Source organism: Saimiri boliviensis, chromosome 2 (assembly GCF_048565385.1).
Source record: "Saimiri boliviensis isolate mSaiBol1 chromosome 2, mSaiBol1.pri, whole genome shotgun sequence".
Lineage (NCBI taxonomy): Eukaryota > Metazoa > Chordata > Mammalia > Primates > Cebidae > Saimiri > Saimiri boliviensis.
Window position 1 is genome coordinate 67516423 of NC_133450.1, and position 122752 is coordinate 67639174.

Here is a 122752-nt window from a genome sequence, read left to right on the forward strand (position 1 = left end):
CGCCTCCTGGGTTCAGGCAATTCTCCTGCCTCAGCCTCCTGAGTAGCTGGGATTACAGGCACGTGCCACCATGCCCAGCTAATTTTTTTGTATTTTTAGTAGAGACGGGGTTTCACCATGTTGACCAGGATGGTCTCGATCTCTTGACCTCGTGATCCACCCGCCTCGGCCTCCCAAAGTGCTGGGATTACAGGCTTGAGCCACCGCGCCTGGCCTCAACAATTTTTAAGAAGATAAAGGGGTCCTGAGGTCAAAATATTTGAGAACCGCTGGTCCAGACATTTACCTTAGCTATAAGGATACACCTTCTGGAAGGCTAGAGGTAATTCAGGGAACCAGTGGACTCCACCATTAGTAGAATAAGAAAAGAAAACAACAACAACAACAACAACAACAACAACAACAACAACAACAACAACGGGGACAGTTAGTTGAGCAAGCCAGCAGGCTTTACTAAGACACATCTTGTGTGCCTTGTAACTTCACATACAGTGCCATTCTCGGTCCCATTGTGGCAGAAGACTTAGTTGGTTCTAGAATTGGACTTCATTTTCTATGTGGATAAAAGATGAAATGAATCATCATTAACTTATTGATCACACAGTAGCCAGAGGGCTGCTGCTTCTGCTGCTTACAGAATGTCTCATTCCTGGGGTCCACTAGATAGGAACAAAGCTCTAATGAGGTCAAAGTCACAGTGTCTGTCCCTAATGAAGGAGGATTCTGCCCTCTGGCGCAGGCCAAGCCGTCTTGCCCAAGCCAGTCCTGGAGCAAGCCTCTGAATGTGGCTTCAGCCATGGTCTGAACAGTGTGGACTGTTCTATACCTTCCTCCTCATTCCTGGAAAAGAAGGGGAAAAAATTCTGCAAGGACCAGTGAAATTTCTTTCTTTCTAATAATGTATATTTATTAAAATGATGTTTAGTCCCACCGTCTGTATGCAACTATTTTCATTCTCTTTCTATATGAATGAAAATGTGCCGGTATGGTAAAGAGATTAATTTCAAAAGAGAAACTAGCATTAGGAATTTTAAAGTCCGTAAGTTTTCTTAGGGGAATTTTTAAAAAATAATAATGTTGCCTTATTTTCACTTCCCCAGTTTTTCACTGCTACCAAGTATATATAATACTGGGACTTTCTAGCTGGTAAGTTTGTGTACCACTGTTGAACCATTCAAGCATTTTGACATACTTCAAGAAGAATCAGATTTTTTCTTTTACACATTATTCATTTTCATATTTTGTGCAGCAATGTTATTTAGAAATCAGATTCTGGAAGTAGTCACTGAGTACTATTGAATCAAGGCATTCTGCTCAAAGGATTGGATGTTAAGTATATTTGTAGCACTGTGGTTACCTCAGGTAGCAGGTTGCTGGTTGCCACTGTTCCTTCTTTCTCCAAGTGCTGTCAGTGGGCCCCATTTTAAACTCCATGTTACCGTGTTCTGAGTAAACCACATCAGTACTTTCTGTCAGTTTCCCAAGCCCACCCTGTAAGTACTGCATCACTGCAGAGCGCTAGGCAGACCAGCACATTCAATTTGATGTAGCAAATGTTTACTGAAACCTTCTATAGGGTTAACATTGTACATGACAGCTTGACTACAGAAATCTAGATGTCCAAGGAGTCTACCTTCTGTGAATTTTGTCAGACCAACACTCTTTCTGCTTTTGGAAAGCTGCTCCACTTTCTCATGGTGGCTGTGAATTATGCCAGTTCACTCCACATGCCACAGAGGTGGGCATATGACCCAGGCTGGATTGGAGTTTTTCCCTGTGAAGTTTCTAAGGAGGCGGATTATGATGCTAAAAGGAGGTCTGTCTGGCATGAGGTCTATGTGAGCTTTAGGCTGGTTTTGATCAAGGCTGTAGTTCATTTTCCTGTGTTCTCTTATTCCTGTTCTCTTCTGTGTTTACTTTGCCCTCAGGCTAGCTTTCCTCCTGGTAGCAAGCAAGACTGCCATGTTGCGCAATTCCAAAGGCATTATTCACTCTCCACAGTAATGTATTCATCTTAGGGGTCTACTCCCAAGATTCTACAAACACAATCTTGAGGGTTTGTGTGTTCTCTAAGCAAATTTTCAAAATAATTTAAGAATTTTAAAACTAGTTTAAGTTGATCTGTGACACTGAGAGCAAGAAATGTCACCTTTCTTAATTGCTTTAACGAAATTAAATTTGGCTGAGACCCCCACTTGTCAAAGCCTGGCAAAACCAATATCAGATTTTTGTTTTTATTTATTTATTTTTTTTGAGATGGAATTTCACTCTTATTGCCCAGGCTGGAGTGCAATGGCACAATCTCAACTCACTGCAACCTCTGCCTCCTGTGTTCAAGCGATTCTCCTGCCTCAGCCTCCCTAGTAGTTGAGATTACAGGCACCCGCCACAATGCCTGGCTAATTTTTATATTTTTAGTAGAGACAGGATTTTACCATGTTGGCCAGGCTGGTATCAAACTCTTGACCTCAGGTGATCTGCCCATCTTAGCCTCCCAAAGTGCTGAGATCACAGGCGTGAGCCACTGCGCCCAGCCTAATATCAGTTCTTATTGGGACTTTTCCTCCCCTTGATTGTATCTTACAAGAATCCAGGAGCTTACATCGTCCTGAAAAGTTAAAAGCAAAGCAGCCTCTGGGAATCAGTGTGTACCCATCTCGGTTGACACTTCTGCCCAGCCACTCTTAGGTTCTGGCCCTCTGCCATCTGTTGAGCACAGCTGTCCCGGTGGGCTACAAAGATGTCCTTTATGGTGATTATCTTCACTGACTAATGACTCAACTATTGAATAAGTTCTCTCTCTGTTATTGAATGGTTTGTGTGCTTCTTTGTCTGCTCCCTTAAAAGTTGAGCTCTTTGAGGAAAGAGACTTTGCTAATATATTGCTGCATCCCCAGCATGTTTAGCATGATGTTTTACACATAGTAGGTATTCAAGGTGTTGAATGAATGAATGAATGAAGATCTGACTGGCATAACAGCTGACTAGCTAATTTTATAACATCTGGACACCTTTAGTTTATTATTTGCTGTAACATGTGTTTGGGACCTCACTAATACCTTTCTATTTGTATTCTACCTTGTATTTATATGTTATTCATTTGGTAAGTATATTATTCATTGTTTTGTTTAAGAAATCAGTATAATTATGTATTATTTTTCTGGTTTGTCAAGATCACATTGAATGATAAGCCCTTAAAAATACCAATTTATCACGTCACCTATGTGTCATAAAAACACATGATATTTAGTGATACTCCAGTGTAGAATTCTACAATTATCCTAATCAGAGGGACAAAGTGTACCCTTTCCACTCACTGATACTTCCTGAGCAATCACTGGGTGGAGAATGTCCACTCAAACATTCATTAAGTTCACACTATGAAACCAGCTAAGCAAGGCCAACCGGAGGACACAAAAAGGTGTCTCATGTGGTCCTTGCCCTCAGTTTGCTCCCAGCTAATGGAGAGGAGAGCCCACAAGTGAAAAGTTCAATGGTAAATGTGAGGCTGGTACACACTGCATTTATTTTGATAGTTCAAGTGTCCATTGTGATTGGTTGGCTTTTCATTTAGGTTAGTGAGGCATCCATCCTGATTGGTTGGGTGTCGACTTTGATTATTTGAGCATCCATTCTGATTAGCCAGTCTTCCAATCTAATTGGTCAAGTGTTCATGCCAGACTGATTCTTACGTATTATGCATATCACCACTGGATTCAAAAGTTAAATAAAAGTGAGAGATGATAAGACCCCCAAAATTTGCTACATGAAAATATAGTATCTGCTTAACTAACAAGTCTCCGTAAACCTAGCTTCTCATAACAAACTCAGCATGGTATAGACGGATGGGAGGACACTGTACATCCCTCAGTCCTGACTTAATAAACATGACTGAATAAGAGGCTATCTTTGGCATAGGCCTCTAGAATATGGGCAAGGGCCAAGGCCAAGGCCAATGCCTAGATGAAGGCAAAATTCTTTTCTTGGGGGCCAGGGGTAGATACCTAATCACCTAGAATAGAGAAGAAGGCACCCAAGTTGCAGCTATTCTGGATCCACCATTTCTGGATAAGTCCAGCACACAGAAAGAGGAGGTGCAGTTTAGCATACCTAGAGAGAGGGGCTCAATATTTTAATCCACTAAAGCATTGATCCCCCACCTTTTTGGCACCAGGGACTGGTTTTATGGAAAATAATTTTTCCACAGACCAGGAGGTACAGGGGTATGGGTTAGGGATGAGTCAAGTACATTACATTTATTGTGTACTTTATTTCTATATTACATTGTAATATATAATGAAAAAATTATATAACCCACCATCAGGTAGAATCAGTGGGAGCCCTGGGCTTATTTTCCTGCAACTAGATGGTCCCATCTGGGAGTGATGGGAGACTATGACAGACCATCAGGCATTAGATTCTTTTTTTTTTTCCTTTTGGGATGGCGTCTCACTCTGTCTCCCAGTCTGGAGTGCAGTGGCACAATCTTGGCTCATTGCAATCTCCATCCCCTGGGTTCAAGCGATTCTCCTGCCTCAGCCTCCCAAGTAGCTGGGATTACAGGTGCACACCACTATGCCCAGCTAATTTTTGTGTTTTTAGTAGAGATGGGGTTTTACCGTGTTGGCCAAGATGGTCTCAAACTCCTGACCTCCAGTACTCTACCTGCCTCAGCCTCCCAAAATGCTGGGATTATAGGTGTATGCCACTGTGCCCAGCCTAGGCATTGGATTCTTATAAGGAGTACGCAACCTAGATCCCTCACACACACAGTTCACAATAGGGTTCGTGCTCCTCTGAGAATCTAACGCCATCTCTGTTCTGACAGGAGGCAGAGCACAGGTGATAATGCTTGTGCTCACCTGCTGCTCACCTCCTGATATGTAGCCAGTTTCCTAACAGGCCACTGACCGAACCGGTTCACTGCCTCGGGGGTTGAGGACTCCTGCACTAAAGACTGGCTTAGCATATAGGTGCCACATTTTCTTTTACCAGTCTATCACTGATGGGCATTGGGGTCTTTGCTGTTGTAAAGAGTGCTGAATACTATGCAGCCATAAAAAAAAAAAAAAAAAAAAGATGAGTTCATGTCCTTTGTAGGGACATGGATGAATCTGGAAACCATCATTCTCAGCAAACTGATGCAAGAACAGAAAACCAAACACCCATGTTCTCACTCATAGGCGGTTGTTGAACAATGAAAATGTTGAACATGGGCACAGGGAGGGGAGCATCACACACTGGGGTCTGTTTAGAGGGTGAGGGGCTAGGGGAGGGACATCGGGGGGTATGGACATTGGGAGGGATAACACTGGGAGAAATGCCTGATGTAGGTGATGGGGAAATGCAGGTGGCAAACCACCATGGCATGTGTGTACCTATGCAACAATCCTGTAAGATCTGCACATGTATCCCAGAACTTCAAGTACAATTAAAAAAAAAAAAGTGGCTTGGAAGGAATCCATTCTAATACCTCTTATATTATTTTTCTCTGTTAATAAAGTTGCTAAGAATCAAATATTAGTAAAATTCATTCCTTTCATTAAGCTAGGCATTGCTATTTTGTAGGATTTTGTGTAAAGCAAGACATGTGCAGTAAGGACTTTGCATTTTGGGTACAGCTTCTTGTAAACTTGAAGGTTTTTTTTTTAAAGTCTTTTGGGGCCAACTTTAAAATGGACTCTTACCCAATAGCAAAGTCAAAATGTGCTGAAACTCACAATTAGCATCAGAACAGGTATTGGGATGCTATGGTAGTAAATAACAGAATACTAAATGACCTAAATAAAAATACTTATTTCAACAACAAAAATATTTAATCCTATACTAAAATAATCAGATATAGGCCTAGTGACCGGTGAGGCTTAATCCAGCAGCTCAGATGACATGCCCAATTCCTGGTTTCTCTCTGTCAGCTTTTTAGCAACGCGTATTCAAAATAGTACTTATTTCAACAGGCTGGCCCCATGTGGTTGCAAAACGTCTTCCTGAAACTCCTGGGGCACCATGCTTCCAGATTCAAACAGAGCAGAATATAGAGAATGCTTTTCCCCAAGAGTTCAAATAAATGCTAAGCATCAAAAGATTGAGGCTTAACCGGGAGGAAGGAATTGAGTTGCATGGGCCTTGACTGCTTTCCTGAACCAATCCAGGGCCCAAGAGAGTGGCCTCAGTCAACTGATATAAACCACTGGCAGAGTCAGCCTCACCCTAAACACAGGGTTCTATTAGTGAAGACTGGAAAAGATAAGGCTGGGAAACCAACAAATGAGCACCATCTGTGTTTAAGTGTCAAATGCACAGGGATATTTGTTCACTTGTTTTTGAGACTGAGTCTCACTGTATTGCCCAGGCTGAAGTGCAGTGGCCAGTCTTGGCTCAGAGCAACCTGTGCCTCCCAGATTCAAGCAATCCTCGTGCCTCAGCCTCCTGAGTTGCTGGGATTTCAGGCATGTGCCACCACACCTGGCTAGTTTGTATTTTTAGTAGAGACAGAGTTTCACCATATTCATCAGCCTGGTCTCAAACTCCTGACCTCTGGTGATCTGCCCACCTTGGCCTCCCAAAGTACTGGGATTATAGGCGTGAGCCACCATGCCTGGCCATCGCGTGGATATTTGTGTCAAGTACTATCAAGTGATTGATTATGTTGCAGAAATCACAGAACTGAATCCAGGAAAAGTCTGATTTGTCATTCTCTAAACAGATGGATTGATGCTTACCTGGGAAGAAGGAAATATGGCCTCCTTGAGGAGGGAATGGGTCACCCAGAGCTTAGGCACTTGGACACCTGGTCCCTTTTCTGCCCTACTTCAGGAATCAGCTAAGGGTCTAAATCCCATTTTGGCAGCAAAGAGTTTAAAGTGGGCTTCATACCCTTAACTGGTTCCTGAAGCAACTTTCTAATTTTTCTATCAGGCTCTGACAAATCTGTCCTGGGACTTTGTAATGATAAAAGGGACTGAACTCAGCATCAGATGACCTGAGTTCTGTTTCCCTCTCTGCTACTAACTAGTGACCTTAAACAAGCACAACCTTTCTGTGCCTCAGTTTCCTTAACTATAAAATGAGAGAAGCTGAATGAGATTATTCATTCCCATTTGTAAAATCCTTTAAGCTCTCAAATCCAGGCTCCCATAACAGATGTTCTGAGATCTGGAAGTTCTGGTCTTTTACGCAATGGTCTCCCAGGCTACCCAAACACCCTGGTGAATCAGGGGATTTATCAGCAGCCACAGAGGCCTTGTGAGTCCCATTGAGGCCATGCAGGGTGTGGAGCTGGGAAAGGAGCTCAAGACCTAGTTCCTTGTTCTAAACAACATTCAAGTCAGCCTTATGACTCAGTTATCAGTGCTTCTCTCTTTCCAAGGAGTGCAAAGTTTCAGTCCTGAGATGACAACAATGATTTATTGGATTGCCAAACTACTGTGTTAAGAGAAAAATGAAATTCTGCTTTGTATTTTGAGCCAACTACAATCAGATTTATGCCTACAATTACTAGTTAATATGAATAATCATTTACCGAATAACCTTAAACATGGACTCTCTCTCTTTCTCTCTCTCTCTCCCTCTCAGAGAGAGAGAGTCCATGTTTAAGGTTATTCGGCAAATGATTATATATATATTTTTATATATATAATTATATTATGTATATACTCTCTCTATATATATAATATATATATAATAATCTCTCTCTCTCTCTGTATATATATGTTCCATAGTCTGGAGTAGAGTGGCTATTCACAGGCACAATCTTAGCTCAATGTAACCTCAAATTTCTGAGCTCAAGTGATCCTCCTGCCTCAGCCTCTCGAATAGCTAGGACTAAACAGGAGCACACTACTGCGCCTGGCTCTGACTTTTTTTTTTTTTCCTAGTTTAACAGCAGCAAGGGCTTATAGACAGAGTTAATCAGGGAACGTGTTGAATTGCTCCAAAACCTATGATAAAACACCCTCTCCCTTTGTGAAATTCCTTACTCTCACTGCTTCAGACAGAACTGAAGAGTCAATATGAAATCAAGCAGGACTCTTTGATTTTTCACTTTTAAAATTACAAAGATGAATCATGATGATAACCTAACGGAATGCTGAATAAATAAGGCTGAATAGGTGACCCCTTTGGGCCAGGTTGAATATTCAGATTAAGAGAAACTGAGAATGAAACCCCAATCACATAGTCATTTCCCACCAATTGCTTTCAGAAACTCAAGTAGCTATATGGCCTAATTAGGCCTGTTTGGGGGATTATCACATTTTATTTCTGCAATGAATGGCATCATTTGGGGTTTAATATTTATTGAGGCTTTTATGAAACAGAGAGGTTTCCATATGTCTCTAGAGCAAAACATTTGTGTTTGCCATCTGCTACTCAAGAGTAGTTTTGTAGAAAAAGAATGCAAATTGCTTGCTTCTTTAATTACTTTGGGGCTAGGCTATACTATAGGTGGGACTGTGGAATAGCTAGTGGAATTCACTGCTGGGAGAATACCATTGTTTACTTAGACACCAACTTAAAGAATTCTTTCCAAGCAAACTACAAGAAAAGAAATTAAAGCCAAACATTATTTTTGTTCTTTTAACTCAAGGCAAAGACCAAGCAAAGAGAGGTGTGAGATTTTTTTCAAGCTGGCAAAAAGGAGACCCTATCAAGGAGACGAGAGACTTTAAGGTCAGTATAGTATCAGTTCTCTTTTTAAAGATCTGACACCAACTGAATCTGTGACTCATACTTAATACTTAAAAAAAATCAGAGGATCTCCTTGAGGTCAGTATCCGAAAAAGTAATATACTTTTCATCACCAGGAACTAATTACCTGGGCTTTGGACTCCGTACTGTTTCTCCTTTTGCTCTTCTCATTGGCTTCTTGAATTGTGTGTAATTCTCTATTCAGTAATGCCTCCGCTAGCCTATAGATAGTCATCGTTAGAAAATATGGTATTTCTAATCACTTTGCTTAATCAGAAGTCCCTTCAACCAATAGTGTTCACCTAAAAGTAGAAACTCCAACGCTCAGGCATTGTCTGTGGATTTAAATTGCTGATGCTTTTTCTAGCTTTTCTTACAGTAAAATTTTATTCCTCAAGGTTATGAGAATACAGAATATAAGAAATTGACAAATGAGAGGAACCTAGTCTGCCCAGTAAGGAGATCCCTGACAGACTACCTAACCTCAATGAACCTCTGATTTCTAAGACTACTTTTTGCTTTAAGAGGCCATAAAAACCAATGTCTAGGCCGGTTGCGGTGGCTCATACCTGAAATCCCAGCACTTTAGGAGGCCGAGGTGGGCAGATCATGAGGTCAGGAGTTCGAGACCATCTGGCCAACAGGGTGAAACCCCATCTCTACTAAAAATACAAAAATTAGTCAGGCGTGGTGGCACTGGCCTCTAATCCCAGCTACTCGGGAGTCTGAGGCAGGAGAATTGCTTGAATCTGTGAGGCGGAGGTTGCAGTGAACTGAGATTGCGCCACTGCACTCCAAGCTGGGCAACAGAGTAAGACTCCATCTCGATAAACAACAAAAAATCAATAACTATAGAGATGTTCTAGGGTTTCTCAAAATGTGTATCTCAGAACACTAAGTGAGTCAGCAGATGCTAGTAGGTGATACGAGAAGAAAGGGTTTCAGGGCTAACTAAGCCTTTTGAGAAATGCTGCTTTCAATTGTTTGGACCGTGCACCTTCTCTGGCGTCAGTGTGCGGAGGCGCCGCTGTGAGTCTCCACTGCAAGGTGTAGCACATGGCTTTTCACACACTCCATTCTGATGGCGCATCTTATGGGGCTTGTGACCTCCTGCACACTGTATGTTGGGAAACCGATTTCATCTAAACCTTCTTTTTTTGCCGGGTCAGGGGGATGCAGTCTCACTCTGTTGCCCAGGCTGGAGTGCAGAGGCATGATCTAGGTTCACTGCAACCTCCTCCTTCCGGGTTCCAGCATTCTTTGCCTCAGCCTTCCGAGTAGCTGGGACTACAGGCCTGTGCCACCACGCCCAGCGTACTTTTAGTAGAGAGGGGGTTTCATCGTATTGGCCAGTCTGGTCTCGAACTTGTGACCTCAGGTGATCCGCCTGCCTCGGACTCCCAAAATGCTGGGATTACAGGCGTGAGCCACTGTGCCTGGCCCTTATTTTTAATTTCCATTTATTTATTTTTGAGACAGGGTCTCTCTGTCACCCAGGCTGGAGTGCAGTGGGGCGATCTTGGCTTACTGCAACCTCTGCCTCCCACGCTCAAGGTTACCTTCGACCTCAGCCTCGCAAGTAGCTGGGACCACAGGCCCACACCACTCATGCCCAGCTAATTTTTATATTTTTTTGGTAGAGATGGGGTTTCACCATGTTGCCCAGGCTGAGCTCACACCTCTTGTCTGAAGTGATCCGCCCACCTTGGGTTTGCAAAGTGCTGGGATTAGAGGCTGAGCCACCCTGCCTTAGTTTTAGATATGAAAACACTAAATGGCAAAGTTCTCCTATCGAGCTGAAAATCGACATGTTTACAGGGAGCTGTGAGGAATGACGGCAGCATCCATTACAACAATACCTGACAGACTGGACTGAGAATACCTGTCCCTGCCTCCCAGGCTTCTCCTGAGTTCCAAGGCAGGGCTCCCTACCACCACCTCTGTCACTATCAGATCCACAGGAAGATCAGAGAAGAGGGTGGGGCGCTGTGATGGCTCTCTCCTCCCCACCTGGGGAGGCTGCTTCACCCTGAAGTTCTGGGGGGCTAGCAGACCTTGCACTAAACTGAAATTAAAATCACCTTCCGTGCAGAAGCACATTTACCCGGAATTCTGAATGAACATCCTGTATACTGTGTTTTTGAGAAAAACACTAATGTCAAGTAATTAAGCTAACATTGGTATTTTTTCCTTTGTATTGTTCTGTATTTTGAACGAGTTATAGGATAGGTTAGAGGGTCACATCACACCCAGGCTAATTTCCCACATTGACATTTAAAGTGCTGTAAAAATGATCTGCACAATGAAATGTTTTTACAGATGAATTATTTAAATTTCTTGAGGGCATGAATTATATTCACATTGTATCCCTAATGACTAACACAGGCTTGGCATATATTAGCCACATAGTGCAAATATGTTTGCATTAGTAAATTGTAATCTAATGAGCAGGTTTTAATAAAATAAAATTAAATAATGGTTATAATACACTCACAGCACTAATGATATCCTACCTTTTCAGATTACTTGACTTATCATACTCAAGGATCATGAAATCTGGTTTTCTTATTAACAGAGGCCATTTAATAGTTGTCACTTGTAATCTCCTGGTTCACAAACACCACATCACAATTGCACTGTGATGTGGTGTTTCTTTCAGGTAATAATAAATGAGATCATTTCTATATTTGACTTCTCACCACATACATAAAGAATTGGAATGAGCTGGTAGTTATCAAGTCCTATCTTTCAGTCACTGCAGAATTTCCCTTTCAACTACTTGGTCTGTGCTTAAACACCCCCAGGGATAACACACATAATAACAACCTTGAAATGTGTGATTCTGGAGGGCCTTCTGAGTCATCAAAGAAGGATTAAGTCATGTCGGTAAATGATAGTTTGTGCTCTATAGTTTCATTCATTCAATAAAAACTCTTTTAGCACCTACAATATATAAAGCAACTTGCAAGATACCATAAGAGAAATAAAGATAAAACTGACACAGACCATTCCTTAAGAAGCCTATGGCCTTTATGGGAGGTGGGATGCACACTAAAAGTTAAAATACTAGGTAGAAATATGATATGCTGGTAATGTACTGCTGTGCTAGTTTAAAGTTCTTTCTTTCTTCCTCTTTCTTTCTTTCTTTTTTTTTTTTTTGAGACAGAGTATTACTCTGTCACCCAGGCTGAAGTGCAGTGGTTCGATCTCCCCTCACTGAAACTTCTGCCTCTCAGGTTCAAGCGATTCTCCTGCCTCAGCTTCCCGAGTAGCTTGGATTACAGGCATGCACCACCACTCCCGGCTAATTTCTGTATTTTTTTTGTGGCGATGGGGTCTCACCATGTTGACCAGGCTGCTCTCGATCTCCTGACTTCAAGTGATCCACCTGCCTCAGGCTCGCAAAGTGCTGGGATTCCAGGCGTGAGCCACTATGCCCAGCCTTATAGTTCTTTCAAAACTAGTTTATATTTCTTTAGACACTGGTAGTCCCTAATTAAGTAGATTACCCAATGTATTAAACACCTCATTCCCTAACTATTGTTAATAAATAGAAGGTTACCCCACTCAGTATCAATGACATTGGGTTTTACTAGCAGTCATCAGCGATGCTCTTGGGTAGACCATCCCAGCAAGGTCTTACTGACCAGCGTTGAGCCACCTACTTTGGACCCACAATCCACCTTAACTGATGAGCAAGGAGGATAAATCATGATGACACAGGAACCCGAACTGCATTGAGAGCGGTTTCAGAGATGCTTTTGGGAAGCTGGATGCTTATACAGGCTGCAACATAGACAAAGTTGCCAAGTGACAACCAAAAATGGGATCAGTCATGGAATACAAATTGTCCCTAGCTTTTCAGAGTGGCTCTGTCTGAACAGATAGTGGCTCTGTTGGGGAGAAGGTGAAGGGGGTAGGAAGAGAACCGCCCTGTTCACACCCCAGAAGGGACCACCACCTGCTGGTGCGAATCAACTTGTAAATTCTGATTTGGGCTCTGTTTCTACCTCCATAGGAAAAGAAAAAAAAAAATTTAAAGGAGGCTGGGAATGGTGGCTCATACCTGTAATCCCAGCACTTTGGGAGCCTGAGGCGGGTGGATCACCTGAGGTCAGGAGTTCTAGACCAGCCTGGTCAACCTGGTGAAACCTCGTCTCTAATAAAAATACAAAAATAGCTGGGCATGGTCATGGGTACCTGTAATCCCAGCTACTCGGGAGGCTGAGGCAGGAGAATCACTTGAACCCCCTGGGAGGTGGAGGTTGCGGTGAGCTGAGATCAGGCCATTGTACTCCAGCCTGGGCAACAGAGCGAGACTCCATCTCAAAAACAAACAAAAAATGTAAAGGAAATTAAATTATATAACATATCTCCAAAGATCATTAAGGAATGTGTCCTTCATATATTAGGAACAATATTGTGGGAGAAAGTCGGACTAACGCTTGCCTGAGCCAAGAATCCAGAATTGAGTGCTGTTAGCATTTAAACATACAACAACAAATTTGCATCAAAATAAACACTGCACACATTTCCTTACATCTTTTGCCTCAAGAATTTGGTGATGAAAATACTTTTTACATGTGGACATATTTCCTTTAAATGTTGTAAATGTTTATGCAAAACTGAGATACAGTTAACAATAAGGAAGCTCATAATTTTGGCTTCTTTGCATCTCAGAGCCAGGACTACGATCATGACCCTGATTCTGAAGAAAATGATGTGGACAGAAGCTGTTTTGTCTCACAGTTCCTCACAACCTTGACTGACCCAAGCAATTCCCACAACAATGCCCAGCAGTCCAGGAAATCAAGCGTCTCTTCTTCCTTCCCCTTGGTCCATTCTGGGGAGGCAGCAGTAGTGGCACTGACCTAGAATCACCTTCTAGAGTTTTGATGTCTGGTTTTGTATGGGAGTGCAACCTTACCAGTAAAATATTTACATACAGAGCTCATTCATTTGGTCTCTGGCCCTTATACCTACTGGAGATCATGCCTACTGCCAAGAATAAAAAAGTTTTTTATTGGAGGTAGCAGATAAAATACTTGAAGCAGCTCATGCCTCTGTGTTTTATAGTTTAGGTAGAAATAATGGTACCCAGATTTGTGTAGACTCTATTAGCTCACACCTTTGGCTTATTTATTATTTGGCCAGATATGATTTGCTCTTAGGTCTTGGCAAGAGGGGCCTCTCCCCTGGGACCCACTATGTAGAGAGCCCTATGCTACCCTTGTTCTTTTCTGATCAGTCCTCCCCACTGGACAAGGAGTCTACAGACTAAGTGGATTTACTCACCCAGAGCCATGCCATCATTTTAGGCTACATTCCAGGTCCTCAGAACTCATAATTTCCTGCCAATGGCCCTGCTCCAAGACTGGTGTGGGCCTCTTCTCCTGTTCCTTTTTTTTTTTTTTTTTTTTTTTGAGGCGGAGTATTGCTCTGTTGCCCAGGCTAGAGTGCCATAGCACAATCTTGGCTCACTGCAACCTCCACCTCCCAGGTTCAAGCGATTCTCCTGCCTCAGCCTCCCGAGTAATTAGGATTACAGGCACTCACTACCATGCCCGGCTAATTTTTGTATTTTTAGTAGAAACAAGCTTTCACCATGTTGGCCAGGATGGTCTCAAACTCCTGACCTCAAGTGAACCTCCCAAAGGGCTGGGATTACAGGTGTGAGCCATTGCGCCCAGCCCTGATCTATCCTTCTGAGGGTGGACTGTACAGTTGGGCCATATGCCCAAGTGGCAACCAAAAAGGGGTGGCGATATGGCCAACGCCTGGACATATGGGCTAGAATCCACATCATGAGTTTGCGAGGCCCTTTCTGATGTGGGCCCAATTTGAGGGGTGGAGGAAGGGCATTGGTCTGAGCCAGGGCTGCTCTCCTGAGCCCACCACATTTTGATATGGAGCTCTAAGGAGCTGAAATATTCTAAATCAAACCAATTATCTGCATCATTGTAAAGGTGTATCTGTCAAGGTAGGAAACCCAAGTTTGTTAGCTTTGGCTAGAATTTTAAAATATTTAGACCTACGATACATGGGTTTTTATTTTCATTCTTGCTCTAGGTTCCACAAAATGGGAAACTGGGCTTGTCCTTGGAATGTGTTTGATTTTGAGTTGGTTTAAAATTCGAATATAAGCTCTCTGGCAAGCCATTGGCAAGGAGGGTAATGGATGGGCCGCTTTGCCACCAGGTCAAACAGAGCATTGCTGCCAACCGGCGTTCCAACTACCTTCCGACATCCTTCTGCTACCTGGCCCAACAAGAGAAAACTCTGTGGGTGTGTGCATGTGTGCCTGTGTGTGCATGCATATGTGCGTGCGTGTGAGCATTATGTGTGCGTGCATGCGTGGGGGGGGGTGTGTGTGCATGTGTGTGTGTGTCTGCGCACATGTGTGTAATATCCACTGAGAATCAGGAAAACATGACACGGAAGTGTTCACATCATCCAAATCTCACACTGATGTTCTGTTCTGGATCGCCACAGCTGCTCTGCCAAGTTCCCCTCCCCAGTTGGCTTCCTTTAGCTGCTCAGAGCTAGGAGCTAGGCGTTTTGAAGGCCTCATCCAGGAGACGAAGAATGAACTAGAAAGGGAATCATGCCAGGCTTCCTTGATTGAACCCCACTTCACTTCAGCAAATCCTTAAGCCTTTCTGTCTGTTTTGTCAGCTGTAAAATGAGCAGACTAATTCAGCTCTACCTCAGAGGGCAATGAGTGGCAGGTTTAATTAATGATGATTGTGATGGGCTTTGTAATGTAAAGCTGTATATAAATGAAAAAGAGCTTTAGAGCTATTTTATCCAAAGTCAGCTAAGTTTGGAGTGCATCCTGCTTTCCACTGCTACGGTTAAGCCTCTAAGTCCTGATCGCAGACTGCTGCAGACAACAGAGGAGCAGGAAGGCACAGCCAGCTCACATTGCCTGAACAGAAAGCAGGGCTTAGTAATGGCAGTGGGGGGCAGAGCATGTAATCAACACACGTCTCAGATGTCTGCATAGCAGGCAGCACCAAGATTCACTGAGTGCAGCTGGTGGCAGATGATGGGCTGGTTTTTGCAATCAAAGTACAAAGAACAAGGTGTATCCATTTATTCCAGGGACTGTTCTGGAGAGATCCTAAAGATCTGAAGTGTCACATTGAGGGAAGAGTTCTTTACAAAGATCTCCCCTGCAGGTCTTCCTATCATCCCTGCCTGGGTTTGCTGGCTGACAGCTCGCAGTCTTTTTTTCAGGTACACTGCTTACTGAGAACACGCTACAAGGCTCAGGCCTATCTAGGATTCATTTCTTCCTTTAGAGTCTTGTGTCTTTCCTATTTCACTAAAGACACAGTGATATGGTTTGGATTTGTGTCCCTGACGAAATCTCCTGTCTAAATTGTAGTCCCCAGTGTTGGAGGAGAGGACTGGTGGGAGATGATTGGATCATGGGGGCAGACTTCCCCCTTGCCTCTCTTGTAATAGTGAATTCTCATGACATCTGGTTGTTTAAAAGTATGTAATACCTCCCCCTTCACTCTCTTCCTCCTTCTCCGGCCCTGCTAAGACCTGCCTGCTTCCCCTTCGCCTTCTACCGTGATTGTAAGTTTCCCGAGGCCTCCCCAGCCATGCCTCCTGTACAACCTGTGGAACTGTGAGTCAAATGTCTTTTCTTTATAAATTACCCAGTCTCAAGTAGTTCTTTATAGCAATGTGAGAACACGTGGCTACCTAACTGACCAGAAGTCATAGTGGTCCCACTGAGAATCACACCTGAGAACTGTTGGTTACTTTGGCTAACATGGGATTTCTGTCTCTTTCACGCGATTCATCTAGCAACATTCACATGCAGCAAATCATACCTTGTATATACTTAGTGGACGTGGTCGCTCCTTCCCTTAATCTCCTAGAGCCCTGTGTTTGTAGGATGACATATCATATTCAATATTATAATTATAATGTTATGTTATATTATATATAATTATGCTTATATAGCCTCTTCCTAATATTAGATGACCTTGAACTTCTCAAAAACCCCAAGAGGGTCTTAATCATTTTTATGCCCTCAACCTCAGTACTTCCTTATAGGAAACACAAAAGATGTTGTTTCAAATGCAGTAGAAATAAAAAGACCTAATGAGTGATGAAAATGATAGGAAGGCTTAATGTCCATTAGGGAGCTTTGTTTTCAAAATTTTTTATAAAAATCTTGTTGGAAGATCTAGATATGTTATATTCATAAGGATCAAAGGTCTTCAGCTTTAGCCAGACTTAGGTTTATAGGTTGGTTCTGCAAGTTACCATTTCTGAGAACTTAGGAATGGAAGTTAACTACCTCTGTGCCTCAGTTTACTCATGTGTAAAATGGGGATAATATCACTATCCACTTTACAATATCCAATAGGGATATTGTAAACAGTAAACTAGATAATCCATATGAAGAGTGCTTAGCACAATGATATCATCATCACCACCACCACCACCACTATGAGAGATTGTGGAGGAAAGAGTCTTAGGTGCTCGCTGAGGTTAACAGTATGGCCTCTGGATTTAACAACGGGCCCCATAGTTCCCTTAATGGAACCTTATAAATCAGAAGCAGTAACTGCTTAGGTCAGAACCTCTAGATTTTTTGCTTCTCACCCCAATTTCAGATTTTCTTCTTTGGCCACTTGAAAGAAGTGTGAATAAGATAGTTCTCATTTAGACATAATGAGGGCTGTTTAAAAATTACTATGCATACTTATTATGCATAGTAATTTTGTTGGTTGTAAAATATACTGTTAGACACATGTAGATCCTTGTAAACTGAATCAGTTCCAATGTACTTGGCATGCCTTTAGTTTAAATGGTTTCTCCCTTCAACATGTGGTCCCCAGATTTGATTATTCCACATGAAAAAATGTTTCTGTGGTAGGCATTCACCAGCAGTTTGCTGAAGTTTATGGAGAAAATGTTTTCAGTTAACAAATGATGTCCCATTAATGCTGGGAGTTAGAGGAAGAAGGCAGGGAGCTTGGAGGGGAGGACGCAGAGCCACCAGCTGCAGTGCCAAAGGCAGCAGAGACGCCTGGAGGGAGTGGGCACATTTGGGGTCTTCTGTTCAGTCTGTGCCTCCTTTCCTAAAAGTTGCCCCCAGCCCCCTTCCACAGGGGTGGCCCCAGCAGTCACTATCTCCTCAAGCAGCCCTGCGGCTCTGCCAAAGAAGACCAGGGTAGACACTCCTGAACCAAGCTGAGCAACCAGATTCTTTCTCCAGGGCAGCTGGAATTAGGACACAGGCCTCTGGTCAGTTACAGCTGGCCCTGGAACTAGGACAGCTTATAACAGGGGGCTGGCCTGGCCATTTTCACTATGTACCCTGGAAGGAAAACTGGGCTGTGGAGATAGGACACTGACACAGTGTCAGAGAGAAAGAGAGATGAGAAACCAGGTCACCTCAAGAGAAAAAGGGAGGTGGTAAGAGCATGGCTGTCTCCATTCGCAGTGGCCTCTCAGGGCTTTGTTCCCACCCCATGAGGCCCGGGTACCCTACCTCCTCTGGCCCATACCCAGCACACTCTCCACTTTAGCTCAGGCAAGTGTGAGAGATCTCTGTTCCTGGAAACCCAAGGAGCCTTGGCTAAGTCTGTGGGCTGGCAGAGAGAGAAGCTTAGCCAGAGATTCGGGTTGCAGAGAAAGGGTCTGCCTGTTCACACCCACCCTGCTAGTCCCATCATACTCAACCGGCCCACCTAAATCAGACATGCACACAGATAATTTTTACTGATGATAATACTAAATGCAGCAGATTCACACTTTTAATAATGGGTCCCAAAATAATGGGTTCTCCTAGTCACTTACTGATACACCTTCTTCTGTCGTAGGGAAGTGGATGGATGGCATTATGGGTGGCATATCCAGAACAAAACAGGATTGGCACCAGTCTTGCCAATTCCCCTGACAGTCAGTTCCATTGCTGGGGCATTTGACATTTATCTGCAGCTTTGGCCCTGCCCTAGGTTCACATGCAAATCCTCTGTCTAGATGGAAGGCTTTAAGAAGCCCTGTCATGGTCGGGCATGGTGGTTCACACCTGTAATCCCAATACTTTGGGAGGTTGAGGCAGGTGGATCACGAGGTCAGGAGTTCGAGACCAGCCTGGCCAACATGGTGAAATCCTGTCTCTACCAAAAAAAATTAGCTGGAGCTAGGCATGGTGGCTCATACCTGTAATCACAGCAGTTTGGGAGGCTGAGGTGGATGGATCATCTGAGGTCGGGAGTTCAAGACCAGCCTGACCATCATGGATAAACCCTGTCTCTACTAAAAATACAAAATTGGTCAGACATGGTAGCGCATGCCTGTAATCCCAGCTACTTGGGAGGCTGAGGCAGGAGAATCGTTTGAACCCAGGAGTCAGAGGTTGCAGTCAGCCAAGATCAAGCTATTGCACTCCAGCCTGGGCAACAGAGCAAGACTCTGCCTTGAGAAAAAAAAAAAAAAAAGAGGAGAAAGAGAAGGAGAAGGAAAAGGAGAAGAAGGAGGAGAAGAGGAGAAGAGGAGAAGGAGAAGAAGGAGAAGCCCTGTCTCAGCAATTAAGGAGAAATAGTTTACTCTCTGACTTGTCCTGCTTTCATCAGACCCCCCGGTTCTGGCTTCTGGGATTTTGCCTTTATCCTGGAATTGAGTCTCAGTTCTCATTCCCTGTTATAGGATTCAATGCTTTGATTCCACAAGCTTCAGCCCCTGCCTCCATAACCCATCCAGCTCCTTGGTCCCTTCAAAATCAGAACTCTAATTTTCTTACAACTGTTCTTTCTGACAAGCTGAGACCTTCCTCCCTGCCCCTTGTCCTGCCTGACAAACACTGGCAGTCTGAGTCGCTCACACTGTTCCTCCCAACATCTCCCCACCACTTTACCACCTCCACTTTCCCCACGCCAATAATCACGTTTACTTACTTATGGATACCTACTTGTGTCACCTGCTAGATCTTTCTAACCTTGATGCTCTCTAAAGTACCATATCACCTGCTACTACTCTGAGAGTCCATATGGTCCCAAAGCTCTGCCTGCCCAGCAGACCGCCTCCAACTGACGTTACCTGGGCACCCCAGTCAGGTGCAGCAGAGTGACAAAGAGGCAGTGTGGCATGATAGAACAAGGATGACAGGAGTATGAACATCTGGGCAGACCTGGATTCAAATCCTTGCTCCTCCACTTGGACAAGTTTCGTTTTTTTGAGATGGAGTCGTACTCTGTCACCCAGGCTAGAGTGCAGTGGCATGATCTCCGCTCACTGCAACCTCTGCCTCGCCTCCTGGGTTCAAGTGAGTCTCCTGCCTCAGCCTCCTGAGTAGCTGGGATTACAGGAATGTGCCACCACTCCCGGCTAAGTTTTGTATTTTTAGTAGAGATGGGGTTTCACCATGTTGGTCAGGCTGGTCTCCAGCTCCTGACCTCATTATCTGCCCACTTCTGCCTCCCAAAGTGTTGGGATTACAGGCGTGAGCCACTGTGCCCAGCCAGATGAGTTTCTTAATTTCTCTAGAATCCAGAGGGATTGTTGAAAAGATCATATGAGATAATGTACCTGGCAAAATTTAGCAGGTATTTAATAAAATACAACTGTCTTTCTTTCCTGCATGTAGATTTTTTTAATTGCATTTTAGGTTTTGGGGTACATGTGAAGAACATGCAAGATTGTCGCAAAGGTACACATATAGCAGTGTGATTTGCTGCCTTCCTCCCCATCACCTACATCTGGCATTTCTCCCTATGCTCTCTCTCCCCAACTTGCCCTGCATGTAGATTTTTAAACAAGCTTTATTGAGATAGAATTCATATACCATACAGTTCACCAACTAAGTGGTTTTTAGTATATTCATTGTATTTAGATTTCTTTTTTTTGTTTTGTTTTGTTTGCAGAAAGTGATTTTATTTAAAGAGAGAGAGAAACAGGAGAAGGAGAGAAAAAGAAACAGCTGACTCTCACACTGAGTAAGAGGATCGGGAAAGATGGAATCCAGGAGAGAAAAGCAGCTTCCACACTGAGTGCAAGGGAATAGAGAGAGAGATGGTGTTTAGGACGGGAAGACAGGCTTCCACGAGAGTGTGGAATGGGACCCCAAAGGGGAAATCCAGGAGGGAGAAAGATGGCTTCCATGAAGGGAGTGTTCGTGGAAGGGGACCCAAACGTGGAGTCCCATATTTAGATTTCTTAAAATGCAATTATAGCATAAGAGATATGAGGTCTAATAGTTTTAAAGGACAGGATTTTAGTCAGCTGTAAGTTTATGTCAATCAACAGTGTGATACCACTGCACTGACAAAAAAACCTTTGTGATATTGGGCTGTACTGATACACTTATGATAATCTCAACAGGACAAGTACTGTTATTCTCAGCTGGCAGTGTATTCAGTCATTGGGCCTATTTTAAGAGAGAAATGGGCAAATTGGAGGATGACTAGAGAAATGTGATAAGGGTGATGGGAAACTGTTTATAGGAGCCAATGATACTCATGCTGGAGAAATAAAGCCTTAGAGGAGATGAAATATCATCCTTAATTAGCTCTAGAGTTTATTTTTATTTTTTTAGAGACGGAATCTTGCTCTGTCACCCAGGCTGGAGTGCAGTGGTGAGATCATAGCTCACTCATAATCTCAAACTCCTGGATTCAAGTGATTCTCCCTCCTCAGTCTCCTGAATAGCTCAGACTATAGGCTTGTGCCACTATAGGCTTGTGCCCAGCTCGGACTATAGGCTTGTGCCACTATAGGCTTGTGCCACTATAGGCTTGTGCCCAGCTTGGACTATAGGTTTGTGCCACTATAGGCTTGTGCCCAGCTAATTTTTTTTATTTTTTGGTAGAGACAGGATCTCCCTGTGTTGCTCAGGCTGGTCTTGAACTCCTGGCCTCAAGTGATCCTCCTGCTTTGACCTCCCAAAGCACTGGGTTGATAGGTGTGAGCCAATGTGCCCAGCCTAGACTTGTTTGTAAAATGAATGAAATGTGTTTCTATGTTCCCTCCCCAGAGAGAACTTCAGAAGGGGAATTTAAGTTAAAAAATAATCAGATTTTAATACAATACAAGGAACAATAGAGCTCTCTAAAATTGGAGTGGATTGTCCCTAATGTGAAATGAATTTTTTTTTTCTTTTTTTTTCAGGAGAGATGGTTTCTTACTATGTTGCCCAGCCTGGTCTCAAACTTCTGAGCTCAAATGATCCTCTTTCCTTGGTCTGCCAAAGTGCTAGGATTACAGGTGTGAGCCATCACATCTGGCCTCTAATCTGATTCTATTTTTAATATATGACCATATTATTTACAAGTCAGAAAGCAATGTCCCATAGAGCCCTTATTCTGCCTAATGTATAACACATGCCCAGGCAGGTAAAATTAGTAAGATCAATTTTTCTTTATGCAAGGCCAATTTTCCAGTCTGTGGATTAGTCTAACAGATCATTCTTTCTTTCATTTTAAATTTCTGCTCCCTGCCTTTTTATCAGAGGATAGAGAAAAATAATCCCAAAACGATCATTTTGGGATATTTTATTAGCAGCTCTGATAACAATGGAAATATTCCAAAAAGAAGTCTTGGGCATGACTGATCAGGAGATTGTGCTCATCTCTTCCCAACTGTCTGTAAAGCGACTTCATCTTAGTAGCTCGAAAGTGGTCATAGTAGGAATATTTTCACCATGGAAATTAGCAAACACCGCTGATCAGCACACCTACCTCTTCCTCCCCACCTCCAAGCTCACTGACCAATGCTCTATGGCTTGAGAGTTTATGCTATCCAGTGACTACAGGCCTGGCACTACTACTAATGACAATAGCCCTTCTAGTAGATTGTTGGATTATGTGTCTCTATAAAAATATATTTAAAGCCAACACTGTTTCCCCCCCTTTTTTTTTTTGAGGTGGAGTTTTGCCCTGTCACCCAGGCTGGAGGACAGTGGCTCTATCTCAGCTTACTGCAACCTCCTCCTCCCAGGTTCAAGTGATTCTCCTGCTGCAGCCTCCTGAGTAGCTAGCATTACAGGTGCCTGTTACCACGCCTGGCTAATTTCTGTATTTCTAGTAAAGATCGGGTTAGGGGGCAGGGGGAGCTCTCACCATGCTGGTCAGGCTGGTCTCCTCACCTCAAGTGATCTGCCTGCCTCAGCCTCCCAGAGTGCTGGGATTACAGGCGTGAGCCACCACGCCCGACCACTATTTCACTTTCATGTGCGGACAATTGGAATTTAAGTGATTTCATTTAGTTAATGAGTTTCAGATGAGTGAAATATTGGGGGAGATACTTAGGGAAGACTAGATTCACTTGCACCTGCCCTATAGACCATATATTCTGTCTTTAGGAAAACCCAAAATAACTATAATCAGTGTATCGAAGGGGCCTATTATACATAGCTACTTATGGAATGACTGTGTAACATGACTAGGACATCTCCAAGATGAAGGCCCCCTGGAAACAGGAAGTTCAAGTTCTCTGCTGGCCAGCACTTGTCCTGTGTAAGTGGCTCCTTGTGCCACCTATTGGATCTTGAAAGAACAATCTCTTAGCTTTTGATTCAGAGACTCCAGTAAGTATTTTTTGCAGATAGAACATATTCATAATCTTTCTTAAGGCAGAACCATTGTAATGACATTGCATTTTACAAGTTATTATGAGGGAAATACCATCAGTCCAAGATTCCCAAAGCCAACTGATTTCTTTTGCAAATTCTAAGCCCCTCCGGAGAACTTACACAGCAGTGGTTTTCAACCCTAGCTGCTCGTGGAATTACCTGGGGAGTTAAAAAAAAATACTGCCACCTGGATTCCTCTCCAAGTAATCTAATTTAATTGTCCTCAGCTGCTCCTTTGGTGATTCTAATGTGCAACCAAGTTGGGGTTTTATTGACTTAGAGGGTTCCTAGACGTGGTAGAGAGAATGAGATTTGCTAAAATGAACAAAATATTTTTGTTCATTCCAAATAAACAGGGGAAGAGGGAAAGGGGGTGCTTTCCTGTTTCAATGTGGAGAAAAATCCTTGTTACCCTGGAGTAGTAGGAATCTGGGCTCTGGCTTCCTGACAAACACTAGGAATTACGGTTGGCATTTATTGAACACTTGTAGTATACTATGTGTCATCTCATTTTTTCTTCATATAACCTCATGAAATAGGTATAAATATTTTCATTTTACAGATAGAGACACAACTTAGAGAGGTTAAGCAGCTATTAGAGTTTCTGTGTTCCCAGGAAACAGGGTTTATGAATTGCCTACTGCTTTGTATACGGCAGACATTCCATAAATAGTTGAATAAGTTTTTCCAAAGTGAATAAATGGAACACCATTCTTCTTAATACTTTGAGCCCTTTAACCCATTAGCCTTTTAGTCAGCGTTTATCTAATGGAAAAACAGAATGCTTTTCACATATTTTGCTTGTACCCACTTTCCAAGGGAAGAAGCAGCAGAGGTCACTACAGTGTCACATTAACTCTGCAGTGACTTTGAATCGCTTTCCTAATTTTATCTTATGTATTTGTTTTTGGAGACAGGGTCTCACTGTTGCCCAGACTGGAGTGCGGTGGTACTCCAGTGGAGCCTCAACTTCAAGGGCTCAAGTGATTTTTCCACCTCAGCCTCCTGAGTAGCTGGGACCACAGGCACATGCTACCATGCTCAGCTAATGTTCTTTTTTCTTTTTTTGTGGAAACAAGATCTGGTTATGTTACCCAGGCTGGTCTTGAACTCCTGGCCTCAAGCATTCCTTCTACCTTGGTCTCCCAAAGTGCTGGGATTACAGTTCTAAGCCACTGCACCTGACCTTTCCTAATTTTAGAAACAAGTTAACTGAGGCTTAGTGAGAATTCAGTGGTCTTTTGATCTTTTCATCACACCAAGTTGAGCCAGAGGAACGATCAAAGCCATGCATCAAGAAGGATCAACTAAAATTATCACAAAAAGAGAGGGATTCTGGATAACTGGAATCCTTGTAAAAGAATGACCAAGTCAGCTCTATTGAGTATGGTACTCAGCATATTCCTGGAGTGCCCATTATGCTCTGTGCTAGGCTTTTGGGGAGATGAGACCAAATCCTGATCTTCAAGAACACTATGGGCCAGATGCAGTGGCTCATGCTTGTAATCCCAGTACTTTGGGAGGCCGAGGCAGGCAGATCACCTGAGATCAGTAGTTGAGACAGCTTGGCCAATATGGTGAAACCCTGTCTTTTTTTTTTTTTTTTTTTTTGAGACGGAGTTTCGCTCTTGTTACCCAGGCTGGAGTGCAATGGCGCGATCTCGGCTCACCGCAACCTCCGCCTCCTGGGTTCAGGCAATTCTCCTGCCTCAGCCTCCTGAGTAGCTGGGATTACAGGCACGCGCCACCATGCCCAGCTAATTTTTTGTATTTTAGTAGAGACGGGGTTTCACCATGTTGACCTGGATGGTCTCGATCTCTTGACCTCGTGATCCACCCGCCTCGGCCTCCCAGAAACCCTGTCTTTACTAAAAATATAAAAATTAGCTGGGCGTGATGGCGGGCGCCTGTAATCTCAGCTACTTGGGAGGCTGAAGCAGGAGAATTGCTTGAACCTGGGAGGCAGAGGTTACAGTGAGACGAGATCACGCCACTGCACTCCAGCCTGGGTGACAAGAGCAAGACTCCATCTCAGAAAAAAAAAAAAAAAAAGCCTGTGGACTTTTGGGGAAGAGAAGGCATGACACAAGGAAAATGAAATAGCAGTATAAGAGCGTTTTTTTAAAGTTCATACAAGGCAGCAGTAGCTCTTGACAAGTGATTAAGGTAGGCAATAAGAGTTCAGAAAAGGGAGAGATTATATTTGCATAAATTTATGCTGGCCTCAGCACCTTCGTCAAACACCTTGACACTATGAACAGTGTGGTTACAATGAAGCTTGAGAGAGCACCATGCCTCTCAGTAGCTGACTTTCTCCCCTGATGCCTCGGGCAGATAGTGAGAAGGTTTGCAGGAAGCAAGAGCAGGGGAAATGAAGAGACCTGGTCACCATGGTAAGCAGGACAGGTGCTGGGAGATCTCGCCTGACTGCGAAGCTTGGCTATTAGAAATATTAATGATTTTTTGTCTCCCTGTATTTTTCCCTCATTCTCCTTTTAAGCATTAGAAGCATATAGTACTTTCTTGGCTTTGCTTTTACAAATTTTAAGCCCTCCAGACAACTTAAAGCAGGAAGTTCAATCCTGGCTGTCCATGGAATCACCTGGGGAGTTAAAAAATACTGCTGCCTGGGTTCCACTTCCAAATACTCTAATTAAATTGACTTCAGTTGCTCCTTTGGTGATTCCAAAAAGCAACCAACTTTGGGTATCATCGACTTAAAAGTTTCCTAGATATGGTGAGAAAATGAGATTTGCTGGAATGAATAGAGTATCTTGGAGAATCAATGAAAGAGGAGTGCTTTCCTGTTCCAACACAGAGAAAAATCCTGGATTTGATACCCTGGAGTAGCAGAAATCTGGGTTCTGGCTTCCTGACAGCCCCAGTGGGGAGGGAGGAAGACTCCAGAGAGAATGGCAGTGTGATATATCTAGGCCAGTGCTCCTAACACAAGGATGTGCACAAGGATTACCATTGGCAAAATGCAGATTCTGACTCAGTAGGTCAGAGGCGGAGCCTGAGAGTCTCTATTTCCAAAAAGTTTGTAGGTGATACCAATGCCTCTGGTCCACAGAGTGGCAAGGATCTACATGGCTAGGAATATAGGCTGTCTCCTTTAGGATTCCCACGTCCATTTCAAGCATAGAACAGGAGGAGCCGAGCCGGGCCCGGTGTAGTGACTCACGCCTGTAATCCCAACACTCTGGGATGCTGAGGCAGACAGATCATCTGAGGTCAGGAGTTTGAGACCAGCCTGGCCAATATGGTGAAACCCCATCTCTACTAAAAATACAAAAATTAGCCAGCCATGGTAGTTGGCACCTGTAATCGCAGCTACTTGGGAGGCTGAGGCAGGATAATTGCTTGAACCCAGGAGGCGGAAGTTGCAGTGAGTCGAGATCATGTCATTGTACTCCAGTCTGGGCAACAAAAGCAAAACTCTATCAGAAAGAAAGCAAGCAAGAGAGAGAGAGAAAGAAAGAACAGGAGGAGCCACAGCCTGTTAAAATTGAATGGTCCCACAGGCAGGGACAAAAGATGTTTCTGCAATGATCTGTTTGATTGATGACTGTGGAGCAGATGGACCCCAACTGCAAAGCTTTCTAGGCTAAAAGAGGACCACATCCTGACAGGGGATCCTTGTGTCAGGGTCCTGGCAGATCACAGATGGCCACTCAAAAACGATGACTGAAAAGAGTTTCATGAAATATCCTCACGAATAACAGATAGATTGCAACTCTACAGTTGGCACTTTGGGGGCCATGGCTGTGATCCTATTGGAGAACCGGTATGCAGAAAAGACGGACTTGCAGAAGTTGTTGCTGATTTCAGGAATGTGTTGAGAATGAGCCACAGCACTTTAATAACTGCCAACAGGTGGACAATAGAAGGAAGAGAAAAAATAATGCAGTCTTATTATAGTTTGCTGATGACACAGATTTCTTGGAGCATCTCAGAAAAATACTTAGAAAGGCAAGGGTATGAAAAGTTATCTTTAGGCTAGGTGTGGTGTGGTAGTTCATGCCTATAATACCAGCACTTTGGGAGGCTAAGGTGGGCAGATCACCTGAGGTCAGGAGTTCGAGACCAGCCTGATCAACATGGTGAAACCAGTCTCTACTAAAAATATAAAAATTAGCCTGGGCATGGTGGCACATGCCAGTCCCAGCTACTTGGGAGGGTGAGGCAGGAGAATTGCTTGAACCTGGGAGGTGGAGGTTGCAGTGAGCCAAGATCATGCCACTGCACTCCAGTCTGGGCGACAGAGTGAAATTCCATCTCAAAAAAAGAAAGAAAGAGAAAAGTTATCTTCAGCCTGGGCAACATGGTGAAACCCTGTCTCTACAAAACTAAAAAAAATTGGTCAAGTATGGTGGTACACAACTATACAACTATGGTCTCAGGTACTCTGGAGGCTGAGGTGGGATCTCTTGAGCCCAGCAAGTTAAGGCTGAAGTGACCTATTTTCACATAACTGCACTCCAGTGTGAGTGACATAGTGACACCTTGACTCAAAAAAAAAAAAAAAAAAAAAAGTTATCTTTAGGATCTCCAGCTCAAAGTGAATTTTTTTTTTTTTTTTTTTTTTTTTTTTGAGACGGAATTCAAGCAATTCTTCTACCTTGCCTCCTGAGTAGCTGGGATTACAGGCACACATCATGACACCTGGCTAATTTTTGCATTTTTAGTAAAGATGAGGTCTCATGTTGGCCAAGCTGGTCTTGAACTCCTGACCTCAAATCATCCACCCGCCTTGGCCTCCCAAAGTGCTGGGATTATAGGTGTGAGCCACTGCGCCCAGCCTGAATTTCTTAAAAGCAAAACTAAACTAAACCCTTGATCATCTTTCTGGAAAAAGGGCATAGGCATAAAAAACTTGAGTCCAGGGGAAAGCTGGGAATCTGATTTATTTAGAGCAGCTCTTGGGGTCTGAAATTTAGCACTGGTTGGGTTCCTGGCTTAGCCTATTCAAACACCTGTGTGCCTTCCCAGGATCAGAAGCTGGTAAAGGGAGGCTGGGCACAGTGGCTCACACCTGTAATCCCAGGACTTTGGGAGGCTGAGGTAGGTGAATCACTTGAGGTCAGGAGTCCAAGACCAGCCTGGCCAACATGGTGAAACCCCCGTCTCTACTAAAAAGACGAAAATTATCCAGGCGTGGTGGCACCTACCTGTAATCCCAGCTACTTGGGAGGCTGAGGCACAAGAATCACTTGAACCCAGGAGGCGGAGGTTATAGTGAGCTGAGATCGGGCCACTGTACTCCAGCCTGGAATTCCATCTAAAAAAAAAGAAGTTGGTAAAAGGAGATGGGAGTAGAGATGGCCACACCTTTCTAAGGTGAAAGGAGCCAGTGCCAAATAAGAGGTTTCAGTGGCACCTTAGACCTGGCCAGCTAGACCAGCTGGAGGGTTTTCAGGAAAGTAAACAGGATTTTGACTGGTGCTTTATAGTTCTTTGGAAAGCCAGGTGGGAGCTTCTTCTGCAGGATCCTAGAGAGCAGGCTGCCAAGGCAAAGGGACTCCAGGGTCCTGCATCTGCTGTCAGTCAGTGCAGGGGCCTGAAAACATTTTAGGAGAAATTGAGCTTCAGAGGAGGAGAAGGCAGAGTTGTAATTTGAGTCCAGGTCTTCTTGACCTTGAACATTTTATTTCTCAGGCTGCCTCTGAGTGTCTCAGAGGCTGGAGGGTTTTGACACCATCATACCAGGCACTGGTTAACAAGAACTGAAGCCTTAAATAGGCCTAAGAATCAGAAATTGTTCTAAGACCTATGATATATGAAGTGCCAAAATAAATTTCAACTTAATTAAAAAGTTAAAGAATAAATATTACAGCAAAAGAACTAGAAGAAAGCAAGGGCAAATACTCAGTTAATTGTATGGTGACCAAGGCCTCTCTAAACACAACAGCAAAAACGAAAAAAGCAATGGATTTGAAATACGTGTGTACTTGTATACGTGAATACATAACATTAAGAACTTCTGCATGGGCTGGGCACAGTGGCTCAAGCCTGTAATCCCAGTACTTTGGGAGGCTGAGGCGGGTGGATCACAAGGTCAAGAGATCAAGACCATCCTGGTCAACATGGTAAAACTCCATCTCTACTAAAAATGCAAAAAATTAGCTGGGCACAGTGGCGCGTGCCTATAATCCCAGCTACTCAGGAGGCTGAGGCAGGAGAATTGCCTGAACCCAGGAGGCGGAGGTTGCGGTGAGCTGAGATCGCGCCATTGCACTCCAGCCTGGGTAACAAGAGTGAAACTCCATCTCAAAAAAACAAACAAACAAAAAAAAACCAAAACAAACTTCTGCATGATTAAAACAAATCATCGAGAAATAAAATTCGGCAGGGCACAGAGGGGCACAGTGTAATCCCAGCAATCTGAGAGGCAGAGGCAGGAGGATTGCTTGAGGCTGGGAGTTTGATGCTGCAGTGAGCCATGATTGCACCCCTGCACTCTAGCCTGGGCAGTAGAGCAAGACCCTGTTTCAAAAACACAAGAAAACAAAAGACAATAACATTAAAAAATACGAATAAGGTTGGGAAAAATATTTGCAACATATATGATCAATATTTAATATCCTTAATTTAAAAGGATAAAGAATAGGCTGCTTTGCCTATGCAGCAGCCATTCTTTATTCCTTTACTAAAAAATAAAATAAAATAATAAAGAATAGATGACCATCCTTATAGAAAAATGCTAATGGCCAGTAAGCATATGGAAAATATTAATTACTACAATGAAATATGACAAAATACTAGTTCAAAACAATAGTTCTTCTGGATTGAGATAGGGAAAAACACAATATTCAGTATTGTCAAGGGTGCAAAGAAAGGAACATTCCCATACATTTATATCTGAAATATAAATTGGTTTTGCTTTTGTGGAGGGTAATTTGGCAGTTTATGTTACCAACTTTAACTTGGGCCAGGCATGGTGGCACATGCCTATAATCCCAGCACTTTGGGAAGCCAGGCGGGCAGATCACGAGGCAGGTGGATCATGAGGTCAGGAGTTCGATACCAGCCTGGCTAATATGGTGAAACTCCCGTCTCTACTAAAAATACAAAAATTAGCTGGGCATGGTGGCAGGAGCCTGTAGTCTCAGCTACTCTGGAGGTTGAGGCCAGAGAATTACCTGAATGTGGGAGGAGGAAGTTGCAGTGAGCCAAGATCCTGCCACTGATTCTAGCCTGGGTGACAGATCAATAATCTGCCTAAAAAAAAAAAAAATTAAAAAAAAGAATGTTTATTATAGCATTAATAATGAAAAGTTGGCCGGATGTGGTGTCACGCCTGTAATCCCAGCACTTTGGGAGGCAGAGGTGGGTGGTTCAAGAGGTCAAGATATCGAGACCATCCTGGTCAACATGGTAAAACCCCGTGTCTACTAAAAATACAAAAAATTAGCTGAGCCTGGTGGCACGTGCCTGTAGTCCCAGCTGCTTGGGAGGCTGAGGCAGGAGAATCGCTTGAACCCAGGAGGTAGAGGTTGCAGTGAGCCAAGATTGTGCCACTGCACTCCAGCCTGGTGACAGAGTGAGACTCCGTCTTAAAAAAAAAAGAAAAAGAAAAAAGAAAAGTTGCTGGGAGGGAGTATTGAATGTTAAGGTTTGACAGAGCTAGATAGTGGGTACATGAGTCTTCATTATTGCATTAGTTTTCTATTGTTGCTGTAACCAATTACCATAAGTGTAATGACTTAAAACAACACAAATTTATTATCTTACAGTCCAGATAGAAGTCTGAGCCAGGTCTTACCGGGCTAAAGTTGAGATTCTCTCTTTGGGGGATCCAGGAGATAGTCCATTTCTTGCCTTTCCCAGCTTCTAGAGGCTGCCCACATTTCTTGGCTCATGGCCCTCTTCCATCTACAAGCCATTAACATAGCACATCTCAGACCTTCTTCCATTACCACATCTCTTTCTCTCCTGTCTTCCTCTTTCACTTTTAAGAACCCTTGGGATCACACTGGGCCTACACAGATAACCCAGGATGGTCTTTCTAGATTAAGTTAGCTAATCAGCAACCTTCATTCCACTTGCCAGGTAACTGCAAGTTCTGAGGATTAGGACATTGATGTCTTTGGGGGCCCATTATTCTGCGTATACAATTATATTATTCTATACGCTTATCTGCATGAAAATATTTAATATTTACCAATATTTTATGAATTTTTAAATATCAAGTATTTTAAAACCCAAACCCAATTTAGTGTATGACTGAAATGAAGATATATACAGTCAGAGAAAAATGCTATATGCCCATTAAGAAGCATAATGTAGACTCCAGCCTGGGCAACATGGCGAAATCCCATCTCTACAAAAAATACAAAAATTAGCCAGGCGTGGTGGCTTGCACCTGCTGTCCCAACTACTCAAGAGGCTGAGATGGGAGTACTGCTTGAGCCCTGGAGGTCAAGGCTGCAGTGACCTTGACTTGGAGACGGTGCCACTGTACTCCAGCCTGGGCAACACAGTAAGGCCTTGATTTAAAAAAAAAAAAAAAAAAAAAAAAAAAAAAAAAAAAAAAAAGAATATGTGGTGATACCGAGAAATGCTTATTTTATAGTAAGTGGGAGGAAAACTCAAGTCTACAAAAGATTATGCAGGTGATGATCCCAGTTAGGTTAAATCAAAACCCCAAATAAACCTATATCCAAGGGAGTAAAAAATATTGGCAAGAATATAGGTCAAAAGTTAAAAATCTTTATCTCCGGATGGTAAATTTTCTTCTACTTTTCTGCATTTCCCAAAATGTATATTATACATTTGTCCTTTTTGCAAAGACAAGGTGATTAAGAACATCCAGTTAGGGCCAGACGCGATGGCTCACGCCTGTAATCCCAGCACTTTGGGAGGCCGAGGCAGGCAGACCACTTGAGGTCAGGAGTTCTAACCAGCCTGGCCAACATAGTGAAATCCTCCTCTCTACGAAAAACACAAAAAGTAGCCGGCCATGGTGGTAGGCTCCTGTAATCTCAACTACTTGGGAGGCTGAGGCAGGAGAATTGCATGAACTCGGGAGGCGGAGGTTGCAGTGAGCCAAGATGGCACCATTGCACTCCAGCCTGGGCAACAGACAGTGCTAAAAAAGAAAAAAAAAAATCCTGTTTGTCCAATTTTCTGGTCAAGTGTCTTTCTGGTTTCTTGCCTTTCAGTCGTCCATGACACTTGTCTCTCAAGCTTAGAGTTTCCTCCTCAAAAATAGAGCGTGGTGGGACGTGCCTGTGGTCCCAACTACTTGGGAGGCCGAGGTGAGAGGACTGCTTGAGCATAGGAGCTGGAGACCAGCCTGGGCAATACAGCAGCACGGTCTCTACAAAAAGTTAGAATAGTGGGGCGATCCCGTGGTCCCAGGTATTCAGGAGGCTGATTCAGAGAATCGCTTGAGCCCAGGAGGTTGAGGCTGAGTGAGCTGTGATGGCACCACTGCATTCCAGCCTGGGCAACAGAGCAAGCGAGACCTTGTCTCGAATAATAATAATAATAATAATAATAATAATAATGATTAAGATTCATGTTCGGTTATCAGTGACATTCGCCTTTCTCGGGCCCCCGAGTTGCCCATTCTGCAAAGTGCTTGTAACCCTCAGAAGGCAGGAAGGGGTGGGTCTGTGAGTGAACGAGGCACAGCAGCCAACTGGTGCTGTTTTAAAAACTTTTTTTTTTTTTTTTTTTTTTCAGAAAGAAACAAACCTAAGGTACAGCCACACCCCGCAGAGAACTTGGAAAGCTGCGCCTTGAAAAGGGAAGCCAAAAGGATACGGGCCTCTTTCATCTCTCTGGCACATATTAATGGCTAATAATGCTGTATTTTTTAATACACAGAAGAAGAGAATAGTGGCATCGCCCGTTGTGCCCACCTCGAGAGCGGCCCGCCGGGTTCCGGGGTTGCGCCGGCCAGGGTGGCCGCGGGCGCTCCCTCGCTACGGCCTAAGCCCGACGCAGCTCCCCAGCCAGATCCTGGCCTCAGGCATCGCAGAGCGCACGGCTCTCGCCGACGAACTCGTTAGACCCACGGGACTCGGCATCCTCGAATGCGCCCCATTCCCCTGTCCTCCCTGCACCCTGGACCAGCAGACTTGGCTTGAGCGTCCCCCGCTCTACCACTGAGAGGAGGGCCTAGAGCGGACAGGCCCGCCCCGCCGCTCCTCCCAGTCGCCTCTATGCCGGAAGTTGATGCCGAGCGCAGATCGCGTGCGGATTGTTAGCGGTGTCGGCTGAGAGGTCTGGAAGGACTGGGCTCGCGAGAGGATCAACATGCCTGTGAGTTGTTTACATTAGGGTCCGGGCTTGTTTTGGGCTTCTCTACCAAGGAGCATAGGGGGCGGATGAATCTGGGGGCTTCTCCGGCCTGCAGGGTCCGAGAGTGGCGAGGCGGCTCCCGTCACTCAGCGTCTTCGCGCGTGGCGGGCATGTAGTGACTTGCCCGGTCAGCGCGGCGCGGCTGGCCCTGCAGGGGCGTGGGCTGCGATCAGCAGGCGGGGGCCGGGGCGGGGGTTGGGGATCACTGCTCTCTGGGTAGCCTATGAGCCCTCTTGTTTTTTGGTGGGTGCCCCTGTTGGGTCTTTTTGCTTTCCTAGTGCTGGTGTTTCTCGCCCCCTCTGCCTTCTTTCGGAATCGATTTCCTACTTGTTTTTCTTTTTTCAAAACTGCCTTCGTTGTTGCTTTAATATTAATTCTGTCAAGTACCGTCACGCCCCAGCCAGAATTCCTGTCAGATCAGCTGTTGAGCCCCGGGAGCAAAAATCACCCGGGAGTTGGCGTTCTCTGGTCTACTTCAGCAGTTTCTGCTCTAAGCGAGTCCACAGTGGGGTCAGTTTCTTTACTTAGCACCTCGACCTCACACGGTTTGCACTGAACAGTTTATTACGCGATGGAGTAAGGAAGGACGGAGTTTGCCTTACCATATGTTTGCTGATCGCCAGAAAGCCCTTTGATAGAGACTTGGAGAGCACAAGTATTATGAGAAAAGTATTGATGAAAGTTATTAACAGGTTTCGAAAAACAAGTTTACCATCTGAAATATTGCTTCTGCTGAGGATGACGGTTATTCCTGTTTTTTTTTTTTTTTTTTTTTTTTTTTTCATGTATATTTCACGTTTGGTTAAATGTGCCCGCATTGTGGTTTAAAACGACTCCTACTAATGATATGCTTCTTTATTCAGCTGGCTAGAGATTTATTACATCCGTCCTTGGAAGAGGAAAAGAAAAAACATAAAAAGAAACGCCTAGTGCAAAGTCCAAATTCTTACTTTATGGATGTAAAATGTCCAGGTAAAATTTCAAATCTTAATTCTTTTACAAAGGAAAATTTCTGTAGAAATTGCTAGTGTGGTGTGTATAGTTTAGATGCTTTAGAACCCTCTGTTGAGTAGAAGTGGGATTACAGAATTGGAAATGTCAGGGACATTTTCATAATAAATGTACTAATTAAAACCATTGTAGAAATATTTGAGGATAAGTGAAAGCAGGCATTCAAAGGAGATAGGCTATTTCACTTAGTCTTTAAGCTGTTCAGGTGATCAGTTTCTATTTCATGATACAAGGAAACGTCTGTTGATTCTTCAGTCTAAAGCTGTGCTGCCCAATACAATGGCTATTAGCTCAATGTGGCTACTGAGCACTTGGTGGGTAATCAAAAGGTGAATAGTCAAAATAGGAGTGTTCTTTACTCTTCACTCGCTGGATTTTGCAGATGTAGCACGGGAAAAAAAATACATTGATTACATGTTGAAATGATAATATTTTGGAAATACCGAGTTCAGTAAAGTATATTATTATTTTTACTTTTTTTCAATTTTGTGTCACTGCTAGAAGAGTTTATGTTACACATGTGGCTTGCTGTTTCATAGTGCTAAAGTTCTTAATTTTTTTTTACATATTACCACAAATGTTGAATAGGTGGTGTTCTGCTTTTCACTTTTAACATTGCCTTTTTTTTTTTTAGGTTGCTACAAGATCACCACGGTTTTCAGCCATGCTCAGACAGTGGTTCTTTGTGTAGGTTGTTCAACAGTATTGTGCCAGCCTACGGGAGGAAAGGCCAGACTCACAGAAGGTATATCATTTGGCATTTTCCAACCCAGTGATGAGATTTTATGATTATAAATGTCTCCATCTTCACTGAAAAGTTTAAAGAAATCTTAATGATTACCAAAACAGCTTTTCTCTTTCATTGCGTGCTCTTAGTAAAGAATGCCCTGTTCAACTGGATATGTTTATACTCTTGCCCTTGCAATAAACTCCACTATTATTTTTCTTAGTTTAGAACACCTAGTTCTTTTATATTCATTCACTTAGTTTGCTTAACTTGGAATAAATTAAAGAAATCAAAATAGAAACAAAAGAATACATGTTATAGGACATACGGATTTTTTAAACCATATAGAATTTTTAAATTTCTCTTACTAAATTTTGTTCCATATGGTTTTAGTACATATAATAGTTTTTTTTAAATCATTGCCAGCTAAACAACAGATAGCTAATTAAAATGCCAGAGGTTTTATTTTTATGAGCAACTGCAATGATTAATATAAAAACCTAATTTTAATTCCTTTCACTTTAGTGCAGTAAGAAAAAAAATTATGTATATAGTTTCCATAGTAATACTTGTAAATTTACAATTCCATAATGATGTTAGAAATTTGCTTGTGATATTTTGGGGAGCTGTAAGTTCCATGTTGTCACTGGAATAGTTGAAGTGGATTGGCAGCAAATCCGAGATCTATTTGGTATGACCTGGTGAGATCTAAATATGAAGTCAGCACATGATTTTTTAATTTTAATTTTAATTTTTTTGAGACAGAGTCTCGCTCTGCCGCCAGGCTGGAGTGCAGTGGTGCGATCTTGGCTCACTGCAACCTCTGCCTCCTGGGTTGAAGCAATTCTCCTGTCTCTGCTTCCTGAGTAGCTGGGACTATAGGCATGGGCCACCGCATCCAGCTAATTTTTGTATTTTTAGTAGAGACATGGTTTTATTATGTCAGCCGGGATGGTCTTAATCTCTTGACCTGGTGATCTGCCCACCTCAGCCTTCCAAAGTGCTAAGATAAAGGCGTGAGCCACTGTGCCCAGCCAGCACATGATATTTTAAGAGGAGTATTGTTAAGTATACTTGTGAGATTTTGTAATGTAATGCCCATACGCTGACAGATGGTTTAAAGGGTGCATCTGATCTAGAGTTTTCCTAATAGATCTGAAAATAACCCTAATCAAAATTATTTTCTTGAGAAAATTATTCAGAATACTTCATAAAAATTAAGAGTATCTCTTCTGACTGATTTTCACTGTTGAATTCAGGCATTTGAGAAACAGGAGTGACACTTACAGTCATACCAGAGTACACTTAGCTCTAACAGATTTATTATAGCAAATTTCTGGTACAGGAGGATAAACAATCTGTATATGAGTATTAATCCAATATTCTTTTCTGGGGACAGAGTTTTGCTCTTGTCACCCAGGCTGGAGTGTAATCTCAGCTCAGTGCAACCTCTGCCTCCTGAGTTCAAGTGATTCTCCCGCCTCAGCCTCCCAAGTAGCTGGGATTACAGGCACCCACCACCACACCCAGCTAATCTTTTTTTTTTTTTTTTTTTTTTTGAGATGGAGTTTCACTCTTTCATCCAGGCCAGAGTGAAGTGGCCCAATCTCAGCTCCTTGCAACCTCTGCCTCCCTACCCCTGTGTTCAAGCAATTCTCCTGCCTCAACCTCCCAAGTAGCTGGGATTACAGGCATATGCCACCATGCCTGGGTAATTTTTGTATTTATAGTAGAGGCAGGATTTCACCATGTTGGCCAGGCTGGTCCCGAACTCTTGACCTCAGGTGATCCACCCACCTTGGCCTTCCAAAGTGCTGGGATTATAGGCATGAGCCACCACGCCCAGCCTAATCCAATATTATAAATATTATTATTTTGAGACGGAGTCTTGCTCTGTCGTCCAGGCTGGAGTGCAGTGGCGTGATCTTGACTCACTGCAACCTCCACCTGCTGGGTTCAAGTGATGCTTCTGCCTCAACCTCCAGAGTAGCTGGGACTACAGGTACTCGCCACCACGCCTGGATAATTGTTTATTTATTTATTTATTTATTTTGAGACGGAGTTTCGCTCTTGTTACCCAGGCTGGAGTGCAATGGCGTGATCTCGGCTCACCGCAACCTCCGCCTCCTGGGGTCAGGCAATTCTCCTGCCTCAGCCTCCTAAGTAGCTGGGATTACAGGCACGCGCCACCACGCCCAGCTAGTTTTTTTGTATTTTTAGTAGAGACGGGGTTTCACATGTTGACCAGGATGGTCTCGATCTCTCGACCTCGTGATCCACCCGCCTCGGCCTCTCAAAGTGCTGGGATTACAGGCTTGAGCCACCGTGCCCGGCCTGTTTTTTTATTTTGATTTTTAGTAGAGACAGGGTTTCACCATATTGGCCAGGCTGATCTGCCTGCCTTGGCCTTCCAAAGTGCTGGGATTACAGGCGTGAACCACCACACCCCCAGTATTCTTAAACCTTCAGTATTTTACTGAAAAAGTACTTTTTGTCATTAAAAGTTTAGCAAAGGTATAATGCACTTGGTTAATATATTCTCATGATTCCTTTGCAGGGTGTTCATTTAGAAGAAAGCAACACTAATGATCCAAACAGCTTCCTGAATTTGTGTTATCTCACAGAAAGCCTTATCATAAGTTCCATAATTCTAATTAATCTACCAAGATAATGTAATTATATTTGGTTTTGTAACATATACAACAGTGAACTCCTATTTTGGTGTCAGTTTTTCAATAAAGTTTTGATTATGGGCAAATCCCCTCTTTTTCTTTCTTTTTAAAATATATGTGAGTATGCCATACATTTATATATATGGTGTATATCAGTTTGGTTTAAACATTTCAAACTTTATTCTGATTAGTTTGTGTCTCATTTTTTTTTCCTTTTTTTTTTTTTTTTTGAGACGGCGTCTTGCTCTGTCATCCAAGCTGGAGTCCAGTGGTGCAATCTTGGCTCACTGGTTCAAGCAATTTGAACCTCCGCCTCCCAGGTTCAAGTGATTCTCTTGCCGTGGCCTTCTGAGTAACTGGGATTACAGGCACACACCACCATGCCCGGCTAATTTGTGTCTCATTTTCAAGAGTAGAAACCCTAAATATTTTATTTTCATTCCTTTTCCAAATTATTTATGAATGGGGTTAAAGGACTACAAATGTAAAATCTATTATTTGTGAATTCTAAATGTAGTTCTGCTGTTGTACCTGTGGAAACATCTTATAGAAGTACATATCAGCCGGTTGCAGTAGCTCACGCCTATAATGTCAGCACTTTGGGAGGCCGAGGTGGGTGGATCACCTGAAGTCAGGAGTTCAAGACCAGCCTGGCCAACATGGTGAAACCCCATCTCTGCTAAAAATAAAAAATTAGCCATGTGTGATGGCACATGCTGTAGTCCCAGCTACTCCAGAGGCTGAGGCAGGAGCATTACTTGAACCCAGGAGGTGGAGGTTGCAGTGAGCCAAGATCATACCATTGCACTTCAGCCTGGGCAACAGAGACTCTGTCTTAAAAAAAATAATAAATAAAAATAAATAAATAAATATTTTGCACATCCTTCATGTTTACTGCAGAACTTATAATTAAAAATAATAGCTTCAAAAAAAAATATTCAACATAGTAACCATCACAATGTAATGCCTTAGATTTATGTGGCCTTAATGTACTGCTATATAATTTAGGACAGTAACTGCTAGCTGGGGTCTCAGTTATTTATTGGAAGCTCCTTTTTGGGTTAGAAAATTTGAGAGGAGAAATCAGGAGTGGTACGATTTACTTGGCAGAAGTCCTGGTTGGGGATAGTAGATGGTGTTGAATTCTGTGGCTCAGATAGGTGAGCACTCCTGACTACAGATGTGCGTTGAGTGGTTCTGGTGCCTCATTGCCATTTTCATAGTTTATGAAGTGATCCTGCGGAGCTGAGAGGGGGAGTGTATCTTTCCCTTTTCAGTCACTATACAACTCCTCATTGGACTAGGAAGATAGTCCAGTTTCTACTCTGCTTCTATTTGTTACCTTATGGCAGGCCCTTAAAACAGGCAGTTTCTATCAACAGGTAGGCCTCTAATGTGAGTGACTAATCCTCTTACATCAGGCATCCCCAAACTACACATGCAGCCCCCTAAGGCCATTTATCCGGCCCCCCGCCGCACTTCAAGAAGGGGCACCTCTTTCATTCGTGGTCAGTGAGAGGAGCACAGTATGTGGCGGCTTTCCAACGGTCTGAGGGACAGTGAACTGGCCCCCTGTGTAAAAAGTTTGGGGATGCCTGTTTTACATACTGCTTATATCAGAGAACTGTTGCACAAGAACTGAAGAATGATGTCGAGTTTGGGGTGTATATAATGTATGAGGAAGTAGATGACCAGAGATTTCTCAGACTTTTTGTTTCTGACATCGTTAGAATCTCAGTAATTTTTTTCAGGTTGTCCCTTGGCTAAAAGAAATACCTAACAGTTACATTTATTAACTTATGTTCTAAAAACTCTAGTAGCCATTTGAAAAAAATTATACACAAGAACAAAAGTGATGTGATGATATTTTAAAAAGTAGAGACAGCGTCTTGGCTCTATTTCCCAGGTTAGAGGATCATAGCTCATTGTGACCTCAAACTCCTGGGCTCAAACAAGGCTCCCACCTCCGCCTCCTGAGTAGCTGGGACTTGAGGCATGTGCCACCACACCCATCTAATTTTTTTGTAGAGATGAGGCTCTGGCTATGTTGCCCAGACTGTATCAAACTCCTGGCCTCAGGTGATCTGCCCTGGCCTCCCAAAGTGCTGGGATTACAGGTGTGAGCCACTGTGCCCAGCCTGATGTGATAATTTTTATCTCATCCTTAAATCATCACAGTTACTAGTGGAATATGTGTGCTTGTTGGGCTCTCTGCACTTTCTCAAAATTGGAATCTGATTGGACACCACTGTCCTATTTCTTCCACAGTGATTTTTACATGGTGCTTTTTGTCGTAGCAGTGGCTCCAAACCCAGCTTCACAAAGATAGGATGTCATCAAAGGGAATGTAGTGCCATATAACAGTAAAACTGAATTACCAGGAACTAGTAGTTTATACAAAAGATGTGTCCATGTCAATGTTTTTCCTGAGGTACTCCAAGGCAGTTCAGCTTGTGCAGTTTAGGAAACTTGGTTCTAAGGAGAGCCAGTGGAGATTACTGCTTTTGATGAGAAGGAATCAAACCTATGATGAGGACTAATCTAACAAACCCCTGAAAATTCCCTTGGAAGTATTTTTTTTAAAAAAGATTATATTTTAAAGAACACATCTAAGGGCTGGGCACGGTGGTTCATGCCCATGATCCCAGCAGCTTGGGAGGCTGAGGTGGGCAGATCACTGGTGGTCAGGAGTTCAAGACCTGCCTGTCCAACATAGTGAAACCCCATCTCTGCTAAAAATACAAAAATTAGCTGGGTGTAGGGTACCCACCTGTAGTCCCAGCTACTTGGGAGGCTGAGACATGAGAATCACTTGAAACCAGGAGCAGAGGTTGCAGTGAGCCATAATTGCACCACTGCACTCCAGCCTGGTTGACAGAGTGAAGCTGTGTCTCAAAAAAAGAACACATCTAAGGATTTATTTGATATTGGGAAATGAATGGTATATTCATTTTTACTTTATTATTAATCTAGATGATATTACTGGGTTTTAAAAGTGCTTAATAGGACACCAGAACTTTCCCAAACTTCAGGATCAGCCATATACATTATTATATACTGAATGTTGTAAATACTATTATTTATATTGACTTTATTTTAATGTAAATACATCTTTAAAGAAAACCTTCCATAAATTTAATATAAATGTATTTTTAAGGGAAGCTTTCCATTAATGGAAAAAAAAACCAGTTACATAAAGATAGCTAAAAATAAAATGAAATTCTTGGCTTCTGGCCTGATGAGATGACAAATGGTTCTGTGTCTGGTTGTTCCTGTAAGTCATCTGATAAAGTTCTAATTCCTTTTTATTTTATTTTTCTGGAGATATGATTCAGAAACTATAAAATCCAACTTTTTGTGATGTAAAATTCAATAGTTTTTAGTATATTTACAAGGTTGTGCAACCATCACCACTGTCTAATACCAGGCCATTTTCATCACCTTAGAAAGAAACTTCATACCTATCAGCTCTCACTTCTGTTTCTTCCCTCCTCTCAGCCATTGGCAGCCACTAAGCTACTTTTGTCTCCATGGATTTGCTGCTTCTCAGTCTTTCTTCAATATTTATATAGAATGCTATTTCATATAAATGGAATCATACAATATGTGGCTTCTGTATGTTTCACTTAGCATCATGTTTTCAAGGGCTATCCATGTTGCATATATCAATCAATCAGTATTTCATTCCTTTTTTGACAGTAATATTCTGTGTAATAATCTACAACGTTTATCCATCAGTTGATAGACATTTAGAATGTTTTCACTTTTTTTTTTTGACGTGGAGTCTCGCTCTGTTACCTAGGCTGGAGGACAGTGGCACAATCTCAGCTCACTGCATCCTCTGCCTCCCTGGCTCAAGCGACCCACTGGCCTCAGCCTTCCGAGTAGCTGGGACTACAGGCACCTTCCACCACACCTGGCTGATTTCTTGTATTTTTTGTAGAGATGGTGTTTCACCATGTTGTCCAGCCTGATCTTGAACTCCTGACCTCAGAGGATCTACCCGATGGTTTATGACCTTGGGAAAAATAATATTTCTACTTAATAGAGTTATGTTGAAAATATAATGAGATAGCATATACAAAGTGCTTAGCAAAATGCCTTTCCCACAGTAAGTGTTCTGTTCATAGTTTGTGTGTGTGTTTTTAAGTGAAAAGCAGTATGTCTATTCAACATCAAGTATTTTCATGTTCTGTTTTTTCCCTTAAAGTTATTTACCCACCTTACCACCACACTGGAGCATAGATATGTTAACTTTTGCTACAAAACAAGTCAACCCCAAATCGAATAGCTTAAAATATTGACTTATTACTATTTCTCATAATTATATGTATTGGCTGCTTACTCTGTTGGTTTCACCCATGTTCACTCATGTAGCCGCCTTTACCTGGAGGCTCAAGTCACAAGTCTGGCAGCTGGTGCTAGCTGCTAGCTGGAGCATCTTTGTTCCTCTCCATGTGGCCTCCCATCCTCCAGTAAGCTTGTCTGGCTTCTTTACATGGGAGTCTTGGGGTAGTGTTCTTAGAGGGTGACAAAAGCTTGAAGGCGTCTTAAAGCCTATACAGTGGGACTTGCACAACATTATTTCCACCACATTTAATGGGTCAAAAAGCAGCCAGGTACAGTGGCTCACGCCTATAATCCCAGCACTTTGGGAAGCTCAGGCAGGTGGATCACCTGAGGTCAGGAGTTTAAGACCAGCCTGACCAACATGGAGAAACTCTGTTCTACTAAAAATATGAAATTAGCCGGGCGTGGTGGCACATGCTTATAATCCCAGCTACTCAGGAGGCTGAGGCAGGAGAATCGCTTGAACCTGGGAGGCACAGGTTGCAGTGAGCTGAGATTGTGCCATTGCACTCCAGCCTGGGGAACAAGAGCAAAACACCATCTCAAAACAAACAAACAAACATAAAGTGAGACCAGATTCGAGGGAGTGGATAAAGAGCTCCAACTTTGGATGGAAAAAGCAGCAAAAGCACATTGCAAAGTTGTATGCACAATGGAATGAGAGGAAATTGCAGCTGTCAAATAACTGGTGGCTGTGTGCAGCGGCTCATGCCCCTTTTAGAGGCTGAGGCAGGAGGATTGCTTGAGTACAGGAGTTTGAGACCAGCCTGGACAACATGGTGAAACCCCTTTGCTACAAAAAATGCAAAAAATTACCCAGGTATAGTGGCATGCACCTGTAGTTCTAGCTACTCTAGAGGCTGAGGTGGGAAGATCACCTGAGCCTGGAAGGTCAAGGCTGCAGTGAGCCATGATTACACTACTGCCCTCCAGCCTGGGTGACAGAGTGACACCCTATCTCTAAATAAATAAATAAATAAAATAAAATAAAATAAAATAAAATAAAATAAAATAAAATTCCAAATGAGTGGCCAGGCATAGTGGCTCTTGCCTATAATCCCAGCACTTTGGAAGGCCGAGATGGTAAGGGTCACTTGAGCACAGGGGTTCGAGGTTATAGTGAGTTATGATCATCACTGCACATCCAGCGTGGATGCCAGAGCAAGATCCTATTTCTAAAAAAAAAATAAATTCTAAATAACATATTAACATGAAAGAAACATTAAATATTTAATGTTAAAATAACATTAAAGAAAGGCATGACATTTTTATGTTTATCTAAGGGCACGGATTGAAAAGTTTGACAAACATGGATACAGGACCTAGAGATCAGAAGTCAGAAAGACATAAGGAGATGAAACGGAACTGTTTTAGAGAGGTGCTCTCTTTCTACTTCAACCAACTCTGAGATATCTTTCTATTTACTTGTATACAGTATTAAGTGAAGAAACGCATTTAGGGCTGAGAATTATAGAAAAGCCCTTCTTTTATTAGAATGTATAAAAACTTTGATTTCTCTTTGAATTTTTCAGAGTTCAGTGGCACACTGGCAATCTCTAGTACACATGATCTATGGCTGTTGGAACAGAATTCCCCAATATGTTAACACTGCAGCCTCCAAAATGGCTCCCAGTGATCCCCACCTTCTGGTATCCAGTCCTTTGTGCAGGCCTCTCCCACATCAAATCAGGGTTGGTTTCTGTAACCAACACAATTTGGCATAAATAATGGCATATAACTTCCAAGGCTGAATTACAAAAGACATTGAGGTGTTTGTCTGTATCTTCCATCCCCTGCTCTAAAGGGAAGCCATAGCACAGACAAGCAGACCTATGGAGAGGGCCACATGGTGAGCAACTGAAACCTCTTGGCCAAAGCCAGCAAGTCACAAAGTGCCTATAGCCACATGGGTGAATTATTTTGGAATCAGATTCTCTAGCCCCAGTTGATCCTTCCCTCAGATGCCTGAAGCCCCTGCTTACGTCTTGTCTGCAAACTCATGGGAGACCTTGAGCTAGAAACACCCAGCAGAGCTGCCCCCAGTTTCTGAAACACAGAAACTGTGAGACACTAAGCTTTGGGGTAATTTCTTATGCAGTAATAGATACGTAACACACATTATACTACGGGAAAAAGCTCAGGCTTTTTTTTTTTTTTTTTTTTGAGACAGAGTGTCGCTCTTGTTACCCAGGCTGGAGTGCAATGGCACGATCTCGGCTCACCACAACCTCCGCCTCCTGGGTTCAAGCAATTCTCCTGCCTCAGCCTCCTGAGTAGCTGGGACTACAGGCACGCGCCACCATGCCCAGCTAATTTTTTTGTATTTTTAGTAGAGACGGGGTTTCACCACGTTGACCAGGATGGTCTCGATCTCTCGACCTCGTGATCCACCCGCCTCGGCCTCCCAAAGTGCTGGGATTACAGGCTTGAGCCACCGCGCCCGGCCAAAGCTCAGGCTTTTATACTACAGACACAGAAGGCCAGATATGGTATGATTCCACTTCTATGAAACATTCATAACAGGCAAATCCAAAGAGATAGAAAGTAGTTTGCTGATTGCCAGAGGCTGGAGGAACAGAGGAATGGAGAGCAAATGCTAATGAGTATGAGGTTTCTTCTTGGAGTGAAAATGAATTGGATAGTAGTAATGGGTGCATAATCTTGTGAATATACTAAAAACCACTGAATTGTACATTTTAAAGAATTTTATGGCATATGGACTGTGAATTATATCTGAATTATATATGTGTGTGTGTGTATTTGGGACAGAGCAGCAGATGGAAGTTGGAAGGACTTTGAGGAGGGTGTTAATGAAAACCTGGAGATCCTTGCAGAAATTGTTAAGAAGTATGGCCTTTGAGGAGGCTGCAGGTGTAGTCATAAGGAAAGTAAGGGAAATCTTATTGTCAATTAGAGGAGGGGATTCTTGTTTTGTACTGGCAGAAAATTTAGCAACATTGTCACCAGCAATAACTCAGAAAACAGAAAATGTGTCTAATGAACTGGGTGATTAGCTGATGGGATGTCCATACACAGTGGTTTTTTTTGTTTGTTTTGTTTTTTGATTCTAAGGCTGGGTAATTTATAAAAAGAGGTTTATTTGGCTTACAGTTCTGCAGGCTGTATGGGAGCATGGTGCTGGCATCTGCTTCTGATGAGGGCCTCAGGAAGCTTACAACCTTGGCAGAAAGAGAAGGGGGAGCTCGAATGTCACAGGGCAAGAGAGGGAGCAGAGAGCCATACAGTGTTGAATGTGCTTCCTTAATTCTTGTCACTTATACTAACATGCAAGAGAAAGATAAGCTAAAGGAAGAACTATTAATACAGAATTAATAATTGAGGGTTTCAAAAATTCCCAGACTTTTCAGATGGCAAGTGATGCCAAAATTAAGAAATGGCTTCAAGACAAAGATATAATTGAGGACACTTCCAGGAGAACATACTCTAAAGATGAAATTGAGGGCATGACTATACAATCCTTTCTCAAGACTTCAAAATGAACCAACATGGCACTTTAGAGAACTATTAAAACAATACAGTTCATTAGATCATTATTGTAAGTAGTTCTTCCCATTGTCTCAGCAGACAAGCCCCAAGTTAGAGAGGGGTTATTCTGAAGGGACTTTGGTGTGGCTTTTGTCTACTGGCATAAACCCCAGTAAGATTCACAGGATACCCTTAACATTTTAAAATATTGTCAGTTAATAGGGTTGCTAAAAAATAATTCAAAAATTAAATAAATAATATATTCTATTAGCAGAACCACTGTTAACTTAGATTGAAAGGACAAAGAGAATACAAAAATGCCTTTGGGCTTCCAAACTTCTACAAGCAGAAAGCAGACTGAGAAAACAACTCAGCTAGAAAGACATGCTACCTTTCATAAAAAAAAAAAAAAAAAAAGTACAGGGAAGCAACCAGGCATAGTGGCTCATCCCAGCACTTTGGGAGGCTGAAGTGGGCGGATCACCTGAGGTCAGGAGTTCGAGACCAGCCTGGCCAACGTGGAGAAATCCCATCTCTACTAAAAATACAAAAATTAGTCAGGCATGGTGGCACACACCTGTAATTGTAGCTACTTGGGAGGCTGAGGTGGAAGAATCGCTTGAACCCAGGAGGCTGAGGCTGCAGTGGGTTGAGATTGTGCCACTGCACTCCAGATTGGGAGACAGAGTGAAACTCTGTCTCAAAAAAAAAAAAAAAAAAAGAAAGAAAGCAAAAGAAAGAGAAAAGGAAGGAAAGGAGAGGAGAGGAGGGGAGGGGAGGAACGGAGAGGGAAGGAACAGAGAGGAGTGAAGAGTAACGGAAAGGAAAAGGAAAGAAAAGGAAAGGAAAGGAAGAAAGAGAGAGAAAGAAAGAAAAGGAAAAGAAAGAAAAAGAGAAAGAAGAAAGAAAACGTTTAACTCAGAGGCTGGGCACAGTGGCTCATGCCTATAATCCCAGCATGTTGAGAGGCTGAGATGAGTGGAGCACTTGAGCCCAATAGTTGGAGACCCACCTGGGTAAAATGGTGAATACCTGTCTCTTAAAAAAATAAAGTATAATCGGAAGGCAGAACTAAGAGCCCAGAGAACATGGCCAAGAGCTAAGAATTATTCTGAAGTCTTGAGTACTAACTAATCAGAGTTGTCAACCTCTGTCTGAATGAATTTCATTATTGCCAGTCTCCTGCATGTCTTCCATTTCCCTACTTTTTGAAGAGAGTATCTAGCACTTATCCTGTATCTACTGTGCTATTGTATGTTACACATATGGGGAGCAAATAATTAAAGTTCACACGTTGTAAGATCAAGAGAAACTGTACTTGAGTTGCTGTACCTACGGAACTCCTCCTGAGGAGCTCTCATTCACACTTGGACCTGACCCAATTTAGATGGTAAGATACTGGGCTTGGAGCTGATGCTATACTAAGATGAAACTTCTGGAGGATTTAAAAGGAGGTAAGAGTATTTTGCACTGGGAAGGACATAAATCATTGGGGACCAGAGGTCTGACTCTGGTACCTAGCTTCCAAGTTGACTCCCAGTGATTCCTACCTCCTAATATTCACAGTCTATACAATCTCTCCACATTTATTCGGTCCCATGTAACCCACGGACTATGGCAAATGTGACGATATGTGACTTGAGGCTAGTTTATAAAAGAGTGACTTCTGCCTTGCACTCTCTATGTCTCATCACTTACTCTGCGGGAAGCCAACTGCCATGACATTAAGACACCCCAGCAGCCCTACAGAGAGGTCCTTGTGGTGACAAACTGAGCCCCCTTGCCACCACCAGCCAGAGGACGGACTCTTGCCAGCAGTCATGCAAGTAAGCCACATGGAAGCATTTCTTACAGCCCTGGAGCATTCTTTAGATGACTCTGACACCTTATCTGCAACCTCATTAGAGACTGCGCCAGACCCACAAGACTATATTGCTCCTGATTTCCCCATTCCTTCTCTGAAAGTTTATTTTAAGCTGTAGTAGATAATATACCATTTCTCATGCTTTTGTTTCTGTTCTCATATTAAAAGGATATTTGGGCTGGGCACGGTGGTTCACGCCTGTAATCCCAGAACTTTGGGAGGCTGAGGTGGGCGGATCACCTAAGGTCAAGTTCAAGACCAGCCTGGCCAACATGGTGAAACACTGTCTCTACTAAAAATAGAAAAATTACCCAGCCAAGGTGGCGGGCACCTGTAATCCCAGCTACTTAGGAGGCTGAGGCAGGAGAATCGCTTGAACTCAGGAGGCAGAGGTTGCAGTGAGCCAAGATCATGCTGCTGCACTCCAGGCTGGGCGGCACAGTAAGACTCCAACTCAAAAAAAGAAAAAAAAAAAAACCTGGGTATCTGGAGGCTCCTGTTGAATGAGATTTTCTCTGTATCACACACACAGAGAGTACATATTTTATCAGAATATTTTATTCAAGAGTTAACACTTTTTTCAAAAAGTAAAAACAATAGAATTACATCCCTGAGTGTAAAGAACTAATTCTACAATAAAAGACCATTACAAAATTAAGCAATTAGAGGTACATAATTGTCTGCATTCAATTATACTCTATTTCCAATGTATTCTTAAAAATTTCTTATGTTTTGGAACATTAATATTTTTTTAAAAAAAAGAAACCAAAACAACTCATTTTGCACCTGTAGTGTTAAGATATCAGTCCAATCTGTCTTTATCAAATTCAAGGGCAATCTTTAAAGCAGTGCTATTGAGGCCAACAGATTGCATGTTACATATGATAGAAACAATGATTCCTCTTGGGGGAACCTTGTTATTTAGAGTCTCTGTATCCAGTTCTTCAGGAAGGACCAGCAGGACGCTACTGGCACCCACTGCCCCTCCAGTATGTGAAGCATAATGCCGTTGCTTTCTACAAGAACCATACGTTTGTTTCTTTTCCACCACACCCCATGCCATTGCATATTTACCCTCTTTATCCCAGGACATCTCTGTGTTGGGGACTGGTGTCCACATCATAACCATTGTTTCTGGCTTGAGGTATCCAGGTAAAAGATTTTCATTGGAGTTCTTAAACAGCCCGACTTGGTAACCGTACAGCATTGCATTCCCAAATTTCAGAAGGTCACCCACTGTAGACAGAAATCCACCACCAGCCCATTTATAGGAGTTATCCACATAGGGTGTGTTGACAAGACGTTTCTTTTTATTGTAAACATAAAATCTAAAAGGAAATAAGAAAGGATCGTTAAAATTTCATAATCGCTGACTTCACACGATAGAAAAATGTGCACCTGAGACAGATTGTATTTCAATGTAATGATCATACATTCTCAGAAACTACAAACCACTAATTTTCAGTATGATTCAGGTCCTAATGACACACGGATAACTAAGTAAGGTAGTCTAATTACCTGTTGAATTAAAGCATAGAACGTTAGTTTTTTCTATTGGTATGGCTTGTCTATGCTGAGTGTATCAAACTTTTAATACCTGCAAAAACGTATTGGTTAATATTATACATAATATTTGCCCTGTGCATATGGAGAAACTTATCATTTGGTACATATTCCTCGTCCTTGGGGTCAATATTGAATTGTGCCACTAGTGAATTTTATAACCAAAACTGTAAACATCCAAAGCACATTGGGATGTTTAGGAATAAGGTTATTTGTAAGAATACTAGATTTCTTGGATAAAAATACCATATAAGCTGGGTGTGGTGGCCTGTGCCTATAGTCCCAGCTACTCAGGAGGCTGAGGCAGGAGGACTGCTTGAGCCCAGGAGTTTGAGCCCAGCTGAGCAGCAAAGCAAGACCCTATTTAAAAAAAAAAAAAACCCTCTAAAAAAAAGCCACATAGGTATCATATATAATGATGTGACATGGTACTTTCTTGGTGCAGTGGGAAAGGCTGGAGTTAGCAAACTCTAGTTTGAATCCTTTCTTCTTTTTTCAAGATTCTTAGACATCCCCTAAAAGTACAAGTCATAATATTGGATGAAGTAGGGTTGGCAGTTAGGAAAGGAGTGGCCACAGGTATTTGTCAGAAGATTTAAAAAGGAAAAAAGGTCTAAAGGGGATCTTAGTATGCTCTTTAGAAAAGCAATGACTTGATACGTGGTTTTCTCATTGTCTCAAAAGCAACAAGTCTAAAGCTAAGTTAATCTCTTCCAAACCTTCCTGTCATGTTTCTTTCTCGACATTAAAATCTTCAGTATACAACTTTTGATGACTTTTTTTGCCCTAAACTCTCATATCCCGTAAGATGCTAAACCCTACTTATTCAATCTCTGCTTTGTCTTACCCTTCTCCCTTCCTTCCATTCCTATGACAACTCTCATATTTTAGTCCCTCATTACTTTCTGTCTCAAATCCTGATTGTATTTGTAATTCCAGCCAACCAAGTGAAATTAAATTTAAAAGAAGTTATATAATAGAAACACATTTTCTCATTGAGAAATAAATTTTTACTTTTTTGGAGACAGAGTCTTGCACTATTGCCTAGGCTGGACTGCAGTGGTACAGTCAGGGCTAATTGTAGCCTCAACCTCCAGGTCTCGAGCAATCTTCCTGCCTCAGCCTCTTGAGCAGCTGGGACCACAGGTGTGTACCACCATGCCTGGCTTTTTTTTTTTTTTGGGGGTAGAGATGAAGGTCTCACTGTTGTGCAGCCTGGTCTTCAACTCCCGGCCTCAAGCAATCCACTCACCTGTGCCTCCCAAAGTGCTGAGATTACAGGTATGCACCACTGTGCCCAGCCAATAATCAGCTTTCTGTAACTTTTTTTGTTTGTTTTTTTGAGACTGAGTCTTGCTCTGTTGTCCAGGCTGGAGTGTAGTGGCGTGATCTCAGCCCACTGCAACCTCTGCTTCCCAGGCTCAAGCAATTCTCCTGCCTTAGTCTCCCTAGTAGCTGGGATTATAGGTGCTATCACCATGCCAGGCTAATTTTTTCTGTATATTTATTTCTTTGAGACAGAGTTTTGCTCTTGTTGTCCAGGCTGGAATGCAATGGTGTGATAACGGCTCACTGTAACCTCTGCTTCCCAGGTTCAAGTGATTCTCCTGCCTCAGCCTCCCAAGTACCTGGGATTATAGGCACCCACCACCATGCCCAGCTAATTTTTGTAGTTTCAGTAGAGACGGGGTTTCACTGTGTTGGCCAGGCTGGTCTTAAACTCCTGACCTCAAGTGATCCACCCACCTCGGCATCCTGAAATGTTGGGATTACAGGCATGAGCCATGGCGTCTGGCCTATTTATTGATTTTTCAGAGTCTTGCTCTGTTGCCCAGACTAGAGTGCCATGGCGTGATCTCAGCTCACTGCTCTTGGGTTGAAGTGATTCTCCTGCCTCAGCCTCCCCAGTAGATGGGATTACACGTGTGCACCACCATACCCATCTAATTTTTTTTAAATTTTTAGTAGAGATGGCACTTCATCATGCTGGCCAGGCTGTTTCAAACTCCTGACCTCAGGAGATCCAGCCCTCTTGGCCTCCCGAAGTGCTGGGATTACAGGTGTGAGCCACTGTGCCCAGCCGATTTTTTTTTCCCCCTGAGATGAGTCATGCTCTTTCACCCAGGGTAGAGTGCAATGGTGTGATCTCGGCTCACGGTAACCTCTGCCTCCCAGGTTCAAGCGATTCTCTCTGCCTCAGCCTCCCAAGTTGCTAGGGTTACAGGTGCCTACCACCACACCCAGGCTTATTTTAAAAAAATTTTTTAAATTTTTTTGTTTTTTTAGTAGAGATGGCATTTCCCCATGTTGGCCAGGCTAGTCAGGAACTCCTGACCTCATGTAATCTGCCAGCCTTGGTTTCCCAAAGTGCTGGGATTACAGGTGTGAGCCATTGTGCCCAGCCCTGTAACTTCCTTTTGAGAGTAAAGCATTTCAAACCACTTACATTAAGACTGGAAATTAGAATTCCTCAGTCATTCCTCCTTTAAATATAAAAATAAGGAGACTTCTAGACTTTAGGATTCTAACTTTAATAAAGCAAATTCTAAATTTTAATCTCTTAGTTCCTTTTCACATAGGACAAATTAGTACATTTTTATGAAAATAATTTTGTTCAGCTGAAAGATAAACTACTATTTCGAGTTCTTAGAACATTTCTGCTTACAAGAATATAGACTAAAGTTCTTGACTAAGTTACTGGGGCATTTTTGTAACTAACTGATGGGATGATGCCCAATGACAAACAGCTTCCTCATACTTATTTATAAGAATTGCCACATTCTGCTTAAGAGTGTTACATAACCACTGAAATCTACATCTACAAACTTAGAAACTAAAAATACTTTTTTTCAAGAGTGGGGGGACAGGGTCTCACTCTGTCACCCAGGCTGGAATGCAGTGGTATGATCCCAGGCTCAGATAATCCCCAACCTTAGCCTCCTGAGTAGCTGGGACTACAGGCAAACACAACCCTGCCTGGCTAATTTTTGTTTTTTTTTTTTGTTTTTTTTTTTTTTTTTTGTAGAGACAGGGTTTTGCTATGTTGCTCTAGGTTGGTCTCGAACTCCTGGGCTCAAGCAATCCCAAAGTGTTGTGATTATACGCATGAGCCACTGTGCCCAGCCTTATTTTTAAAATGCTTCTTAAATGCCTTTAGAGACAATATCATCACTTAGTATTTATTGTTACAAGAAGTTTGAAAACCAACAGAATTTCAAATGCATATTATAAAAACAATGCCACTTTAACATCTAGTATTAACATTTATTGAACTATCAGTAGAGAGTCTGTCAGCTAAAGGCATGAAAAAGAGCTTGATATGGAACAGTTCTTAATTCTGGAAGACACTTTAGAAATAGAAGGTAAAGGCCATATCTATACTGCCAAAATACAGCAAAGGCTAGAGATGGTTAATGGGCACAAAAGAAACAAATAATTAATAAGATCCAGTATTCGATAGTACAACATGGTGACTATGGTCAATAATAATTGCACATTTAAAAATAACTAAAAGAGTAGGATTGGATTGTTTGTAATACAAAGGATAAATAATTGAGGGAATGGATACCTCATTTTCCATGATGTGATTGTTACACATTGTATGCCTGTATCAAAACATCTCATGTACCCCATAAATACATACAGCTGCTATGTACCCATAAAAACTGAAATTAAAAATTTTAAACATTAAAAAATGCAGCAAACACTCCAGAAAACATCCATTTTATTTGGTTTTCGTCCCATCTAGTTATAAAATTAGAAATTTTTGTTGCAAACATTGTGCCAAACAAAGAAAATATGGCCAAGTTCTAATAATAAGCTGAGGCATTGACTGAGGATTCCCCTTTCAACAAATTGAGTGTCTTTCAGTGGCAAGAACATTCACTGAACTCCTTTGTGATGTTTACTCACAGAGTTATTTAGTGTACTTGCCTATACAGAGTAGATTAGCTACACAGAATCAATATAGTTATGCTTCTAAATAGAATCAATGTTCCCATTGTTCCATTTAAGAAAATCCCAATTTTATTCCAGACAACAGTGTACCCAGCTAAAAACAATTTTCTTGCCTCCCTTACAGCTAAGTGTGATCTTGTGACTCAAATCTAAGCAAAAGAATTTAAGTGCTATTGTGAGGCAGGATTCTAATGAGATACTTTAAGCAGGTGATAGTCTGGTACTATTTTAAATATGTGCATAAACACATGGAGAAGGGATACAGAGAAATATTTACTCCTGGAAACACAGTAACTCTAAAAAGCCCTACTCAGGATATTACAAACAGATTTATGGTTATACCCAACAGGTCAGGAGACTAAATAACAAAGCTAGAAACATTTTTTTCCCTGCAAAATGGTACCATAAAACAAATGAATACAAACATGTATTTAGTAAGTTTTACTTTAAGGTTTTATTTTTGTATATAACTGAAAAGATTCCTTTTACTCCCTAAATTCCCCGAAAAAGCTGGTGCTTTTAAACTCCTTTAAAATAATTATTACAAAAAATAATCAGAGTTGAGTTGTAGAAGCCCAAATAAATACTGTATCAAATAAAGTAAAAACAAGGCAAATGGACAAAACATCCTCCTGTGTAACAAAATTTCCTTCTTTTAGTGCCCTATTTTATTTTAGCAGCCCATTTTATCTAACTAAAATAATCAAATATCCTTTAGAACCATTGGGAACTACTAAAAATTAAAACAAAACAACCAAACCAAAAGCATCTCAGAGCTGATAGGGACCCTTAACACTAGAGACAGAAACCGGTTGCCTTTTTTCAAAGAATAGAAAATAAAATGAGCTAGGCTCATACCTGTAATCCCCACACTTTGGGAGACTGAGGAGGGAGGATCATTTGAGGTCAGGAGTTTGAGCTCAGCCTGGAAAACACAGCAAGATCTCATCTCTACAAAAAATTTTAAAAATCAGCTGGGTATGGTGGCACACATCTGTAGTTCCAGCTACCTGGAAGGCTGACACAGGAGGATCACCTGAGCCAGGAAGTACAAGGCTACAGTGAGCTACGATTGTGCCACAGCATTCCTGCCTGAGCAACAGAGTAAGATGCTGTCTCAAAAAAAAAAAAAAGAAAAAAAAAAAAAAAGAAAAAAAATGAAATTAACTCACTGTCATATGGCATATTTCGATTTTCATGCAAGTCACAAGTTAATTACTCATGAAGAAAACAGGAAACAATAGCTGCTCTGCAGTCTGCACATTCACAGAGCCTAATTTCTAGCTTAGTAAGGAGGCTCCATGAGTGAACATAATGTCCTCCCCTTATATACAGACCTACACATCCACTTTCCAAATTTCAAATGTGTAGGTCTAAATCACAGTAAGGGCATGCATCTGTGCCATCTTTACTAGCGAATCATTTTTTAGATTCAACTGACAACTTCTGGTATGTCTTTTTTTTGGGGGTGGGGGGGACACGGTCTCGCTCCATCATGCAGGTTGGAGTGCAGTGGCACGATCACAGCTCACTGCAGCATCAACTTCCTGGGCTTAGGTGATCCTCCAACCTCAGCCTCCAAGTAGCTGGGACTACAGGCATGCGCCACCATGCTCAGCTAATTTTTTTTTGGTATTGTTTCACTATGTTTCCCAGGCTGATCTTGAATGCCTAGGCTCAAGCAATCTACCCTTCTCTGCCTCCCAGTGGTATTTATCATTTTTCTGGTGCTTTCCAGTAAAATATAATGCTAGACCCAAAAATAATAAACACAAAGAGTCTCAAGTAGTTGAGAACCACAGGCCATTTAAAAAATTAAAATTCATTGCTTATTGCTAACCTAATTTATTTTGGGTCCCCCAAAAATCTTTTAGGCCATAGACTGATTTGCAATGCATATTTAATCCTTTTAAATAAGCCGATAATTTAAAAATTATAATTTAAATACAACAGAAGATTGAACAAAACTAGTGTGTAGAAAGGAACATAAAGCTACAAAAATTTTTTTTTAATGGCACCATTTCATCTATTTCTTTCTTTCTTTTTTTTTTTTTTTTTGAGACAGAGTTTCCCTCTTGTTACCCAGGCTGGAGTGCAATGGCACGATCTCGGCTCACCGCAACCTCCGCCTCCTGGGTTCAAGCAATTCTCCTGCCTCAGCCTCCTGAGTAGCTGGGATTACAGGCACATGCCACCATGCCCAGCTAATTTTTTGTATTTTAGTAGAGACGGGGTTTCACCATGTTGACCAGGATGGTCTCAATCTCTTGACCTCGTGATCCACCCGCCTCGGCCTCCCAAAGTGCTGGGATTACAGGCTTGAGCCACCGCGCCCGGCTCATCTATGTCTTTATGAAGTGCAAGTAAGCCATTTGTAATGCATGTATTAATGGAAATACGCAAGGCAAATTAACAGTTGATTTGTTAAATGTGCTTTCTAACAAATCAAATAATAAAATGGAAAAGAAAACACCATAACTGTAAAATTCCTATTAGTCATTAAGCCTCAAAATTCTCTCCCAAAGTCCCTTTCACAAATTACTAGTAGAAATTATAATAAAATTTTTGTTTGATATATTCCACTGAATGGCTTTCAAACCTTTTTTTCAACCTCAACGAAACTGAATGAAAACACACACATACACACACACACATGCAAAGGAGTTTTATGGAGCAACACAGTGGCCAGTGGCATAGATGGCTGGTTGTTGACCAAACCGACTCTTCTCTTCTTACTTAGTAATAAAGTATAGCCAGGCACATGCCCGCTCAGCTGGAAATTACATTTCTCAGCCTCCCTTGTTGCAAAGTGTGATCCCATAGCTACATTTTTGCCAACAGAAGGTGGGCAGAAATGAAGTGTGACACTTGCAAGTCTAAACCTTAAGGCCCTGAGTACATGCTTCATCCCACCCTTTCTCTTTTCGGGAAGCTGGGATACCTGCAGGGCTCGGATTGAGCTTCGGGGGTACAGATGGGGACACCACTGTGGAGGGAGGAGCGGTAAGATGGATGAACCTGGGCTCTTAAACGCTTGTGGGGAACCAGTCAGAAACTGTTCATCTCAAGAATGTTGCATGGGAGAATTAAAGTTTTATTTTCCTCATGCCACTGCATTTTGGTGTCTCTTTAATGCAGCAGCCTAGCCTTTACCCCAAAGCTTATATTTACCTTTACGACCTGCAATGTACTTTATCATTTTCTATATTGTTTCATTAAAAAAAAAAGAAGCCGGGCTCGGTGGCTCAAGCCTGTAATCCCAGCACTTTGGGAGGCTGAGGCGGGTGTATCACGAGGTCGAGAGATCAAGACCATCCTGGTCAACATGGTGAAACCCCGTCTCTACTAAAAATACAAAAAATTAGCTGGGCATGGTGGCGTGTGCCTGTAATCCCAGCTACTCAGGAGGCTGAGGCAGGAGAATTGCCTGAACCCAGGAGGCGGAGGTTGTGGTGAGCCGAGATCGTGTCATTGCACTCCAGCCTGGGTAACAAGAGCGAAACTCCATCTCAAAAAAAAAAAAAAAAAAAAGAAAGAAATCCTGGTACTCAACCCTCTAAACTGATTTTCCAACTCAATAGTTGAACATTACCTACAGTCTGAATACTATTATGGTAGGAAGAGGGAGGAGTAAAAAGACACAGATCAATAAAGAACACAAATATTTAACAAACTGAATTTATTCTGACCTTAAATAATCAAGATAGAAATCAACTGGCCATTTTATAAACTTCTGACTCACCCTCCTAACATCTGACACAACTGCCCTTTCATAAGCATTCTTTGTTTTTTCTGAATTAAAGTATTTTTGACAAGTTACCAAGTATTTGCTTTCCAAATACTTTTTCCTCTACTAATAAAACCCCAAATTACTTTAAAAGGTCAAACAAATCTTTATTGCATTTGCTAACACTGTGTCTCAAATTTGTGTCTACAAAATAAGCTCAAATGTTTAAAATTCAAATACTTCCGTGTCTGGTTTTTGAAGTATACCAGCTCAGACAAGGAATCTTTATGTATTTGGTTCGCATTATTTTGATCCTGTCTCATCTCAACTCAACATGTAAATTTTTTAGCACTTACATATACTCTTGTGCTTATTTTATTTAATTTACTAATTAATTAATTTTTAGAGATAGGATCTTGCTTTGTCACCCAGGCTAGAGTGCAGATCATAGCTTATTGTAGCCTGAAACTCCAGGGCTCAAGCAATCCTCTCCTCCTGATTAGCTAGGACAACAGGCATGTGTCACCAGGCCCTGCCAATTTTTTAAAGAATTTTTATAGGGATGGGGTCTCAATCTTGCCAAGGCTGGTCTCAAACTCCTGGCCTCAAATGATCCTCCTGCCGTGGCCTCTCAAAGTGCTGGGATTACAGGCATGAGCCACACAGCACCTGGCCAGAGTTATTTTAGATTATGTAAATTAGTAGTTAAAACTAAGTCATAGAGAATCTCTCCATAACAGAAAGCATATATTAAAATATAAAATTTGTAAAGGCTAAAACGCTGACTAAACAAACCCTTTCCTATTATAGTGGTAAATGAATCAAATATGAAATTATATAAAATCATAGCATTTTTCACTCCTAAGGATAAAAATTCTAGTTAATTTGTCAACATCTGTTCTAAAGCCTCTCCATGTATTATATTAAAGTCTGCTAAAGCAATTTGCCAAGGATTTTGTTTGAACACCCAATTCAAATTTACATTAGTAACTTCAACTTGATATTTTACATCTAAAAGCTGTAGAAGAAAATGGAGAGAAACTGTGGCGTAAATGTTTTTAATCTTAACCCTTATGAAAAAGTACCTAAGGATGCCTAACTATAAGGTAGTCTTTTATACTGTTTTAAAATGTTCAATTATTTTAGTTAGATCTTATTTTGTATTTTTGTAATATATAAAAAAAAATTTTTTTTGAGACAGGGTCTTGCTCTGTCACCCAGACTGAAGTGCAGTGGCACAATCACAGGTTACTGCAGCCTCAACCTCCCAGGCAAAAGTGATCCTCCCACCCCAGCCTCCCAAATAGTCATGACTATAGGTACACATTACCATGCCTGGCTAATTCTTTTTGTACTTTTGGTAGAGATGGGGTTTTACCATGTTACCTAGGCTGGTCTTGAACTCTTGAGCTCAGGCAATCCACCTGCTTCAGCCTCCCAAAGTGCTGGGATTATAGGTGTGAGCCACCGTACCCAGCCCCCAAAATCTTAATTACCCTTATTAATTGCATGCAGCAGAGGCCTACATAATCCAAATAAGAGCATTTTAATGTTCACTATCAACACACACAAAATCAACCAGAAAATCATTCAATTAAATATATATATATATATATACACACACACACACACACATAAAAAAGAACAAAATCATGTCTTTGCAGCCACATAAATGTAGCTAGAGGCCATTATCCTAAGTGAATTAATGTAGAAACAGAAAATCAAATACCACATGTTCTTACTTATAAATGGAAGCTAAACATTGGGTACACATGGACATAAAGATGGAAGCAAGAGACACTGAGGACTCCAAAAAAAGGGACACAGGGAGGAGGGCAAGGGTTGAAAAACTACCTATTAGGTACTAAGTTCACTATTTGGGTGACAGGTTCAATTTAAGTCCAAACCTCAGCATTACACTAATATATCCATGTAACAAACCTGCACATGTATACCCTGAATCTAAAACAATAATTACAAAAAGAAATTAGGGATTGCCATGTTAGCTATATACCTAAAGGGCAGTGTGGCCCCACTGATAACTATATTACATGATTATATTCTTTTTTGATGGTGTGGTGGAAAGACAGAGTCTTGCTCTGTTACTCAGACAAGAGTGTGATGGGGTGTCCTTGACTCACTGCAGTCTCCACCTTCTGGGCTCAAACAATCCTCTCACCTCAGTCTCCCAAGTAACTGGGACTTCAGGCATGCACCACCATGCCTGGCTAATTTTTGTATTTTTTTGTAGAGATGAAGTCTCACTATGTTGCCCAAGCTGGTTTCGAACTTTGGGCCTCAAGCATCCTCCTACCTTGGCCTCCCCAAGTGCTGGGATTACACGAGTGAGCCACTGTGCCTGGCCGTAACATGTATTCTTTTTGAAAGAAAATTTATGTACTTAATTGATATACTTGCTGGATGTTGTTCTGTAAGCTCCTGGAGGGGAGGAGCTATGTCAGCTCAGCTCTACTATATGGTACAGTATATGGCATGTAGTGTTTGCTCAATAAATATTTACAAATGTATGGCAAAACAAAACAAAAAATACACATATAGGTAAGCAATCTAATAACAATTTACTGTCACAGTTTTACTATTTTATATACTATTTTAAAAGCAACATATTAAATAATGACAGTGACAGATTACCACTGACTAAATAAGAATCCATGAGTGCATACTGCTATGAATAAATAAATAAGAAAGAAGGGAAAGCACTTTTTTTGAAATGGAGTTTCACTCAGTTGTCCAGGCTGGAGTGCAGTGGCGTGATCTTGGCTCACTGCAACCTCCACCTCCTGGGTTCAAGAGATTCTCCTGCCTCAGCCTCCCAAGTAGCTGAGACTACAGGTGTATGCCACCACACCCAGCTATTTATTTTTATTTTTATTTTTAGTAGAGATGGGGTTTTGCCATGTTGTCCAGGCTGGTCTCAAATTCAGCCTCAAGTGATCCACCCACTTCCCAAAGTGCTAGGATTACAAGCCTGAGCCACCAAGCCCGGCCTACACTTTCTTATAATAGAATGCCAACTAATAAGCATGGAATGGAGGATAGAATTTGAAAATCACCGTTTGACAACCATCACTGTAATAACTGATTCAGTCATGAATCATCGATAGTTGCTAAAACTAGTAGAAAGCCTGATGAGAAACAGGATTTTTACATCATCTCAAATTATCTCCTCCAAATATACTTCTTACAAAGAAAAAATGGTAACTTTACAATAACCTGACAGGCACCACCTCAAAAAGTGATTAAAATACCGTCAGCAATAATGGGACAAACTGATGTCACGTGACTTCTGATAGATACGACAAGTAAATGCAATGTTGGAGCATGGATTAGATCCTGGACCAGAAAAAAAGAGTTTTTCTCCTCTTTTGTTATAAAGGACATTATTGGAACAACTGACAAGATTTGAGTAAGGTATGTAGATTTGATAAAAGCATTGTATCTATGTAAATCTCCCAAATGTCCTTGTTGTTTTTTTTTTTTTTTCCTTTTTTTGAGATGGAGTCTCACTGTGTTGCCCAGCCTAAAGTGCATTGATACAATCTTGGCTCATTGCAACCTCAACCTCTTGTGTTCAAGTGATTCTCCTGTCTGAGCCTCCTGTGTAGCTGGGATTACAGGCACCTGCGACCATGCCCAGCTAATTTTTGTATTTTTAGTAGAGAAAGGGTCGGTTTCACCATGTTGGCCAGGCTGGTATCGAACTCCTGACCTCAGGTGATCCACGCACCTCGGCCTTCCAAAGTGTTGGGATTACAGGTATGAGCCACTGCACCTAGCCCTGAATGTCCTTATTTTTAGAAAATACACATTTTATACAAAAAAATTAGCTGGGTGTGGTGGTGCATGCCCGTAGTCCTAGCTACTCGGGAGGCTGAGGCAGGAAAATTGCTTGGACCCAGGAAGCAGAGATTGCAGTGAGCTGAGATTGCGCCACTGCACTACAGCCTGGGCGACAGTGCAAGACTCTGTCTCAAAAAAAAAAAAAAGAAAAGAAAATACACACTTTGATATTTATAGGTAAAGGGGTATCACATCAACAACTTATTTCCAAATGGTTCAAAACAAACAAGCACACATGTAGACAGAAAGGTAATGCAAATGCGGTAAAATAACATTAAGGGAATCTGGGTGAAGGGGTATGTGAATTCTTTGTACTACTCTTGCAACTTTTCTGGAAGTATAAAATTATTTGAAAATAGTACTAAAACAATTAAAAACTAATAAAATGTAAACAAAGCATTAGCTAAAGCATAAGAAAAGGAATGGTTGAAGAGCAAATTATAGATGCCTATGGTGGGTGCAGTTTTGGTTTAATTATTCATATGTTTGAAGAATTATTAATATTATTGCTGTGTTTTTTTTTTTTTTTTTTGAGATGGAGTTTCACTCTTGTTGCCCAGGCTGGGGTGTAATGGCGCATTCTTGGCTTACCACAACCTCCGCCTCCCAGGTTCAAGTGATTCTCCTGCCTTAGCCACCTGAGTAGCTGAGATTACAGGCATATGCCACCACGCCCAGCTAATTTTGTATTTTTAGCAGAGACAAGGTTTCTCCATGTTGGTCAGGCTGGTCTTGAACTCCTGACCTCAGGTAATAAGCCCACCTTGGCCTCCCAAAGTGCTGGGATTATAGGTGTTAGCCACCATGCCCGGCCCCTGTTGTCTTTCATCAAGGGGTCTTAGTGCACTTTATCAACATGTTTTACTTCCTTCACTTTATAGATGAGAAAACAGACATGTAGAAGAGCTCTCAAAATGTGGCAAGTTGATTTTGGAATGGAAACAAAGAAACTTTGACTTTTAATTAATAACACAGTGATATAGCTAGACACAGCAGAAGGCATTCATTTACCTTGCTCTATTGTAAATCACTGGCTCATTTTCTTCCTGCACAGTTGTCAGCATATCCAAGTCATGGAATATTTTCTGCATATAGTCCAAATATTTACATCCTGAAGCTCTCTCTACTATAGCTGCCAGTAGGGTATAGCCAAAAGTTGAATACAAAAACTGACTACCTTGAGACATCATTGCAAGGAGGAAAAAAAGAAAATGCTTGATTATTATTCAAAGATATATAAAATATATTCCCACTGAAAACTGGCATACCTTTAAAACTGGAATATTTTACTTCAGCATTTAGAAGAAGAACACAGGCAATATATCAACAAATTGAGTTAACTTTGCAATTGTCCTTATTCCAAGTTCTTAAAACAAGAATAAAATTATGATCAGCATACTCAAAATTTCACATAAATCTGCTCCTTTCTTTGATAATAAAGTAAGCAAATAAATACTACCTCAAAACAAAATAAAACAAAAGTCTTTCAAAGTGACAACAAAACAGGAAGAGGAAAAAGAGCAAATTTGATTTATTGGGTCAACCTGTTCTTAATCTACCTCTACTCATTGTTTAAGGCATAAATGGGCATATACATTCTTATTTTAATCAAATATATGGGTCAGGTGTGGTAGCTCTCACCTGTATCCTAGCACTTTGGGAGGCCAAGGCAGGTGGATCACGAGGTCAGGAGTTGGAGACCAGCCTGGCCAAAATGGTGAAACCCTGTCTCTACTAAAATACAAAAATTAGCTGGATGTGATGGCGGGGGCCTGTAATCCCAGCTATATGAGAGGCTGAAGCAGGAGAATTGCTTGAACCCAAGATGCAGAGGTTGCAGTGAGCCGAGATGGTACCACTGCATTCCAGCCTGGGTGACAGAGCCAGACCCCGTCTCAAAAACAAACAAAGAAATAAATAAAATAAAATACATAAATGTAGACATACAAACCTTGTTTCAAATGCATATTTAAATTTAAATACATATTAAGATATACATAGTATTTCAAATAAGTAACTTTATATCATTTTGGGTTCTGGACAAACTCAAACTGGTTTGAGACAGGGCCTTCCTCTTGCTGTTGCCCAGGCTAGAGTACAGTGGTATAATCATAACTCACTGCAACCCTGAACTCCTGGGCTCAGGGATCCCCCTATCTCAGCCTCCTGAGTAGCCCCGACTACTTACAGGTGCAGGCCACTGAACCTGGCTAATTAAAAAAAATTTTTTGTAGAGACAGGGCCTCACTTTGTTGCCCAGACTAGTTGCAAAATCCTGGGCTCAAGCGATCCTCCCACCTTTGCCTCCCTAAGTGCTGGGATTATTGGGCATGAGCCAACTGTACCCAGCATGGAATTTTATTTTTAAGAAAAAATCCAAAATTATATTTGCTCTTATTAGTTATATATATTAACATTTATTCAACTAAAAGCTTTTAAAATGAAAATAGAATAAAAGTATATAAACCTATGGTAAATTTAGATATTAAGTAGCTTCAATAGGCATTAAATCAAAAAATAAAAAAACAAAGATAATTATTTGTATTGATTGGCTTTTTGGGAAAAAATTGATGAACAGTTATTTCTTTCTTTCACTTTTGTTTTTGAGATGGAGTCTCGCTCTGTCACCCAGGCTAGAGTACAATGGTGCGATCTTGGCTCAAGGCAACCTCTGCCTCCTGGGTTCAAGCAATTCTCCTGCCTCAGCCCCCTGAGTGGCTGGGACTACAGGGGCGCGCCACCATGCCCGGCTAAATTTTGTATTTTTAGTAGAGATGGGGTTTCACCATGTTGGCTAGGATGGTCCTGATTTCTCTACCTCAAGATCTGTCCGACTTGGCTTCCCAAAGTGCTGGGAGTACAGGTATGAACCACTGCACTCAACCCAAACACTTCTTTCTTTAAGAAACAAAGGCACAAAGTAAGTTGAGCAATTTACCTTCTAACTAAATAGTAAAATATCAGCAGTATCTTATCATGTCTACTTTGGTCCAGGTTGTATTTAGAGAACTATTATTCCAACATTTCTCCATAATTTTGCATGAATAGCTTGATACTGAGAATCCTCTAAATGACTAGGTAGTCTCTAATGAGGCAAAATTTAAACGATGACCCGCCTGGATGCTAGGCTTTGACAGGAACTACAGACAAAACCACGAGCACCGGACTGGCCCACATCACAATCGTCAACCTCACTGAATGCACTCCGGAGGGTATCATTTTAGATTTCCTGAAAATTAACATTTCAGTAATGATGATTTTGTTAAGAGAAGAGATTAACACTCACCAGGTTTAAAGAACAAAGGATCATTTTTAAATAATTTTAGGGATTCAATTGAATTTTCAAACTTTTCTTTCAAATATAATTCCCCTTGTTCAAAATCATTCTTCTTCTTGCCAGGTTTTGAATTCCGGCATTTGGCTTCATTCTCCTGCTCTGTTTTAAATTTAGTAAAGTCATTCTTTTCATTGCTTTTGCCTTCTTTTTCTTGCTCAAATGCAACAGTCTCTTTCATCATCTTCAAGGCTTTATAAGCTTTCTCTTCTTTCACCTTTTTCATGTCCTTTTCATAATGACGAATTCCACTTAAATGGGAAATCAGTAATCTTGTTGTGACAGAAACCTAATTGTAACAACATGAGAATGCAATTACAATACTAAACTGTGCAATAGAAAGTTAGTTGCCCTGGAATCATGTCTCAGTAATATTTTCCATTTTGAGTTGCTGCTGGGAAAATGTCATGTACAAATCCTTAGCCTCAAATTTCAGAAAAATACCTACCTGATGACCATCTGGATTAAAAGAAAAAACTAATACACTAACAGTAACTACGAACAAGCCAAAGAATGCTATGAAACATTTTAAATATAAATTTCAGCATAAACTATTTAACAGGCCATTAATAAAATGAATGGTAAGTTTCACTACCTTTTCACCTTCATATTCCTTTTCTGGGAATTCGGGAACATAATGTTGTACTGGAATATCAAGATCCAGCTTCCCTGCTTCCCACAACTTGGCAAGAGCAACCATGGTGAGACTTTTGCTGATGCTGGCAATTCGCATAACAGTCTCAGGTTTACATGGTACACGGTTCTCAACATCAGCATAACCTAAACCTTTGGGGGAAGAAAGCAAAAAGTCACTATTAACAGGTTTCATGGTCAAACAAGTCTTCAAAAACTGAAGTAGTACTACCTTTAAACATCCCGTGTCTTTATCTAAAAGAAAATATATTCCACTTTTATAAGTTACTTAACACTGGACATGTAAAAGATTAAAATCTTAGTATACTGGTAAGCCTAACAATTTAACCTTATAACAAAACTGCAATTGCACGATTTGCAATAGCAATTTTCTATGATTTAGATACACATTTGTCTTAGCTTATCTAAACAACTAAGTTATTCCACATTTTAAATATTATTTAAATAAAACATCTTTATTCTTTCGATTATATTTATTTTTGACTTTTGAGTAAATTTCCACCAAATTCCTTGAAATAACCACTAAATAAAACTAAGTGTGGGTCAGGCGCAGTGGCTTATGCCTGTACTCCCAGCACTTTGGGAGGCCGAAGCAGGAGGATCACCTGAGGTCAGGATCCAGGTGATCAGCCATCTGACCAACATGATGAAACCCCGTCTCTATAAAAAACACAAAAATTAGCCCGTTGTGGTGGTGCGTGCCTGTAATCCCAGCTACTCAGGAGGTTTAGGCAGGAGAATTGCTTGAACCCAGGAGGCGGAGGTTGCAGTGAGCTGAGATCGTGCCACTGTACTCCAGCCTGAGTGACAGAGTGAAACTCTGTCTCAAAAAAAAAAAAGTGTGAAAAGATGTCCTGCAAACCAAATCTAGCTAACCATCAATTTAATTTGGCTGCAAACCAGAAGAAAAATTATGTACTAACTTACTTTTTCTAGAAAATATTTAAATTTGGTTTCCCTGTTCTACAGGCTGAAAGTGTGGAAATCTAATTAAGAAAGAGAAAGTGCCTGTAATCCCAGCACTTTGGGATTACAGGTGGATTACTTGAGCTCAGGAGTTTGAGACTAGACTGAACAACATGGCAGAAACCGCATCTCTAAAATTATTTTTTAAAAAGTCTGACATGGTGGAGCGCACCTGTAGTCCCAAGCTACTTGGGAGGCTGAGGTGGGAGAATCATCAGAGCCCAAAAAGGTTGAGACTGCAGTGAGCCAAAATCACGCCACTGCACTCCAGCCTGGGTGACAGAGTGAGACCTTGTCAGAAGAAGAAGGAGTAGGAGGAGGAGGAGGAGGAGGAGGAGGAGAAGAAAAAAGAACCCAAAGGAATAAATATTAAATATCTAAAAAATATCTGTATAAAGTCCATAAAGCTGACATTTGTATAATTTTTGATTATGAGATTTATCATAAATTAGGTATAATGATTAGGCTATACTTGAAGGAAAAATCATTTTTCTTTTTAAACAAATTTAAAATTTTCTATAGAGACACAGGTGTCACTACGGTGCCCAAGCTGGTCTCCAACTTCTGGCCTTCAGAGATCCTCCCTGGCCTCCCAAAGTGCTGGGATTACAGGTGTGCGCCACCTCCACTGGCCCATTTTTCTTTAAATTCAAACCCCTACTGTTCCCATCAACTTCTAAAAGTGTTACTGCCTTTAAATGACATCTGAAACTTTTCTTTTTTTTTTGAGATAGAATCTTGGTCTGTTGCCCAGACACAGCTCACTGCAACCTTTGCCTTCTGGGTTCAAGCGATTCTCGTGCCTCAGCCTCCCAAGCAGCAAGATTACAGGCACCAGCATGCCTGTCTAATTTTTTGTGTTTTTAGTAGAGATGGGGTTTTGCCATGTTGCCCAGGCTTTTCTCAAACTCCTGAGCTCAGGCAATCCGTCTGCCTCCGCCTCTCAAAGTGCTAGGATTACAGGTGTGAGCCACCAAGATGGGCCTGAAACCTCATTTTCTAAAAGTAGTATTCCTAGAAAGCTGGGATGACCAACTGGATCAATTTATGTGCAATGGAAAAGTTATACAAAAAATGCTATCATAAAAGTATCAAAGAATGATACAAAGAATGATACAAAGAATGATAGAAATCCTTCTCCCTAAATTTCTTGCCTTTTGTTTTAAAAAAAAATTTGACACCTCTGCCTGGTAAAAAGCCTGATAAAGTAGACTGAGAAGTCATTAAAGACAATGGATACCGTAATAAAGCCAGTACTTAGTACTGTGCCTTTTACAGAAGACAGGACTCAACAAATTGTTGAGTTAATTAAAAAAGAAAAATACACAAATTCTGAGTTTTAGCTACCCATAAGTGTTACCTACAAGTACTCAGTTAATGGATTGTTCTACACAGTAGTCACCCCTCATCTGTGGTTTTGCTTTCCTCGGTTTCAGTTATCCATGGTCCAAAAATATTACATGGAAAATTCCAGAAATAAACAATTCTAAAGTTTTAAATTGCATGCCACTCAGAGTATTGTTGTGACTGTTGCATTCTGTCATTGTGGTTAATCTTCACTATGCCTAATTTATAAATTAAACTTTATCCTAGGTATGTATGTATAAGAGAAAACATAGTATACACAGGGTTCCACACTATCCACGTTCCAAGGCATCCATTGAGGGTCTTGGAATATATCCCTAGGATAGGGGGGACTACTGTATACAACTTTCAGTACAACAAATCCAGTCGTAAGAGAAAAGTGGGAGTGGGTAGCAGCAAGCCATCTTTATGACTCCAGTTTATTAGCCACATTTTAAACCTTACTGTGATTAAAAACACCTAATTCTCTATTCTGTTAGATGTTTTCTCTACAATATGCATCGCTTTAGGTAAACGAAAGAGCATTTCATGGGATTCTCTCCAACCAGTAAAACAATATTTTATTTACCAACTGGTACAGAACAATCTACTAAACAACAATTTTCTGAACCCACCTTCTGACCAGACTTCCTTTCCATCTACAGAAACTCCAACCACTATGCCCGGTGCGCCCACCTCATCCTAAAGCGATGGGGAAAGAACCTACAGTTAGAGACCTGCTGAAAACACCCAGCCCTCTCCTGGGGCCTTCCAAGGCCTCGCCCTTTCCGTCTGGACTCCGCCCCCTCCACCCGAGCCCCACCCCTCCGCCCGGGCCCCGCCCCCTCCAACCGTCCCCGCCCACCTCGTCCCAGGCCAGACTCAACTCACAGCGAGGGACGTGCCCTGTCCGCCCCTTGTGGGAAGGGGCAGTCCCCGAGACGGGCGGTGACCTCCGCCCCGATTTGGGGAACCCCCAAGAGCGTCTGACCAAGGCTCAGCGGTGAGGAAATGGGAAGTCTTTCTCGGAAGCCGACTGCCGGCACCCCACTGCCCTTGGCGGGGTCCGCTCAGCCCCGGACAGCACCGCCGAGGGGGCTGGGTCCCCGGCCGCCTACGCCCCGCGCCCTAGGGGCCGCACCTTGATCCTGTGCAGCAGGTCTCGGCTGCTCTCGATGGCTCTGGCGAAGCACCTGGAGCGGGGCGGCGCCGGGGTCTGCGGAGACCACGGGGCAAGGGACTGCTCCTGTGGCGGCTCGGCCAGAGGCGATGCCTCGGGGTCAGGAGCCGCGGGGGGCTGCGCCGGAGCCGCGCCCCTCAGCCCACCCGCCAGCTTCACCCCGAGCGCCAGCCCCAGCCCCAGCCCGAGGCCCCCGACCCAGCCGTGCCCAAGCGGCGGCAGCCCGGCGCGCTGATGGACCCCGCGTCTTCCGCAGCTCGAGGCCAAGCCCCCGGGGGCGGCAGCCGGGGCAGTCACGGCTGACAGGAGCCGGTACATGGCGTCTCTGCACAGCCGGCCGCCTCAGAATTCACGCAGGCCGGGCCGGCGGCGGCGCGGCGGAGAGGGAGGGACAGGGGCGGGACGGGGGCGGGGACCGCGGTCAGACCCTAGCAGTCGACTCCTGAGGACCCGAGCGCCGCTCACATCGAGCCGGGTCGCCTTTGCCTTTCTTCTTTTCTCTGCCCTGTTTTTCCTTTCTTCCGGTCTCCCTTTCTTTTTTCCCTTTGCTTATCCGCAGATCAAGCGTCACCTCCAAGAACCCTTCCTAGTTCCCGTCCCATGGGAGTTCTCGCCCATACCGTCTTGCCCCTCAGTGTGCACACACTTCCCATAGTAACAGTGAACGCTTTGTACCGTTTAACTGCTTGTCAGATTCCCCCCAGACTGGGACTTCTTTGGGGACCCTAGACTTAGTTTTGGATCCTCAACTTCTGGAACAGCACAGGGCACACAGCAGACGCTCAGCAGACAGCTTCTTTCCCGTTAGGACGCGCTTTTATTCTCTCTCTTTCGGCATCTCCCTTCTTTATATCTGATTTCAGCTCCTCCCAGTTCCCTAAAGCTCTTTTAAAATCTATTGCTGGCCGGGCGTGGTGGTTCACGCCTGTAATCCCAGCACGTTGGGAAGACGAGTCGGGTGAATCCCATGAGGTGAGGAGTTCGAGACCAGCCTGTCCAACATGATGAATCCCCGTCTCCACTAGAAATACAAAAATTACCTGGGTATGGTGGCGCACGCCTGTAATCCCAGCTACTCAGGAGGCTGAGGCAGGAGAATTGCATGAACCCGGGAGGTAGGGGTTGCAGTGACCTGAGATCGTGCCACTGCACTCCAGTCTGGGCAACAGAGCGAAACTCAGTCTCAAAAAAAAAAAAAAAAAAAATATATATATATATATATATATATAAAACTTCTGGAATTCTAGCTCCACACCATACCAAAGATATGAAGTTACATTCAGACCTTAAATTGTTTCTTTGCTGTAAAAGATAAAGTGTTTTTTAAAAATTTTGTGTTTGAAAACTTTAATCCAAATGTAACTCTTGTAAAATTTACAATTAGCTATGATTTCTTAGCATCTGTAAATGATCAGACATTCTTGTGAAATAAGAAACCCAATCTCAAATTGCTGCAAAATGTAAAATGTGTATAAAATCCTAGTTTAACATGTAATGAAATTGATATGTTAATTTTGAAGGCACTTAAACATTTATCAGTTTTGCAATTTTTATATTTTAGGATACACACACACACACACACACACACACACACGATCTTTGTAAATGTAAAAATGTAAAAGACAAAGCCTACAAGCTTCAGACTTTAGGCATTGGGGCAATATAAGGGGCTCCATATATAAAATGGCCCTGTCTTTTCTTGCAGGTAGAATAAAGAAGAGAGCTCACAGACTTGAACTGACAAGACATCAAGAGAAAAAGCTGTAAACATATTGAGGTAATAATTATTTAATAGGAGGAAAAGGCAACAATGGTATCCTCACCTAGCGACAAGATAGTGGGGCTAAATAAGTAAAGCTTCTGGGGCTACTCACAAAACCCAAGACTCCAAGAGACCAGAATATCCTACGATCCAGAGCATATAACTGTACTGAAACTGCAGTTATAGTGGACAGATGTACTCTATTAAGATAGTATTAGAGGTTCACATGGCGGGGATCACTACTACTCCAAGCACGTGACAGAGAGAGAAAAATATAGAGAAAAATGTAAAAGACAAAGTCAGTGACGGTTATGATTACCCACTTTAAAGTGTATACAATTTTATTTAAATTGTACATATGTTACTGAAACACCAAGCGTTTAGTCTAGGTTCCATTGCTCGCCACACAGAAAGCCAATCACCAAAGCAACGAGAATTGCCAGGGCCAGGGAAAGAAGCTTTTTCAGGTGCTGCAGCCAGGGAAAAGGGAGATTGGTCTCAACTTCATCTCCTCAACTAACTAAAATTAGGGGTTTATATGGCAAGGAAGAAATGTAACTATGTGTGGGGAAATAGGAAATAGGGAGGGATAAGGAAGAAGAATTGTTCAACAGGAAGTGGGTGGTTGGTTAGGCCGGGGGTCCCCAACCCCTGGGCCATGGACCAGTTAGGAACTGGGTCACACAGCAGGCGGTGAGTGGCAGGTGAGGGAGCATTACTGCCTGAGCGCCATCTCCTGTCAGATCAGTCGTGGCTTTAGATGCTCTTAGGAGCTCGAACCCTATTATGAACTGTGCATGAGGGATCTAGCTTGTGTGCGCCTTATGAGAATCTAACTAATGCCTAATGATCTGAGGTGGAGCAGTTTCATCCCGAAACCATACTCATCAGCCCCCAACCCCACACCCCATGGAAAAATGTTCTTCTATGAAACTGGTCCCTGGTGCCCAAAAGGCTGGGGACCGCTGGTTTAGGCAATCATGACAGGTGAGGGATCTGGTGTCTCATTGTCCTGATGTGGTGATCTGGTAAGTTTCAGTTTCTTGATACTGTCTGAGAGGCCTGATGGTTGGTTTCCTCTGAAGGGAACTCAGATAAAACAAATGTAAGTTTGTCAAGTTTTAAGACTAGGCAGGTCAATTTCTATGTTTATTCAAAAGAACCCATAAATGTATTCTATGGGAGAACTGGACTAGTTTCACATATGTGTTTTTTGCCCTCTTCTGTACCTCTCCTTGGGTTAAAAAATAAAAAATAAAAAAAAATAGAGCCATGGGTTTGCCATGTACAGGGCAAAAGCCAATGCCCTGGTGGACTTTCAGTCTAGAAGCAGGTATAGAGAGGCCACGTGAAGTATGGCTTCTGGGAAGTGTTGGCCTAAAAGGAAGAGGCTGAGGCACAAAATATAATTTAAAGGATTTACTTCAGCCAAGGTGAGGACAGCTGCTGAGGCCCAAGTAAATTGAGAATAAACTCTGCCTCAGGCTTTTGTTACAAGCAGGTTTTAAAAGACAAAGCGGGACAGGGAATGGGCTGATACAAATTTGTGTCAGGAATCCCCATTGGTTTATGGAAATAACAGTGATTGGCTATACATTGTTAAGCGTGGAGTGTGGGTTCTAGTGGCTAATGCCACATTATTAGGTGGATTTATAACTACTTGTGGCAACAGCAAGCAGTTTCAAGAGATGAATACATAGGTTACTGGGGATGAGGGGTAGGACATGATTGCCAGCCGTCGATTTATTTTTCTTTTTTTGGAGACAGGGTCTCACTCTGTTGCCCTGGCTGGAGCACAGTGGTGCACTTATCACTTGTTGCAGCCTCAGCCTCCCAGGTTCAGGTGATCCTTTCACCTCAGCCTCCTGAGTAGCTAGGACCACAGGTGTGCACCACCACACGTGGCTAATTTTGTATTTTCTGTAGAGGTAGGGTTTTGCCATGTTGCCCAGGTTGGTCTCAAACTCCTGGACTTAAGCGATCCTCCCCTGTCAACCTTCCAAAGTGCTGGGATTACAGGTGTGAGCCACAGTACCCAGCCACCATCTCTTTTTAATGTCTCTCTGGGCCTGATAATTTGAAAGGACTTTCACTCTTCAGATACAAGTTATTTTCTTTACTCAGAACGTAAGAGAAAATAAATGTTCTCCAGCAAGCCAAGTGCCAGAAGGCAGCCTGACCAAGCAGCCTGCAGACTTGTTGGCAGGATCTTTACTACAGCCCTAGGGCAGGAGCCCAGAGCCCCAGCATTGGAGCTGGCTTTAGAGTGGGAGCCACAGAGACCAGATAGAAGAGAGGTAAACCACTCCACATGGAAAAGAATGGGAAGACAGACAAAAGAGAGGAAAAGGGAGAAATAAACTTTCCACTAAAAATAAATCTGCAAACCAAATTTCCAAAACATATTTTTAAAACTTTTCTAAAAAACACTGACAATAACAATCAACAGCCAAAACGTGAAATCTCCCCAAACAAAATAAAATTAGTAGAAGAATATACAGGAAAAGAGGACATTCCCTTCCTAAGAAAAAGATGGGGGATAGAAAATAAAAGAAATATATGTACTTCAAAGACTCCTTAAAAAGAGAAATAGATGTATAATATCTACACAACAAAAAAGGAATTATAAAACAAAAATAGGAATAAATGAAATAAAACCATACACAAATGAAAAAGCACTTATCAGAATTGGTGGAAATAAAAGATCATGAGAGACCTTTAAGAGCATCTCTTCTGAAGCTGGGGGCTGCAATTTTGGTGGACTGCTGTAACTGAGTCCAAAGCTTGTACTGCTCGCCACACAACAGCCGATCAGTCAAGAGATGGGGATTGGAGCAGAGAAGATGACTTTATTTCTGGGGAGCCAGCAAACCAAGATGGCAGACTACTGTCCTAAAGAACCTTCTTAAGTAAATGTGAATTTTTGGCTCCTTTTATGTTAGGGGAGGGGGAAAATAGGAAGAGGTTTAGGTCAAAAAGTGACCAATGATCACAGACATCTGGGTGGCAGTGAGGGTAAGCTTCTTTGTCCTTGTTAGGTCACAATGCTCCTATAAATTTTTAACATAACATTGTTACTTATGTGTATACCCACCTTATCTCCTTGGGGGTTAGTTTTGGGGAGGGACTAATCATCCTTGCTTTAAAGTTCAACTATAGGCTGGGCATGGTGGCTCATACCGGTAATCCCAGGAATTTGGGAGGCCAAGGTGGAAGAATTGCTTCAGCCCAGGAGTTTGAGACCAGCCCTGAAAACATACTGAGACCTGTTTTCTACAGAAAATTAAAAAAAAAAATTAGCCTGGCATGGTGGCCTGTGACTACCAGCTACTTAGGAGGCTGAGGTGGAGGACTGCTTGAGCCTGGGAGGTTGAGGCTGCAGTGAGCTGTGATCATGCCAATAAACTCCAGCCTGGGAGACAGACTGAGACCCTGTCTCAGAAAAACAGCAAAATACTGAGTGGGACCGGACCTCAGACAGAAACCACTGGTACACCAGTAGAAACTTTTCTCCAGCAACTCGCAATATAGTCCCAGCCCTCCTGCAACTTGCAGTCTATAGTGTAAGATAGTCATGATACACCGAAAGGCACGATTAAATGTAAAATCCCAGTTGTAATGAGTGCTGGGAAGGAGAGGTGAATAGCGTGTTGAGAGATTGTAATGTGAGATGTAATTTGGTCTGGGAGATCAAGGAAGACTTTCCTAATGAAATGAAATTACATCTAAGACTTTAAGGATAAACAGGAATTACCCTGGTTAAGTATGGGCAGAAGGAGAAAGGAAGTGTTCCATGCAGAGGAATTAGCAAATGCTAAGCCCCTGTGGTGGGAAGAGGCAGCTTCATGCAAGGAATTAAAAGATAGTCATGGTGCGGTGACTCATGCCTATAATCCCAGAACTTTGGGAGGCTGAAGCAGGCAGATCACCCGAGGTCAGGAGTTCAAGACCAGCCTGGCCAGCATGGTGAAACCCCATCTCTACTAAAAATACAAAATTTAGCCGGCATGGTGGTACATTCCTGTAGTCCCCCAGCTACTCAAGCAATTTTCATGATGAAAATAGCTTGAATCCAGGAGGCAGAAGTTGTGGTGAGCAACTTCTCACTGTCAGCAGGGAATTTTTAGCACATGGGAAGTGGAGCCAATCCTGCAGACCCCTCCACCTCCTGTCCCTCCAGATCAGCAGAGTCTGAAACACCTGTCCATAAGTCACTCCAGGGGTCTGTGTTCTCCTGCCCTAGCCACAGGGCCTGAGGGCATCCACACTATACTGATGAGCAAATTGTGCAGCAGAAGGGATCCGACAGAGGACCTTTCAGCCAGGTAACCCATCCTGTGGCCTTAATCACAATGAGCCCCAGACAGATTTACCTCCTGGGAATGTGAGAAAGGATTTTTTTTTTTTTTTTTTTGAGATGGACTCTTGCTCTGTCGCCCAGGCTGGAGTACAGTGGCATGATCTTGGCTCACTGCAAACTCTGCCTCCCATGTTCAAGCAATTCTCCTGGCTCTGCCTCCTGAGTAGCTGGGACTACAGGCGGCCACCACGACGCCCGGCTAATTTTCGTATTTTTAGTAGAGATAGGGTTTCACAATATTGGCAAGGCTGGTCTCGAACTCCTGACCTTATTATCCAGCTGCCTCAGCCTCCCAAAGTGCTGAGATTACAGGCATGAGCCACCGTGCCTGGCTGAGAAAGGATTTTATGTATATATTATTTGGTGAAAAAAAGCAAAGAATGAGATAACCAACATCTATTTTAGTCTCACAGTTGTGAACAAGTTTCCAAGTGCAGATGTTAAAAATCCAGAATCCTAGCTGGGTGCAGGGTGGCTCATGCCTGTAATCCCAGCACTTAGGGAAGCCAAGGTGGGTGGACCACCTAAGGTCAGGAGTTCAAGACAAGCCTGGCCAACATGGTGAAACCCCATATCTCCTAAAAATACAAAAAGTAGCCAGGTGTGGTGGTGTGTGCTTGTAGTGCCAGCTACTTGGGAGGCTGAAGCAGGAGAATCACTTCAACTCAGGAGGTGGAGGTTGCAGTGAGCCAAGATCGTGTCACTGCACTCCAGCCTGGGCAACAGAACAAGACTCCATCTAAAAAAAAAAAAAAAAAAAATCCAAAATCCACGGAGGACAAACAGATCACCGTATTCAACCCATGCTCATTGCCCTAGGGCCTTCTGCAATTCACAGCATTTGGTGTCCTGCTTGTGCAGAGTAACCCCTGCCTGTGGCTCACAGACTGCCATTCAATTCATTGCAACTTATAAAACCATTTACAGAGTCACAACAACATCTGGCTTCAATGCTGGGGACATGCAAAGATGAACAAGGCCAGCAAACGGTCAAGGGGCTCACAGTTGGGAGGAAAGACAGGTGGGGAGTCCCTGCATGTGGCAAGCAGGCTCTGCTCTGCGCAAAGGAGCCTGGCTGGGGGAAAGTGTGCTGCAGTCCCACCAGCGCTCCTATTGCCAAGTCACATGTCTACCTTTGAAGGAAGGGGCACCTTTTCCCAAGATGCACAAAGGGGCAACGTGTGCTCCTGGCAGCCCGGACAAATGGACAGACTTAGGACTCAATTAGTACAGTACGATAAGCGCTAGAATAAAGGTAGACATCAATAGACACTGGAAGGGAGGAGAGAGCAGCTGAGTCTCTCTAGGGGAAGGAGTTAAGGAGAGTGACAGAGAAGGAGGAACATTTCAGATGAGCCTTGGAGGGGTAACAGGAATTTACCCAGTAGAACTAGTCAAAGAAAAGTCTGGGGAAACAGAGAGAGCAAAGATGCAGAGGTTTGACAATACAAGGCATGTTCATAGAACAGGGGGTAGTGCAACCTGACTGATACAGGTAAGGTCAGAAGGTAGGCAGAGCCACATGCTGTAGGCTCTGCAAGCCCCACTGAGGATTCTGGGCTTCAGCCTGTAGGCTGCTGGTTCTCAAACTTTGGTTTGAAACACATGGAGGGCTTGTTACAGGTGTAGTTTCTTTAGCTCAGACCCCAGAGATGGGCTCTGATTCAGTAGGTCTGGGGAGAATCCTAAGAATGAGTATTTTAAATAATTTGCCCGCGGGGTTTTCATACGGTGGTCACAGGAGACTTAGTGCTGAGTAATATGGGTGTCCATAGGGGTTTAAGCCATGTAGTGTCTGGTGGGCTCACCTGAGCAAAGGTCCCCAGCTGCAAGGGGGAGGAGGAGGGCCTGCTGGTAGAATTCATGCCAGTGCCCTGCTCTTCACACCCTCACCCAGGGCACAACCCTTCATTAATTCACTCCCAGCTGCGTAGGTGCAGTAACAGTTTTGTTTTCTTGTGTGTTTTTTTTGGTTTTGTTTTGTTTTTTGAAATGGAATCTCACTCTCTCTTAGGCTGGAGTGCAGTGGCGTGATCTTGGCTCACTGCAACCTCTGCCTCCCAGGTTCAAGCGATTCTCCTGCCTCAGCCTCCTGAGTAGCTGGGATTACAGGGGTGTGCCACCACGCCTGGCTAATTTTTGTATTTTTTTTGTAGAGAAAGGATTTCACCATGTTGGCCAGGCTGGTCTTGAACTCCTAGCCTCTAATGATCTGCCTGCTTCAGCCTCCCAAAGTGCTGGGATTACAGGTGTGAGCCACTGTGTCTGGCCTAGTAACAGTTTAAAGGATAAAATAGTTGAACACTAGGGACGAGAGGCAAGGATTTCAGGCCCTTTTCTACCACCATCAAGGTGGGCTTGCTGCAGCCTAATTATTTCCCCTCAGAATCTATGTCTGTAAACCAGCATGCACTCTGAGGTCCCTTTCAGCCACATGGTACAAAAATTCTAAACCTCCCAGCAAGAGGTTCACTATAGAAAACCATGCTGGATAAGGCCAAAAAGAAAGAAAGGAAAAAACCATGCTGGATAAGGCCAAAAAGAAAGAAAGGAAAAAAAAATTTCCCTAATAGCGGATGTTGGAATAGGCTTAGCGTTGTTTTAGGAAAGAGAAGTTCTTTCTGGAAGCTTCTCAAGCCTCTCTCTGTTCTTGATGGAACCCTACACAAGTACGCTGCATCTATCTAGTAGGGCCTCAAGAACTATTTCTTACTAATGAACAGCATCGAGAGTGTCAGAGTTGGATCTTCAGGGTTGGGTACATCTAACAAACTCCTCTCCCAGTGCTTCACCCGGCCTGTGATAAACAAGTGTTTGATGTATCTACCCTCTTCTTTTCCAGACTTTTGTTAGTTAAAGTTCTCTATGGGATGTTTTCAAACCTTCTCAAGTAATGATAACAAGGCCATAATGATAACCCAGAGGTGACTGTAACTTTTGTGTGATTCGCTCAAGAAAGAATTAGAGGTTTTAAAGGTGACGAAGAGTTTTTTTAACCTGATAAGCCTTTGACATATGCAGACTGGAGATTAACACTTGCGAAATGGAGATAGTGATGCGGGACATTTTTTGTTTGTTTTGTTTGTTGGAGATGAAGTCTTGCTCTGTCGCCCAGGCTGGAGTGCAGTGGCACAATCTCGGCTCACTGCAACCTCCACCTTCCAGGTTCAAGCAATTTTCCTGCCTCAGCCTCTCGAGACTATAGGCTGAGACTACAGGCAAGCACCACCATGCCCAGCTAATTTTTGTATTTTTAGTAGAAACAGGGTTTCACCATGTTAGCCAGAATGGTTTCGATCTCCTAACCTCGTGATCTGCTGATGCGGGATGTTTAAAGGTAGAGTTGAAGGCACAGAGCAGAGAAAGCAGCTGTTACTTTGCTGAGGAAATGGTCTCCCTTCTCATCACAAACCATTCCATTATCTATATGTATATCAAAGCATCATGTTATATACCTTAAATATATACAATAAGATCTTTTTAAAAATGTCTTTCATTTATCTGTTTGCAAATTGGAGGAGCTTGAGACTAGCATGCAGTTAGGCCAGAACAATGCAATAGGCATGTTGAGCTCATGACTGGTCAAGGAATAGGCAAGGCCAGAAGGGAAGCTGTGACCAGGGAGACAGGTAGCCAAACTGACACTCCTCAGGTGTGGCAGCTGTCCCTCCTGCCTCCTTGTGTCAGCCCTTCCAGCTGCCAGTGCCTGCCTGAGGATTCTGGTGCTGGAGCCTGTCTTGCCCACGAGTGCAGGAGGCAGGAAGTGCTGGGGAATAATTGCTGCCCCCTTCAAAAAAAATAGAGACTGATGGGACTCAGCACTCTTGCCTCTCTGGGATAACTCTGTCTCTGAGTTCCCTGGCGGGGGGATATCAAGCCTCTGCCACATGGGTAACTTGCATGACCATATCCTTCATTGTCTCCTTCCTCTCCCTGTCTCACATCTTCAGTGGTGTTTCCTGGAATCATCTCCCAAAAACTACCTGAACTGGAATCCTTGTCTCAGGTTCTACTTGTGGGGAAACCCCAACAAAAACAGCAAGCCACTAGGAATATGATGGGTAAGGTCACTGACTTGTAGCTCGGGGGCTAATAGAACACAGGACCACCATGGGGCTTATAACACAAAAGAGGAAGTAGCTGAAGTGTCCAGTATACAAAGAGATGAGCATGGTGACACTCATGGGGGTGTGCAGGAGGGAGCAACCTCGATTGGAAGCCTACCCTAGGCCTGACCCTATGTTTGAGATTAGGTACATATTATCTGTATCAATCCTTATAGAACTATACGCTAGGGAGATGTCACCTCCTTTTACAGGTTGAAGGAAGTTAAGTAACTCATTCACGATCACACAACTTGTAAGTGAAGTAGAAAGGGGATGTGAACCAGGCCTCCCTGGTACCGACGTCTCTGCTCTGTTCCCAAGACCTCATCTAACATCCCACACATCATGAGTGATCAGTGACCAGTCAGTGTGGTTTTCATGAGGAAGAATCAGCAGTTTCTCAGGCTAGACCAGGCTTCCCAGAGCGGAAGGAGCTTAGAGGGGTGGAGGTCAGCCATACAGGAACTTAGCACACCAGATCCAGAAACTTGATCTGGTGACCCCGTAGCAGTGATCTGGCTCAGGGGACTGAATAACAGCCACCAGACTCTCCAGAGACTCATAAATGATCCGGGCACTGATCTGTTGACCAGATATTTATGCTTGTTAGTATATGAGTTTTCTGTTGCTGATGTAACAAATGACCACAAACTTAGTGGCTTCAAACAGTACATATTTATTATCTTATCGTTCTGGCTATCAGAAGTCTGAAATCAATTTCATTGGTCTAAAATGAAGGTGTGGGCAGGGCTGCGTTCCTTCTGAAAGCTCTAGGGGAGAATCAATTTCATTGCCTTTTCCAGATTCTAGAGACCACCCTCATTCCTTAGCCCCTTCATCTGCCTTCAAAGCCAGCAGCAAAGCAACTTCCAGCCTCTCTGACCCCTAGACTTTGGCTCCTTCTTGTGACATTTGATGCAGCTGGATGATCCCGGAGAATCTCCTTATTTCAAGGTTCTTAGTTTAATCACATCCACAAAGTTCTTTTTGCCCATAAAGTAACATATTCACAGGTTCCAGGGATGAAGACATGGACATTTTGAGGGAGCCATTAGCCTGTCTCCTTTGCTCAGGGTTTTTTTTTCTTCCCACAGCAGAATCATAGTTAAGCCAGCCTATGAGTAGAGGCTGCTGAGGAACCTGAAACCAGAGTAGGGGTATGTACAATCTCCATGGACAGGTCATCAGCTGGGACCTGTTACGGTCCCCCAGCTGGGACTCGAATCAGCTGGGCCCCAGTCTGACATCCAATCAACAAGGGGTGGAAACTTCTGACACTCAGGCTTCCCTTCTTGTAGACACTGTAGACTTTTGACAGGCGAACTCCAGTGCTGATTGTCAGGTACTGCTCTACTTACTCCCAACTCTCCATCTCTGACACAGTTATAAGTCATCTTTTATGGTTGCTTGATGGGACCTGCCTCGTCCTGGGTTCTCGTTAATCGTGCCCATTAACCTCTCTGACAGACGTGTTACAAACCAGTCCCCAGCGACAGCATTTAAGCCAGTCTTACCCAGGACCTCACAGCTCTCTGCCCTTCTCTCCCTACCTCTCTAACTTACGGCCACACACCCCAGGTTCCAAAGTCTGCTCTGCCCTTCCCTTGTCTTTTTGACAATTTATTAGGACTTTCCTTTCTGGATTCTGTGTAGAATAATCTCATCCATTATGTGTTGGGTTATGAGTAAACTTGTCTGAAAATTTAAATACCTCCTTCATGCTGACGTTTTAAAAAAAAAAAAAACTCTGATTCTCAATTTTCTGTTAGGCAATATCTACCTTTCTGAAAATCATTCTCTAAGTATTCTGCAAGAACTGTTTATGCGCCAGGCTCTGGGTAAGGCTCAGAGAGCCTAGAGGTTAGTAGAGAAAATGAATTTTTATCAAATCACCACATTCACATGTGTAATTATAAATGAAGATTAATTGCGCTTAAGAAAGAAACGTGGTTAATGAAAATTTAAAACAGAGACCTGCCCCAGATTGGGGATCCTCAAGGGAAACTTCTCTATGGAAGTGCCATTTGAACTGTGATCATCAGGTGACAGGGAGAAGTGGGGAAGCTGGGAGGTGACTGTGGCTGCAAGCAGAGGCAGAGAAATGGGGAGAAAAGGTCAAGAGGGAGTTGCAGAGGCAGACAGGGGCCAAGGCGAGGGTTTTGAGTTTTAGCCTAAGAGCAAAGATTTTCAGCAAGGAGAGAGTGGGTACAGCATCAGGTGTGCTGGAACCATCTTTCTGTAGCGTGGCGAACAGCTTTTATGGGGAGGGAGGAGAAGACAGAATTGGTGTAGGGAGAGCAGTTAGGAGGTTCTTTCAGTAACAGGTGACACATGAAGGTGACCTGGCTGGGGTGGTAGCAATGGAGAAGAAGAGGAGTGGTTGGTTTCTCAGAGGTAGTTTGGAAGTAAAAATCTAACAGGAGATGGTGACAGTTTGAATATGAGGCAAGAGAGTGGAGAGTTTTGAAGATGAAACCAAGCTTCATAGCATATGTAAGTTACCATTAACTTGCCTGATGTTTACATTTAACTGCAATGAAGGTTTTTTTTTTTCTTGAGACAGTGTCTCTCTCTGTTGCCCAGGCTGGAGTGCAGTGGTATGATCTTGGCTCACTGCAACCTCTGCCTCCCAAGTAGCTGGGACTACAGGCACGCACCACCATGTCCAGCTAATTTTTGTATTTTGAGTAGAGACAGAGTTTCACCATGTTGGCCAGGCTGGTCTTGAACTCTTGACCTCAAGTGATCCACCCTCCTCAGCCTCGCAAAATGCTGAGATTACAGGCCTGTACCACTGTGCCTTGTCTGCAATGAAATTTTTTTTTTTTTTTTTGAGATGGAGTTTGTTCTTGTTGCCCATGCTGGAGTGCAATGGTGCAATCTTGGCTCATAGCAACCTCCGCCTCCTGAGTTCAAGTGATTCTCCTGCCTCACCTCCAGAGTAGCTGGGATTACAGGTGCACGCCATCATGCCGGACTAATTTCATATTTTTAGTAGACAGGGTTTCTCCATGTTGGTCAGGCTGCTCTCAAACTTCCAACCTCAGGTGATCTGCCCGTCTCGGCCTCCCATAGTGATGGGATTACAGGCATGAGCCACCATGCCTGGTCTACAATGAAACATTTTTAAAAGGAGGAAATGCTAGCTCTTTGCGTATTTTGTGACAGGCCTAATGAAAACAGCTGCCTTCAGTGTGAGGGGTTTGCTCCATCTCTTTGAGCCTCAGACATGACTGTGCTGGTGGCTTCCGGGAGAAGTTTACATATCTAAGTTCAAGTACATAGGTGGCCAACATGGTTGATGCTTTTATCATCAAACTCCCCCTAACATTCTTTGCAGTGAGGAGAGGGACTATCTCTTAAAACCAAACCACCATTATGAAGGGGCTTAGAATAAGAAGTCCACTTTTGGAGACTTATATTTGGAGAATTCTGGGAATCCAACCCCAAGAATGCTGGCCCCTTTCCCCAATTGTGACAGTCTTTTGAACTTCAGGATTTGGCAGTCTGTCAAACCAAATAACTCTGGGTGCAAAAGTCAACGGAATCCAGAACAATCTCTGCCTCATTGCTGCAGGCTGGAAATCTCTAACAGGCATGCCTTGGAATCCTTGCCCTTTTACCCTTTTTAGTTAGAACAGATTCTCTGGTATAAGAATCTGCAGGAACATTTTTTTCCTAACATTGTTTTTTAATATTTTATTTTATTTCTTTTTTTTTTTTTTTTTCTTTTTTTTTTTTGAGACAGAGTCTTACTTTGTTTCCCAGGCTGAAGTGCAGTGGCACAATCTCGGCTCACTGCAACCTCTGCCTCCCGGGTTCAAGCGATTCTCATGCCTCAGCCTCCTAAGTAGTTGGGATCACAGGCACACGCCACCTCACCCAACTACTTTTTGTATTTTTAGTAGAGACAGGGTTTCACCATGTTGGCCAGGTTAGTCTTGAACTCCTGACCTCAAGTGATACCTGCCTTGGCCTCCTAAAGTTTAGGGGTTACAGGCGTGAGCCACTGTGCCTGGCCACAACATGATTTTTTATTTTTATTTTTATTTTTATTTTTTTAATAACAAGACACTTGGCTGCTTTGTTGAGACAGAATTTTCAAGATTTCACATTTCAGTCTCTAGGCCTAAGTATCCTGGTGGCATCACTTGGATGTCTTCATTAAAGTCACCTGTGGCTGGTGGTGGTGGCTCACACTGGTAATCCCAGTACTTTGGGAGGCCTTTAGGTGGATCACTTGAGGCCAGGAGTGCAAGACCAGCCTGGCCAACATGGCAAAACCCCATCTCTACTAAAAATACAAAAAGTAGCTGGGTGTGGTGTCATATGCCTGTAATTCCAGCTACTTGGTGGCTGAGGCATGAGAATTGCTTGAACCTGGAAGGTGGAGGTTACAGAGAGCTGAGATCTTGCTACTATACTCCAGCCTGGGCAACAGAGAAAGGCGCTGTCTCAAAAAAAAAAAAAAAAAAAAAAAAAAAAAAAAAAAAAGTCACTTGTTAAAGTGAGTGGACCGCTTTGGAACATTCAGTCAGATTCTGCTACCCAAAGGCTGGAAACCTGGCTTCCCAGCGCACAGTGGAGGAGAGAAGTGTGTACTTCAGGATGAGGCTGAAGGCTCTTGGACAGGGAGCCTGGCCAGTGTGCTCCAAATACACCATTACTTATGTTCAATTACACATTAGGAGAAGGGAAAAGAATGAGGAAAGCAAATTAATGCTTAATCACTGTTAATACCCAATGCGCTTCTAAGGAAGGCCCCTGTGCCTCACTGTGGAGCTCTACATATGCCTGTGTGGTGACCCCAACCACACCTGTAATGTCATAATTAACATTTAGAATTCTCCACCTTGGTTGCATTTTGCATGGTGGATGGGGTTGAGTGGGTGGGGGTGTTAAAAAAATCCCAGCACTTTGGGAGGCTGAGGCCACCAGGTCATCTGAGGTTGGGAGTTCAAGACCTGGCCAACATGGTGAAACCTCGTCTCTACTAAAAATACAAAAATCCAGCCAGGCGTGGTGGCATGTGCCTGTAATCCCATCTACTTGGGAAGCTGAGGCACAAGAATCACTTGGCTCTAGGAGGCAGAGGTTGCAGTGAGCCAAGATTGCGCCACTACACTCTAGCCTGGGCGACAGAGCAAGACTGTCTCAAAAAAAAAAAAAAAAAAAAAAAAAAAAAGACGATGTCATGGTAATGATTTTGTTCATTACCGTAAGATATATGAGTCACCCCAGTCTTACCTTGTGGTCTAAAGGCAAGCAATGGCCACTTCAGTTCCACTCTGTCACGTGCCCCACTTGCCCAGCACATACCTTCTTTCCTCCCCAGCTGAGACACTGTCTTAGCTCATGCCCTGTCTTAGCACTGAACTGTGCTATTGAAGAATATGGATACTCACTCACCTTCTTGCTCTCTTGTCTCTGGCTTCCTTGAATTCCAGCCTCTAGGAACCAGATCCTGACTCTGGCTTGCTTGGTTGGTGACTATACCTCCTACTGGGGGTTGTGGATCCTAGCTACTAGGGAGGCTGAGTCAGGAGAAATGCTTGAACCCTGGAGGTGGAGGTTGTGGTGAGCTGAGATCACACCACTGCACTCCAGCTTGGGCAACAAGTATGAAACTCCGTCTCTGAAAAAAGAAAAAAAAGGTATTTAGATTCTCATCAGCAATTTGGGAAGCAGGAACTAACATTACCCCCATTTTACAGTCACAGATATAAATGCCCAGAAAGGTTAAGTGTGATTCAGGCGGAGAGTGGTGGCTCAGGCCCGTATTCTGAGCACTTTGGGAGGCCAAGGTGGGAGGATCACTTGAGCCCAGGAGTTTAAGACCAGCCTGGGCAGCACAGCGAGACCCCATCTCAATTTAAAAGAAAAAAAAAGGAAAAAAGAAAGAAAGGTTAAGTGATTCATATACAACCACCCAGCTGTGGATTTTACTGCATTTGATTCTGTCATCCAAAGAATCCATTATTTGAATTTTAGCTGTAAAACAGCAAAATAGGCCAGGCGCGGTGGCTCATGCCTGTAATCCCAGCACTTTGGGAGGCCGAGGCGGGCAGATCACGAGTTCAAGAGATCAAGACCATTCTGGCCAACATGGTGAAACCCCGTCTCTACTAAAAAATGCAAAAATTAGCTGGGCGTGGTAGCACATGCCTGTAGTCTCAGCTACACAGGAGGCTGAGGCAGGAGAATTGCTTGAACCCAGGAGGTGAAGATTGCAGTGAGCCGATATTGGGCCACTGTACTCCAGCCTGGCGCCTGGTGACAGAGCGAGAATCTGTCTTAAAAAAAAAAACAAAAAACAAAAAACAGCAAAAATTATCACCCATTTACTTGGGTGACTTGAGAATTTACGTGGTGAGGATTAAAGGGATATGGAGGCAAGATTAGTGAGGATAGCATAAATAAGGCTAAGGCACTGGAATCCAACCGAATAAAGTGTGGGCATTAAAGATTACTCCAGTGTTTGGTATTCATCATCTTGGGCTGCCATAACAAAATACCACAGACTTGGATGGCTTAAAGAATAGAAATTTATCTTTTCATGATTCTGGAGACTTGAAGTCTGAGATGAGGATGCCAGCGTGGTCCGCTTCTATGAGGGCTCTCTTCCAGGCTTGCACACAGCCACCACCTCGCTGTATCCTCGTATAGCAGAGGCAGGGAGACAGAGGAGGAGAAAACAGAGGGGAGAGGATTTTCTGTGCAAACCAGTGTGCTCCCTGTGTCTTTTCTTTTTTTTCTTTTTTTTTCTTTTGTTTGAGACGGAGTTTCAGTCTTGTTACCCAGGCTGGAGTGCAATGGCGCGATCTCGGCTCACCGCAACCTCCACCTCCTGGGTTCAGGCAATTCTCCTGTCTCAGCCTCCTGAGTAGCTGGGACTACAGGCACACGCCACCATGCCCAGCTAATCCCTGTGTCTTTTCTTACAAGAACTGTAATCCCATCCTACAGGGGTCCACCCTCAGGAGCTCGTTTAACCTTATCTCCTGATACTAGTCACCCTGAGAATAATATATGCATTTTAAATAGGAATTTGGGAGGACATAATTAAGTCCATAGCATGTTTCTAGAGAAATCATTAATTCTCAGGGTTGGAAAATAATACAAAGATCATTTTATATTTCTTTACTTTTTTTGTGTGGTGGAGACGGGGGTCTTGCTATATTGCCCAGGCTGGCCTAGAACATCTAGGCTCAAGTGATCTTCCCACCTCAGCCTCCTGAGTAAAGACATCATCTTTTTATTTGCATGTTCCTTCTCACTAACTAATTTCTCTGCTCAGCTTCCTTTCCTTGGGCAGGCATTGAGGGGAGACTTTCTGCTAGAGTCTACCCTGGGGCTCTGAGAACAGTTATCTAAACAGACTTTAATTGTTCCCTTCTAAGGCCTTTTTTTTTTTTTTCCTTTTTCTTTTTTTTTCTAAGGCCTTTCTTGCCCTTGAGTTGGTTATTCATGAAAATGCTTCAGGGATTCCCAGAGAAAGCCCCCCTAGTTCTAAGGTGCTGGCTTTCACTCTGGATTCAATGCTCTCTCTTCCGTAGCTCACTCAGCCTGACTGTCTATCTTAAGGAAAGGGAGAAGCTACATTGCTGGGGAGCTGTACTTATTCCCAGAACCATTTTACCCTTTAGGTGAAGAGGATGTTGGAAAACAATCCCAAATACAGGTCTGAAGACTCATCCCAGTGATAGTGATGGCCTCCAAAAGCATCCTCCACGGTATGAGACCGAAGATTTAGCTTCTCTTTGAAAGATTGTAACTTCCTGTTTTTGTCCTAAGAGGCTTTTTCTTACTAACTTGTCAGAAGAGGACTGTCTGAGAAAATCTTAAGAGGCCCTTACTGTAAGACTTTCAAGAAGTTTAAAGTGTGGCTTTCTCAGCAGGGCACTCCTGTGAAGGAGAAGTTAAGATTTTAGTAATTTTCTAGAACAGGCTGGGCAGTCTCTCAGAGGCCTGCACCATCTGGATGGGGGGTGAGGGGAGGAGAACGCATAGGAAGGAAGCCTGTGGTCCCCTCCACTTCAGCGCATCCGCTTTGGCTACCACAGGCCAACCCCAGGGTGGACCCCATCTCTGTTGCTAACCACTTTGTTGCCAAGTTACCTTTCTGGAGGCACATTTTCCTCAGAATGGCTCTGCCAGGGAGTGCCTCCTTAATTTGTGTGTGTGTGTGTGTGTGTGTGTGTGTGTGTGTGTGTGTGTACCTCCTTAATTTTGTACCCTGAGCCTCTTATTCCCCTCACCCTAGTCCTGCCCTAGATACTAATATCTTCCTCACTGGGATTGGTGTAGATTAAATTACAGAATGTGGGACAGGTGTGGTAAGATGTGCAATCCCAGCACTTTGGGAGGCCATGGCTGGCAGACAGCTATCTATCTCTATCTATCTGTGTGTCTATCTATTTATCTATATATCTAACATATATATATATATATATATATATATATATATATATATATATATAAATTGATACTATATGGATAGATATCTATAATACACATAATATAAATCTATAATATATATTTATATAAATATATATATGTATATATATGTTTTTGAGACAGAGTCTTGCTCTGTTGCCCAGGCTGGAGTGCAGTGGCGTGCTCTTGACTCAACTGCAACCTCCACCTCCCAGGTTCAAGCTATTTCCAGCTAATTTTTTTTTTTTTTTTTTTTTTTTGAGGCAGATTTTGGCTGTGTTGCCCAGGCTGGAGTGCAGTGGCGTGATCTTGGCCCACTGAACTTTTGCCTTCCGGGTTCAGGCGATTCTCCTGTCTGAGTCTCCTGAGTAGCTGGGAGTACAGACACCTGCCACCATATCTGGCTAATTTGTATTTTTTTAGTAGAGACGGGGTTTCGCCATATTGGCCAGGCTGGTCTTGAACTCCTGAGCTCAGGCAATCTGCCCACCTTGGCCTCCCAAAGTGAGAAGCTAGATATTTGTAAGTAATTTAATAAAGGAATGTTTGGGTATAATTGCTAGATTCGACATAAAATTTGTTAATGTTTTACAGGGCAGTAAATTATAAACTTTGGAGTTATTTTTTCTACTGGGCAAAAATAATTTGTATCTCTTTTAGGTAAAATCCAACAAGCTGAAAACTTTAATCAACAATGATTCCAAGTAAGTACATTCCCCCGGTTCAATGGCTCTCCAATCTGGTCCATGAGACCTCCCCAGGGGTCGTGGAGAAGTTTTCAAAGGATCTGTGTGTTCAAAACGATTCTAATAATAATACTAAGACATTATTTGCCTTTTTCATGTTGCTAACATTTGTATTGATGATTCTAAACAAATGGTGGCTAAAGCTGCTGTCACTTTCACACGAATCAAGACAGTGACACCAAATGGAAGTGGCAGTCATTGTATTCAAGCCACCACGCCCAGCTAATTTTTGTATTTTTTTTGTAGAGATGAGGTTTCACCATGTTGGTCAGACTGGTCTCTAACTCCTAGCCTCAAGCAATCCACCTGCCTCAACCTCTTCAAGTGCTAGCATTGGAGCTATGAGCCACTGCTCCCAGTCTCATCTTGCATTTTAAATGGCTCTTTTGCTTGCATGGTGGCTTGTGCCTGTAGTTCCAGCTACTCAGGAGGCTGAGGTGGGAGGATGGCTTAAACTAGAGAGGTTGAGGTTGCACTGAGCTATAATCATGCCACTGCACTACAGACTGGAGTGAGGACCTGTCTCAAAATAAAACAAAATAGATTAAAAAGTAAAATAAAATGTAAGATGAACCAGTGAATTTTTGCTGAGACCAGCTCGGTCGTAGAGACCCCAACCCAGGTGGCGCTGAAGGAATTAAGAAACAGAAACAAAGATAGAGTACAAAAGTGGGATCAAAGTGGGATGTCAGGGGACTGCCAGCATTTCCCAGCTGACAGCCCAGAGCAGACTCTGATCCATGTATTTATTCTCTGTGAACAAGTGATTATTGTTAATAAGCAGGTGCTCAGTGTTTCCTCATAGAATAAAGATAGACTAAACAGGCAGATAGTGCCTGTTCACTACTGAGACAGAAATAAGCTAAAAAAAAAAAAAAAAAAAACACTCCTCGAGTCAGCAGTGGTGACAAGGTCAGATATCCTGTGTTTGGGGAGCTGGTTTAACTAGTGCATGACCAGTACATACTGCTTGCTTATTCTAGCAGTTTCCTTCCTGGGGATGGCTCAGTGTTCCTTGACATCACTTCTCAGCAAACAACATATACTCCATTACACAAACGTCAAGACCTCCTCCCAACAAATTTTAATGTAATTGAATTTGAAAAGTTCAGTGCTATGGTTCCAGATTCTACCTTGGAATTAATGTTTAAGAAACTACCATTTGGCCAGGTGCAGTGGCTCATGCCTGTAATCCTAGCTCTTTGGGAGGCCAAGGTGGGCAGATGACCTTAGGTCAGAAGTTCGAGACCAGCCTGGCTAACATGGTGAAACTGGACTCTACTAAAAACACAAAAATTAGCTGGGCATGGTGGCGCACATCCGTAATCCCAGCTATTTGGGAGGCTGAGGGAGGAGAATCACTTGAACACAGGAGGTAGAGGTTGCAGTGTGCTGAGATTGCGCCATTGCACTCTAGCGTGGGCAACAAAAGTGAAACTTCTCAAAAAAAAAAAAAAAAAAAAAAAAAAAGAGAGACTGCTGTTTGTTGAATTACAGTGCAGTATCAAAGAAGCACATCCACAATTATCTGAAAAGTGTAATGACATACTCCTTCCTTTTCCAACTATACATATATATGAGATCATATTTTCTTCATATATGCCAACCAAAACAATATGTCAAAATGAGTGGAATAGATAAGCGGATAAAAGAAAGCATCCGTCTTCTATTTAATGCAAACGTTAAATGGATTTGCAAAAATGTAAAATAATTTCACTCTTTTTACTAAAGTTTTCTGTCTTGAAAAACATATTTTTACTGAAAGTGTTATTTATTTTAATAATGGGTTTATTATTGTCATTTAGAAATGAATTTGTAGGCTGGGCATGGTGGCTCATGCCTGTAATCCCAGCACTTTGGGAGGCTGAGGCGGTGGATCATGAGATCAGGAGTTTGAGACCAGCCTGGCCAATGTAGTGAAAATTAGCCAGGTGTGGTGGCTATGTGCCTATAGTCCCAGCTACTTGGGAGGCTGAGGCAGGAGAACCACTTGAACCTGGGAGGCAGAGGCTGCAGTGAGCCAAGACCATACCATTGTACTCCTGCCTGAGTGACAGAATGAGACTCCATCTCAAAAAAAAAAAAAAAAAAAAAAAAAGAAATGAATTTGCAAATAAACTTCCCAGTTTCAATTTCTAATATATAAACATTGATAGCTATAACTCATAAATAAAAGTTCTTGGGCCTTTCAGTAATTTGTCAGAGTAGAAAGGGGTTCTGAGATCACAAAGGTCATTCTTGGGCCGAGGGACATGCTGCCCACCTTTTTTTTTTTTTTTTTCTTGAGAGCGTTCTATGCCTGTACCACATGGACTGTGTGGTAACTCTGCACATTCACCAGTTTTCCATTTGAGTGACTAGGAAAACCTTCTGCATACAATGCTTTGTGATGTCCTTTGGCCTCTACTTGTTTACACAGTAAGTCCACGTCCATTCTTTTTCCCTCTAGCCTGTGACAATTCAAATAGCATTATTTGGCTCTAATCCCATCTAAACACTGTGCCAGTGTAGATTGTGAAACCATGTTATGGTATTCAGAGGCAGGCCAGAGGTCCCAGAACCTGCAACCGTGAATCTAATTTTAAATAGTAATCAAATGGAAAGACAGATCTGAAAGTCCATAAGCGTCTGGAAGTGAGTCTGCAGATCCCAGCATGAGAAGCCTGAGCTTGCTGGCTTGAGCATAGGTGCCCAGAGCCATGTCAGGAACCACAGGGTGGCTGGAAATATGATAGTTGTTATCAATGTGTGGCCACTTAGTTTTTCCTTAGAAACCATCTCAAGAGTTGTTCCCTTTATTTCTATGCTAAGGTTGAAGTTTGAAAGTTTTCCTCTGAGCTTTCTTGATCACTAAAGGACCAAAAATCTAAGTCTAGGTTCACCCTTAGTTCTTCCACCCAAAATCTCCATCAGATACTGCATCCACCCCCTTGCCTCCCTCTCATAGATGCCTGGGTACCAAGGTCCTGAGTCATCTTCCTGCAATTATCCCACACTCTGGCCTCACCACGTTGCTATTAGGCTCTTCAGCAGGTCATTGCGTGGGCATCCGCAGGCACACTAAACATTTATATCTCATAAAACATTCCTTTCTGCCCGTAAAAAGTCAATCAGTATTTTCTTTCTTTCTTTCTTTTTTTTTTTTTTTTTGAGATGGAGTTTCGCTCTTGTTACTCAGGCTGGAGTGCAATGGTGCGATCTCAGCTCTCTGCCTCCTGGGTTCAGGCAATTTTCCTGCCTCAGCCTCCTGAGTAGCTGGGATTACAGGCACATGCCACCGTGCCCATCTAATTATTTGTATTTTTTGTAGAGACGGGGTTTCACCATGTTGACCAGGATGGTCTCGACCTCTTGACCTCATGATCCACCTGCCTCGGCCTCCCAAAGTGCTGGGATTACAGGCGTGAGCCACCGCGCCCGGCCTGTCAATTGGTATTTTCTTCGTAATCCATGTATCTCAGAGTTGATACGCCAACACTCATTGAGAGTTTCCTCATGTCCCCTTATGTCAAACAACTCTCCAATATTTAGTTTCAGCTCTGCTGTTTACTAGCTGTGTGAGCTTGGGCAAATCACTTCGCTTTCTAAGCCTCAGTGTCCCCATATGTAAAATGCTATGTGCCCTGCCTGCCATGCAGAGTCGGGAAACTCAAACTTGATGAACAATGTGAACATATTTTAAAAATTATGGGTCGGACGCAGTGGCTCATGCCTGTAATCCCAGAACTTTGGGAGGCTAAGGTGGGTGGATTACTTGAGGCCAGGAGTTCAAGACCAACATGGTGGAACCCCGTCTCTGCTAAAAATACAAGAATTAGCTAAGTGTGGTGGCAGGTGCCTGTAATCCCAGCTACTCAGGAGACTGAGACACGAAATTTGCTTGAGCCTGGGAGGCAGAGGTCATAGTGAGCTGAGATTGTGCCACTGTACTCCATCCTGGGTGACAGAGTGAGACTGTCTCTAAATAAATAAATATAATTATAAAGTGCTAGTCAAATGCAAGTTGGTAGTGAAACAGGCCTTGACATTATTTCATACTCACTTTATGATTCCTCCATCAAGGCTAGACAAGTGTCAGCACAGATCAACATAGATCAACATATAGAAGATTTAGGAACACAAGATTCTTTAACAGAAGATATTTTTCTGCCTTGCTTCTTCTAATTGCAATATATCATATTTGATCATTGTGGTGCTTGATGAATTTATTTTGGAACTTATTATGATAGAATGAGAAATCATTGGCCTTTCCAAATAGATCATGGCTACCTCCCCATTGGAGAAAGAGGTACTCTGTAGAGTAACTAGGTTAACTTAGAATATCTATACCCTGAAAGGCCAGTTTTCTTTTTATAATGTAAACATATTAAGATAATTTGGAAATAAAAAAAGAGAAATCACCCATATTCCTACCATCTTTTTTTTTTTTTTTTTTTTTTTTAGATGGCGTTTCGCTCTTGTTACCCAGGCTGGAGTGCAATGGCGCAATCTCGGCTCACTGCAACCTCCGTCTCCTGGATTCAAGCAATTCTCCTGCCTCAGCCTCCTGAATAGCTGGGATTACAGGCACGCGCCACCATGCCCAGCTAATTTTTTGTGTTTTTAGTAGAGACGGGGTTTCACCATGTTGACCAGGATGGTCTCGATCTCTTGACCTCGTGATCCACCCGCCTCGGCCTCCCAAAGTGCTGGGATTACAGGCTTGAGCCACGGCGCCCGGCCATGTTCCTACCATCTTAACACAGGTCTGTGTTTTTGCCCATTGCAGCCTAGTTGGCATCCGTAAGCACTTAAGAGGGCTGTAATTACAATGTACAGATCATTTTGGTATTCTGCTCTTTTTCCACTTAAGCATTTCTCCACATTTCTTTTTTCTTCTTTTTGTGATTATACTTTGATAGGCATCCACATTTCTACATAGACTCCGTGTTTATCATTTTAATGGTGAAATAATACTCCATGAACTGAATTAATTTTGATTTCCTTTGGGTCAGGATGTAGGTTGTCTCCAGGTTTTTCTTTTTCTGCTATTAATAATGCCACCACAAACGGGCCAGGCACGGTGGCTCACATCTGTAATCCCAGCACTTTGGGAGACCAAGGTGGGTGGATCACCTGAGGTCAGGAGGTTGAGAGCAGCCTGACCAACATAGTGAAACCCCATCTCTACTAAAAAATACAAAATTAGCCATGTGTGGTGGCACATGCCTGTAATCCCAGCTACTTGGGAGACTGAGGCAGGAGAATTGTTTGAACCCAGGAGGCGGAGGTTGCAGGAGCCGATTGCACCAGCCTTGGCAACAAGAGTGAAACACTATCTCAAAAAATAAAAATAAAAATAATGCTGCAACAACTGGCTTCTTAAACATAGCTTTCTTGCCTTTGTTGAAAACTAAAATCTCCAGGATATAATTATTAGCTCAAAGGGTGAAACCTCTTTCGAGTTCTTGCAAATATATTTCTATTGCTTTCCAAAATAATCCCACAAATTTCAATGCCATTAACATGTTTGATCTCATTGCTAACATTCCAGCATTGAGCAATTTATTATAAAATTTTACTAATTTAGTAGGTATAAAATGCTGTATCTTTTAAAATGCTATTTTTATTTCCACAAAGGAAAGATAATTTCCAAGGGCTGCTTTTTTGAAGGGAAAAGTTTTGGCACCAGAAAGATAAATCCAGGTAGCATATAGTATCTTCATTTATTCTTTTGTCCATACCAAGGAGGTAGGAGTGAGCTGGTACTCAACCTGTCCTTTAGAGGGTGAGAGCAGCTAGACTCACCCCTCTCAACCATCACATCCAGGCCTATGGTATGCAGCAGAGTGGATACTACTGAACTAGTTTACACATTCTTGATAGAACTTACCAATAGACAGTTTCAGTTTTACTAAACTTCTAAACCAGCAACATAAGTTAAGGATCCAAGAATATTAGATTGGCCACATACAAATTGACTATCATCTAACAACTGGCACCTAGACTCAGTCAGAAGGAGTTTTCAGGCAAACAGAATCTGGTGTGATGTTCATAGCTGCATAGAGGGAGCCAGGCCTCTTAGCTTTGCTATTTGTGTCAGTTCCCAAGGGAACTTAAGTGGAAAAAGCCCACTCTGATTCCTCAGTTTTAGGTTGCCCATTTGCCTGAAAGAAGTGATGTGAAACTTGTGTACCAGAATCTTGGGAATATTCTGAGAATCTCAGATGGAAGGGACCATTTTAATAATAAAAGCTTTTTTCATAAAAAAAATCAGACAACCTTTTCCCTATTTTACATTCTGGTTCAGATACCCAATAAAATGCAAATAGAATGACAGAATTAACTTTGATAAGCTCTAAATTAGTAGCAAAATGTAAATCAAGATGCCTTATTAATAAATAAATGTGTTTGGGCACGGTGGCGAACGTCTGTAATCCCAGCATTTCGGGAGGCCGAGGCAGGCGGATCATGAGGTCCGGCGATCAAGACCATCCTGGCCAACATGATGAAACCCCGTCTCTACTAAAAATACAAACATTAGCCAGGAGTGGTGGCGCACAACTGTAGTCCCAGCTACTCAGAAGCCGGGCAGGAGAATTGCTTGAACCAGGGAGGCAGAAGCTGCAGTGAGCCACTGCACTCCAGCCTTGGTGACAGAGCAAGACTCCATCTCAAAAAAAAAAAAAGAAAAAAGAAAAAAATGTTAAAGATTTGTTACAAATGATAATGGTAAACAGATGATTTTAGGATGTTTAATTGTGCCTCATCCTGTCTTTCCCTTTACATATTTAACATTTGTTTTTTGGTAGGAAAGTAAATTTGTAGGTAAGAAAAAAATGTTACTTTATCTTAAAAAAATTCCATGAAGCAGATACTATTATGGTGTCTTTATTTTACAAATGAGGAAACAGACTTAAAGAGGATAAGGGCCTTGCCCCGAGGTCACATTGCTCAGAACTGTGTCTCAGCTCCCTTATTCAAGCTCTCCTATTTCTAACGGTTTACCCTTCCTGCATTTGAAATTGAATGAAAGTTTAAATTCTTTTACCCAGACTGCAGAATGGGTCTAGGAAAGACGGTAATGCTCTTGAAAGGCTCATGCATGTAGGTATTGGGGAAAAGCCATTGGATGGAGAATGTGTGAACAGCAGGTGGCAGCAGTGTCCTTGGAGTACGTGGCTGTCCCGGGCAGTCCTCAGCAAGATCCATGCATACCATGGAGCCCTGAATCTTTTTCCTGACCTCTGGTCTCTCACCTCCTGCTGAGCCAGGTGGACTACCTCCCACCTAGTAAGGGGCAGTGTATCCCTGGGGAAGGAGTAGGGAAAGCAGGTGACTTGGGAGTCATTTATAATTGAAAGGGTCCCAACTGAATAACTGGTATAATGTGTGGTGGTGTGACTCTGGCTTGTTACTTAGCTTCTCTGTTCTCCAATATCCTTTCTGTAAAATGGGGATAATGGCCACCTGCCTCACAGGATCATTAAAGGAACGTGGTATCTATAAAGCCGTTGGAATCGCATAGTACCAGACACACACTGTGTGTGTGTTACCCATGATTATTATTCTTTGTTGAGGGCTCTATCATTTGCAGTGGACTTTCATACCTACTATTTTATTCCATCCTCCCACCATATTTTGAGATGCAAATATTACACCCATTTACTATAGGACGACACCGACACCGGTTGAGCCAGAGAAAGTACAAATTAGCATGAGCTTTGAAGTCAGACAGATCGGAAGTCAGGCTCATTAGAATTGTGGGATTTGCACAAGTTACTTAATGCTTTGGAGCCTGTTTGTTGTAAATGGATGATAACATTACTTATCATGTGGGTTTATGATGAGGATTAAATAAAACAACATCTATGAAGCCATCTGGTGCAGTTCCTCTTCCATAGTGAACACTTAAAATTATTCAAGGGATGTTTTAAAACATTAAAAAATATTTTAAAAGGCAAGTAAAGTTATTCACAGTCTACCACCTAGAAATAAACTTGTTTTGACTATGATGTGTTTTTTCCCCTAGTGTTTGTAAGTGATATGGCCGATGTCCCACTCATCACATATGTCTGAATCACTTGACCAAAGTGCCGGAGCTAAGATGGGGCAGAGCTGGGCTGACACAGCAGGCAGGGCTGCCTCAGGGCCAGGCTCTTCTGCATACCCACTTCTCTACACTTCCTCAATCAAGGTTAGGCTTACATGTCTTTTGGGAAACTGATAAAAAAATATTTCAAGTGTTTTAAGTTTGAAAATACACACTTATATTTCAAAGCATGTAAAGAAACCAGAGGTACCCAAGACAATCTTATCATATAGTTAAAAGCTGGAATTCTGGCCTGAAAGTAGTGTTTCATGTGCAAAACATGTTAATTTCTACAGATTTTTGTTTGGCCAACATTTTAACTGTAAAACATTACTGTTCAAGCTGTTACAACTACAAGTAGATTTGGAAAAATCAGTGAATTAATCATCTGAAAAGGGATTAAATTGAGTGAATTAATGATTCTGCAGAGTGGGTCTTTGGGTGCACGGATTTTTTGGCAAATTGGCTCGCATCCATTAACATGGAGTAGTGCTCAATATATGTACTTGTTGAATTAATTAACCCATGAATGAATGAGTGCATTGGATCTTGCCATAAATAAAATGATCTTTCCCACCAAAAGTCAAATGACTTTACAAGATGTCAGCATTTTAAGAGTCCCGAAAGCATCCTGAGACAGGTATTCTGAGTCTAGGGTCATGGCTACTCACCATGTGTGCAGTCCAACTCCAAATCCACACTCATTGCGCAGTTGGTTCCTCAGTGAGAGCTGGTGCTTCCCTGTTGGTTCTCAGGGTTGAAGCCTGCTCACCATGGGGCTTGGAGTCAGAAGACCCAGGTTTGAATCTTGCTGAGCTTGTCCACATCTTAGCCACAGAGCACTGGCCAAGCCAGTGCACCCTGGAACTGTGTCGTCACCGATTACACGGGGACTGTGCTGATGCCTGTCCTGCTTTGTTCCCAGCATCGTTGTCAATATCAAATAAAATGGAAATGCTCTCTGGGAGCAGGAAAGTGCTGGCTGAATTTTAGTTCCTTATGAGTTCATTATTATGAAAATCACAGTGGCCACGTGTGCTCTCTGTTGTGGAGGGAGGTGGAGGGCTGGGGACAGTTCTCAGGGAAGGAGAACTGTCCTGCTCTCTGGGATAGGGTCACTGCTCACCTTTGCTCTTTGGTCTCTGCCTTTCTGGTCACTGACACACATGATAGAAGGGCACACACACCTATTAAACTGCCTCCCCCAGGTCATCTGCCAGTGAGGAGCTGGAAAACCCCAGTGACCCTACAGATGCCTCCTCGCTGTTGACTTCAGACTGAGGCCATTTGCCTAGAGCCACTGGGGTGGAGTAAGGGGGAAAAGCCTGGGTCCTCCCAGTCACCTCGGGCCCTGTGTGACCAAGCTGGGTGGCATCCTCCTCTGTCTGGCCTCTTGGCTCCCAGCTCTGAATGCAGCATGAGAGAGGGCGGAAGGGGTGTCTCCTGGGCACCTTTGCTGCCTCGAAGCTAAAGAAACCTGGCTGGGGAGGGCCAGGCAGGGAGGACACACAGCTGGGCATGACAGGGAGGGTGTGTAATGGTGTAAGCTTGGGAACAGGATCAAAGACAAAGAACGAGGGGGCAAGTGGTGTTTTTCCTCCTCCCTTTTCTCAAGTATAAGAATGAAATCATGAAAGAAAAAAATACACTTCAAAGGGGAATTGGCAATCAGTGTTGAATTTTAGTGCTGAAGTGGATGGCAGCACATTCCAGCTGCAGTCAGGAGACCCACGGCTGCTGAGTGACACTGCACCAGCCACCTGCCGCCAGTCCCCAGTCAAGCAGTCATTTACCACCCACCTGGTCTGGCTCACTTTGTTTCCTGAGTTACATTAACCCTAGTGGAGACTTGGCATAACAGTTCATTATGCTTGAAAGGTGCTTCTTCCTCCCAGAGAACTTCACATCCACCCTCTAAAAGCTCATCTGTCTGAGCAGCCCTTCAGGGTTAAAAGGATGGACTCTGAAATGGAAGCTTCTGAGGTTCCATCTAATCCCATTATTACCCAGACGTCAGCTGGGTCCTCATTTCACCCCTCAGAGATTTGGTTCAATTTAGCCTGGACCCCAATTCCAGGGCCAATTTAAGACCATTACAGGCCCCAGGGTCTTTTAATTATGGAGTCCGCATTCCACATCATAACAAACACATTAGCATATACTCGTATTTCACATTATCACGTGTTTGCTGTGGAGAAGATCAAAAGGACTTTATTAATCTTGTTTTCGAAATTGTAGCTGCTCATTTCCTACATGGCTGGCTATGTTCTCCAGGCTGGTGTTGTGCATACACAGGACATTTTATGGAGGGAGAAAATCAAACCTTAGCATTATTTTCAAACAGAGAATCCAGAAACACTAAATGTAAACATGAATGAAGTTTGTTAGTCACACTCTGGATGAAGAGACCCCCAAACAGGCTTTGTGTGAGCAACATGGCTGTTTATTCACCCAGGTGGGAGTGGGCTGAGTCCAAAAAGACAGTCAGCAGAGGGTGGTGGGATAGGATTTGGTTTTATAGGCTTGGGGCAGGCAGTGGCAAGTTACAGAAGTACAGTTTGGGGCAGTTTTTGCAAGCTAAAGGGGGTCATAGGGTCTGGAGTCATGAGGTTGACCTGTAAGTTGAGCAAGGTCAGTTACAAAGTCCAGTTGCCTTATCAGTTGAGGCAGGAATAAGAAACAATAGAAGAATGTCTCAGAGTTAATTAGGTGCCACAGGGGTTGGTCATTCTTCTCTTTTTGTGGTTTTCAAGTTACTTTAGACTTTCTAGTTCCAGGAACTCATCTGGAAGTGTATGTGCAGGTCACAAAGGTTACCATACAGTCAATGGCACAGTCAGTCAGCCTAAACCACCTTACAAAGTTGACATTGTTTTACAGACATTTAAGTAAAATATATTCCTTTCAATTTCATACTTTATATTTTAGATCCAATTTTTTTTTTTCTTTGCATGTCACCTATTTTCACAGGCCTTTGAAAAGAAGCTCATTGGCCGGAGGCCCTGTCCCTGGGGCCCTGCTTACCTGATGGCCCTTCTGGTGGTTGCTGAAAGCCCTTCCCAAGATTTTGGCTGACCCCTCACCTCATTTTCAGCATCTTTCTGATTCCCTGCTCCTGCATATCTATCTGCCTGTGTTTCAGTTTCAGTATCAAAACTGACTGCCAAGCCCAGCAACTTCATTGTTACACTGGACATTTCATGAGGTTGGTACCTGGACACATTCTGAGGGCTGTGGAGAGCTGTTATTTATATACCTTGTAAGCTCCTGCCATCTGCTTGGCTCCAGCCTTTTGCTTCTAGTGCCCGCCCTCTCTCACTCCACATCCTGCCAAAGGAAGCTCTCCAGGGAGCCTGCACCACATCAACCACTTCCCTCATCTGGCGGCTTCTTTCAAACGTCAAGGCCTACCAGGAATGCCTGCAGTCACTATCCTCCTTGGGGATATTGCTCCATCTCTACACAATATCCCCACAGCGACAATATCCGTACAGCGACATTGCTCCATCTCTACACAAACAGTATCCGATGCCTCCATCCCTTCCAGAGCTTCCTGGGCAGGAGCTGCTGCTCGACACATCCCAGGATGGGGATCTCACTGTCTCTCAGGACAAGGCTTTTGCTTGCCTTTTAGCCTGTTCTCCCATTAAAAAGTAATAAGGTGAGGCTGGATGAGGTGGCTTATGCCTGTAATCTCAGCACCTCGGAAGGTCAAAGTGGGAGGACTGCTTGAGCCCAGGCGTTTGAGACCAACCTGGGCAACACAGGGAGACCCCGTCTTTACAAATGCTACTACTAATACTGCTACTACTACTAGTAAAATTAGTTGGACGTAGTGGTGCACACTTGTAGTCCCAGCTACTCAAGAATCTGCATCATTTGAGCCTGGGAGATTGAGGCTGCAGTGAGCCATGACTGTGCCACTGCACTGCGACCTGGGCAACAGAGAGATAACCCAGCCTCAAAAAAAAAAGAAGAAAGTAATAAGATGGATCTGAATTCTGGCTTCATTTCGACTGCTCCTGATCCTGCCTCTGGGCTCTTCTGACTTTCAACCTACCCCTGAGAGGCAGAGTTGTGTCTCCATGGAACAACTGAGGAGCCCTGTAGTAAAGTCCCAGCTGAGATCCAGGCCTCTTGACTTGCAGTCCTAGGCTTTCTTAAGGTCCCATTTTCTCCCTGACTGCCTTTTATTACCCGTTACCTGGCTTTCCTCAGGGAAAAGTGCACTGCACTGTGAATTTCCTTCAGCAAACAGAAGCTTTTTGCTTGTTGAAGTAAACAGCGCTGCAGAGGATGGAGGCAGGGAGGGGCCAGGATGGGAACGGGGCCAGCTTCCCCACTAGCCACAGGAGGCACAGTGCCCAGGGCCCACAATAGGACCCATGGAAATAATGTGATTTCTTTTTCTTTTTTCTTTTTGACATGGAGTCTTACCCTGTCACCCAGGCTGGAGTGCAGTGTCTCGATCTCTGCTCACTGCAACCTCCACCTCCCAGGTTCAAGCAATTCTGCCTCAGGCTTCCGAGTAGCTGGGACTATAGGCACGCGCCACCCCACCCAGCTAATTTTTGTATGTTTGGTCAAGCCAGGGTTTCATGTTGTCCAGGATGGTCTCCATCTCTTGACCTCCTGCCTCAGCCTCCCAAAGTGCTGGGATTACAGGTGTAAGCCACTGTGTCCAGCCACGATTTCTTTTAAATTGGGAGAAAAAAAAAATACTTACAAATATGTCTTCTTACCAATGCATAAGTAAAATATAATTTTTAACATTTTTTTCATGAAGCGGTCCATGAAGGCAACAGTGACCAGGGTCCATCTACTTACAGTGATAATACGGCCCTGGTGAGGCAGGGGTCTCTTTACTCAAATTTACCTGTGACAGCCCACTTAAGGCACAGTTGTGCTACTGAGGGGACAGAGACCTGCTACCTCCTGGCCTATGAGCTGCCGTCACCCTCCCGCATACACCCAGATGCACCAGTGAATGAATGACAAGGCTGGTTCTGTTGGAGTGGTCAGCATGTGTTGGCTCCAAATGCCTGATCCTTTTGGGAGCCTCTTTTTAAAAAAATTTTCTTTAAGTATGTTTTATTAGCTTTCTAAATTATGAAAGTGAATATAACTGGAAAAATACAAAACCCAAAGTCAATGGAGTGAAAAAATTTAACTCCCTCATTTCCCCTCCCTGCGTAACTGCTAAGTCGGTGTGTACCTTTACAGATGTTTTTTCTATGACTATACAAACATGCGACTTGTTTCTTGGACTTTATGTTACAGTCCAAGGAAAATCATGTGAACGGCGTAAAAGCAAGACGGTCTGACGACTCCAAACCATAACATTTCCAGATCTACTGACTCTGAATTCCTGTTTCTAGAGGACCGCACCCATGTAGCTCTGTGCATCCGCGGCAACTTGGTCTTTCTTCTTTTCCTGAGTTTGGTTAAGAGTAAGGGCTGACACTGAGTGGACTCAGTTCACAGGTGCCTGAAATTCCCATTTAGCAATGTTCCTTTCCGGCTAATACTAACAGTTGGGGGTGAAGCGTCCTTAATTGCTCAGTCCAATTATCTAGATGGGTCCAGGTTCCATTCGCAGATAAGGACTAGGCGCCGGAGGCGCTTCCAGGTGTGCTCCTGGCGAGACTTGCCTCCCCACTGAGCACTCGTGGGCCTTGCTGGCTGAGGTAGACCTTTCAAAACCAGGTAACTTCTCCATTCAGTGGCGCCAGGCTTAGCTGGGGGCCTCAGAATTGTATCAGCTGCGTCTAGGAGTCATCTTGGAATGCAGTGCTCTGGGGAGCCCGCAGGAGCGGGGGGGGCTAGGAGGGTGCATCGGTGGTCCCGGGGAGCCCCTGCAGGTAGGTGTGGTTGGCGCGAAAGCCGTCTCTTGCCGGCAGAGTCCAGCAGGGTCCGGAGGGGGCGGTCAGAGTCCGGCACTATAGGCCTTGCCTGGGTATCCGCCCTGCTTCTTGGGCCACGGCACGGGTTCGGGCCGAGCGCCCCTGCATCTTGCGTTTACTGCTTCCTGAGACGGGCGTGGGACCTAGAGGAAACCCCTCTTCATGACCCCACGAGGAGAACTAAGGACACCTGCCCCCTCATGTCCTGGACGGCTTCATAAGCCAGAGGATCCGGTGGCAGTGCCAAGCAGGGCACCACCCTGGTCATAAGCACCTAAGAGGTGGAGCAAAGGTCAGGCCCCGCGGTGGCTCTGGCATCCCTCTACCGCCTCCCCGGCGGGGCTATTCCTCACCCGCCCCAGCACTGGAGGGCGCGGCCGGGGTCGGTCTACTTAGCGTCACAAAGTGGCCAGAGAAGGCCACTGGAGTCTCCTCCCGCGATGCGCTTAGCTCGCTAGCCTCAGACGGGCCGGGCCGCAGGAGAGGCCACCCGCAGCTGGAGGGGCGGAGGAGGCTGGAGCCGAGTTTTGTTCGTGTTTCGGGGTTTGGAGCTGCCGGGCTTTTCCGCGGATCTCCTTTCTAGAGGCCCCTTTCCCCAGCACAACCCTCGGCTTTGCGGGTGGGTGCGTGGGGGCCGGAGGGTCTCAGGAAGCCGCAAGGAGTGCGGGCCTGGGCGGGTCCCGGTGCCATCGTTTTGTTGTTGTTGTTATTTAGACAGAGTCTCGGAGTCTCGCTCTGTTGCCCAGGCTGGAATGCAGTGGCATGATCTCGACTCACTGCAACCTCCATCTCCCGCGTTCAAGTGATTGTTCTGCCTCAGCCTCCCGAGTAGCTGGGATTACAGGCATGTGCCACCACACCCGGCTAATTTTTGTATTTTTAGTAGAGATGGGGTTTCACTGTGTTGGCCAGGCTGGTCTTGAACTCCTGACCTCAGGTGATTCACCCTCCTTGGCCTCCCAAAATGCTGGGATTACAGCTATGAGCCACTGTGCCCGGCCTTTTTAGGGGGGGATTTTTCTTAAGAGGTGATACCATACAGAGTGTGTAGTAGTTTTTCTTACTGAAGAAGGAAACAGCATAAAACTTAGCTCTGGTTTAGGATACAGTTCACTCCTTGTCTCCTATCAAGTCAGTGTGGGCATGAGTACACTGCTCTGACCTACACATCACAGGGACAGGGAGAAGTGAGGCCATGGGCCATGCTCCGCGGGACTAGGGTCAGCTCTCTCAGCTAGAGGCAGCTTGTTTTCTCCTTTGGACTTCCACCTCACCTAAGCTTAACCCTTGGCTTCCTGAAGGACAGATGGGCAGTTCATTAGAAAGCCTTGCCTGGCTCATCCTCAAACTGACCGCCTCCTCTCCCCCTAGTATCTCATTAGCATTCTCAGCAGAGAAGCTGCATAAAATGTTTTTTTTATTTTTAATTTTTTTAAAGCGAGATCTGCCCCTAGCCAGCCCTGTGTTCCAATCCCAGCTCTATCACTTCCCAGATCTGTGCCTGTTTTTGACCCTCAATTTTGTTAGCAGTTAAAATGAGGATATTATCTATTCATACAGTTGTATTAAATGAGCCAGGCAATGAAAAACCCATAGAACTAGTGGCAGCTTAGAATTGGAAGGGTCTAGGGCAAGTGTCTTGAAGCTATGGTTTTCTACTTAATATAAAGAAACATCACTGGGTGTGGTGGCTCATGCCTGTAATCCCAGCACTTTGGGAGGCCGAAGTGGGTGGATCACCTAAGGTCAGGAGTTCAAGATCAGCCTGGCCAACATGGTGAAACCCTGTCTCTACTAAAAAATACAAAAATTAGCCGGGGCTGGTGGTGAGCAGATGTAATTCCAGTTGCTTGGGAGGCTGAGGCAGGAGAATCACTGAACCCAGGAGGTGGAGGTTGCATGAGCCAAGATCTCACCACTGCGCTCCAGCCTGGGCAACAAAAGCAAAACTCTGTCTGAAACACACACACACACACCCCCTAATTGTGTGTATGTATCAAAGATAGAGGGGGCAGCCATCCGTGCTTTTGCCCTCTGACATATAGGAGCTCCTCTCTCTTCTTTCTGATGACTTGGTTCCATCTACCAAGAATCTGTGTTTGTAGTTCTGCCCCCACTTCCCACCCCTATCAGCCATGGAGAGACTGTAGCATAATCGAAAATGCTCTGGATGTGCCGTCAGGGACTCTGAAGTGCAACGTGAACCCTGCTGCCCCTTAGCTGCAGGTCTTGCTTCAGCAAGTGCAATCTGGGCTTTAATTCCAGATCTGCAAAACAAGTCTCCCTTCCCATTCTAGCATCTCTGATTTTATGACTCTGGGAAAACTCGGTTTCTTCACATCAGGAAAAGATTGAGCATTCATTGTTGAAAGGTTATTTCATAACATACACTCCATTGAGCTATGAAAACGGAGTTTGAAAGCTTCACTACCAACTGAAGTGGGCAGGCAGAGTAAAAGCCTGCCACCTTCCATGAACTCCCCACATTTCACATCCTGTCGGTGGAATGGACTTTAAAATTGCTCACAGCAATTCAGAATGGACTTTAAAATTGTTCACAGGAGCTAGAAGGCTCACATGCTGCTGCTGACCCGAGAATTCTCATACATCACCCTGCTGTGACACTCAAGGCTCATATTGGTGAGACCAACAAAATCTCTGATAAATTCAGGAAAATCTAGAATTCCATAGAACCAGGGGAATCACATAGGATCGGATTTCACAAGCTTTCTCTACTTCAAAATTCTTAGGCTGGCAACCCAGACCAAGTGTACTTTTCTTGAAGTTGATCAGCTACAAAACTATAAGTTCGGGGAGAAAGTACATGTGGGGATATGAGGTGCAGAGGGCAAAGTGACAATGACACACATACCGATAAATGTGGGGGTGGGGGAGAATGGGAGAAAAACCAGTTCTGGAATTCCTGTCCTTGTCTCTTCACTCCTCCTACTCATTGTAATATGGAAACCATTTAGCTGCAGACATGATTTCCTAGGCATGTTCTTGGGGCTATTCCAGTAAATCATGGCCTTTTCTACCCCTGGGAAAAGTCTCTTCCTTGCTTGGGTCATAACTCAAAACTACAGCTTCGAGATACTTGCCCTAGACCCTGCTTCCAGTCTGCCTCTAGTGAGCGGAGGCTCTGAGATTAAGTATGGTGTGTGCATCAGTGCCAATGGTCCTGAGCTCCAAGAATGACCCACAGTAAAAGACAAGCCAGGCCTTGCACTGTGGCTCATGCCTGTAATCCCAGCACTTTGGGAGGCCAAGGCAGGAAGATCACTTGAGCTCAGGAGTTCAAGACCAGCCTGGGCAACATGAAGAAACCCCATTTCTACAAAAAATACAAAAGTTATCCAGGCATGGTGGCATGTGCCTGTCATCCCAGCTACTCAGGAGGCTGAGGTGGGAGTATCACTTAAGCCCAGGAGGTCCAGCTGCGGTGAGTTATGATGGCACCACTGCACTCCAGCCTGGGCAACAGAGCAAGACCCTGTCTCAAACAAAACAAAACAAAAACAAAAACAAAAGACAAGATAAAGAGGAGATGTCTCTAGGGTCACGCAGTTCCTGCTTCTGACAAAACCTGTCCTCCAAAACTAGAAGAGACAACATTTTCATTTCTCTAACCTAAAAAATTTCAAACAAATATAAAAAATGTGATTTTACTAGTAAGTCTTACATTTACACATAAACTCTCTGGGAATCTATCTCCCTAAGCAATGGATCCTACTAAAATGAGATGATATCTAGTGATTTTATTAAAAAAATACTGAAACAAGTTGATGGGATAAATACAGGAGTACAGACAGCTTCCGGTCAGAGTCAATAAACTTTTTCTGTAAAGGACGAGATAGCCAATATCTTAGACTGTGGGCCATGAGGTCTCTGTCACAACTCAACTCTGTCATCACAGCACCAAAGCAGCCACAGACATTGCGTAAGTGAACGAATGTGGCTGTGCTGCAATAAATATTTATACACTGAAATTTGATTTTCATGTAATCTTCACATATCATAAACTATTACTCCTCTTTTGAGTTTTTTTTTCAACCATTAAAAAATTAAAAAGCTATTCTTGGCTCTCAGGTTGTACAAAAACAGATGGCAGGCTGAATTCTGCCCACAGACCGCAGTTTGCCAAGCTCTGATTTAGAGGTTTCCCAGGGCAAAAATGCTAACAAGTTAGTTTGGTTTTGGTTACTGTAACCTTTCCCTACGGGCACTGGCATTTTAAAATAAGCAGATAAAGAAAATGAAAGTCAAAGAAATAAGTAATTAATAGAGGAATTTCAAAAGAGTAAGGAAAAATATTTTGAAGAAGGTCCCTCATCTGACATTTTGTAAACAACTGTTAACTTTACCCTCGGGTGGAGTGAGTTTCACCTTCATCAAGTTCAGCAGCCTTCTATTGACCTGTTACATTCCAGGAACACACTCAGTGCAAAGATGATGCCAAAACAGCTTCTGCCTTCTGAGAGGGACAACTGCTATTAAACAGTGAAAGATCCTTTCCATTTAGTGATGGGATCGATTCCTTCATCAAACCATTTTTTTTTTTTTTTTTTGAGATGGAGTCTTGCTCTTGTCGCCTAGGCTGGAGTGCGATGGCACAATCTTGGCTCACTGCAACCTCTGCCTCCCAGGTTCAAGTGATTCTCCTGCCTCAGCCTCCCGAGTAGCTGAGATTATAGTCATGGCCACCACATCTAGTTAATTTTTGTATTTTTAGTAGAGACGGGGTTTCGCTATGTTGGCCAGGCTCAAACTCCTGACCTGGTGATCCGCCCGCCTTGGCCTCCCAAAGTGCTGGGATTACAGGCATGAGCTCATTGAACAAACATTGAGCATGCCAGGCCCTGTGTCAGGTGCTACCCATTTCAAGGTAAATAAGTTCTGAAGATGTTTATGGTAAACAACTTCCTTCCTCACTATTAAATAAGAACCTTGTTCTTGTTTGCTTGAGGGAAAAGACAGAGGCTGAGGGGTGGCTTGACTAGATGGAACAGTAAAGAGGAGATCAAAGTGTGACTGCTCTGCCTTAGCAGGGCTCAAGTTGGGTGAAGTGCCTGGCTTGCAAAATTTAAGAAGGAGCCGGGTGCAGTGGCTCACACCTGTAATCCCAGCACTTTGGGAGGCTGAGGCAGGAATATCACTTGAGGCCAGGAGTTTGAGACCCATCTGAGCAACATAGTGAGACCCTGTCTTTACAAAAAATAAAAAAAAATTAGCTGGGTGTGGTGGTGCCTGCCTGTACCCCAGCTACTCAGGAGGCTGAGGTGGGAGGGAGGATCACTTGGACCCAGGAGTTGGAGGCTGCAGTGAGCTACAATTGTACTGCTACACTGTGGCCTGGGTGACAGAGCAAGATCCCATCTCTTAAAAAGTAAAATAAAAAATGTACGGAGGCATTCATGGGCAAGTACTTGCACGACTTGACAGTAAGCACCTCCTTAAATTTGGCACCCTAGTGTGCCCCACTTGTCACCCCTAGTCCAGCCTGTGCATTGGCTCCCCCTAAGAATGTTGTGGTCCCAGGAGGACTTGGACCTCCAGTTGTACCACAGAGCCCACAGACTCCTTCCTCACTCCCCTCTCCCTCCCCAGCAGCACTGCTATGCATACCCCTCCTTCCTTCAGCTAGAGAGAAAGATGCCATCAAATAGGAGGAGCTGTGTCAGACCCATCAGGGCCTCCAGATCTCACTCTCTGTCCACTCACTTGGCTCCAAGGAGTCCCCACTGGAATGGGCATTTGTGGGTTTGGGACACATAGTGCTCATGTCCCCTTCCTAAGATGCCCCAATTTTCAGATGCAGAATCGAGGAATGACCTCTTTTTCACTGTACATAGCTTTATGGAACTCCTCCTAGGGCCTTACTGTCCCAGGGCCAGGCTGGTATGAAGCCCAGGACCTGGCCATTGGTGCTCCCCTCCAGGACCGGGAGTCCTGAGCTGAAGGAACTGGTTTCTTTTTCTTGCCACCAACCATCGTGACCCCTACAGTCCCTCTGAGTAATGCCCATGTTACACAGCACACCATACCTCAGAGCCCTGCTTCTCAAGGTGTGGTCCACAGGCCGGCAGCACCGGCATCACCCAGAGGTGGCCAGAGATGCAGAGGCTGGAGCCAGACCCGACCACAGCAGAATCTGCATTTGGACAACATCCCTGGTGGGGTCCTGTGCTCATTTAAGTGTAGGGAGTGCCTCTCTATACCTTTCCTCACGCTCCCACCGCATTTCACAGCCACGGGGGCCTGGGGAAGGGACCTGTCTTGACGTGCATGAGCAGCTGAAACTGAAGGAGGCTCTGGGCTGGCCCTGCCTTTCCAGATGACCTGACTTCCCGAGGACTCCTCAGCTACGGGCTTCTCAGATGCACTTACCAGGTGCATGGTGGATGGCTGACTCTAAAAGAAGACAAATTGGGCAGTGAGCTCAGAAAATAACATTTGAACAAAGCTCTCTCCAGAGAAGCCCCTCCCCTTCCAAGGTGTGGGGCAATGGAGGCCGTAGACTCCTGAGGTTGCTTCACAGGGTAAAGCTTCGCTACTAAGTCCCTCAAGCTGAGATGGTGGTGGCTGTGATTTCTTTTCTCTAAAGAAGGAAACTACTGTATCTTTTTAGGTGGATCAGCAGTGAAGAAAGGGCATGAATAACCAATATTCATAGGTAGTCTGCCATATACCAGGCCCCAGACAGGTTTTACCTTTTATTCTTATTTATTTATTTGAATAGAGACCAGGTCTTATTCTGTCGCTCAGGCTGGAATATAGTGGTGCAATCATAGCTCACTGTAGCCTTGACCTCCTGGGCTCAGACGATCCTCACACTTCAGCTTCCCAAGTAGCTGGCACTACCAGTGCATGCTACTATGCCTGGCTAATTATTTTTTTTTTTTTTTTTTTTTTTTTTTTTTTTTGAGACGGAGTTTCGCTCTTGTTACCCAGGCTGGAGTGCAATGGCATGATCTTGGCTCACCGCAACTTCCGCCTCCTGGGTTCAGGCAATTCTCCTGCCTCAGCCTCCTGAGTAGCTGGGATTACAGGCACGCGCCACCATGCCCAGCTAATTTTTTGTATTTTTAGTAGAGACGGGGTTTCACCATGTTGACCAGGATGGTCTCGATCTCTCGACCTCGTGATCCACCCGCCTTGGCCTCCCAAAGTGCTGGGATTACAGGCTTGAGCCACCGCGCCCGGCCCAAATGCCTGGCTAATTCTTAAATTTTTTTGGCTGGGCGCAGTGGCTCACGCCTATAATCCCAACAATTTGGGAGGCCGAGGGGGTGGATCACAAGGTCAGGAGTTCAAGACCAGACTGGACAACATGGTGAAACCCCATCTCTACTAAAAAATACAAAAATTAGGTGGGCATGGTGGCTCGTGCCTGTAATCCCAGCTACTTGGGAGGCTGAGGTAGGAGAATTGCTTGAACTGGGACCTGGGAGGTGGAGGTTGCAGTGAGCTGAGATCACACCACTGTACTCCAGCCTGGGCTACAGAGCAAAACTCCATCTCAAAAAAAAAAAAAGAAAAGAAAAAAAAAATTTCTTTTTTTGTAGAGATCAGGTCTCACTATGTTGCTCAGGCTGGTCTTAAACTCCTGGGCTCAAGTGATCCTCCTGCTTTGACCTCCCTAAGTGCTGGGATTACAGATGTCGGTCACCAGACCTGGCCTTTTTTTCTTTTTCTTTTTAAAAGTTGGGGGTCAGAGCAACTGTCACCTAGGCTGGAATGCAGTGGCAAGATCATAGCTCATTGTAGTCTCCCAACTCCTGGGCTCAAGTGATCCTTCTACCTCAGGCTCCCAAGTAGCTAGGACTGCAGGGCTGTACCACCACGCCTGGCTAATTTAATTAAAATGCTTTTTTTTTTTTTTTTTTTTTTTTGGTAGAGATAGGGTCTTGCTTATTGTCCGGGCTAGTCTTGAACTCCTCTCAAGCAGTCCTCCCATGTTGGCCTCCCAAGTAGCTGGGATAGCTTTTATTCTTTAACACAACTATAAGGACCAGGCTCTTACAGAGGAGGAAACTGACATTCAGAGAGGCTGAGTAAACTGAAATTCAGAAAAGCTGAGTAACTTGCTTCAAATCCCCCAGTTGGTAACTGGGAAGAAGTAGGATTGAACTCAGGTTTTTATCAGTGTTGCAGATTCATAAAAGTACATGCAACATAACACATGCAGTATAAAAGTTGTTGGCGTGTCCTCATACAATCAATGGTGGTGGTGATGCTGATGGCTCTGAATGTGGGGGAAGGTAGGTGGTGGCCTTGGGAGAGTCCAGGGCACAGACCAGGGGCTTGCGGAGGGCTCAGCTCTCTGTGGTGGTATTAGACTGATGAGATGTTTAGCTAGCATGAGATATCCTTTGCACCAAAGGCATTTGTAACTCAAGATAAAACATCACTAAACTAGTAAGTGGAAATAAGACTACATAAATTCAGATTTTTCCATTAATGACTTTGCCAATGCCTTTTGTTTGTTTGTTTGTTTTTGAGACAGGGTCTCACTCTGTTGCCCAGGCTGGAGTGCAGTGGTGTGATCACGGCTCACTGCAGCCTCGACTTCCTAGGCTCAATTGATCCTCCCATTTCAGCCTCCAAAGTAGCTGGGACAACAGGCGTGTGCCACCATACTCAGCTAGTTTTTAATATTTTTTGTAGAGAGAGAGTTTTGCCATGTTGCCCAGGCTGGTGTTGAACTGCTTGGCTCAAGCTATCCTCCTGCCTTGACCTCCCAAAGCGCTGGGATTTGGCATGAGCCAATGTCTTTTTTTGAAATATAAAATAAAAAAATTATACCACTGTTGATCATTCTTTTGGGTGTTATGCTTTTGTGAATGCACTCAGTACAAACCCCTGTAGGATAATCCAGTTCTAACGAGTGGTAAGCTGACCTCCTGCTTCCTTTTAATTCCAGATCGGAGGCTAAGGGATGTTTGCTCATTTATTGGAGGTGACAGTGATTCCTCCACCGGGAAGACCAGTGTTGTGCACCATGCTTAGAGAGGTGAGTAGGCTGAAAACTTACGTAGTCACTTCTCAAGCATTTCTGGAGTGCCTGCTATCCTCATTCCTGGGCTCTCAGTCAAGAATGTAATTGAAGCCCCAGGACAATAGAGTGTGAAAGGAAAGATGTTCCCTGGTGTCAGATGCCTTGGCCAGCCAGAACCAAAAGCATGGAGTAGAGGCTTGGCTTTTATTTTTGGTGCTGGCTAGGTCCCTGTGTCCTGCCCTACACCCGAAATCCTCTATAGGCAAAAGGCAAACCTAACTAGAAAGCTCCAGCTCAGGCCTCCACCGGCATCTCCAGAACCTGCTGTGACTGAGAACAGCCTGCTTCCTCCCGCCAACCCCACTGTTTAAAGGTTAAACTTACAAAGGCAGGAGTAGCAAGCCCAACACAGGGAACCGCAAAGCAGCCCCTCAGACTAACAGTTTCACCAGAGGACCAGGATATTGTTATTGTCTAAACTGCACTTCTAAGTGCCCTAGGAAACCTTGTAGTGTCTAAGAGCAAGATCAACAAGGAGGGGAGCTAGGTTTTCATAGTGTCACTGAGAAGTCCCCAGGAAACCTAACCCCGGGTACAAACCCCAGTGTGCTCTGGGGAGACACAAGACCTGGACACCTCTTCTGGATGCCACTGGGGAGGCACTTCCTGGAGAGCTGGTGATGGTTGGTCATTGGGGTCTACTCAGGCCCCTCTTCCCGCACTGGAGAAGGGCTGTTCTTACAGCTCACCAGTGCTGGACTTTAGTGCTGACGGGTGGTGAAGTGTACTTCCGTGAGTTTTAAGGGGGGTGGTCCAGCTGGGCCATCAGGCTAACTCACTGCTGGCCCTGACACATGCCGATGAATCATCCTGGTGAAATGAGCATCAGAGGCAGCCTTGAAGGAGAAAATGACAGCACACTAGGGCAGCCTGACAGGTGAGTAGGGAAGAGGTGAGGGGCAGCCTTGTCTTTGAATCCTGGGGACTTCCAAGGGCTGATCACCAGGATCTAAGACTATTTAAAGAACACAGCAATAGGAGTTGTTCACCATTGAGAGTTTGCTATCTAGGCACCGTACTAAAACTTTTCATGCAATATATTAGTTATTCATGCTCTGAATGTTATGCTGCAGGGTATTATTATTACTATCCCCGTTTTGCAGATGGGGAAATAATCACAGAAGTTGAGCAGCTTACTTTAAGTCACACAACTAGTTAGTGGCAGGGGTGGGTTTTAAATTCTGGTCTAATTTCGAAGGCTGGGATTGTACACACTATCTAGGCTGCCTCGTTAGCGGGGCAGTTAAGTTTCCTCTGTGGCTGCTTCCTCCTTCTATCACTGTTCATCATCCAGTAATTAACGGTCTTCCCAGAACGGAGGCCTTGGGCAGTGCCTCTAAGCCCACACACGCATCGTTCACTTTTATCAACATTGGGTCTAGACAAGAGGTACAGGAAAGAGCTGGGTGGCTGTGGTGAAGGCATGTCTTAAGCTCAAGTTTGTGTGTTTTTGCTGGGGGAGCAGGACAGATGAGGGTGGGGGAAAGACAGAGATAATGTGTGGAAGTAAATTTCTTCAAGGCCTTACCCCACCAGTTTGGGAAAAGTTGTTTTGTTTCTCTTTTAAGAACCTGAGGCCTGGAAATCAAAAAAGGAGTCCAGGCTGGAGTGGGAATCACTACATAGTTAACAAAACAACTTAACACTATATTTATGGTATGTCTGTGCTTAAATGAAACAGTTTTTTTTAATGTATGTTTTCATTTCTGTATGTAATATTCATATTACAAAAAATCTCCTATCAGTCCTAGTTGTGGGAACAAAAAAAATTAGAAAAACCCAATGATCAAAAATAGGAGAACAAATTACAGCACATTGACCAGAAGATGAGGTGAGCAACACAGGAAGATGCTTATGCAAATTTTTTAAAATTTATTTTTATTTATTTTTATTTTTTATTTTTTTGAGACGGAGTTTCGCTCTTGTTACCCAGGCTGGAGTGCAATGGCGCGATCTCAGCTCACCGCAACCTCCGCCTCCTGGGTTCAGGCAATTCTCCTGCCTCAGCCTCCTGAGTAGCTGGGATTACAGGCACACGCCACCATGCCCAGCTGATTTTTTGTATTTTTAGTAGAGACGGGGTTTCACCATGTTGACCAGGATGGTCTCGATCTCTTGACCTCGTGATCCACCTGCCTCGGCCTCCCAAAGTGCTGGGATTACAGGCTTGAGGCACTGCGCCCGGCCGCAAATTTTTTTGAATAAAAACCAACATTTTGAATAAAAAGCCTTCCATAAACCCACAGGAAAAACATATGGAAAATAAAAGTTATTTTTTTCCACTGGTGACCTTTTTTTCCTTCATAGATTTTCTCGATTGTTTTTATAATGCTCTGTGACAAATACAAAATGTACACAATTAAATGGTGGCATTTACCTTATGTGTACATTTTGCTTATTTCCCTTGCAACTCTGTATCCAAATGTAGCAAATAGCTTTTCATTTGAACTTGCAAATTGCTGCATGAAATTTAAATATTCCTTTAAATACACAACCTGCATCGATTGCTGTTATACAAATTGGAATGAATTTTTCAGGTTCAAGTCATTTTTATCCAAATTTAATTATCCTTTTTTTTTTTTTTGAGAAAAAAAGAATAATAAAAAGAATAAAGAAGAGGAAGAAAGAGAAAGAGGAAGAGGGAGAGAGAATGGGGGTATTGCTTTATTGCCCGGGCTGGAATGCAGTCTAAATATGGGTATGCCTATAATTGTCCTTAATAATGGAGACATAAAATAAAATGAGGAAAGAGAATAACAAACAAGGAGCCAACCAACATTTCGTTTAAACTTCTAAGTTGATATGTGGTACTGATAAGAGTGTATATTTTGTATATTTAAAGTGGAGAGTTCTATAAATGTTAATTACATTTACTTGTTCCAGATCTGAGTTCAAGTCCTGGATATCGTTGTTAATTTTCTGTCTCATTGATCTGTCTAATATTAATGTTGAAGTCTCCCACTGTTATTGTTTGGGAGTCTAAGTCTCTTTATTAGTCTTATATGTCTGGGTATTCCTGTATTGGGTGCATATACATTTAGGATCTTTAGCTCTTCTTCTTGTTGCATTGATCCTTTTATCATTATATAATGTCCTTCTTTGCTTCTTTTGATCTTTGTTGCTTTAACAACTATTTTATCAGAGGCAAAAATTGTAACTTCTGCTTTTTATTTATTTATTTTAGCTCTCTGTTTGGTTGGTAAATCTTTCTCCATCCCTTGTTTTGAGTCTTTGTGTATCCTTGAATGTGAGATGGGTCTGGATGCAGCATACTGATGGGTTTTAGTTTTTTATCTAAATTGTCTGTCTGTCTTTGGATTGGGGGATTTAGTCAATTTAAATTTAGAATTAACAATGATATATGTGAGTTTAATACTGCCATTTAATATTAGCTGGCTATTTTGTCCATTAGTTGATGTAAATTCTTCATTATATTGGTGCTCCTTTTGGTATTTTTTAGAAAGGCTGATACTGTTTATTCCTTTCTATGTGTAGTGGTTCTTTCAGAAGCTCTTGTAAAGCAGGCCTGGTGGTGATGAAATCTCTGAGTGCTTGCTTGTTCACAAAAAACTTTACTTTTCCTTCACTTATGAAGCTTAGCTTGGCTGGATGTGAAATTCTGGGTTGAAAGTTCTTTTCTTTAAGGATGTTGAATATTGGTCCCCACTCTCTTCTGGCTTGTAGGGTTTCTGCTGAGAGATCTGCTGCAAGTCTGATAGGCTTCCCTTTGTGGGTAACCTGACCTTTCTCTCTGGCTGCCCTTAGTATTTTCTCCTTCATTTCAACCCTGGTGAATCTGACGATTATGTGCCTTGGAGTTGCTCTTCTTGAGGAATATCTTTGTGGTGTTCTCTGTATTACCTGGAGTTGAATATTATCCTGCCTTACTAGGTTGGGAAAATTTTCCTGAATAATATCCTGAAGCATATTTTCCAGCTTGGATTCATTCTCTTCGTCACATTCAGGTACACCTGTCAAGTGTAGATTAGGTCTTTTCACATAGTCCCATATTTCTTGGAGACTTTGCTCGTTCCTTTTTATCCTTTTTTCTCTAATCTTGTCTTCTTGTTTTATTTCATTGAGTTGGTCTTCGACCTCTGATATCCTTTCTTCTGCTTGATCAATTCGGCTGTTAAAACTTGTGCATACTTCACGTAGTTCTTGTATTGTGTTTTTCAACTCCATCAATTCACTTATATTCCTCTCTAAATTGTGTATTCTTGTTAACATTTCGTCAAACCTTTTTTCAAAGTTCTTAGTTTCTCTGGATTGTGTTAGAACAAGTTATTTTAATTCACAGAAGTTTCTCATTATCCACATTTTGAAGCCTGCTTCTGTAATTGGAACACACTTGTTCTCCATCAAGCCTTGTTCCGTTGCTGATGAGGAACTGTGATCCCCTGCTGAGGGAGAGGCGTTCTGATCTTGGGTATTCTCAGCCTTTTTTGGCTGTTTTCTTCCCTTCGTTGTAGATTTATCTATGTGGTCTTTATAATTACCGTCTTTGTAATTGGGTTTCTGAGTGGATGTCCAACTTATTGATTCTCAGCGCTGAAATCTGAGCAACCCACTGCACCGACTAAATCAGCGGCGTTAAGATTGATGGTGCTTTTCTGACTCTGCACCAAGAACCGACGCTCCGAGGCGCCGGCAAAACCGCCTCGCCGGTCACAAGAGTCGCGCTGGCGACCCGTGGGGCTCCTCCGCTGGGAATCTCCTGGTGCCTGAGCAACAAGAATTCATGTGAAGGTGTGGCGTCCTCTCGTTCTTTGCGCTTTCACTGGGAGCTACAATCCCGAGCTGCTAGTGATCAGCCATCTTGGATCTCTCTCCAATTATCCATTTTTTGTTTGTTTTTTGAGAGGGAGTTTTGTTCTTGTTGCCCAGGCTGGAGTGCAATGGCAGGATCTCCGCTCACTGCAACCTCCTCCACCTCCCAGGTTCAAGCAATTCCCCTGCTCCAGCCTCCCGAGTAGCTGGGATTACAGGCATGTGCCACTACGCCCAGCTAATTTTGTATTTTTAGTAGAGACGGGGTTTCTCCATGTTGATCAGGCTGGTCTTGAACTCCTGACCTCAGGTGATCCACCCCCACCTTGGCCTCCCAAAGTGTTGGGATTATAAGCGTGAGCCACCGTGCCCAGCCAATTATCCATGTTTATCAGGAATATCTTGTTTCTTGGGTAGGAACCAAAACCAGGAGAGCAAAAGAGGAGCTCGCAGCCCCCAGCAGTTCATATTAAAACAGCACTGACACCCAGTTCTGTTTCACCCACTGCCCCACTAGTCCTCTCTCTTGGAAGAATGGAAAATGGGTTATCTGGAGATACCCAGGGCTCCTAGCCCATTAGGGAGGCTCTGAACTTGGCTGAGGCTTCTGAAGTCTGGCAGCCCCAGCAGATCTAGTGACTATAGGAATCAGCCTGGGGAGGCTTCTCATGGAAGAAGTAAATGTCAGTGGAGATCCTCATCCATTTGCATTACCAGAAATCAAAGGCTCCTTCAGACCTCCCTGGTGGAGTAGGAAGCTGATTTTTTAGGCTCTAAGAATATATATGTGTATTCATTTGTACTCTACTCTTTCCTCTAAAGCTTAAGAGATGCTCTAGCATTAAAGCAAACATATAAGACCAAAAATTAAAAACCAATAGAAAACAACAACAGCAACACACAACTACATGGCCTACAGCAAGGAATAAGTGGGTAAGAGGAGGATTTTAAAATGAGAATTTGGTAGCAGACTTACAATAATGAACCAAAACTTTCATAGCATTAATCAAATAATCAAACCAAAGCATTTTTAAACTAGCCGAGCTCTTGTTTCTAAGACTTGAGAGGCCAGGGTGAGTGGTGATTTGCCTGTGGCCAGATACCCCTGAAAAAATTATACAGCATGCCCAGGAAAGCCTCTTCCACTGGTTTGAGATGGTTAAAAATCTTCCAGGAAGGGGGCATGACATGTTTTCCATGTAGTCTTGTATCATTTACTCTCAATCTGCCATGTAATCATGTCTGGTTTTATTATTTTTGAGTGTGTTTGTGCATATATTCAGTTGCCTCCATAGACTCCTTGAGGACAAGACATCTATTGTACTTTCTCTGTATTGTCCTACAATCCCCAACCTTGAAAACAGACCAGGATTTGCCATCATAATGTGTGCTGGCTTCTCGGCCCCTAGCCCCACGCAGCATCTGCGAAGAAGTGCCAACTCTTCTGTTCCTCTGGCCCACCTGAGCCCAAAATATGGTCCCTAAAATACTGTAAACCATACTTTTTTATTTTTATTTTTTAATTTTGAGATGGCATTTTACTCTTGTTGCCTAGGCTGAAGTGCAGTGGCACGATCTCGACTCACTGCGGCCTCTGCCTCAGTCTCCAGAGTACCTGTGATTACAGGAGCCTGCCACTATGCCTGGATAATTTTTTGTATTTTTGGTAGAGACGGGGTTTCACCATGTTGGCCAGGCTGGTCTCAAACTCCTGACCTCAGGTGATCCACCCACCTCAACCTTCCAAAGTGCTGGGATTACAGTGTGGGCCACCACACCTGGCCTGTAAACCATTCTTAAGTGAAAATATAACTTGTTTTTTAGGCCAAATCATGAACCTTAATTTTAATAATTCTAGTTACTAGAAGACAATATGGAAGCTCTTTCTGTGTCTGAGACAAAATGAGCAGAACAGGAACTCAGAGTAACAAAAATTGTAGCCAGAGGGGAAGAATGAAAGCCAGAAAAAGAGGCATGGCGGATAGTCTTCAAGTAGAGGGTTAGCAACAGAAGACAGGTGAGCAGTTTGGCCCAGATTTGAACTTAGCAATGCTTTGTCAAGGCACATTTTCTTAATATTCCTATTCTTAGGGAAATGATTCTGCCTTTGCTCTTTTTAATTTCTGGTGAAGGTACTAGGCAGACGTTCCCGGAGTGTTCTGGAAAGGAGTACTCTGTGTGGAGACAGTGGGAAAACAAATCATGGAATGACAGGCTTTGAGCTGAGTAAACCAACAGTTAATCATTTCCCGCTGGCTCAGGCTTCTGAGATGCAGGTACGCTTTGGCCACCCCTAGGATGCCAGGATCCCCTTCAAAAACAAAAGCCCCTACTGGCTGCTGTGGGTTCCATTTCTAATATTTACATCCCTGGACTTTTGGCAACTGTGTGCTTAATCCTTTTGGGATAGTGATGTGGCTCACTTCAGATAAAGGCGTCCTTGACCACAGCATGATCCAAGCAGTTCACTGGTAAGTGTCTCATTGTGAAACACTTCATTTCACAGAGGAAGTGAGGTGGAGGAGTAGAGGTGCAGAATGTGGGCAGCCCATCAAATCCCAGCTCACCAGAAGGCCGAAGGGCTATATCATACCAGTGCAGGCATCTGAGAGTAACATTGGATTCATGAGTCTAAACAGTAGTTCCACTGGAAAAGCAGCATTCCAGATCCTTTCTGAGTGTCTCTGGAGTTGAAAGCAGATCAGGACTTAGAATAATGATGTGTGTCGGGCCCTCTGACTCCACCCTCACGCAGCATCTGCCAAGAGGAGCCAACTCTTCTGATCCTCTGGCCCATGGGTGCCCTGCTGGCCCCTCGGGAGACATAACAACTACTCCCCTGCCACACGCTTTTCACCTTTCTGGTTAGCCTCCCTCTGGAGACAGTGGATTCCACGGTTCCACAGGATCTGCCTAGTGGGTCCTCTAGAATGAATGAGGGTTGAACTGCCTTCATTTATGTCTGATGCCCGGCCTAAGAGCAGTGGCTCACGCCTGCAATCCCAGCACTTTGGGAGGCTGAGGCAGGCAGATCACGAGGTCAAAAGATCGAGACCATCCAGGTCAACAGGGTGACACCCCATCTCTACTAAAAATACAAAAATTACCTGGACATGGTGGTGGGTGCCTACAGTCCCAGCTACTCGGGAGGCTGAGGCAGGAGAATCATTTGAACCTGGGAGGCGGAGGTTGTGGTGAGCCGAGATCGAGCCATTGCACTCCAGCCTGGTGACAGAGCAAGACTCTGTCTAAAAAAAAAAAAAAAAAAAGAAGAAAGACACATTATTTGCCCCCTGTGCACAGGTGATAAGCAACTCAAACACAAACTTTGAAACTGTTAATTGAGCTTTGTTTCTCGGCCATTTTGGGGGTACCATGGCCATGCAGTGAATATCCTCCCGGCCTGGAGCTTTTCATTTCAAAAGGAAAAAGTTACTTCCAGTTTCCCTAAGGACCTAATGCAGGTGGTAAAAAAGGATTGGGGCTAAGGAGCAGAAGAGGGACTCTACACACATTGCCCCATTCGGTTCTCAGCCCTCAGGAAGTGAGTGAGTGGGCAGGTGGAGAGGAGCAGTGAAACCACCTCCTTCAGGGATGGGGAAATCAATGCCCAGCTGGTAACATTAACCTGGGCCACTGGCCTGTGAGCACGGAGTGAATGCAAAGCCAGCACCTCTTGTTTCCAGGCTCTACACTGCACTGCTGCCTCCACGGGACGTAGATGACTCTGAGCAAGCCACTAAATCTTTCTAGGTCTCGTTTTTCTCTATCTTCAATGATCTTAAGGCTCCTTCCGTTTCTGAATCAGCATTTACGTTTAGGGCAGCAGCTCTGGCAGGCTTTGAAAAGGCCTTTACTCAACCCTAGGTTCTCCATGGCTTTGGTAACAAATGGAAAGAAAACTCTCACGGGCAGCAGAAACCAGCCTTTTCCTCTGGGTTGATGTCCATTTGTCAAAAATTTGGCAAAAGTTACATTCGTATTAGTGAAATCTCAGCATAGCTTCATTCATTGTTTGACACACAAAATTTATGACATCTGTTGGAGGAATGTAGCTCTGAAAACCCTCAAATGTCAAAAAGTCTGTGTAATGGAAGGAATACTTGTTGTTGCACTGCCTGACGTTTCTAATGTCTTTCCAAATCCTTGTCTCCAGCTCTGGAAATGATGGCTCCCTAGATGCCCTAGCGCTTTTTGTTTTGATTGCAGAATTCAGACTTTTTTCCCCCTGCATATACATCTGATTGTAGATTAAAAAGAATTAGCTATGAATAGTGTTGACAAGTTGAAAAAATGGTTAACACACACTCAAATATCTTGAGTAAAAAAGACAGATACATATATGTATTTTTTTTTTTTGGAGAAAAAAGAAATCAGGCCCAAAGTATTGAACTCTGGAGGATACAAACCAGCATTTGCAAAAATTAGATTTTATTTCTGCTAATGACAACTCTAGAACAATAAGGAGGGGAACTGTTCTCTTCAATGTCAGTGCCAAAAAGTTCAGAATGTAGCCTCAAAGGGCTTTTCTTTTTTCTCTTAATAACTGATTGTAGGCCAGGCACAGTGGCTCACGCCTGCAATCCTAGCACTTTAGGAGGCCAAGGTGGGCAGATCACTTAAGGTCAGGAGTTTGAGACCAGCCTGGGCAATATGGTAAAACCTCGTCTCTACTTTTTTGAGTATTCTCTTTATTTTTATACAAAAATTAGCCAGGCATGGTGGCATGCACTGTAATCCCAGCTACTCGGGAAGCTGAGGCATGAGAATCACTTGGACCTGGAAGGCGGAGGTTTCATTGAGCCAAGATCACACTACTGCACTCCAGCCTAGGCAACAGAGACTGCGTCAAAAAAAAAAAAAAAAAAAAAAAAAAGAACAGACTGTATGTAGCACTCTCATCATAAATTTATAGTTTTTGAAGATGTTTGCCGGGCATAGTGGCTCACGCCTATAATCCCAGCACTTTGGGAGGCCAAGGTGGGTGCATCACGAGTTGAAGAGATTGAGACCATCCTGGCCAACATGGTGAAACCCCATCTGTACTAAAAGTACAAAAAATTAGCCGGGCGTGGTGGTGTCTGTCTGTAGTCCCAGCTACTCAGGGGGCTGAGGCAGAATTGCTTCAAACAGGAAAATGGAAGTTGCAGTGAGCCAGGATCGCACCACTGCACTCCAGCCTGGCAATAGAGCAAGACTGTCTCAAAAAAAAAAAAAAAAAAGATGCTTATGTTTTTACCCTGTGTCCTTTCTCTGTGGAGGTCCACAATGTTTTACTCTGAAAAGGACAACCATTCCAGCTGTTCATTCTGAAATCTGGGCCTCCTCAGTTTCAGCAATGGAATTTAGAATATGAATCTTGAATTTTCTCTCTATACTTCATGGTTCTCTAAATGGTGACCATATCAGCTTCCAGTCTTGGCCTTTCCATATTGAAAAGCCCTAATCCCCGTACCCTGACCTCACAGGCTGGCATGTTCAGAGGTTATCACACCCAGTCATACCCCAGGGGTGTACCATGTAGAGACAGGGCTGTTCTCCTTTTTTATATTAATCTGAAAGATTAGGTAATCATTCTTTGAGTTGGCATGATGCTTCATAATTAACTGATCTCATCTGATCCCTGGAACCCAGACAGTAAGTCAGATGTGAAATCACTCCCTCACAGTCATGTCAACGGCTAAACGGTTGACTCAGCCTCCATCTTCCCGGCCTCCTCCTCTCCTAATTATACCTGCGGCTTCATCTGTTTTCACCTGTATCTAGGAACTGTTTTTCTTCTGTAGTAAAATGTTTGAAACAAGGGGAAGAAGATTCCAGGCAGGGCTCAGGAGTCACACAGGGTAAGAGTTTGAAGCCCAACCCTACTATTTGGGAGCTACTGAACTGAGTCTCTGAGCCTCAGTGATGTGAGGCTTAAGTGGAATAACCCTTGTGAGTACAAGTCCTTTAGCACACATAAATGGCACCTGAAAGTATTCATAACCATCATCATCGTTTGGAGTAAAGTTAGTACTCCCTTAGCTTCCCAAGGATGGGTACTATCCTCTGTAGTGGTCTTTGGAGCACAAATGACAAACTGAGGACCACAGCAGTTAACCGTTTTTTTTTTTGTTGTTTGTTTGTTTGTTTGTTTGTTTTTTTTGAGATGGAGTCTCACTCTGTCATCCAGGCTGGAGTACAGTAGCACAATCTCAGCTCACTGCAACCTCCGCCTCCCAGGTTCAAGTGATTCTCCTGCCTCAGCCTCCAGAGTAGCTGGGATTATAGGTACACACCATGCCTGGCTAATTTTTGCAATTTTCGTAGAGACAGGGTTTCACCATGTGGGCCATGCCGGTATCATTTGAACTCCTGACCTCAAGGATTCACCTGCCTCAACCTCCCAAAGTGTTGAGATTACAGATGTGAGCCACCATGCCTGGCTGAGCAGTTAACTTTTATGGAACAAGCCCTAGGTGCCTGGCATTGTGCCATGTACTTGAAGTGGTGATGGATTTGATTCCCACAATTACAAATTATGAGCTAGGTGCTAATCTTGCCTCCATTTTAAAGATGGAGCAGCTCGGATTTTGGGACTTGACAGTTTAGGTAGCCTAATAAAGGTGGAGTTCTGATTTGAAGCCAGATCTGGCTCCCCATGTGAAAGAGGGCCAGGTTTAGGAAAGGCTTCCATGACTACAGTGGTGCAGAGCGGGTTTTTTCCTAGCTGAGGACTAGCAGAGGTGAGCCTAGAGGTGCTGAAACTGTGGGAAGGTTGAGACCACAGCATTTATTTGTCGTGAGCAAGGTGACAGATTTTCAGGAGACCTAAAACCAGGCTCTGAGCCTCTGCTAAGATTCTTGGCCTTATAGCCTTTGTCTTTCGGTGGAGAAGAGATTCCTGATTAAGGGGCATGGAGAACAGTTACAGAGATACTGAATACTTTCAAATGAAAGGATATCTGCATCCAAATGAGTTTTCATAATGTCCCTTCTGCTGTTTGGTTTTAGTGAGAACATCCTTTTTCCTCCCTGCAGTACAACTTAAGCCAGGATTGTGTGTAATCTATTTTGTTTGCTTAAAGTCTTCAAGAGCTAGGAAAATGACTGATGATATTTTTAGTTTCTAAGTCTGACAAAATGGAGATGTATTGGAATTGAGAACTCATGAGTTGGGAAGCAGAAAGTCATAAAGACTCATTAAAGCAGTACTTTAAGTCAAATCACCCTGCTGGGGGACAACAGTAGATTTGGCACATTAACC

General features: G+C 43.4%; 2 protein-coding genes and 1 long non-coding RNA gene across 9 annotated transcripts; 2 read left to right on the forward strand and 1 right to left on the reverse strand.

Moving 5' to 3' along the window:
• Positions 1 to 28463: 28463 nt before the first annotated feature.
• Positions 28464 to 68668, reverse strand: LACTB (lactamase beta). 6 transcript variants are annotated; one of them, XM_074393509.1, is made up of 9 exons: positions 68256 to 68668; positions 67750 to 67816; positions 64746 to 64936; positions 64103 to 64439; positions 61828 to 61993; positions 48783 to 49036; positions 45468 to 45537; positions 31053 to 31162; positions 28464 to 28568 (listed from the first exon to the last, which is right to left on the reverse strand). In XM_074393509.1, exons 1-8 carry the CDS (start codon positions 68610 to 68612, stop codon positions 31057 to 31059), a joined length of 1548 nt encoding a protein of 515 aa, XP_074249610.1. In that variant the 5' UTR covers positions 68613 to 68668; the 3' UTR covers positions 28464 to 28568; positions 31053 to 31056. The 6 variants fall into 6 exon arrangements, with proteins under 6 accessions (XP_074249610.1, XP_074249611.1, XP_074249613.1 ...); XM_074393510.1 differs by lacking the exon at positions 28464 to 28568 and adding an exon at positions 29565 to 29773; XM_074393512.1 differs by lacking the exons at positions 28464 to 28568; positions 31053 to 31162 and adding an exon at positions 34461 to 42026.
• RPS27L (ribosomal protein S27 like) lies at positions 33441 to 38094 on the forward strand. The gene is made up of 4 exons (XM_039468920.2): positions 33441 to 33559; positions 34462 to 34570; positions 35244 to 35354; positions 37894 to 38094. The coding sequence occupies exons 1-4, from the start codon at positions 33554 to 33556 to the stop codon at positions 37920 to 37922; spliced, it is 255 nt and encodes an 84-aa protein (XP_039324854.1). The 5' UTR covers positions 33441 to 33553; the 3' UTR covers positions 37923 to 38094.
• LOC104653189 (uncharacterized) lies at positions 67979 to 111789 on the forward strand. Of its 2 annotated transcripts, XR_012516240.1 has the most exons (5): positions 67979 to 68117; positions 70000 to 70071; positions 86169 to 86255; positions 87619 to 87662; positions 110602 to 111789. It is a non-coding gene; the product is annotated as an uncharacterized LOC104653189 (long non-coding RNA). The 2 variants fall into 2 exon arrangements; XR_746439.3 differs by lacking the exon at positions 110602 to 111789 and having other exon boundaries at positions 87619 to 89806.
• The last annotated feature ends 10963 nt before the right edge of the window (positions 111790 to 122752 follow it).

Bases quoted from the DNA above. Each gene is read 5' to 3' on its own strand.
- RPS27L (XM_039468920.2), top strand. The intron at 34,571-35,243 runs GTAAAATTTCAA...TTTTTTTTTTAG, and splicing joins TATGGATGTAAAATGTCCAG to GTTGCTACAAGATCACCACG. The intron at 35,355-37,893 runs GTATATCATTTG...ATTCCTTTGCAG, and splicing joins AAAGGCCAGACTCACAGAAG to GGTGTTCATTTAGAAGAAAG.
- LACTB (XM_039468919.2), bottom strand. From the start codon at position 68,612: ATGTACCGGCTCCTGTCAGCCGTGACTGCCCCGGCTGCCGCCCCCGGG. The intron at 64,937-67,749 runs GTGGGTTCAGAA...CTTCCCCCAAAG, and splicing joins AAAGGAAGTCTGGTCAGAAG to GTTTAGGTTATGCTGATGTT. The intron at 61,994-64,102 runs GTGAGTGTTAAT...TGATGTCTCAAG, and splicing joins TCCTTTGTTCTTTAAACCTG to GTAGTCAGTTTTTGTATTCA.